The sequence below is a fragment of the Panthera pardus genome, unplaced genomic scaffold (genome assembly GCF_024362965.1).
Source record: "Panthera pardus isolate Hobbes unplaced genomic scaffold, ASM2436296v1 HiC_scaffold_21, whole genome shotgun sequence".
NCBI lineage: Eukaryota > Metazoa > Chordata > Mammalia > Carnivora > Felidae > Panthera > Panthera pardus.
The window spans coordinates 1,713,516-1,850,338 of NW_026526777.1; the positions used below are offsets into that span (position 1 = coordinate 1,713,516).

The 136,823-nt window shown below is 54.8% G+C and overlaps 6 protein-coding genes, 3 non-coding genes and 1 pseudogene across 26 annotated transcripts in view; 2 read left to right on the plus strand and 8 right to left on the minus strand.

Moving 5' to 3' along the window:
* Positions 1-7,843: 7,843 nt before the first annotated feature.
* On the minus strand, positions 7,844-16,272 carry RIT1 (Ras like without CAAX 1). 4 transcript variants are annotated; one of them, XM_053908794.1, is made up of 7 exons: positions 16,210-16,272; positions 15,974-16,021; positions 15,665-15,790; positions 15,455-15,511; positions 12,149-12,222; positions 11,734-11,925; positions 7,844-10,504 (listed from the first exon to the last, which is right to left on the minus strand). In XM_053908794.1, exons 3-7 carry the CDS (start codon positions 15,768-15,770, stop codon positions 10,274-10,276), a joined length of 660 nt encoding a protein of 219 aa, XP_053764769.1. In that variant the 5' UTR covers positions 15,771-15,790; positions 15,974-16,021; positions 16,210-16,272; the 3' UTR covers positions 7,844-10,273. The 4 variants fall into 4 exon arrangements, with proteins under 4 accessions (XP_053764769.1, XP_053764768.1, XP_053764770.1 ...); XM_053908793.1 differs by having other exon boundaries at positions 15,974-16,024; positions 16,210-16,260; XM_053908795.1 differs by having other exon boundaries at positions 16,173-16,228.
* A 1,826-nt stretch (positions 16,273-18,098) lies between these two features.
* Positions 18,099-34,199, minus strand: KHDC4 (KH domain containing 4, pre-mRNA splicing factor). Its single transcript, XM_053908788.1, is given in 15 exon segments — positions 18,099-19,403; positions 20,407-20,498; positions 21,139-21,251; positions 22,142-22,243; positions 22,245-22,322; positions 24,174-24,427; positions 24,657-24,714; positions 26,212-26,272; positions 26,821-27,032; positions 27,973-28,136; positions 28,408-28,460; positions 29,570-29,649; positions 30,000-30,128; positions 33,369-33,585; positions 34,089-34,199. Coding segments are annotated over 15 exon segments (1,851 nt in total). The 5' UTR covers positions 34,127-34,199; the 3' UTR covers positions 18,099-19,203.
* On the minus strand, positions 23,325-23,456 carry LOC128778930 (small nucleolar RNA SNORA42/SNORA80 family). The gene has a single exon (XR_008424789.1). It is a non-coding gene; the product is annotated as a small nucleolar RNA SNORA42/SNORA80 family (small nucleolar RNA).
* On the minus strand, positions 27,612-27,740 carry LOC128778934 (small Cajal body-specific RNA 4). Its single transcript, XR_008424793.1, has one exon. It is a non-coding gene; the product is annotated as a small Cajal body-specific RNA 4 (non-coding RNA).
* TRNAR-UCG (transfer RNA arginine (anticodon UCG)) lies at positions 30,521-30,605 on the plus strand. Its single transcript has one exon. It is a non-coding gene; the product is annotated as a tRNA-Arg (tRNA).
* A 15,872-nt stretch (positions 34,200-50,071) lies between the features above and the next one.
* On the minus strand, positions 50,072-90,004 carry ARHGEF2 (Rho/Rac guanine nucleotide exchange factor 2). Of its 15 annotated transcripts, none has more exons than XM_019431433.2 (26): positions 89,851-90,004; positions 88,517-88,634; positions 81,195-81,312; positions 80,554-80,593; positions 79,311-79,404; positions 68,437-68,581; positions 66,186-66,253; positions 65,806-65,869; positions 65,190-65,319; positions 64,863-64,972; positions 64,602-64,748; positions 62,172-62,422; positions 61,893-62,018; positions 61,376-61,493; positions 60,939-61,187; positions 58,851-58,927; positions 58,127-58,296; positions 56,190-56,257; positions 54,244-54,441; positions 53,836-53,955; positions 53,672-53,739; positions 53,497-53,532; positions 53,239-53,289; positions 52,661-53,104; positions 52,239-52,356; positions 50,072-51,217 (listed from the first exon to the last, which is right to left on the minus strand). In XM_019431433.2, the coding sequence occupies exons 3-26, from the start codon at positions 81,235-81,237 to the stop codon at positions 51,144-51,146; spliced, it is 3,009 nt and encodes a 1,002-aa protein (XP_019286978.2). In that variant the 5' UTR covers positions 81,238-81,312; positions 88,517-88,634; positions 89,851-90,004; the 3' UTR covers positions 50,072-51,143. The 15 variants fall into 15 exon arrangements, with proteins under 15 accessions (XP_019286978.2, XP_053764749.1, XP_019286981.1 ...); XM_053908774.1 differs by having other exon boundaries at positions 52,239-52,422; positions 89,851-90,003; XM_019431436.2 differs by lacking the exons at positions 80,554-80,593; positions 81,195-81,312; positions 88,517-88,634; positions 89,851-90,004 and adding an exon at positions 79,653-79,776 and having other exon boundaries at positions 52,239-52,422.
* Positions 90,005-99,686: 9,682 nt separating this feature from the next.
* Positions 99,687-105,983, minus strand: SSR2 (signal sequence receptor subunit 2). Its single transcript, XM_019431446.2, has 6 exons — positions 105,873-105,983; positions 105,298-105,452; positions 104,078-104,176; positions 103,344-103,452; positions 101,238-101,315; positions 99,687-100,215 (listed from the first exon to the last, which is right to left on the minus strand). Exons 2-6 carry the CDS (start codon positions 105,450-105,452, stop codon positions 100,105-100,107), a joined length of 552 nt encoding a protein of 183 aa, XP_019286991.1. The 5' UTR covers positions 105,873-105,983; the 3' UTR covers positions 99,687-100,104.
* Positions 105,984-107,010: 1,027 nt separating this feature from the next.
* LOC109256196 (peptidyl-prolyl cis-trans isomerase A-like) lies at positions 107,011-107,746 on the minus strand (annotated as a pseudogene).
* A 12,866-nt stretch (positions 107,747-120,612) lies between these two features.
* UBQLN4 (ubiquilin 4) lies at positions 120,613-134,623 on the minus strand. The gene is given in 14 exon segments (XM_053908797.1): positions 120,613-122,333; positions 123,790-123,976; positions 124,157-124,272; positions 124,392-124,475; positions 124,925-125,064; positions 126,078-126,168; positions 126,170-126,304; positions 129,721-129,879; positions 131,455-131,717; positions 132,299-132,359; positions 132,361-132,456; positions 132,458-132,518; positions 132,858-133,009; positions 134,445-134,623. Coding segments are annotated over 14 exon segments (1,809 nt in total). The 5' UTR covers positions 134,553-134,623; the 3' UTR covers positions 120,613-122,177.
* A 741-nt stretch (positions 134,624-135,364) lies between these two features.
* LAMTOR2 (late endosomal/lysosomal adaptor, MAPK and MTOR activator 2) overlaps positions 135,365-136,823 on the plus strand; it is a 2,907-nt gene continuing 1,448 nt past the window's right edge. Inside the window, exons 1-2 of the mRNA XM_019431482.2 lie at positions 135,365-135,587; positions 135,835-135,997. Of these exons, the coding sequence (XP_019287027.1) occupies positions 135,520-135,587; positions 135,835-135,997 (231 nt within the window). The 5' untranslated portion in view covers positions 135,365-135,519. The remainder of the gene's footprint in view (positions 135,588-135,834; positions 135,998-136,823) is intronic.

The window sequence follows — 136,823 nt, forward strand, 5'->3', positions numbered from 1 at the left end:
CAGTCGGTTAAGCGTCCGACTTCAGCCAGGTCACGATCTCACGGTCCGTGAGTTCGAGCCCCGCGTCGGGCTCTGGGCTGATGGCTCGGAGCCTGGAGCCTGTTTCCGATTCTGTGTCTCCCTCTCTCTCTGTCCCTCCCCCGTTCATGCTCTGTCTCTCTCTGTCCCAAAAATAAAATAAACGTTGAAAAAAAAATTAAAAAAAAAAAAAAAAAAAAAAGAAAGAAAAGGGGCGCCTGGGTGGCTCGGGAGGTTGAGCGTTCGATTTCGGCTCAGGTCATGATCTCGCGGTTCATGAGTTCGAGCCCCGCATCAGGCTCTGTGCTGACAGCTGGGAACCTGGAGCCTGCTTTGGATTCTGTGTCTCCCTCTCTCCCTGCCCCTCCCCACTCATGCTCTGTTTCTCTGTCTCAAAAATAAATGTAACAAAAATTTTCAAAAAAAGAAAAAATGCAGATTCCAGGCTCCAGACCTAAAATCCTTTCTCTAGCGTTTCTGTTTTCCTCTCAAAATGTTATTCCTAAGACCATAACCACCAGGAGAGAGATAAGGGCTTTGATGCTAATTAGCCCGTCCCTGTAACTGGAAATATTTATACCCCAAAGTATTTCTACCCCCAGAGCAATACCAGAGGGCTGATTCTGTTCTCACCTTCCTTCGCTCCTCAACAAGCACCTGTCCTTGAGCACCCGGAGCTTTATACCCGGCAAAGTAAGAGGCCCGCCCCTGTGCGCCTTCAGCAGCCGACCAGCTGCCCTCAGGTCAGAGCACAAGTAAATATGTAATTACAGATTTACAGAGAGACGCTCTGAAAGAAAAGACCTACAGGTCCCTGCTCCCCTCTCAGAGGTCGCGCCCCGGGCCGCTGTGACCCTGAGGCTGCTCCACGGACCCCCCCTGTGCACCCTGTGTCTGGAATGATGCACCTTCCCTACCTTCTGCTCTGGAAATTGCCTCCCTGTGTGAACATGCTGGAAGCAGGAGAGAAAGCCCCCGGTCTTTTCAAGTTCCAGTGAAGGAACTAAAAACCATTTTTATCATTTTTTAAGTTTATTTTGAGAGAGAGCGTGTGTGGGAGTGGGGGGAGGGGCAGAGAGACAGAGAGGGAGACAGAGTCCCAAGCAGACTCTGAGCAGTCAGCACAGAGCCCGACCGAACTGTGAGATCATGCCCTGAGCCGAAACCAAGAGTCAGACGCCCAACCATCTGAGCCACCCAGGTGCCCCTAAAAAACATTTTTAAATGACAAGGTAATATAATAGGCATATTATGCAAAAATCGGAAAATAGAGAAAAGGGAAAAAAAATTGGTTAAGATTCCCAAACCTTCCCAACCATTCTGTCTTCTAGTCTTACTTCCTGTGCATTTCTTTCCTGATGTGTCACACAGGGTCACTGTAGAAAACATGTAAACTAAAGTACAAGTTCATAGAAGCAGGAAAAAAGTCCATCTACAGGCAATCGTCACTAATTTCAGCACATCTTCCTATCTGAACTATCTTAAGATGACGGGTGCCTGGGTGGCTCAGTTGGTTGAGTGTCCAACTACAGTTCGTGAGTTCAAGTCCCACGTCGGGCTCACGGCTGTCAGCACAGAGCCTGCTTCGGAGCCTCTGTTCCTCCCTCTCTCTGCCCCTCCCCTGTTCACGCTCTCTCAAAAATAAATAAACATTAAAAAATAAAACGAAATAAAAGAAATGAACTATCTTGTGATGGCAATCTTGGCACATATATAATTTTGCCTATTTTTTCTAGGTGATAAGTCTGAAAAAAATAACATGATAACGTAACAACCACAATGGCAAGAGGACCTTGGCACTAAGGACGCTTTTGTCTACGATGAACAGGAAACCTCAATTCAAATTGCTCAAACATTAAGAACACGTCCGGGCTCACCTCACCGGAAGCCCACAGGCGGGGCCGGCTTCCGAGGGACTCTGGCAAAAGGTCACTAATACCACAAGGGACCCGGGTGCTTTCTGTGGGCTCACTCTTGACGTTCATTGTCAGCTTAATCCTGAAGGTTTTAGGCTATTTAGAGGCCCACTTACAGCGGGTAAGAGGAGACTGCTTCAGGGCCTCTCCCAGAAAAACCAGGTAAACCGTCCCCAGAAACCTCCAACGATTCTCTCCTCTCGCCTCGCTGGTCCCAAAGTGTGGCACGTGGTCACTGCCGCGTCCGTCAGGCAGGGAGGATGGGAGCGTCTTTAGGGCTGTCCTGGAACCGAGTGTGGGAAATGGGCGGGTTCCTGAATAAAATGTCAATTCCCATGGAGGGAGGAGTGGGTGCTGGGGGGGCAATGGAGACCACCACATGGTTTTCTGTGCAGCATCTCTCTCCATCCAAAGTATTTTCTCCTGTGATCTTCTAACAAAGTCTCATCCACCTTCCAACCTCATCCACCGTCCACACCGTGTGGCTTGGCAAGACAGCCTAGGGCTTGGGGTCCTCTTTAAATAATCCGAGAGCCAATAATTCAAGATTTAGCCACGGAGCATAATTTTGCAGAAAGCTGAAAACATCTCTATTCTTTTTTCTTTTTTTTTAAGTTCATTTAAGTCATCTCCACACCCAACGTGGGGCTCAAGCTCACAACCCCAAGATCAAGAGTCACACGCTCCTGTGACTGAGCCTGCCCACTGGGCACCCCGAAACCACACATTTTCATGACTGACATTCACTTGCACCAAATCGGTCTCCCCGGGCATTTTTCCAAGGTGCCATTTAATTGTTCATCAAGAAGCTGGAAATTCCTGCACGTCCCCCGACCCCTTCACCCTCCACACGTCTCACGTGAGACTTTGCACATTAGAATCAGAGGTGCCCGGGAGCACCTGGCTGGCTCAGAGAGTGTGCGACTCTTGATCTCAGGGTCGTGAGTTCAAGCCCCACGCTGGGTGTGGAGCCTCACTAGAACAAACAAAAAAACAAAAATAAAAAACAGGGGTGCCTGAAGAACAGAACTGAGCCGTCAAGACCTTTGTGCTTGTTGTTATTCACCGAACTCCCGACAGCACCGCATGCCTGGCGTCCGGCAGATGCTCAGTAAAGGTTTGCGGACTGAAGGAAGACAGGCGGGGGCCAAAATGTTGTCTAGGAAGCAGACCTAAAGCAAATACAAAAAACCCGGGCCTCTTCCTACTTCCTACTGAGCTGGGAGTTTCAAAAGAAGTTTGGTCTGAAGTGGAGGCTTGTTTTTGTTAGTTGTTTGGGAGGCGGTGGTGGTGGCGGGTGGGTGTGAGTGGCCACCAGACCCGCGTGCTCTCCTGTGGGTGTCTGAGGATCTGAAAGTAAGAGCGGCCGCAGTGTTCTGGGTGGGACCAAGTACACCTGACGGGCACACACGCTTCCCGGCCGGCAGACAGTTGGCATCGGATTGCGCTGTCCTGGGGCACGTACTCAGACTCACCTTCACACAGACCACTCGTGTGCAAGGAAACTAGGGGAAGCCTCCGATGGGGGATAGTTCTGCAGATGGGAGATTTTCTCCTGGCTCAGAGCAAACTGCACGAAACTAGCACTAAACAGCTCTGGGAAGGGCAGGAAACGACATGCCCTCACCCCCAGCAGCTTCTGTTCAAAACACTGGGTGACTTAATGATATGACCGTGTGTGCTGAGTTTTTTAGAGCAAGGACTAATAGACGAAGCTAAAACATGTCAGTAACTTTGTCTCAAGAGCAACTCACGTTTATAAGTTGATTGGAGGGGCGCCTGGGTGGCTCAGTCGGTTAAGCGGCCGACTTCGGCTCAGGTCACGATCTCGCGGTCCGTGAGTTCGAGCCCCGCGTCGGGCTCTGCACCGACAGCTCGGAGCCTGGAGCCTGTTTCGGATTCTGTGTCTCCCTCTCTGTCTGACCCTCCCCCGTCTGTGCTCTGTCTCTGTCTCAAAAATAAATAAACGTTAAAAAAAAAAAAATTAAGTTGATTGGAGATTTCAGCATGCCCCGAACAGAAGGACTTACCAGGCCCTTGCTCCATCCAGTGGCTTCTTCATAACAAGCTTGTCCCCCAGCCACAGCCCTTGCTCCCTCACACATGAACGACCCCACCTTCTCACTGCTCACGCCCAGCGCTCCCCAGCCCCACACCGCCCTGGACAGAGCCACTAGCACTTCCCACACCTGCTGACAAGCCCTCTGTCACTGCTTCGCACAGTCCTCCGATGCTGGCCCCGGGCTCTCCGGCATCACTCAGCCCGGAGACTCCTAATCTAGGAAAGCCTGCGTGGCTGCCATCAGAATCATCTGGGGGAGGTTTTTGTCTTAATATAGATTCCTGGATCCTATCAGAGAGCCAGCAAATCAGAATCTCCAGAGGTTACGCTGAGAAAATGAGAAAAAAGCAGAACAGCTCTTAGCAGTCTCTGCTCCAGAGCCAGGCCGGTACCTGGGGGCATCCCGCCGCGTACTCCACACACGGGGCGTCCCCGGCTCTAACCTGGAGCTTGCTTAACTCACCTGCCCGGCTCTCCAGCCCTGCACTGCAGTTGTCCGACATACAGGATTCTTAACTTCTCTGTTGCTCTAAGTCACACCTTTCCTCTTTCTGAGGAATCTTCGTGGCCTAATTCTACCCACCAACTTAATCCAGATCTTTCAACGTTTTCTTTAATTAGTCGAGGTAACATGGCTTTATGTTGCCTATATCGCCTTGCCGCTCCCAAGCAATCATACCTCCCGGGAGCAGAAACCCCGTGTCAGGAGTCTTAAGTCAGGTTCACTAACTCGTTTTAGCCTAAAGAAGCGGGCCGTGCCCCAGCTCTGACCATCTGGACAGTGAAGGGCAACAGGTCCACAAGGCTCTACGTACGGGACAGCTCGCTTATGCCGTCCGGCTGCATTTCCCTAAAAACTAAAATCCATCCTGTCCTCCAGACCATGCTTGGTCCTTTGCGCCAGACCAGCAGCAAGGCGACCCCACTCAACAGAGGACCACGTGCTTTTCGCAGACAAGAGCAGACGCAGCCCTGGCTTCCCCCGCGGATGCGGCTGCGATCTAGTCCAACGCGAAGGCACGCCACTGACACACGGCTGACCAGTAAGGCAAGGAAGAACGGCGAGACTCATCTTTCAACTTCCACCGAAAAAACTTGTCAAAATTGAGTAAAATACAAATACAGTCGCCATTTTCTTTTTTTAATCTAGTTTATGCCACACCTAATTATAACACAGTCTTAGTGGGGAGAAGAGAAAGTGTCTCTGTGTGAGAGCGTTTAGAGATATTTGAGGACAGGGCGAGCGATCTCCTTAGAGAACTCGGAGCCCCAGCCGCTTCCCCCGGGGCCCCGCGCGACTCCACCACCGACGCTTCAGTCCCAGCCCAGCTGACGGACGGAGGAAGCAGTTTGAACACAAACTTTAATTCGAAGCTGAACAATCCAGGACTACCGTCAATCTGACATTTTCCGTACTGAAGCGTCTCTTAAAGCCAAGTGCTTGTCAGAGTTGACACGGACTCCTAAAAGGTAAGACTTCAAATTTCTCTGTCACCGTTCTCTTACCCTTCTCAGTAAGTCTGGAAGTTTCAAAAAGGAGCAACACTACCGACTATTTGTCAGGAGCTTCCTAACTTTATTTATATATATGTATACATATATTTGTTTAATATTTCATTTTATATAGAATTACCATATATGTAAACTACTTCTATAAATATTTAACATTAAATACACTTTAAGTCTATACATATTTAAAAGTGTGTGTGAATATATATATGATACATATATATATATCATATATATGATAGATATATTTATATATGATATATACATATATATATTGTTTATATATATATATATATATATATTTTTTTTTTTTTTTTTTTCCCCCAAGAAAACGAATAATAGGGGTTCCTGGATGGCTCATTCACTGAAGTGTCCAGCTTCAGCTCAGGTCATGATGTCACAATTACTGAGCTCGAGCCCCACATCTCGGCCCCTCCCCCACTTACACACGCACACTCTCTCTCAAAATAAATACATAAGGGGCGCCTGGGTGGCTCAGTCGGTTGAGCCTCCGACTTCGGCTCAGGTCATGATCTCGCAGTCCGTGGGTTTGAGCCCTGCATCGGGCTCTGTGCTGACAGCTCGGAGCCTGGAACCTGCTTTCAATTCTGTGTGTGTCTCTGTGTGTGCCCCTCCCCTGCTCATATGCGCGCACGCACTTCCTCTGTCTCTCAAAAATAAATAAACATTAAAAAAAATTTTTAAATAAATACATAAATAAACAAACTTTAAAAAAAGGCAATAGGGGCACCTGGGTGGCTCAGTCATTTAAGCGTCTGACTTCAGCTCAGGTCATGATGTCACGATTCGTGTGTTCGAGTCCCGCATCAGGCTCTGCACTGAAAGCGTGGAGCCTGCTTGGGATTCTCTGTCTTTCTCTCTCTGCTCCTCCCCCATTTGCACTTTCTCAAAAATAAATAACTTAAAAAAAATAAGCAATAAGGGGCGCCTGGGTGGCTCAGTCAGTTGGGCATCCGCCTTCAGCTCAGGTCACGATCTCAGTTTGTGGGTTCAAGCCCTGCGTCAGGCTCTGTGCTGACAGCTCAGAGCCTGGAGCCTGCTTTGGATTCTCTGTCTCCTCCTGTCTCTCTGCCCCTCCCCCGCTCATGCTCACGCTCTCTCTCTCTCTCTCTCCTCTCTCAAAAAATAAATAAAAATGTAAAAATAATAATAATAATAATAATAATAATAATAATAATCAGCAATAAACACTAGGAATATCAGAAATCACCTCTCTTTGGTATTCGACCTCTCGTCACTTGCCTCCTCTCCGTTAGCTCTTGGTCCCACTGCTGGGCCCGGCCACACTAATTCTTTCCCTCGCTGAATTCCTGTCACATTCCCAGTTGGAAGTAACCTACTACCTTCAGACTGACATCTAGTTGTGAATGCAGATTTTATCAAAGGTCAAGAGCAGGGTGTCTTATATCCCCTCAAACCCTGCACAGTCTCACAGTGCTTAGTGCAGAGGGGGCCCATGAACACTGTAACCCCACCGCCTAACCTGCGTTAGAAACGCGAATACTGCCTCCTCCGTTGCCTCTGATTCAACAGAGGACCCCACAGACAGGTACTGACCTGCTCAACACAACTCAAGTCACGAGGACACAAAAACACAGTCCTTTAATGTCCAAACTAAGTCCTCTACAAACACTGAGGCCCATTGATCCCACGGACAGAAGTGGAGACAAAAGCAATGACCTGCATGTAAAGCAGTCATTCCTTAGTCCACGTTCAGTTTACACACTTGAAACTGTAACCCTCCTGCTGGAGGCAAATACGCTACTGTCTTCAATGTGTTTTTCCTGGCTCCCCACTCTGCACCGCTCCACCTCTCTCTGGATACGCTGGGGTCTCGATAGGGTCCCTCGGGCACCTGCCCCCTGCCCCAGTGGTGGCAGTTCACTCTGCACCCCCCCGCTCCCCCAAAGCCATCTGGCGGCACGGCCAAACACCAAGCATCCCCGAGCACCCCGGCCTGCTGGAACCAGGACAGTGGACAGTGCCCGGGGCGGGGGACTAGAGTCCGGAGTCACGCAGAGGTGGGACCCCACTCACTGAAGCACGGAGACTCTTCAGCGGTTGGACCGCGGTGCCTCACCTCCCTCTAGCCCCTCTCCCTGCACGTGCGCCGAGGTAACCTCTCTGAAGGAAGGGGTGTTCCACGCACGCGCCCTGACACTCGACACAGCGTTCCGCACGTGGCGGGCACTCACATTTTTTGGAATCCGTACTTTCCAGAACATAAAATCTCATGGTATTAAGTCTTCTTAAAATGACCTTATGCAATAATCCCAAGCATTTGACCCACACACAAGTAAGCAAAGGAGAAGCCCAATGAGTTGTTGAAAAGTTTTGTATTGTGTCATATAAACTGTCTTCATATACAAGTGCATAAGTGAGAGACTGGTCTCCCCCTTCCCCCCGCAACCCCCAAACATCACAGCAGACCGATTCTTGCTAGTATTTGATAAAGTTAAAATACATCCCTTCTAGACACCAGCTTCTAAATCTTGTGACTTAACAATGTGGCGCAGGCACGGACAGTTCCAGCGCTTTTACGCTTGTCCCTGAACGTTTCTCTTCAAAGTTCCAGGCAGTAACTGATTGTAATGCCCTCAAATTGGAAAAACCTGACTCTTTAGAGTTTATAAATTACATACACTTAGATCACTAAGAATTGAGCTGTTACCTACACATAACACACCCCCTCAAACTATTTAGCACCATGGATAGAATCCTCAATACTAACTAATGGGCTAATCAATCCAATGATCAAAGATATGACAGTGACAGTCTTAAAAACACAAATTTGTTATTTTTCTCATATACAATATAAATTCCCTCCTCTCTTACAAATCTTTCTCTCTGGCAATATTCTGTGCTGCATTGAATGTCCTGAATAATTATATGGCTGTAAAAGTCTTGCCTGACGCTAAGTACAACTCCCTAGGTCATTAGTAACGAGAAGCTAAGGCATTACACGTAAAAGGCTCCGAGCTAATTTACACATGGTGAAATAGTGGTACAACAGAACTGCACTACGTTTCTTCTCTACCTTCATGCTTTGCTAAAGTGCTACAGTTCCTATAAGATTTCCGTCCTGCATAGATTCAAATTCTGGGTCTCTCACTTTTGGATGGCTTGAGTACCATAAAACATAATTTATTTGGTCTCAAAAGGGACCGCTACTTAGCTAAAAAAGTTGCAACAATCACCTTTCTTTAAACCTAGAACATACACCCCACTGAGGATGAGGAATAACACAACAACCCTGTCCTTCTGTCTGTAATTAGAGTGGAAATCAGTTAAGTTGAGGTGTGCGCTTTTTAAGAGGTGCTACACAGTCACGTCAAGAGTTTAAAATGGTCACAAACGCTACTTCAGTGACATGTAACGTTCCATATATGCTACATTATTCTTAGCACTTTTGCACTTAATCTCCACACACAGTTAAGTCCAGGTATCAAAACAATCCTGATTCTAAAAAAGAGAACTCACCACCAATATTTAAAGCTGTTCCTTCCCAGGACAACCGTCTCCCAGCTATGACAAATATCAAGGTGGCACTCTCTTAGGCTAAGTTCCGTCAAGGTTCAGACAACCCTGAGGAGAACTCAACAAGGTCCCTGTAAAGAAATCTTCAATGAGAAACCCAGCACACGGGAATTTTCTAAAGCTTCACAACTGGCTCGTTAGCACAGAGACGCGCAGGCTTCCCCGGAGCGTGGAGCCTGGTGACTGTGCTGAGGAGGCACACACGACTGGACTCTAACTCCTGATGTCTCTTCCGTACGCAAGACGCAGGAAGTCTGACGAGGGACCTACGACACACGTGGCCAGGCCCCACTCTCCTGGGGAGCACGCGGAAGCACTGGGAAGCACGTAATGCACGGGCGTGGGCACCTCCGGGGGAAAAATGAACCTGCACAAGGCAATGGCTGTCCCAACCGAGGGTCTGAACAAGAGTTTAGTAATCCAGTAATGGTTCCCAAAGCATGCACCTCTGACGGTAAACAGAGGCTAAACCCTGAAAGAACAAAAGAGCTTCATAAAAGAAACCTTCACACATTGCACTGCTTCTGTTCGTCCTCACCCATTCAGTGCATCTGGGTCAGACGTGCACTTCTCAGGAAAGCCAGGCCTGCCCTGGGAACACAGCTGTGATGCTACCTGTCCCTAGTGAGGTCCCCCAGCCGTCTCCACAGCCCGGCTTCCCTGATCTCATTGGTCCCCCATCTGCAACGGGAGGCAGTTCCACAGCTACTCACTGAACTGTACCACTGACCTCCCTACGAGGTTCTCGCTATGTGTCCAGGAAGCACAGGAGAGCAGAAGTGAGGCCCTTCGCCGAGAAGGTCCCAGGAAACCCAAGTAGAAAAGAACATGGAGTAGTGCATAGCAGAAAGTCCCTCTTGTGGGCTTAGTCGAACACACGTGGTACATATATTCCCCCAGAGTATAAACAATCCACGTTAATTCACTAATATCAGGAACAGAACCCAAAACATCGGTAGATCAAATTCTAATGTGACAATTTAAAAGTAGACAGTGCTCCACTGGGTTAATAAGTCAGAATTAGCTAAAAGACAGTATTCTAGACACCACATCACTGCAAACTCCCTCGAGGCATATCCCCTTCATCAGTTACATTTACAGTAACGGTCATAACAGGAGAAAAGAGCAAGCACCGTGCTCACTAATGCAAGTTCCTGGACTGCTCTGAGTAAGCCCTGCAGTTCACAGAGGAACACCTCACATCTTCCCTTCAGGTTACGGAGTCTTTCTTCTTCCGGAACGGTGATTTTAGCCTCTTCCATACGCTGGTTTTGGGCTTAGACTTTTTCTCCATGGCCAGCACTGCCTCCTTTTCTTTCCTACGTATCTCCCGTACAAGGGCATGGAATACATCATCGATGTAGTAGCGGAACGCAGCAGAGGTCTCAAAGAAAGGACAGCTGAATTCTCGGGCCAAAGCCAATCCTTCTTCCTTGGTGACCTTTAAAAATGTAAACATGAGAAAATGTATAGTGGTAGCCATGGAAAACAATTAAAACTGCCCCAAAAAGTGACAAGTGAAGGGGCGATCTAACAGGAAGAGAGCTCAACTCTGGAGGCATTCAAGAAGAATTCAGTCGGGAAGTTGAATTCTAAGATTCCCTCTGCCTTCAAATTACATGATTCTGTTTCTAATCTACTTTATTTTTTAATTTTTATTTATTTTTTAATTTTTTTATTTATTTTTGAGACAGAGGGAGGCAGAACACGAGCAGGGGAGGGGCAGAGAGAGAGGGAGGGAGGGAGGGAGACACAGAATCCGAAGCAGGCTCCAGGATCTGGGCTGTCAGCACAGAGCCTGACGCGGGGCTCGAACTCACGGAGTGTGAGATCGTGACCTGAGCTGAAGTTGGACGCTCAACCGACTGAGCCACCCAGGCGCCCCTCTAATCTACTTTAAAGAGAACTTTTTAGAACAGGGCATAATTACAGATACCAAGTATGTTATTTTAATTTCCTTACACTGTAATAAATCCAAAATCGAGATATCCAATTAGGGATAGACCATAATTTCTCCTAGGTCTGAACACTTAGGCTCTTTCTTTTTGCTACCACAAATAGCCTGGCAATGAACATTTTATATATAAATTCCTGGATAGATTTTTCAAACAGGCATTCACAGAGAAGCATTATGAACTTATCTACTATCAACCAGTTCCGAAAAGTCTGTACCAGTCCACTGCTTCCATCAGCAGTCACAATGTGCCTGTCCACTATTCTCTCAACGTAACACCAAACGGCAAAACTTCAAACTTTGTTGGTAACTTGAAGACGAGCACCACTTGCTCTATAATCCTCTCCAATTCTTATCCTCCCCTTCCAGAGTACATAATCCTCATTGTCAACAAGCAGATCTCGAAATCCAACCTACATCTCCTGTTGCAACATAGATAATTCATTTTCTAAGGTTTTAAGAAATGAACATTCCATGATCCTTCACTTAATGGGTATTCTATTTGTTACCTGATTACCATCCTGTAGATTTATCTTGTAAACAGAGTCCTAAAATTCAGATTTTATCCAAACTAATTGCAAATTAGTAGATATAGAAAAATTTCCAAGGTTAAGGAGACACTAATTTTAGATTTTTATCTTAGGGCAAAAGAATCTATAAGTAGTGAAACAACCCACCTCCCAAGACTACAGATCATATTTCCGAGTCCTCCTCACCTGTCTTAGTTGCTTCAGGTCAGACTTGTTCCCCACCAGAACCACAGGTGTATCATCAGTGCGTCGAACTCGGTAAATAAGCTGCTTAAATTCCCGAACTTCATGGAAACTTCGGCGATCGGTGATAGAATAGCAGATGATAAACCCTTCTCCTGCCCTCATATACTGATCCCGCATGGCCGTAAACTCTGCCTAGAGGGAAACAGGATCACTCATGCATTGGTACAACCTAGAACTACATCTGTATTAGCTATTACTTCAGGTTCAAGAAGAGACACATCAATTACCTGCTATCCTGAGTCAGAGGGCATGAAAAATTAAAAGAGATGAACTGGTGATCTTCTCTGTGTAAGCCTTCCCCTCCCCTTTACCAGAGTGAAAACACCTCTATACATAGTATTCTAAGATTTAATACCTGTCCAGCCGTATCCAAAATGTCCAGGTTGGCAGGCTCATCATCAATACGGATCCGGATTTTATAAGCATCTTCTACAGGAGAGAATAAAAGTGTACTATAAACCCATAAACACAAAACTATGCAACCTTAATTTTTTCCTTTTTAAGTAATCTCTACCCCATCGTGGGGCTTGAACTAAAATTAATGATCCTGAGATCAAGAGTCAAATGCTCTACCAACAGAGCCAACCCAGCGCCCCACAACCTTAAAATTCATCTTATGGAGGGGCGCCTGGGTGTCTCAATCGGTTAAGCATCTGACTTCGGCTCAAGTCATGATCTCACAGTTCGTGAGTTGGAGCCCAGGTCAGGGTCACTGCTGTCAGCACGGAGGATCCTGTCTCCTTCTGTCTTTGCCCCTCCCCTGCTTGCAAGCAAGTGTGCATGCGCGCTCTCACTCGCTCTCTCTCAAAAATAAACATTTCAAAATTTGTCTTATTGAGAATTAGATTATACCCAAGTTCTCTCAGTGCCCAGATTTTCTCAGGAAACATGCTAAATCCATTAAGATATGTAAATCGGATCTTCAGCTGAGGTGTTTTATGTTTTTTTTTTTTCACTTAAGCAATGACATAAGTTCATCCATAGCTTCTTTATAAGATTTCACCTACGATCCTAAGCAATAAAAGGATATTGGTTTTTTTTTTAAAAATATTGGGCTCAAAAAGTAACTTTACCAATTTGTTAAATAATTATTAGATGTGAGACATTATCCTAAGTAATCTATATACTTAACTCATTCAATAACAAATATGCCAATAATCCACAGTAGGCATTATTATCTCTATTTCACAAATAAAGTAAATGAAATTCTAAAACATTAAAGGTCTTCCCCTTATTACATAGTTGCACTTGACCAAACACTATGGTTTCTCTTCCTTATAAATCCAAACAAAAAAGAAAAACCATAATTTCCTTTTTTCTAGATAATCCCTATTGTCATAATTTCTCCTCTATGAAACAAAATTTCTCATTGCATATTATTATAGTAACCTTGAAAAATACAAGAAAATTTTTTTAAAAAAGAAAAAAACCCACTCAATATTTCTATCCTTCAATATTTGTATCATTCAAATACACCTCACTGTATTTCAACATTTTTTCTTGAATCCCTGCTTCTGACTCTCCTTCAAGATAAAGAGCCACGACACCATTGCTTCTCAAACAACAGGTCATGATCCATTAGGATTAATGAGTTGTGAATGAACTTAATGGGATGGGATTGGCATTAAAATAAATAAGCAAAATTCTAAAGGAAAAAGAAATCCTAAGAGCATACCGCATATAGTGACATAAGTACAGCTTCCTGATATTTTAGTTACGTGTATATACGTACATAGGTACACGTACACACAGGCACAGACACTTACACGTGTACTGGGTACAATGTAAAGCTTTTCTTCTTAGAGTCACCAAAGTTTGAAACAAAGCCCCCTAATACATAAACTCGATGAGAGCAAGGGTCAAATTTTTTTGCTCCCCACTATACCCTCTGGGCCTACTACAGTGCTTGGTACATAACGGGAACTCAAGAGACGGAAGTATTTGCTATTGAATCAGGTAATACCGTCAGGAGAGCAGCTGACTGTGAAAAAAAAAAAACTGACTGAAAAAATTAACTTTTTTGGGGCACCTGGGTGGCTCAATTGGTTAAGTGTCCGACTTTGGCTGAGGTCATGATCTCACCATTCATGGGTTTGAGCCCCATGTCGGGCTCTGTGCTGAACCTGCTTCAGATTCTGTGCCTCCCTCTCTCTCTCTCTTCCCCCCCTGCTCGCACACCGTCTCTCTCTCAAAAATAAATGTCAAAATTTAAAAAAAAATTAACTTTTTCAAGAACAAGTAGGAGTTTTTAAGAAAAAAAAAAAAATATTTCTGGAATTCTCAATAAATTATCCCAAGTCCTAAACTGAGTTTATTCCTAGAATTCCCAACATAGCTTGAATCCCTAAAACAACACTGTACATTTAAAAAAACAAGGACCGGGCCTCCTGGGTGGCTCGGTTGGTTAAGTGTCAAGACTTCAGCCCAAATCATGATTTCATGGCTCATGGTTTCGAGCCCTGTGTCAGGTTCTGTGCTGACAGCTCGGAGCCTGGAGCCTGCTTCTGATTGTCTCCCTCTGTCTCTCCTTCACTTGCACTCTTTCTGTCTCAAAAATAAATGAACGTTAAAAAAGGACCAGGGCGCCTGGGTGGCTCAGTCGGATAAGCACCCGACTCCTGATTTTAGCTCAATCTCACGGTTTGTGTGAGTTCAAGCCCCAAGTCAGGCTCTGCACTGACAGTGCTGAACCTGCTTGGGATTCTCTCTGCCCCTCCCCCGCTTGCTAACGCGCTCTCTCTCTCTCTCTCTCTCAAAATAAATAAAAATAAACTTTAAAAAAATAAGGACTGTTTATATGTTCCTCAAGTCACAGAAGCATTTACCGTATAAAATGACTACATTCAAAGCTGGCTTAGCACAGAACACTCACTGGCTTTGTGCAAAACAGCAGCAGAGGCCCGACCCAATGGAAATCCTTCCCAGAGACCCGGGGTCACCACCTAGGGTCACATTCTGAAAACACTAATAGCATGGCCGACCTTCTGGGCCCTCCCCTGCCCCTCCCCCCCCACTTTTCATTTTGTCCTGGGATGTAACCCCCTAGAATCAGACCTGCTTCCCTACAGCTCAGGAATGGCAGTAATGCTCTGTCTTTGTAGAGGACGACAACCTTTCTTAAAAAGGCAAAACGAAAATGACTTGCTACTCCAAGTTTTGCCAAGAGCAGAGCATTAAGGACTAACCTTAGTGCGTAATCAGCTTGAGGGATAAGGAAGTAAAAACTAAGAGCTGCCAGTGGAAGAAGGCCAGTGTGCAAGTGGTGAGAGCTCAGCAGGCTGGCTCGACTTGTTTTTCTGCTTCCTTTTGTGGAAGTTCAAATCAGCTGACTCATGGTTACCGAGCCAGAGACCCTTAGACAAGTGACAGCAAAGGCGTCTGTCAGGTGGCCTCGAAACTTTTCCTTTCACCTGGCGATGCAGTCCGGCACCCACACAAAGGTAAGGAAGGAGAGCGCCCCCAGAAGGGCTTACACACACACAGAGTGAGGGCAGGAAAAAACGAATGCTCATTTGCTCCCAACTTCTGTGACCCTCTCGGGAAGACATCTCAGACACGGAAAAAGGCTCAGGAGACGACTGGTGAAAACACCGTTTCCAAAACGGAGGCCAAGACGCGTCCATAGAGTTCGTTTGGAAACTTCCGCCGGAACGTGACTTACCGATGGTGGGGTCGTGGTCTTCTGGAAATCGGTGGCTGATGAACTGCATGGTCATGGCTTCAAAACAAGACAGGAGAGTTACAATCCAGAGAAGTGGCCCCCGGGAAGAACCGCAAGGGTCACCACTGCACGACAGCCACCTGGCTGGGGTGGAGACGAGCTCTTTTCACCCCCCCGCTTCTGGTGACCTGGAAGCACAAGGGCACCTACCGCTTTTCCCCACGCCGCCGGCGCCCAGCATCACCAGCTTGTACTCCCGGGACAGGCCCGCGGGGCTGCTGCAGCCGCTGCCGGAGGGGCGCGGCCCCGGGTCCATGGCCCCCCCGGGACGCGCACCTGGCGAGCGAGAAGAACGCGCTGGACCCGGGCCGCACCCGGAGCCCCCGCCCCCTCCCCCCGCCCGGGGCCGGCGCCCCCGGCCCCTGCCCCGCGGCCCTCGCCCCTTCCACCGGCCCGCGCTGCGCCCCCGGCCCTCGGTCCCCCGGCCCCCCGGTCCCCGGCCGGCCGCCGCCTCCTCACCTTCCCCGGGACAGTCCGGCCGGCGACACCGCACGGCGTTCCCAAGTCCTGCTATTTCCAGAGGAAAAACAAAAGGGGCAAAACACCTCCGGAGCCTCCTCGGACCGGGGCGCCGGCACCGCCACCAGGAGCCCGCCCCTCAGCCTCCGGCTCCTCCGCGCGCCCCCCGCCCCCGCCCCCGAGGCGCGCCGACCCCCACCTCGCCCGCCAGCCCCGCGCGAGGCTCCAGCGCTGACCTGTGACCCCTCCCGTCGCCGGGGAAGATGGCGCCACGGCGGGGAGGCGGGGCCGGGTGACGCGCGCCTGGCCCCGCCCTGCGGTGGGGGGGGGGGGGGAAGCGCCGCTCGCGGGTGTGCGCACGCGCGCGGGAAGAGGCGGCCGGCTCGGTAAAGGACCGAGGGGGCCTCTGTGGCGACTAACTTACCGGGGCTGTGTGTCGTTTATGATAAAAAACGAACCTGGCCAAATGTAACGAGGCAACGTACGAAATGGGCACCCACCAGATCTTCCCGGAAAATAGTGCAGAGGCCAAGATTCCGGCCTAACCGCGGAAAAACCAAGTTCCACCAAAGCACGGCTACAGGGACTGCGGGTCAGGTCTGGAAGACCAGAGGTTCGTTCGCAGCACTGTGGTTAGGCTGGGCACAGTTCCGCATTTACACGCATGTACCTTAAAGACATCTCGGTTTTTATTTTTTAAAATTACTTTCGAGAGAAAGTGCAAGCAGGGAGGGGGAAAATCCCAAGCAAGCTCCACGCTCAGCGCAGAGCCCCATCGGTGGCTCGATCCCAGGACCGCAGAATCATGACCCGAACTCAAATCGAGTCGGACACTCAACCAACTGGGGCTATCCAGGTGCCCCAATGAAAGGCATTTCAAAACTAGGTTTTTAAAGACAAATGTACTACCTCCCCCCGCCCCCAAGAAGGAAATTAAGAGATTTTAAAGAATAATTTAAGACTGTTCACAGGGCCTTTTAAAAAACTTAAAAATTTTAGGGGCACCTGGGTTCCCCCTAAACGGTTGAGACCGTTGATCTCACGGTTTGTGAGTTCGAGCCCCGCGTCGGGCTCTGTGCTGACAGCTTGGAGCCTGCTTCTGATTCTGTCTCCCTCTCTCTCTGCCCCTCCCCCACTCATGCTCTGTCTGTCTCAGAAATAAACATTAAAAAAAAAATTTAAAAAAAAAAAAAAATTTTAATCTGTTTTTGATAGATATGGAGAGCAAGCGGGGAAGGGGCAGATGGGGAGACAGAACCCCAAACAGGCTCCAGGCTGTTAGCACAGAGCCCGATGTGGGGCTTGAACCCACAAGCCATGAGGTCATGACCTGAGCCTAGATCAAGCTCAGGCTTAACCAGCTGAGCCACCCAGCGCACACACACACACACACACACACACACACACACACACACACACTCTCTCCCCCTCCCCACCACGGCCTTTACATACAGCAATAGTGAAGGCACTGGCAGTATCTTCACCTCCGTGTTAGGTGGTACACACAGGTCTGAAAGGAATCGGCACCGGGCAAATTTTGCTGAAATTTCTACCCACCCTTCTTTTTAAAAATGCTTTCTCAAGCATAATTTGTGTCTCTGTCCTTTAAAAATGTACCTCACGGGGCGTCTGGGTGGCTCAGTCGGTTAAGCGGCTGACTTCGGCTCAGGTCATGATCTCGTGGTCCGAGAGTTCGAGCCCCATGTCAGGCTCTGTGCTGACAACTCAGAGCCCCATGGAGCCTGTTTCAGATTCTGTGTCTCCCTCTCTCTGACCCTCCCCTGTTCGTGCTCTGTCTCTCTCTCTGTCTCAAAAATAAATAAACGTTAAAAAAAATAAATAAAAATTAAATAAAAATTAAAATGTACCTCACTATCTAACCATGTTCCATAAAGGAGGGCTAAAATACGAGAACGGAGGGAGTCCACTATAATTATCCTCGATGTTTTCGTCTGGACTTCGAAGAGTTTACTCTGTTAAGTCATCAATTCTTGGAACTATATGGAAACTTCTGGGCCCGTGTATGTATTTTTCTGGTGGGTTATAATTCCATTAAGCTATCAGTAAAAGTTTATACATTTTAGCGTATGGGTGGGTTGTAGAAGAGAACAGAGAAACCACAACAGAATATTTATACATTTATTTATAATGAAATTATGGTCTAAATATTTACAACATATAGGAAACCAGAGAATATGTTTATACAAAGCCAGCCTGCAAAGTATTCAAATGTGCAAAAATGACAGTTCAGTATCTCAAACTACTCCTGGTTCAGCAGACTAGCTCCTTCTTTCACACGTCAATATTTGATACAAAAAAGTTCTTTTGGCAAAACCTGTAATGCCAAGGAAAAGGACAAGTTGCAATTTCAGTCACTAAGTTCGCCATCCATCCTACTGAGCGGTCAAATCTCTCTATTTGAGCTGCAACCAGTTCTGAGAGGCAGACCACTGTGTTTCATTTCTGTGAGGAGTTCTGACCAGCTTTGATCAAGCAGTTTTCTCTGACCCAGCTGACGACATGGAGCTTAGAAGGGCAATAAAAACAGCAATGGCTTTCTGAGACAAGAGTGCCTGAAGGTGCCAGCTTTGGCTCATCCCAGTAAAAAGACACAGGGGAGAAAAAAACAAAAAACAAAAAACTTTAATCTTCCTACTCAGGATCCAGCTATATCCAACAGTTTTAAATGAGTAAAACTGAAGTTTCCAAAAACAGAAAAGAATGCAAAAATGAAACAGGGATGCACTGTCCTTAGATTTAAAGGTGCTGAAAGGAAAGGATGGTCTTAAGATCATTTCCCCACTAATAAATAGTAAGGCGTCGTTTGTAACCAGTTGGTATCAAAATTGACCAAACAGTAGTAAAATACAAATAAAACCTTCTCTTCGTCAGAATAGGGGCCATTCGTGTGGAAAAGGCTGGACCAGGTCAAATGTATATGGGAATGACCCTGTTGGGATGCTCTGTTGAACAAGCACATTTCACCAACTGTTAAAAAGCTTCTGAGACAAACTTGTGATTCTAAGTAAATGTTAACAGATGCTATGCCACTGCAGAAACGGGGATGTTGTAAAAAGAACGAGACACTTTGAGAAAGGAGACGCTGCATCTCTAACTTCTGCAAAGGTCCAAGATGGTTCCCGGTACAGGCCCCAGAGTCTTATTAAATCAAACGCATGCATTATTGCTAAAGAGAGTCACCGAGGGTCAAAGCTCTGCTCCACTGTTTCCTACGGGGCCATCCAGAATGGCATCTGCTGTTTAGCTCGTGGTTGTGACGAAGGGTACTGATAGCCCAAACTCCAGCCCTGTGGAAAGCTACTTGCATTTTTATGACCCCCGTGTTCCTCCTCTTCATCAGATGAATCTGCAGCATAAGCCACCAACCCAAATCCCTTCTCCGTAGTTTTCATCTTCTTGACTGGATAATCTAGAATAGAGAAAACAACCCCAACCCCATTCCCCACCAAGACAAAAAAAAAAAAAAAAAAAAGATAATACCATAAATTCGTTAATAAAAAAAAGATGTTAATTGTAATTGGTTAGTTGGACACCATTTTGAGGTCACAGGGTCAATGGTCACCCAAAAACGTTGAAGATCACACGAAAAACAGCACCAGCATCAGCAAATGTGAGTCCACCAGAACCATGTAAGAAAACAGAGAAAGAAAAAAGAAACACAAAAAAAAAAAAAAGAAAAAAAAAGAAAAAAGAAAAAAAAAAGTAAAGTTAGCAAGTGAGTCTCCGGAGGCTAATATTTCACCTTTTAAAGAGTTCAAAAAAAAGAAGAAAAGAAAAAAATGTATTTTCTTTTGCTCACTTTTATTACGACTACAGGCAAAGAACACGAGTGGCCCCATATTCCTCTACACATCTAGAGTTCTGGGATACTAAGAGGCAATGCTTTTTCAACAGCCACAGGCTGACCATTCAATCGATAGAGCTATGCAGAGAGAAGTAGCTCAGCTCCCAATACAAAGAAAAATCAATCTTTTTTAAAAGTAGGCTCTACGCATGGGGCTCGAACTCAGGACCCCAGGATCAAGAGTCACATGTCCCACTGGCTGAGCCAGGCAGGTGCCCCAAAATACCAGTCCTCAAGTCTGCATCAGATTACCTCCAGGTATTCAGATAACAAAGGCAACAAAATTTTGAACTGACCTACCAATCATTAGTATTTCCTAGGGCTTTAATGCTACGCATAAAACGTAAGTTAACCAACTCTTTCCTAGACACACGTCAGTTGAAAATTAAAGCCCGTGTAACTGTATGTCGTCCTTTTAAATAAAAACAAGTATTCTCATTAGCCTGTAGATTTTAGAAGCTGGATTAAACACCTGAATGAGTGCCATCTGAGTGAACATCAGGTCAGAAAACTAATAGCTTAGGAACAGTCTTAGCCACCCGAGTATCCCCAGCTACACCTCACTCACCATGGCCCCCTGCTCCGGCCCCAGACCCACTCCTGTCATCAGACTCTGCCTTCATTCCAGTCACTGGAAAGGCTGGTGGAGGCATCAACTGCCTGTTAGGAGAAAAAATGTGACAGCCCTTTCAGACAGATTCGATCCATCATAACCTGTCCAGCAGACACGAAGCAGGTAACCATCCACTTCTATCTACCCCTTCCGCCTGACCCCACCCTTCAAGCTATCATCAAGTTGTCAGATTGTAAGGCCGGTCTACACAGCCAGGCTGGGCCGGGCCAAAACAAGAATGCGCTGCTGGGAGAAGTTAGGCTCATCCAGTGAAGGCTCAAAGGATGGTACAGGAGAGCGCGAGCCCTGGGTGGCAGGCCGGACCTCCATTCAAGTACCTCAACCCATCAGGTTCTAGGATTCTAAGTAGCAAACATGGCTTGTGTCAGACTCCTGTCCCTGCCTACGCTCAGGAAAACGGCCAAGATGCAGGCAGTGAAGGTAAAGGAAGATGCCTGAATGAACAAGCACTGAATTATTCAAAGTCGAGTACAGCGGCCCGGAGACTGGGAGGCGCGTCCTATTCTCCATGAGCGTATCCGTTACAAAGAACAGGAGCTTATTTGAGCCAAAGGATCTCGTTACAGTTTTAGAACACGGGAAACCCGCAGCAATGATCATTCTCACTAGCGATGCAAACGGAGGACGTCTTAATACATTCATGTAATTCCGCTCCAACAAACTTACCTGTCCCTCTCTCGCTCTTTGCCTGAGGAACTTGCCGGCTTCGATCCTGCACCTTCAATGTCATTCTGACTGGAGAAGCCTGTACCTAAATTAGTCATATGAATGGGTCCATGCTATGAGCAGAAAAATACAGTGGCATTAGCAAATCTACAACTGCTGTACAGACTTTAGCTCCTTAACGTAACTGTCAAGTGCCTTGTCTTTCTGGTCAATTGCAGTAATCTGCACTACATAGCTCTCTGGGATTTGGGGCGTAACCACGGCCCAAACAGAGATCACTCTTCTCTACGGAGGACTTGCTCGGGGACATCATGATTGATTATGCTACCTGCATCTGTTTTCAATTCTCCATCTAGAACTATAAAAATGCTTCAAAGCGTGTTTCAAAGAAGGCTTCAAGGACTCTGGCAAAAAGCGCAGGTGCTTCTCCTGATGAAACAAAACTGCACCAAAACTAAACATTTTAATAATATTTTTAAAAACCCTATACTCGAATGACTATAACTATGCACAGAATCACATTTTGGCCACCTTTTTCTGCGGGTGGTGGGGGACTGGAGGAAAAAAATCACTCTTTCTTATGGAGAGACAGAATAGTAAATTGGGAGCTAAGGTTTAAATACAAACCACTATTGGGAGGTAGAATGATACCTTTCGGTGAGATGTGTAGGGAAGCGAGAACTATCTGAGGCTTTCGAGAGTGCTGTGTAAGAGGAAGTGCAGAAATCTACACGACTCGTTCCAGGTGCCAGTCATAAGAGACCTATACTTCTCTCTATGTGGAGTTCTGTATTTTATCATATTGACCCCAAAGACAAACCCACCCAAAGGGACTCATTCTTGCTTTCAGTTAATCCCCCAAGGAAAAAACCCTAATCTAAATGGATTCCAGAAAACAGAAATCCTCGTTATCGGGAAAACAACTGGCATAGATGTGAATTTCTTTCTTTAAAGGAAAGATACAGTAGGGTATGGTGAGGAAAGTAAAAGTATTTTATTTAACCTGGTATCCAAGAAGTCCAGACTCTCGTTCATCTGGTAGCTCCTCTGTGAATCGCCTCTTCTGTGCCTGGGGTTGACTTGGGAGTGGGGGCTGGGGCGGGGGGCGGGGGCTGGGGCTGGGGGCCCGCAGGCAAGGCAGTTTTGACAGGAGCAGCAGGAATAAAAGGCCCGCTCATCGGACTCTGGGACCAAAACAAACCAAGGGGAAAAATGGTGTGAGAACGCCCAGCCACTTTAAGAACACAATAGTTACAATACATTTTAATGATGCACATGTATCCTAGAAATCCTGTATCTCTGGCCGCGAGTTTCCTTCCTGTATCATCTGGTGACAGTACAGCCTTCCCACCCTGACGGTAGGGAAATGCAAAACTGACGATCTCTAAGGTGCTCTCAACTCTTAGGAAAAATCTGCTGTGCACTTGGGCGATTAGGAGCAAACATGATCAACAAATAATACAAATTCTAGCCACTTACTTAGTTCAGAAGTTACAAGCCAAACATTCTCCAATTTAAGCTCCTCTAATCAACGCGATTAGCTCTTTCTGGATCATAAAGGCTGCCAACGCTCGTGGCAAAGGCAAGTCCATCTGCCACTTCCGTGGGTAAGTTGTCATAGCAACGGGGAGTCTAACGTTTTAAGAGATTGTTCCAAAAAGGAATAAGGACTGACCCAGCACGCGCGTCAGAGAGATAAGACAAGTCTTATCAAATAGCCATGACTTGTTGAACACGTGGGTCACCTCAATTAACCTTTGCGACCTCTGAGATATTATCATTACGCCCATTTTCTTTTTCTTTTCTTTTCTTTTTTTTAAGGTAGGCTTCACACCCAGGGCGGTGCCCAACTCGAGGCCTGAACTCCTGACCTGGGCCAAGATCCAGAGACACTCAACCAACTGAGCCACCCAGGCGTCCCACGCCCATTCTCTATAAGGAAACCAAAGCCTGGATAGGCTGAATTATATTCCAGGAAGGCACAGCTCAAACCCGGGAACGCATGAGGGGCCCGGGCCGCCCGCTCTCTCAAGCCCAACCCTAAAGAGCCTGCTCCACCATATGCATTTCTGGTCACAAACCAGCGCGGCTCAAAGCTGGAGAACTAGGGCTCTGCCAAACACAGAAGGCACGTGATTAGGCCTCAGGGTCACCGCCAGAATTCAGCGAAGTCCTCTGCTGTTTCTCCCTGTCCAGCCCCCTTCAGTGCTCACAGCCCACCGATCGGGAGGCTGGGCAATGGTTCGGGGCTGCACTTCCTCTGGCACGGGTCCACTCTGAGAGGCCCACGGTCAAGGGCCCGCCATCAATCACCGTGCGCTCACTCACTAGCTTCCCTCTGCTCTCTGACGGACGTAGGGTTGGACACCATCCACCCAGATGAGCTAGCTGCCTACCCTTTCCGAAAATTCTAGTTTCTTACACGGTTTGAGAATTCCGTGAGAGCATTTACGATCCTGAAGTTGGCAGAGCTCGTGTAGCCCTTGGCCTAGGAGCCCCTGCCTATGGTGGATTTCCTTCGAAGCTGAGGGACTCCGTTCCAAACGCGTGGAGGCGTGGCGTGGGCTGGCTCCCCTCTCCCGGAGCCAGGTGCAGGCCAACTACGATCGTGGCCCTTGTACACTTGCGACTCGAGTGTTCCCGGAGCACGGCCACGCTCACTCACTCGGTATCGTCTCGGGCCGCGCGTGCGCCCGCCGACCGGGCGCGCCAGGCGTGACGGCGCCCGCAGGGCCCGCGACACCTAACCTAGCCGGCGGCCAGCATTCCAGGGGAAGCTCGCCGACTCCTCTTCTACACACCGGTCTGCCGGTGCCACACACTTGAGGATGAACGCACCGGTGTGTGCACGCTGTCCCCCGAAGCCTTCGGGTAGCTCGGTGGCGGGAACGCGGGAGGAACGGGAGAAAACCCCTCCCGCTGCACCTTAACTACACACCTGTTCTCTCTGAACGCCGCCGCCGCCGCGCCCGCACCCCTCCCCTGCCCGGCCTCCCCCAGCACAGCGGCGTCCGGCTCCCGCCCCGGCGTCCTACCTGTCCAGTGCTAGCTGGAGGCTGCACTTGGGTTATCGGGTATTGTGTTGGCACAGGGGGCACTCCAGTAGGTAATGCTGGCAAGACTCCGGGTGCCAGTGAAACAGCCGGTGGCACTATGCTTGGCACTCCGTAGGGAGGCTGAACTGGCTGCTGAGGAGGGGGAACAACAGGGTAACCAGACTGATAGCCATTGGATGGATAATATGGTGGCTGAGGAGGGACACTACTTATAGCAGAGGGTTGTGTATAGCCTGAGGGGGAAGAAAAAAAGTGTTTAATCAGCTGCAGCAGAATGAGACATTTTAGCTGAATATTAACTTAATCTCTAGGGAAGAAAACTACTGAGGTACGAATGGCTTTTCAAATCACCCTAGGTTCTGAGTGCCCTGGCACGCTTAGTCTAGCCTCAAGTATCTATTTCACACACACATATCGCTAACAACGCATTTATCTTCGTCGAACACTTTGAGACATACACACCTGGTAAGGGTACAGCAGTATTAATCTGATTCACAAATCTAGAGTATTCAGCATGAACCTGCAAGAGAAGGGAAGACAAATTCATATGGGACAGTCCCAATTTGTGGAGTATTTACAAGAGTCTGGTTCTGGGACTAAAGCAGCCGGGGATTAAAATATTTCCACTGGTATCTCAACCTATTTGAGACCTGTTTACTCTAAATTTTAATAAGGCACGGGGCGCCCGGCTAACTCAACGGGTGGAGTGCGTGACGCTCGATCTCAAGGTTGTGAATCTGAGCCCCATGTTGGGTGTAGAGATTATTTAAAATCCCCCAAATGAGACCCAACTCTGAGGTAAAAATCATCCAGAGCCACACAGATACAGAAGGTAGGAAGTTCCTAAGTTGTCAGTATAACTAATGAGAAATCATTCATTCTTTTATTTGCTGGACTTGTCCTCAAGGAGCTCAAGGCTCAGCACAGAGCTAGTATGTCTCCCCCCCCCCGCCCCCCAGTTCTTCGTTCTGGGCACCCCACTGAGTCGCCACACGCAGCAATGAGACAAAGCCAGGGGGTGATCAGGGCAGTGGTCTGGTATAAAGGATAGTAAATCAGGTTACTTTGCAGAAGCAAAGCAAACAACTTCCCAAAAGTCTGGAACCCTTACGTATCAAATAACACAACGTTGAACAGTCAACCCCAAACCTGGTTTCCATCAGGTGCTACGCAAAAAGTTAGGCCTCCCGGTCTAACTTTTGGTTACTAGACTACAGAATAAAAAGAATACTCAAATAAGCAATTAGGCCAAAGCCCTGCCGATTGGTTTTAAACCATCATAGCTCCATCTTCCTCCCTTATTTAGCCAGACTTACTCTTGAAAAGAACTTGGAAGGCCCACAGCAAACAACCTGACCAAGATTAAAAGTGTCGTCTACTTAAGTAACTGAGGACATTGAGATTTCACACTGAAGGCCTGCACATTTCCGAAACTCCATACTGAAATGCCTCCTAAAGAAGAAAACGCACACCAGCGAGGACATGCTAGGGTGGTCTGACTTCCTTAGAGAGAATGTTAGTGGCCAGAACGGTGTGGTTTAAATGGTGTCCTTTCAAAAGTCACGTCTGCCAAAAACCCCAGAATGTGACCTTATTTGGAAACAAGGTCTTGCAGATACACAGTATTAAGATGAAGTCACTCTGGATTCCAGCGGGCCCTAAATCCGAGGACTGCCACCCTTCTGAGAGACAGATGGACAAGGAGAGGCAGGAGTAGGCCAGGTGTCACCGGGACAGAGAACGGAGCTCTGCTGACACCCGGCGAAAATGCAAAGGGCTGCAGGCCGGGGGAGGCGTGGAACATTCTCCCGCACGGTGTTGTTCAGAAAGAGCCAACCCTGCCCACGCTTGGATTCTGCGTGTCTGGCCTCCTGAGCAGTCAGAGAATACGTTTCTGTCACCTAGTCGGTGGCAACTTGTTACTGAAGCCCTCGGAAACCAGTGCAGGTGGGAAGAGGGCTCAGACACAGCCCCACACAGCAGTTCTCTGCATATCAGACAATCGAACAGAACTCACTGTTTGCAAGAGATTCTCACAGAGCTTCTTGGCAGCAGCCAGGCCTTCTGGTTTGGGATGGCTGCAAAGAAAGAAGACCCAGAAAATTCAAAGAGGAGAAAAGTAAAAGATACAGAATCTTGTTTCACTTCGTATACTGTTTATAAGTTTAATACATTTAATGCAGCACAAATCTAACTTTCTGAAAATCACAAAATAACGTAATAGAAGCCCCGTAAGATATAACCAGTATCATCGAGACATACACTTTTTGGTCTCTCTGAGTTATAGTACTTCTTGACATAAGACTTTTAAAAGACACTAAAATCACTATAAAGTACACAAATACTGTCGTAGGTTTAAAAACAGGCTACTTTAGGCTCATCACAGCTACTTTAGGGTCAGAGATCGTATAAAACCCAAGAACCTGAATACTAAAAAAGGCAATTCCACCTCCTATTTCAATCATTCTTACTAAGTAATTACAAAGTGATTATTGCTAGTACTGACCTAAGTCCCTCATGTTAAGGTTTATTAAACCTATTTTCTTACACCTTCTGAATTATCCCTGCCTGTACTGATCTGGTGACAAGCATTCAAATGTCCTCAGCCCCACCCATCCACACGTACCTAATGTAAATATACATAGGCTCAAAAGCTTCTCGGCCAGATGCTGGCTCAATGCAACCCGAACCTTTGCCTCTTAGGAAGACTTTGGCACCTGTTTCAATCTGAATGTGCTGCAAATAGGAGCAGCCCGGACCTTCCACTTTCTCCTTGACATTGAAAGTGGGCACAGCATGCTCTAGACCCACAAATAATTTATCTTGAACATAATGCATCTGTGGAAGAACAGAACACCTCAGATTAAACATGACACATAATTAAATCCAAATCTTGAAAATGATTCTGCGCAAGACTTTAATCCTCCAGATACCTTTAATCACTGTTAGAACAAGGACTCCAAATAATTTCTACCATGAGCCTATAAAAATAAACTTCACAAAGTAGCTTAAATTTTTTTTTTTAACATTTATTTTGAAAAGGAGGGAGAGAGTGCGTGTGCACATGAGCGTGTAAGCAGGGGAGAGGGCGGAGATAAAGGGAGAGAGAATCCCAAGCAGGCTCTGCGCTGTCAGTATGGAGTCCGACGTGGGGCTCGATTCCACAAACCCTGAGATCATGACCTGAGCCAAGGTCAAGAGTCGGGTGCTTCACCGACTGAGCCCCCCAGGCGCCCCTATAGTAACTTAATTTAAATGAGATCTGCCTGTCCCACGCACCTACCTAGAGCATTAACACCTTCCTCAGTTCAGCAAAACAGGCATAAAGCAAAGACTCGCGGCTCAGGAAGCACGCCCACGGCCCAGGCCACCGCAAGGCAGTGAGAGCCCGGCGCGGTCTCCCGGGACGCGATAGCGGCGTGTCGGGTCGTGCAGTCAGCCCCGTGGCGTCCTCCAGTGAGGGCTGCTCTCGCCCACCCTGTTCTCTAGGAGGATTGTATCAGCAGAGTCTTGCTTCACCAGACTCAGCCTTCTTAGTCCTCCAGCTGCCGTCACATTTACAGACACAGAACCAAACCGCTAACTTCACAGCGAACGGTGTGCCCTCGACCGCGTCAACGCCCTTTCCAAAGGGCGCGTCACCAGGCCAGCACTAGCAGGGAGCTCTCGGGTCAGAATTTCAGGATTTTCTATGTTCTTCTCATCTACCATTTTCTGTGGCCTATGTCAATTTTACAGAAATGACAAAGCTGTTAGGGGATCTCTCCACCAAACATACCCCTGACTGGAAGGGAGGCTTCTGGCCAACAGCTGGAGACAGCTGTGCAATGGGCGCCGGCTGGTGATAGACAGTGACTGTTGCACCGTTAAAAGTTGGACTCGTCCCCGTGGCGGCTTTGACCACCCCATTGGTGATGATCTCTTTGATTCGGTTTACAGCTCCTGTGGAAAAACGGGGTGAGATGTTATACCAATGGGATGAACGCACGGACTACCAGCTCGTGACAAAGGTCAATGCTCAGGTGCCCATGTACTAATCCGTTTTATAGGATCCCCAAGTATGTGGTTCTCAGCCTCTCTAAACCCCCAGCCCATTCGCAAGCAATTCATACACACGAGTTAGCACAGCCCAGGGACATTCTGCCAACCTGTTACTTAGAGCCCTATACTTTGCCCCTCGCAAAAAGCAGATGTGAGCCCAACCGTTACTTACTGTCTACTAATTCCCGTGTCTGGCCCTGAACATGAAGGTATAACGGACGATCCCTATAAAGAGAAATACAAAATGATGATCCCAAACTGGTCATAACCAAAGGAACCAAACGGGTCACCGAATTTGTAACGTTTATACTTTCCAAGTAAGGCAAAGGCACTATATTCACAGAAATGGCTGTTGCTAATTTTTAAGAACGTGGTTTAAAGCTGAGGCTAAATAAACTTTTCTGGTTGCTTCAAGTTAGCCAGCCCACACAGGATCAAATCTGCTCTTATGGGCTCCTGAATACGGGGATCTAGTCAACCGAGATAACCGGATGTTTGAGAAAATTCCTTTTTGTTGGCTAACAGGTTACGTGCAGACATGCTCTTGTCTATCCAAATGACCAGGGTGACAGTGACAGGAGCGCACAGACCCATGGCTGTGAGGCCCGCAACCAAAGCAACTCTCGACTCTAAATGTAACGTGGCTTAGATTCAGATTTTGACTGTAATCACCGAGAAGATCTTCGATAACCATACAGTTCATAACAAGCTGTCAGCAAAAAACAGCTGTGTCTAAAGACAAAAAAGTTCAAAACAGCAACCGGCGTGCACACAGTTGCAATATACTGTCTCAGGTGGGGAGCAAGTTTTGCTTCCTAATTATATTTGGTTTGGGCCAACGTGAAAAATGTTGCACTGCCTGAGTACCCGCCCCCAAACACCGAGTAATGGGAGAGACGAACTAAAGGGGACGAGATGTTTACATAGATAATCCAGCCACCCTGGAAACAGCAAGGAGTCGGACAAAAGGATGTTTTTTAGACGGAGATCACAACAAAACACACGCCCTTTTGTTGGGGGAAACATTCCCACACAAAAATTTAGAAGCGTGTCCATTAAATGTTAGCAATTGTCTCATCTCACACTTTCCCGTGATGTGTTTCCTCTAAGAAAACGTTACCTGTGAAATGAAAAATCAAAGAGCAGCAGGAAGGACGAGAGCTGCCGACCCTCCTTACGCACGTCTGAGACGTTCCCAAGTTCTACTACGAAGCATGCGTGTACGTCTAGCAAGCTGCTAACCAAATATTTACACCTATTTCCTCAGAATGAAAAACACACTAACGTGAGCCCGTGTCCAATCTTTTCCCAAAGCAGAGGAAGTGCATACACACCCTGGCCCCACTTTGGCCTTCTCCTCGCTTGTCATGAATCTCCCTCGAGTTGACACGGCGGCCCCACTAAGTCGGCTGATCTGAAAAGGAAACATTCTATTAAAAGGATGATGTGGCAGTTGACCGACTTCGATGACAGGCAGCAGGATGGATTTGCCCCAATGCATTCATTCCACCAACAGACAGGAATGACGTCTGTACAGGAATCCCTCCCATATCGGAAATCGCTTCCTGCTCAAGCTGACCCAGGGAGTCCCCCCATATCGGCTCCTTCACCTTCACTAGGAAGCTCCTCTGCAGTTAATTCAACCCAGCCCTGACTTTGGAGATTATGACCCAAACCCGCGAATAAATATCTGACTCCGCTCTCCGCGTTCACAAGACCACGCCCAGCCACCACCGTCCCCAGAGAGGCCCCACATCTCCCCACCTCATCCTGAGTCTGCCCTCGAGTCAACAGGTTCCTGCACGTGAGAGGCACGTCATTGATCTCGACTTCAGCCACCACCAGGTCGTCCTTGCTTTTATTGCTAGTTAGGCCTTTGCCAGCAGCCTGAAGCTACCAAGAAAGAGCAATTAGATCAAAAAGACTGTAAGATGAAATAGTATCTTTCTGCTGTCCAATTTACAACTGGCCCTTCCCAAGTCCCACCACCACCTTACCGTTCCCCAAACCTGCCTGCAAACACACTTGGAAACACTCCTGGGTCATTCTGCAAAAATGACACAACGAGCAAACAAAACCTCACTGAACTGACACCGAGTATTGTCAACCGACTTGAAGGCAACCCTCAGGTTTCTCTGTAACCTCAGCCACGTGTGCGTTTCTGTGATCACATAATCCCAGAAACCCTACGCTGCCATCTTCACGGGGAAAATCACAAGACCAAGTTACGGTGCTTTGCACCTCGACCAGCTAGCCGTACGTGCAGTCAAATGCAGGGCAGGGGCGCCTGGGTGGCTCAGTCGGTTGGGCGTCTGACTTCGACTCAGGTCGTGATCTCACGGTTTGTGGGTTCGAGCCCCACGTTGGGCTCTGTGCTGGCAGCTGGGAGCCTGGAGCCTGCTTCGGATTCTGTGTCCCCCTCTCTCTGCTCCTCCCCCACTTGTGCTCTGTCTCTCAAAAATAAATAAATGTAAAAACTAAGTTAAAAAAAAAAAATACAGGGCAGAGTCCAGCAACCCATGCACCTCACCTGTGTAACCGGACGCCGCCTTTGTGCCACCGCTGCGGCCATGACACCTTACATTCACCTAATCCCATCCTTGCAGTGACCTGGAACACCCGTCAGTTTTACCTGACAACCCATTACTTTCTACTAAAGAACTAAGAGAATGGATGAAAAATCAAGCAAAATCCTAAAATCTGGTCTGGCTTCTTTCAACTTCAACTGTAGGCAACTCCAGATAGCTGGATTGGAGTTATTCAAGAAAAATTTCATCCCAAGATGGCCTTCCCCAACCTTTTGTTGCCTTGGACCAATGTCCCACAAATCTGCTCCAGGAAGATAAAAATGCAGTTTACTTCCTTATGCATTAGATACATTTTAAGTATTTTTTTAACGTTTATTTATTTTTAAGAAAGAGAGAGTGAGCATGAGCAGGGGAGGGGCAGAGAGAGAGGGAGACGCAGAGCCCCATGCGGGGGCTCGAACCCACGAACCGCAAGATCATGACCTGAGCCGAAGTTGGTTGCTTAAGCCACTGAGCCACCCAAACGCCCCCGCATCAGACACGTTTTTAAGTCACGGACACAAACTAGATTCAGCAACATCTCATCTTTGTTCAGCCCCCCACTCAGCACGCTGGCTCAAGCACACCTCAGCTCCCTGAACCCCGGGGCCACCTTCAAAGGTGCGGGCAGTGCCGTCCGGCAGTGGGAGCTACCTGGCAGTCCAACGTGGGCGCCGTCAGCCTCGTGTCCAAGTGCCCTGCCGAGGAACTCCATCTTAAATCTTACTTTTCACTCAAATTTTAATTTAAATAGCTACAGGAGGCAGCAGCCACTGTCGGGGACCACCCAGGTACATGTCACCAACCCCATCAGATGAGGAAAACTGAGGCTCCACGACATATCTAAGGCCAAGAACCGAGGACCCTGGGTTTCACATCTAGATATTCTGATTCTAAATCCACTATCTGTGCACTGTGCTGCCGCCTGCTGAGCTCAAAAGCTTTTTAGAGAAAAAAAAATAAGTGATTCACATCAGTATTAAGAATTTTATTACTCCAGAAGCACTCCATGATCACCAGCGTGTTATAGCTCCTTGTAAAACTTACAAACGGACAACGGACTCAATCTTTGCAAACCATCAAAATACAATGAATAACGAACTTCCAATTCACTAGAAGTTCCCACCAATTCTGCCGCACTTGAATATTTAAACATCCAGACAGAGTATGGCCTGTTGATATCATACTCATACACTGGACAGCTAACAAAAAATTGTATTTTCCTTTCTCCCCCCAGCTTTATTGAGGTATAATTGACAAACAAAAATCGTGTACATATACTGAAGGTGAACAAGTGGATATTTTGATATACGGTTACATTGTGAAATAATCACAACGTGTTAATTAACACAGTCACTGCTCACCTAAATTGCATTTGCAAACACAGAACTCATTTCTTCACAGGTACTATGGAAGTCAGCTTTATTTTTTTATTAATTTTTTAAATGTTTATTTCTTTTTGAGAGAGACAGAGAATGAGCAGAGAAGGAGCAGAGAAAGAGGAAGTCACAGAATCGGAAGTAGGCTCCAGGCTCTGAGCTGTCAGCAGAGAGCCCGACGTGGGGCTTGAACCCACGAACCATGAGATCATGACCGGAGCCGAAGTTGGATCATGACCTCAATTGACTGAGCCACCCAGGCGCCCCCAGAAGAACTTTTTTTTTTTTCAAATGAGAATTATAATGGAGCAAGCAGCCTTGGAACACACTGAATTCTCCAACTCCAGAGGCTTTCAAGCAAAAGCTAAACACCCAGTTGTCCGAGGCGACTCTGAAGTCACACGTGTGCCAACCATGACAGATCTTACACAATTAACACAACTTGACATTCACACGCACGCCCAATTTCCATCCTCTGTAAACTTGAGACAGTAATCCATCCCTTAAAATTATAAGGATTTCTTTTAAGTGCAAAGCATGCATTCTAGCACTACAAACAGCCACCATACGCATCGTCCTGTAGAAGATTCTGGTTTCCTATTACAGGATAAGTTAAAGACTTCAAAGTTCAGATCCAGTCTAGTGGTGAGATTTTAGTTATACCACAAATTCTAAAAACGACCAAATTCTATAAAATGACCAATTTGTATGAAAACAGCAAACCAACCAACATATAAACTGTTCATTTTATTTCATGTTTAATTACACTGTAGACGTTCATTAGATTCTAATTATAAAGGACATTTATAAATGTATTTTTGAGCAGAGTTGACTAGAGACATTTTAAAGCTCACTGATTTACCTGGACTTTCTCATGTGACTTCAGGGAAAATGCACATGTGGTGAAAAATATACTACCATCGTTGCTTTAAATGATTATGTAGATAGCAGGCCGAACTAAGAACAAAGACAAAATGAGCTATTTGATCCGTAAATGTAGTCGAACCAACCAAAGCTGCCTCGTAAAAACAAATGACAAAATATCATCTGATATGTTCCAAAACTAAGTGATCCTTAAATTACTGGGTCCCGGTTTTCTCCTCTACACACAGGATTCTCGGATCGCACAATTACAAAACAACCCTTATTAACATCGCAGTTAGCAGAGTCCCTTCAACTTCAAATACCTTCTCGGCGGCATTCTGCGTTGGTTTCAGCTTCCCTTTGGCCATGAGCATGGCATTGATCTTGGCAGCCACAGCAGCAGCAGCATCCAAGGCTCCAGAGGGAGCAGCTGTGGAGCCCCCAGGGCTTCCCCCACTGCTGGTAACCTCCCCACCTGGGGCCGTCGGCGGGAGGAAGAGAAGGGGGGCTGGCGCTGGTTGGTCCCATTTGCTGCGGCGCCTACCGGGAAAAAGAGGAAAATATTGGGCCCCAAAGCTTTATTCATGTTATTCTTCCCCTTACTACGCTTTAGCACCCCATTTGCCGTCTATCGTGTCCTCTTTACACCCTCGAGTCTCTTATCAATATTAAAATGACCACCTCTCTTTATACAATTACCGCAGTATTTCCTAATTTCGACCCTACTCCAGAACCTACTTCTTTTCTACTCCATCACCCCTCTGAGAAAACTCCACTCTGTCCCACATGCCCCCGTTTCGCCCCTCCGCTTGGCCGGTCCTTCCGAAAAGTCCCTGCTTTCCGTCTCCCTCTGCTCCCTGCCGGCCTTTTTCGGGGGCCCCAAGGCCTGCTCACCGTCTTTCTCCCCAAAAGCCCAGCCCTCCAATACGTACACTTCCCACTTCAACGCTCCCCCCCCCCACACCCATACGCAGCTCCCAACGGTCCCTCCGTCTCTCCTCTGCCCCGTGCGAGCCGCGATGCCCTCGCCCAGGAAGCTTTACCCGCCGGCCCCGGGATGTGTCGCGCTCCCCGCGGACATGGCGACCGGCTCTGCTCAACCACCCGCCAACTACCCCACTACCACCTTCCCGTCACTTCCGCCCCCAACGCCCTCACGCACAGCCCCTTCCGGTCGTGAGGAAAAGCCGTTCCGGTGAAAGCGTCGGTTCCAATTGGACTCTTGTTGATTTCAAGGCGTCTGGCATTATCCGAGACAGGTAGGGTGTGACCTTCCTGCTTTCGGCTTGCCCTGGAGAAAGATGGCTGCCGAAGAGCATATCAAGGCGCAATTGGGGCGAGGAGAGTCCATGTTTGTTGTGGGCAAGTTGGGAGCCCACAAGACAATACGCAAGAGTCGGGGAATTAAACAGTTCGTCCCCCGGTCCAGCCACGTTTGTGTGGAGGCCCAGCCTCTGGCCAGGGAGAGAGCCTTCCCGCCACTTTGGCCCGCTTCACTCAGTTACCTGCTTAGGAAAAGGCAAATGATTCGTCCCAAAGGTCATGTGAGGAATTTCTCTAGTTGTTTCACGTCTGCACGCCAACCACTGCTTTCAGAGCAGGGCCTCGGGGGCGCGCCGCGAGGGGGCGCCGGCGGCTGGGCGCGCGAGCGGAGGGGAGGGGGCGGGCCGGGGCGCTCCGCCGGGGTCTGGGGGCGCTGGGAGCGGGCTGTGGACCCCGGAGGTGAGGGTCGCCGGCCGGGGCGCACCGCCGGGGTTGGGCTGGAAGTGGGTCGTGGACGGCGGAGGTGAAGGGGGCGGGCCGGGGCGCCCCGCCGGGGTTGGGGCCGGGACGCCGCGGACCGACGGCGTTTGGTGGGTCTTCAAGCTGCTAGGAGACTCTAGGTTGAACGACTAGCATGGAGTGCTGTGTTTCAAATAAATTTATATTCTGGTAGGATTAATAAAATACAAGGTAACTTGAAAGCCAAATTCGTAGTATTTTCCCTTCAGCATTTAATAAATGCCCCTTCCATCCGAACACCACGTTTATCATGTATGAAATTTTTTTTTAAATTTCTTTTTTTAACGTTTTATTTATTTTTGAAACAGAGAGAGACAGAGCATGAACGGGGGAGGGGCAGAGAGAGAGGGAGACACAGAATCGGAAGCAGGCTCCAAGCTCTGAGCCATCAGCCCAGAGCCCGACGCGGGGCTCGAACTCACGGACCGCGAGATCGTGACCTGAGCCGAAGTCGGACGCTTAACCGACGGAGCCACCCAGGCGCCCCTATCATGTATGAAATTTTATATATACGCTATTAACGTTTCTTCGTTCTTTTGCGTTGATCCGTTTGTTCCTTTGCTACGGTGTTTTTATTGGGTGATTCTATTTCAATTTTAATCTGTTAGGGCAAACCGATTTTCATCTACATTTCATTGCCCATTCTGACAGGTGTATTTTTCCAAGGAATTTCAGATTAAACACCATCGTTTTCCTGTTGCCCCTTTTCCCCAAAACACAACGTTGTTGGGAGTCTGATTGAAATTACATTATTTTTTTACATTTAAAAAAATTTGTGCTTTGTGAATCGTATTACCCTTTTCTAAAGGGTACTGGGGGGGAGGGGCCTGGCTGGCCCGGGGGTGGAGCATGTGACTCTCCATCTCCCAGGGGTGAGTTCAAGCCCCTCCTTGATCTGATCTGATCGCGGAGCCTACTTAAAAATTAAATAAAAATAAGAGGGTACTCTATGCGCTCAATTCACAAAGTTGTGCAACCATCACCACTATCTCATTGCAGACCATTTTCATCACCCCAAAAGAAACCCTGCACCCATTATCAGACACGTCCCATTTTCCCTTGCTAAGGCAACCACCAATCTACTTTCTGTCTCTCTGGAATTGCCTATTCTGAACATTTCACACAATGGAACCATAGAATATGTGACCTTTAGTGTCTGACTTCTTTCACTTAGCATCTTGTTTTCAAGGTTCGTGCATGTGGTAGCGTGTGTCAGTGCTTCATTCCTTATTACGGCCAAATAATATTCCATTGTATGGATAGGCCAGTTTATCCATTCATTTAGAATGGATAGTCACCACTTCTGTCTTTCCTTGGAAATTTTTTTTTTTATTTTTTTTTATTTTTTTAACGTTTTTTTTTTTTTTTTTTTTTTTTTTTTTGGGACAGAGAGAGACAGAGCATGAACGGGGGAGGGGCAGAGAGAGAGGGAGACACAGAATCGGAAACAGGCTCCAGGCTCCGAGCCATCAGCCCAGAGCCTGACGCGGGGCTCGAACTCACGGACCGCGAGATCGTGAGATCGTGACCTGGCTGAAGTCGGTCGCTTAACCGACTGCGCCACCCAGGCGCCCCGGAAATTTTTTTTTTTTTACATTTTATTTATTTTTGAGAGAGAGAGAGAGACAGAGTGTGAGTGGGGGAGGGGCAGAGAGAGAAGGAGACACAATCCGAAGCAGACTGCAGGCTCCCCGCTGTCAGCACAGAGCCCGACGCGGGGCTTGAACTCACGAACCACATGATTATGACCTGAGCCGAAGTCGTACACTTAACCGGCTGAGTCCCCCAGGTGCCCCCCCCGTCCCCCCGGCCCCTTCCTGTGTCCAGGGCAGGTAGATCAGCCCAAACTTGGAAGGTGCCAAAGTGGATTTCGCAGTCTGGGCCCGGTCCTCCCCCGCAGCAGGAAGGAGGAAAGAATGATGGTGGGCTTGCACCAGCTCTCCAGCACGTGCACCCCTGGCCTTTGGGGCACCACCTTCTACCTCCGACACTTGGAGTAATTTCTCCAAACAAAAGGATTTCCAACTGAGGAATTCTTCCGGCACTTCTAAAAATAGCTTTGTAATTTTTGTCACCTTCTTACAAGGGAAATCCATCAAGAAAGAGAAGAGTGGAACAGCTGTTCAAAAGGAGGTGGTTTGGGGCACCTGGGTGGCTCAGTGGGTTGAGCATCTGACTCTTGGCTTTGGCTCAAGTCATATCTCATGATTTGTGGGTTCGAGCCCTGCATCAGGCTCTGTGCTGACAGTGCAGAGCCTGCTTGGGATTCCCTCTCTCTCTCTCTCTCTCTCTCTCTCTGCCCTTCTGCTCACTCACTCGCTCTCACTTTCTCAAAATAAATTTTAAAAAATAATAAAAGTTTGTTTAAAAAAAAAAAAAAAGACGAGGCGGCTTGTAGAGCCCCAGATCTAGCCTCGGTGAGGCCTGCCTGTACTTAGTGCTGTGTCCTTGACCGCTGAGAGGTTTCCCCCAGTGTAGCTTAAAGTACTACAGGATCCCCTCGCCGCTGTGCACCTGAGCTGGCCTCAGGAAGCCTCTGGCGCACGCCCCGCCAGAAAGGATGTGGGTAAATCGCCCCTCGGTGGGACTGTGGAGCCGTCGGGAGTGGGTGAGCCCTTCCCACTGCGAAGTCAGCTGCGACAAGGCCCAGCTGGGAGCCCGGGTCAGGCTCTGGAGGTCCCCTTAGCAAAATAGGAGGTTAGTAAAGTGTATTGATGATTCCTCAGAGCCTCAGGGGAAGCACAGTCCCAAAAGAGATCAACATTTTGTCCTCTGCTGAAAAGGCACAGGGAGAAAAAGTGCAGTTATGTAATCCCGTTAGAGAAAACTCTTTATTCCTGTCTTCTGAAAGTACTTACGGTCAGATCCAGGGAAATTAATCCTTTTCTTCTCAAATTCTAGTCCACACCGAATTCCTTGCCATACTAAGTATTTGTGACGTAAGCTAATGCACTGATTGGCCACAACGAGGCTCCTGACCACCGAGTGTGGATTTCTGGGGGAGCCCGAGGAAGCAGGGAAACCCCTGACATCTCGGCTTATCACACACACCTCAGAGCAGCACTGCCCCACCAGATCGTGACCTTTCCCAGGGTTACAACCAGTGGGCTTGGAGGTGATCCGTAATCTACAACGGTCCTTCTCAGATGCAGGTCTCCTCAGAGACCTGAGCAGCAGAGCGGGGGATGGGCAAAATTCTGGCGTGCGTTCCTGCGGGGCAACAAAGTCTTACAGGACTAAATGTCCTAGAGAAATAACACCTGTCAGGAAAAGGCTATGGCTTTAACATCCTCAAAATCACCGTTTGGCAGCTGTTTTAGTGATAAGTGATGCAGGCAGGAATCAGCAATGGATCCTAAAGATAGTGGGTCAAAGTAAGAGGAGTAACGCGACAGTCACACGGTCACAGAGCAGCTCCTCACAAGACATTTGTTCGTTAGTTACAAAAGGAAGAACGCGGGGGCACCTGGGTGGCTCAGTCGGTCAAGCATCCCAGTCTTGGTTTCGCCTCAGATCCTGATGTTCCGGTTCGCGAGTTCGAGCCCCTCGCTGGGCTCTGTACTGACAGAGCCTGCCTAGAACTCTCTGTCTCCCTCTCTCTCTGCCCTTCCCCTGCTCTCTCTCTCCCTTTCTCTTTCTCTCTTTCTCTCAAAATAAATAAATAAACTTTAAAAAAAAGGCAGGGGGAGAATGGTACCTTCCTAGGGGAGAAACCTCACAGATACCACCTTAACTCGGTGATGGAAGATGTTAACTTCCGTCACGAGCGACAGGTGGCACGCACCTCCTGAGGGATGCTCTTAAATGAACACAGTGCCAAAAATGTTATAGCCCGAGTCCAAGCATAAGGAAATAGTAGACAAACCCAAGTTGAGAAACGTTATACAACTAAACTTTACTCCTTAAAAATACATGAGCCTAATCGTGGGAAATATCAGACAAACCCAAACCAAGGGATGTTACACAAATAACTTTTACTCTTTAGAAATATGTAACATTTAAAAATGTCATGAAATACAAAACTTGAGGAACTGTTCCCGATTCAAGGCGACTGCAAGGAGATGAGAACTGAATGTTACTCACGTCTGAGATTTCTTTTGTTATAAAAGATGTTACAGGGGACATTTAGCAGCATCTCAGTGAGGTTTCTAGACTAGATAGTATTGTAGCATTGTTACTTTGTTGATTTTGATCATCGCACTGAGGTTACATAAGAATGCTCTTGTTTTTAAAGAACATTCTTGGTTTAGTGGCGGGGAGGGGGGGCACTTGGGTGGCTTAGCTGGTTAGGCTTCCAACTCTTGATCTTGGTTTGGGTCACAATCTCACCCGCATCAGGCTCTGCGCTGGCAGAGTGCACTCTCTCTCAATAAATAAATAAACTTTTTTTAAAAGCTCTTTTTTTTTTTTAATTTTCCGAAGTTTATTTATTTATGAGAGAGAGAGAGACAAGGTGCGAGCGGGGGAAGGGGAAGAGCGAGAGGGAGAGAGAGAGAATCCCAAGCAGGCTCTGCACCATCAGCATGAAGCCCGATGCAGGACTTGAACTCACGAAGCCGTGAGATCATGACCTGAGCGGAAGTCAGACATGCTCAACAGACTGAGCCACCCGGGCGCCCCTTAAAAATTGTTTTTTAAAAAATTTTAATGTCTATTTATGAGAGAGAGAGAGAGACAAGGTGCAAGCGCGGGAGGGGCAGAGAGAGAGGGAGACCCAGAATCCGAAGCAGGCTCCAGGCTCTGAGCTGTCGGCACAGAGCCCGACGCGGGGCTCAACCCATGAACCGCAAGGTCGTGACCTGAGCCAAAGTCCGAGGCTCAACCCACTGAGCCACCCAGGTGCCCCTAAATTTTTTTTTTTTAGTAAGGAAAGAGAAGACAGTCTTTCCCGAGGATTTTTGGACCCAGAGAACTGTGGTTGTGAAAGGTTGTCACTTGTGCTGTGTCAGGGCGCAGGGGACTGCGTTGGGCTCTGACCAGGCAGAGGAACTGGTCCGTGCAGAGATGCGGCAGCAGGAACCACATGAAAAGTGAAAGAATAAACATTGCTTCCTGAGGGCCGCAGCGTCTTCCCGTTATTTCCCGAGTCCAGTCGGGTCTGCTCAAACTCTAAAATCGCACCACTGGACCTACTCTTTCTTTTTTAATTTTAACTGGGCTCCACGACGAGCACGGGGCTGGAACTCACTACCCTGAGGTTAAGTGCCGCATGCTGTACCCTGAGCCCGCTGGGCGCCCCTGGCTCTACTCTTCCGTGCTGCCTGCTGCAGCAAAGGAAGGAAAGCGGAGGTGAGGACGGGTGGGGCAAGGGTGAGGGTTTTCAAGCATCCTGGCGTAACCGACATCATCCTTCCCTTTGAACGTGTTTCATCACTGGAGGCAGCTCAGGGCAATCTCTGTTCTTTGCAGTAAAGGAGGCCTGCGGAAAACCCCGGAGGAAGGGAGTGACCCATGGGGCGGATCTGAGAGGGGGGTGCAGGTACTCAGAGCCCCTGGGCAACCCAGGGGGGACACGAGGGCGAGCCTCGCCCGGAGCAAGTGGAGTCTGCACCGTGAGGAGGAACACACTGCAAAGCCTGGAGGCTGCGCGGGCAGGACCTGGCCGTGGGGTGGACGGGGCAGTGGTGCTGAGCAAACAGTGGAGATGCCGGGGAGGGACAGCGGCCCCGGCCTGGCGGCCACCAGGACTCTTTCCTCCGTGCTGTCCTTGTGCACAAGGACGCACCCTGCTTCGGTGTTGGCTGGCACCCCACTGTACGAACTTACCACTGTTGGCTTCCCATTCACCTGATGCGTAAGCAGCTCATCCATACGACTTGTTGTCCGCGTGAAGCTACGTCAAATGAAGTGTCTGTGAACATTGGCGTACAAGTCTTCATGTGAACGTATACCCTGATTTCTCAGCGTAAGTGCCTGGGAGCGGGATGCCTAGGACGTATGAAGCATATGTTTAACTTTTTAAGAAAACACCGACTTGGTTTGGGCTCGAACTCACGAACCACAGGATCGTGACCCGAGCCGAAGTGGGACGCTCAACCAACTGAGCCACCCAGACGCCCCGAGAAACCCTTGAGTCGTTTTGCGAAGCGATTATATCATTTTACGTTCCCGCCACTTCCTTGCTAGCGCTTGCTGTGGGCAGTTTTTCATCTTAGACATCCTCCGAGGGATGCGTTACAGCTCATCGTGGTTTGAGTTTGCATTTCCCTAATGGCCGATGCTGTCCAGCATCTTCTCAGGGCCGCTTTGGTATCCCCACATCATCTTTGATGAAGTATCTGCTCAAATCCTTTGCCCATTTGAAAAATAAAGTTGTTTTCTCATTACTGAAATTTTTTAATGTTTATTTTTTTATCTGTGAGAGAAAGGGGGGAAGGGGAGAGGCAGAGAGAAATGGGGACAGGGACCTGAAGCAGGCTCTGTGCTGACAGCACAAACCATGAGATCACGACCTGAGCCAAAGTCAGCCGCTTAACCTACTAAGCCACCCGGGCTTAGCCCCAAGAGCTCTTTAGGTATTCTAGATATATCCTTTATCGGATCTCTGGTCTGCAAATGTTTTCTTTCAGTCTGTGGCTTGTCTTTTCATTTTCTTCACAGTGTTTCTCAAAGAGCAGAAGTTCTTAATTTCGATGAAGTCCAATTTATCAGCTTTTGCTTTTGTAGATTATGTTTTTGATGTATCTTAGAAATCTTTGCCCGACCTAAGGCCACAAATTTTCTCCTTTGTTTTCTGGTAGAAGTTTTGGGGTTTTAGGTTTTCCATTTGGATCTATGATCCTCTGAGTTCATTTTCGTGCATGGTGTGAGGTAGGGATTGGAGGTCTCTTGTACACACTCTTTTTTTTTTACTGTGGATATTCAACTGTTACATAAGCATTTGTTGAAAAGACTGTGCATTCTTCAATGACTTTCTTTGCACCTTTGTCAAAATCCAAGTGGCCATAAGCGTGTGGGTCTATTTCAGGACTCCCGGTTCTGCTGCACTGACGTTTGTCCTTTTGCTGGTACCACACCGTCTTGACTACTGTTGCTATAGTTTGAGTACACCAACTTTACCTTTTTGCAAAATTGTTTTGGCGATTGTACAAAATCGTTTGGCTCTTTGTGTTTCCATATGAATTTCTGAATCTGCTTGTCAATTTCTATTTTTAAAAAGGCCTGCTAGAGTTTTTATTAGAATTGCATTAAATCTACATACCAATTATAAGGAGAAGTGATATCTCGTTGAGTCTTGCAGCACATGAACTCATTTATACCGCTCCGTTTATTTAGGTCTTCCTTCCTTCCTTCCTTTTCCTTAAGTAATCTCTGCACCCAAAGTGGGGCTCAAACTCATGACTCATGATCAAGAGTCAACTGCTCTACCAACTGAGCCAGCCAGACACCCCTATTTAGGTCTTCTTTAATTTCTCATGGCAGCATTTCGTAGTTTTCAGTGTACCGGGATTGCACGTCTTTTGTCAAATTTATCCCTAAGATTTTTATTTTTATTTTTGATGCTCTGCCAGTTTCATTTTAATGTGGACAATGAAAGACAGATCTCTATCTCTGCCTTTGCAATTTTTCTGTAAGTCTAAGACTATTCCCAAATATAAAGTTGAGAGAGAGAGATTGATCTGGAACTTGCCCACGAACCTTGAAGCTTCCCATGCCCCTTACTGAAACTGCAGTGAGTCTGTGCAGACGTGGGGAGGTGTGGCAAGGTGGTTGGCGGGGGGGGACGTGGGGGGTGTCTGGATTAGGGTCAGGTGTCCTGCTCCTACCATCTATCATCCCCGGAGCATCTGAACATCTGTCTCTACCACAAGTGCAAATGCAAAGCTCCCTTCTCCTGCTCTGGGGGCCTGGGCGATGGGGAGTAGTTCTGTCCCTCCTGCCTCCCGTTCCCCTTTACCAAGATTTGGGAGTGCACGCGCAGGGGTGTGGGGCTGGAGAGACGTGTGGGCTAAAGCTGGTGACTGAGGGGCAGGCCCAGTCCCCAGAAGTCCTTCTTATGTAAGGCAGATGCCATAATCTACCACTGCATGTCCTGGGACTCCAACTGAGATAGAAAACCGGCTGGTAAAGCCTGGCTTCAGAGGATAATAGGAACGCGAGGAATAACGAAATCCTTTCATGGGATCCGGGTCCTCCCGTCTCCCGGCGGTTGTGTACAAAGACCGTCTGGAGAGGAGTTGGCTATTGTCCATCCATCCACATCCTGGTGCTGTCTCCCTTGAAGACTAGGAGTGTCCCAAGGGCAGGGCCTGGCGCTTGGGGCCCTGCAGAAGAGGGTAGAGATTATAGGGGGAAAGAAATGCCTAAAGGGTTTCGTGATGTCTTGGAGAGCGCTAGATTCTAGAAGTCAAGAGACTTTCATCTCACGTCCTGACTCTGCCACGAGTTCTCTGGTGGCCTTGGGCAACTCACTTTCTCTCCTTACCGTTTTTTAAATGTTTATTTATTTTGTGAGGTACCTGGTGGCTCAGTCGGTTGAGTGTCCGACTTTGACTCAGGTCAGGATCTCGCGGTTTGTGAGTTCAAGCCTCGCATCGGGCTCTGTGCTGACAGCTCAGAGCCCGGAGCCTGATTCGGATTCTGTTGTCTCCCTCTCTCTGCCCCTCACCCACTCACACTCTGTGTGTGTGTCTCTCTCTCTCAAAACTAAGTAAACATTAAAAAAACAATGTTTATTTATTTTGAGAAAGAGAGAGTGAGAGCGGGGAAGGGAAGAGAAAGACAGGGAGAGAGAATCCCAAGCAGGCCTCTGTCAGCGCAGAGCCTGACTCAGGGCTCAGACTCAGGAACTGTGAGATCAGGACCTGAGTCGACATCAAGAGTCAGATGCTTAACCGACTTTCTCTCCTTATTAAAAGAGAAGTTGAATTAGATGATCTTAGCGATCCCAACCATCTCAGAAAGTATATGAGAAGACCATATATTTCTTTTTTTTGTCTCCCCTGCATCTAGCACAGGGCCTGACACATAATAAGGGTTCAAGAAATGCTGTGGACAGTGAATGAATGAATGAATGAATGAACACCTGAACTAACAAAATAAAAAAAATAAAAGGATCCAAAGTGAAGTTCTTAGATGAGCCAGCTGGTGGCATCACCTCTCTTTGTGACCACGGGTGCTGCTAGTGTCAGAACAAGGAAAGGACTCAGATTAGAAATGAATAAAGAACAAACGATCAGAGGACCAGATATTTCAGGGACGCCTGGGTGGCTCAGCCGGTTAAGCCTCAGACTTCGGCTCAGGTCATGATCTCGCGGTTCATGAGTTTGAACCCCACATGGGGCTCTGTGCTGACGGCGTGGAGCCTGCTTGGGATCCTCTGTCTCCCTCTCTCTCTGTCCCTCCCCTCTTCTCGCAGTCTCTCTCTCAAAAAGAAATAAAATTTTAAAAATAACAAAAATATTTTTAAAAATGGGTAGCAGAACCCTGGAATTCTGACCCACTTCTGTTCTCCATCAAAGAGAAAATAAGTCCAATGCACTGACCAGTTCACGGCCATCCATCGTGCTGCTGGGTGGCTGGAAGAATACACATGGCCCTGACACAGAGGGGGACTGGCACAGAGAGGGACTGGCACAGAGGGGGACTGGCACAGAGGCACCCAGGAACAGTCCCTAAGGCCAGCAGGTGGCCTGTGGGGCTCACCTGAACTTGGGCTCGGTATGTCCCTTCTGCCACCCACTCCATACCCACCCCTTGCTGCATGACCCAAACATGCTGGCGCCCAGTCTGGGTCTCTCCTGGAGGTTCATCACACCCACTGCTGATTGGTGTTCCAGAAGGGCCCTTCTCCTCCCCAGCACTCCAAGGGAATTGGAGTTCAAGCATCTTAATTAGCTGGCAGAGGGCAGGAAGGTGTTGAATGTTTTGGAACGCTTGAAAGAAAGCCCTCTCTTATCTACCCACCTCCCACCTTCTCTTTTTCCCCATCACAGCACATTTTGCAAAGGATACGGGTATGGGCACAAAAGGGGAAGACCCAGTGAGGCATTTTTACCAGTTAGGACTGAGATCACGGGGAGACAGGATGAGGTGTGGGTGTGGGTGTATCTCAGGATCCATGCGTCTCTGACATGGGCTCGGGGATTGGAGGAGAGGGTGGGGGTCCCGCTGGCCTCTGACTCCACAGACTAGAGCAGGAAAGGGTGAAACGGCAGGGGGTGACAGGCTGGCAGGACAGCTTCAGACTCAGGAGCAGCGCTGAGGGCGGGCCACTCAGGTCCCCACAGGCTGTGCTCCGGGAGGGGGCGATGAACAGGAAGCTGTGACTCCCCCACTTTCTCTCCCAGCCCTTAGCCTCAAGGTCACTTGCTGCCATGAATTCCGACCCGTGTTTTAGTTGGCACCCTTCCCTGGGCATGGTGACAACAGATAGCTGTGCTGCACCCCGCTCCTTTCCAGCAGAACACCTCAAATTTTCCTTTGAAATAATAATCATTCACACAAAGAGCAACCTACAAAGTGCTTCCTGACATGCTTTATCTCATTGAATCACGCCAGTCCTGTGGAGCAGAACCTTCTGTCTGAAAACGCTAACAAGAAAACGGAGGCTCAGGAGAGTGAAGTAACTTACCCAAATCACACAGCCAGTGAGGAGCAGACCTGGAACTCCAGAACCATCCGGATTCCGTGCCCTCGTGCCCACCCCACCCCTGCCCCCAGGCCCCAAGACAGCACTTTCTGCAGAGAAGGGGGTCCCCGCGCCAGGTCAGGAAAGGAGGGGGCTCCAAGTTTGGCTCCTGTCATCCCTCAGACGGGGTACCCCTGGCCCTCGCCCTGCGCGGAGGCTTGGGTCTGCCCTCCCCAGTGGCTGACTCCCCTTTGTCCCCCCTCCTCTCTACCCGGTAGAGCCCTTACCGCTCACAGGTGCACACCGGCCCGCGCACCTGCCCCGGCGGGCGGCCGGCGCTCCCATCCGGTGGCCCCTCCAAGACCGGCGGAGGGTGGGGCGCAGCCTGTCCCTTCCCCCGTCCCCGGCGGGGGCGTGGCGGGGGCGTGGCTCGCGGCCGCTCAGGCCCCGAGGGAGGCGCCTGCACCCCAGCAGCTCGGCCCCGCTGCCCCGAGGCCAGTTCCTAGCCCCGAGGGTCACGGTCGCCCCGACCCATGGGTCTGTGGGGGCGGCCGGCTTGCAGGGAAACCTGGTGGTGCTGTGGGTGCTGGGAGCTGTGCCTGGCGAGCCCCCGGCCCCCTTCCGACCCTTTTGTCTTCGACCTGGCCCTGGCGGGCCTGGGGCCGCCCTCACTCTCCCCTTCTGGGCACCTGAGTCCGCCCTGGACTTCCGCCGGCCCGAAGTGCCCTCTGCAAGATGGCCCCGAAGGCCACTGTCCTCCACGTCTGCACCAGCGTCCCCCTCATCCCCGGCGCATGGTGGCCGTGGCTGCCAGACCAGGAACCCGCCTCTCGCTTTCCTGGCCCTGCATGGCCACCCTGGTGGTGTGGATGGTGGCCGTCCCGGTGACGGTGCCCACTACTGTTTTGGGGCCGAGGGTGAGGTGTGGGGCACCCGTCTGTCCGCTGCACTGCCACGGCAGGTACTGGCCGGGGGGTGCTGGCTTTCGTGGTCTCCGGGTCCCCTGGCTACCACCTGCTGCTGCTGTCGCTGGGCAACGGCAGAGTGGCAGGGGCGTGGCCCACTGTGTCCCTACCCTGGAGGCCTCTTTCTTCCTCTGCCGCTTCCCCAACCACCTGGACGCTCTCATGGAGTGCTGGTGACGTCTGACCTGGTGCTCTGGGATAGCATCTGTCTACGCCATCCATACCCCCGTCTTCCCTGTCACCACACGGCAACGGCTGCCTGAACCCCGTGCCGTCCTGAGGCAGGAGCCTGATGGGCCCTGGCAGATGCCTTCAGTGATCTGTGAGCAAGGCTGCGACCCTAGGGCCCGGGCCGGCTGGAACTGGGGGCCCTAAAGACCATAGGCAGGTGGTGGGGGGAGAGCACTCTGCCAGGAGAGAGGTCCTTCTACCATGGCCACCGACTTGGACAAAGGGACACCTGGGGGAAGGGTGTTGAACACCCTACCCTCCTTTTCTGGGCTCCGCCAGGGGCAGAACCCTGCACCCTAGGGAGAGCTGGCGTGGGCTGCGGCACCCTCTGGGAGTCTCTGATCTCTTCTGGGTGTGGTGGAATGTGGGGTCACGTGGGGGAGCTTACTTAGGTCTTTGCTCACCTGGAGGTATGGGTAGGACAAGGGGAAGGAGGAAGGTTGGAGAATAACCTGTATCATCCACGACTGTCTGGACGCTTCCACCTCTGGTTCAGTTGCCCCGTTTCTGCCTTTTGTGAGCATTCTCAGGAAAATTCCCAAGGGTCCTAGACTAAGGGGTCAGAGGTCAACACACCAGCACCTGTTTCCCTCTGTCTGCCCTCCCCGACACGCCTACCCTCACCCCAAATAGGGTGTACCCTTGCTCTCTGGTGCCAGAGCCAAAAGTGCCCTCCCCCTGGCCATCTCCACCGTACAGCATCCCAGTGGTGCCCAGAGAAACCTGGGGCCTGCAGACCTCAGCTGAGAAAGCGGAGTCCTCGGGCAGGGGGATGCCCTGCGTGAGTCCTGCTGGTCTCTGGCATCAGCCCAGGCCCAAGTGTAAACACCCTGTGTGTCCATCGTTAAACCAGGATTTGGAGGGAGAAGTGGGGAGAAGGCAAGGATGTGGGTGGGGCATAGGGAGGAGAGAGACGGGGGAGGGATTGGGAGAAGAGGGGGCTGCAGGTACGTCCAGAGAAGTGGGAACCAGAGAGTCGGAGGCTCGTGAGGGTGTCCCTCCCTCCTGTCCCAAGTGTGCAGCTCAGAGGATCAAAGCACCCAGGATCACATCCTAGCTCTGACGCTAACCAGCGGAGGGACCTCGGTAAGTGACTTGTCTCTACTGGTTTTCACATCTGTAAAGTGGGGTGTTGAGGATTCAACGGTACCCAAAGTCGTGTGTTGGCTATTGTTCTTATACTTCATGTAAAATGGAATCAGAGAGAAGAAAGAGGAGGAGAAGAAGGAACAGGCGGCAGCAGGGAGACAGGGACCCACGGCCAGAGATGGCTCGTTTGGGATAATGTTTACATGCTCCGGAGTGAAATGGAAGTTTTACATGAAGAACTGAGAGAGCTGCCTGGCTGGCTCAGTTGGAAGAGCCCAGGACTCTTGATCTCAGGGTCGTGAGTTCAAGCTCCATGGTGAGTATAGAGCAACAGAAAGAGAGAGAGAGAGACCGGAAAAAAAAAAAAAGGAACTGAGTGAGGGATTGGCCCCTGGTTTCCATATCCATGGAGACCCAGCAGTGATACGGGAGAGCACTCTGGCCTCCCAAGGACCCAGAGCGACAGCAGGACATTAAGCCATGTTAACGACATTTAATTAGGTGCTTGATGTTTAGTTTCCTCCTTTTGATGTTTAAACTGGTTCATGTCTGTCAGGATAGGAAATCCTGTTCCCAGTCAATTCAGGATGGAAAATCCTCCCCTCTCGCCACCCCTGCAGCTCCTCTGATGGCTTTGCTGGGATATTGGCTCCCAGGGGGCATCTGTGCTAATGGGGCCTGGAGGTAAATACTGAGTTTATTATTCTCTTTAGTTTTGGTTTTGTTTTTTTTTTTTAGAGAGCATGCACCTTGCCGAATTCTTTTTCTTTTAATGGTTGTTTTTAAGAGAGAGAGAAAGAATGCGAATGGAGGAGGGGCGCAAAGACGGGGGAGACACGGAATCTGAAATAGGTTCCAGGCTCTGGACCATCAGTACAGAGCCGGACGCGGGGCCTGAACCCAGGAACCACGAGATCATGACCTGAGCCAAAGCTGGACGGTAAACTGACTGCACCACCCATGTGCCCTGGTAAATACTGAATTAAACAGGCCCAAGTCGGAGATGAGGGACCATGTGCATCTAACCTTGGAGAGGAGAGGGGTGGGAGAGGCAGGGGAGGGGCAGCGAGGAGGGCCCGCTCGCCAGCTGGGCACTCCATGCAGTGGAAGGCAGGCACTGGTGAGAAGCTGGGCCCTGGCTCCCTGCAGTAAGCGGCCAGAGAGCTTCGAACCTGCAGTGGGGAGGACAGGCGCTGACTGTGTTCCAGAAGAAGGGCTTAGGGAGGGCACCGCGGGCAGAACCCGGAAAGCTGCAAGACTCATCTACGGGAGCAGCCAGGTCGGAGAGGGGTGGACATCAGGTCTCAGGGCCAAGAGATGGCAGAGGGCCAGTGCTGCTGGGAATACACCAGTGCTGTCCTCATGAGCCATGGGCTTCCCCACATCCACTCTGGGCTCTGGGGCTCCAGGTCTCCCCTTCCCCTGACCAGCATCCCTCACTGGCTGTGTGACATTGGAGGAGCCCACACTGCCCTCTCTTGGCCTGAGCACTATCACCACCCCTCCCACACACACCCCAACGCTGGCCCCTAACAGGTTTGGGACCCAGCCCCCAGCCAAGGAGGCAGCACACTAGAAGCCGGTGCTCAGGGGGGAAGTGGAGGGCTGGCTCCGGCATCCCTGCCGGGCAACCTTCCCTTGGGCACCTGCCCACCTCAGGTCCCAGAACAGCGGAGACAGCACCTGCCAAAGGCCAGATGCTGTGGGCCAGATGTCCAGGACGGAGGTGCGGCCCCAAGCCAGCCCCCCAGCTGATTTCAGTTCCTCTCCTCAGCGGAGGCCTTCCGCTGTGCCAGCCAGGGTACCACCAGTGCGTGTGCCTGTGCGTACCAGCGAGCGTGTGCACCAGCGAGCGTGCGCACCAGCGCGTGGCCACCGGCCGCCCTCCCTCCTCCCTACCACCACCCCAGGTACTGACCAGAAACAGGAAGTAAAATTAACCGAAACCGAGAACTGAAACCGACGTAATCTCTCGCTGCCTCTGGGAGAGGTCGCGCGGGGGCTGTGACACAACACAGAACTGGGGCACAGTGACTCTAGGGACAGGCCGACAGGAACTGTGTCCGGAAGGGAGGCGTGGTGGCAACAGGCTGACGTCATTTCTGAGCAGGACACACAAAGGGGGCGGGGGGCGGGGAGGGCAGGTGCTTCACCAGAACCCAAGTGCCCCTCACCCCACCCCGCTGCTTGGGGACATCCACGAAGACAAAACGGGCTGGGGCAGCTTCTCCTGTCAGTGGCCTGTCTTCAGTGAGACTCCCGCTTCCTGTGAGAGGAAAGGCCCCTTCGGGGGTTGGGGGGGAAGCAGCTGGTGCCTGCCCCTCCCCCCACCCCCAGCAGTGCCCCGGGCAGGGGAAGAGGGGGGCAGAAGACACCTAGAGACAGCACCTTGTGGGGTTCCAGGTCTTTAATTTTCCCTGCTTTATCTTTTTTTTTTCTTTTTTCTTTTTTTAACAATCAAATTGGCAGAAAATGGCTGGGGCTGGTGGGCACTGGGGGTCCACTGAAAAATCCCCAAAATTCACACTGAGGTTTCAGTCCCGGTTGCTGAGGTGGGGATGAGGTCAGGCTTCACGGAGATTTCCCAACTCACCCTAGAACATTTTTCCCAAACGGCTGGAGAAGAGGTCAGAATAGGTCCCCCATTACTGTAGATGAGGATATGGTCCCCCCCACCCCTCAAGCTCTTCTGATACGCGGAGATAGAAGGCTGTGGTTTCTAATTGCCTAAAATCATCTCTTAAAAATACAAAACACGTGCAGTTGGCTTTGGTACAAAAAAGAAAACAACGACAACAAAAAAACATTCTGGTCCCGTGGGTTTTCCCCTCACCCCCCAACAAAGCCGTTAGGGCCACCTCAGCCCCTCCTCCATCAGCTCCGGAAGCCAGGCGGTCTCCCTGGGGCTCCCGGGAGGATGGACAAGGGAGAAGAGCAGTGCGAGGCTGAGGGGGAGGGAGGGGGCGTGGCCCTGCCCACAGCCCCTCTTGGGGGGGGGGTCAGCAGGGTCCTGCGGTGCAGCCCCTCCTCACAGACGGTGTTGCCCAGGAGGGGCGTCAGGGTTAGAACCCAGCAGCGGCACGGTTAAGCCTGAATAAACCCCAGTAGTGTTACAGGACAAGGCCCCCTGATCCCTATGGCTTGGTTCCCATGTCCCTGGTGCTCTAAATCTCCCCACTCCCTGCGTCACTAATAAACAATAAATAAATAAATTTTCCTAAAGTAGAGGGAAGAAGGCATGAAAAACTGGCATCTGTGGTGTAGCTTCTGGATGCCACCAGGGGGCACTGCGGCCCAATTCCTCCAGCTTCCTAAGCGGCCCGGGGTGTCCAAGGAGCCCAAGAGCTGGCAAGGACAATCAGCAGTTCTAATGTTCCCTCATCATTGGCGGATTGGAGTCCCCAGAGTTTGCCTCCCTCGGTGTGTTCTTCATGGGGGCACAGGACGGGGGAGGGGCCCCCTTAGCTCTCTGAAGCCACAGGCTCCCCGTCGCGAGTCTCTGTCTCTTCCGGGATGTCCTGCATTCGGGTGAAGTCTAAAGGGGGACGGGGCAGCGTTAGTGAGAGGGCACCCGCTCTGCGAGCAGCTGCACCCCTACACTGACGCCGCCCCATGTCAGCAAAGTAATGTTCCCACACCTGTGCGCTGCTGCCCTTCCTGAGAATAGGAGGATACGGCTTGGCCAATAAAATACAAAATACTCTGGGGCGCCTGGGTGGCTCAGTCGGTTGAGCATCCGACTAGCTTTTGCCCCACATTGACCTCTGCCAATGACAGCGTGGAGCCGGCTTGGGACCCTCTCTCTCCCTCTCTCTCTCTGCTCCTCCCCTGCTCGTCCTCTGTCTCTCTAAAGTTAAAAATAAAATAAGATAAACAAATAAGGGCGCCTGGCTGGCTGAGTAGTGGAGCATGGGACTCGATCTCAGGGGTGTGAGTTCAAGTGGCCCCACGCTGGGTGCAGAGATTATTTAAAAATAAAATCTTAAATGGGGTTCCGGGGGCGGGGGGTTCAGTTAAGCATCTGACTCTTGGTTTTGGCTCAGGCCATGATCTCACAGTTTGTGGGTTCAAGCCCCACATCAGGCTCTGTGCTGACAATGCAGAGCCTGCTTGGAGTCTCTCTCTCTCCCCCACCCCTCTCTCTGCCCCTCCAGCCCACGTCTCTCTCACTCTCAAAATAAATAAAACTAAAAACAAATAAACAAATAAGATACAAAATATTTTAAGATGGTTACATAAAGGCACACTAGCTTTTGGTTATTTTGTGTTTCCTGAACAAACTATGAGAACTTGGAAGGTCTTAGAATTTTTTTTTTTTTCTTAGAAACCTACTTCTACTTGAAGAGGCTGAGATCACACTCACTGGAGGAGACAGAGGCTCCTACATTTGCTTCCTAGAGCTCCGCCACCCGCTCACCATCAGAAGAGGCTGCAGGTGTGTCCTCTGTGCCCCTCCCAAGAGTCACCATAGCCCTGGGAGGTTAACTAGGGGTCACCTCACATGTCCCCAGGACACGCAGCCAAGGGCCGCACCCCACTTCCCTTCTGCGCCTCACCTCGCGGACTATGGGGAGGGGACAGGCGGCTGCCCCCCTCCTCCTCGCTGCCCGTGTCGGGGTCACTGCTGTCCTGCAGCCGCTCCTCGGGGCTGCCCAGCTCCTGTCTCTCTCGGTCCTCAAAGGGTCGATGGATAGAGCGAATGGTCACAGACAAATCCAGGCGGTCGTGGCCTCGGCTGGGCTGTGACGGGCCGGCAGGAAAGGCAGCAGGCCGAGGAATGAGCTCAGCCAGGGCAGCACCGCTGAGCGCCTTGTGCCCGACCGCCCGTCCCAGCCCCCCAGTTGCCCACTTCTGTGCCCCACTGCCTATCCCAGCCGCCCAGACCGCCCGTCCCGGCCCCCCAGCCGGCGCCCAGTGCTTCTGGCCGCGGCCGGTCGCCTTCGGGCTCGAGTCCCCGGTTGGCTCAGGGCCTCCTTACCTGCGGCGGCGTGAAACTCAGGTAGAGGGCGTCTCCGGCCGGGAGGCTGCGGCGCCGAGGGTCCAGGGGCCTGCGGGCCCAGGGGGCCTCGGCCGGAGGGGGCTCGCTATGGCCCAAGGCGGCCAGCTGCCTGCGCGCCTCCTCGGCCTCGCGCTCCAGCAGGGCCCGGGCCTGCTCGCTCTCGCGGAGCCGGGCCTCCAGGCTGCCCGCCTCGGTGGCGCGCTCCTCGCCCAGCCGCCGGCAGCGCCGCAGCTCCTCCTGCAGCAGCGCGTGCTGACGCTGCAGCAGGGCCAGCTCGGTGGCCTGCTTGTCGGGGGCCGCGGGGGCCGGCCCGCTGCGGCCGAGCTCCCCGTCGCGGGAGTTGGCTCGGGTCAGCTTCTCCCGCCGCTCGGGGCCCTCGGGGAAGCGGGCTTCCATCAGGGTGTCCTGCTGGGCCACAGCCGCCTGGGGGCGCACGGGGACAGTCAGGTGTAGGGGAACCCGGTGGGGGGCGGGGGGAGGGGAGCGTGCCTAGGCCAGGCTGACGGGCCCCCACCCCTGCCCCACCCCGCCTCTGGCTCCTCCCCGCCCCCACCGACCTGGAGACCGTGCAGAAGTCCATAGAGATTGACCAATCGCTGTAACGCTTCCTGAGGACAGAGGAGAGGGTGGGGACAGGGCCCAAGCTTCAGGGTGGGAGAGCTGCCCAGAAGGCGACTAAATGTGGGTTTGGGGACAGTCAACCTTTGGACGCTTTCCGATGTAGCCTCTCCCCGACACCACTCTGAGCTGGGCTCCAATTTCTCAGACAAGACACCCTCCCTCCAGTCCGCCATACCTCCTCACATCCCTCTCACCTCCTGGGGAGCCCTCAGCTGATTTCCATTCCGATCCTGCAGAGACAGGCAAGGATGGGCACTCATAGACACAAGGTCCCTGGAGCGTGTCCCTGACAGCTCTGTGTCAGGGGCCGACAGCCCGGCCGCCCCCCTTCCCACCCTCTGCCAGTTCCGGCACCTCCTGCGGACCCACCTTCTGGCTGGAGTCGGAGTCAGCTCTGCAGAGCTCAATTGAGCCATTGAAGGTTCTGGCCTCACCATCTGCAAAGATGGAAAAGGACAGGCTGAGCTCCGACTTCAGGGCCCTGCAGTTTGGCCCCTCCTACCCCCCCACACACGGCCCCGGCCCGCACTCACTGGCGGTGACCCCAGGACTCGTGCTCCCGCCGCTGTCCGGGTCCACGGGCAAGGCTGGTTCCCGGGGCGTGAGGAGCAGCTCCACGCCGGGCCCCACCAGGAGGTCCTTCAGGCCCTCCACTACAGGGAAGGGAGGACATGAGGACAGGAGCCGGAACCTTTGGTAGGGGCGGGGCGGGGGGCGGTAGTGGTAGGGGGCACCCTCGTCCCACGGCACCGGCAACGTTTAGGCATCTGGGGGAGCCCCCTGCACAGGTGGGCTCCACCATACCACCACCCACGAGACAGAGGTTACTTCAGCAAGAACCAGGCCTCCTTCCCGCACCGGGCACCAGCGGGCACTCCCATGGGGCCTCCCCTTGTCTGTGTGCCCACGCTCTGTGAGGTCACGAGGGGGGGCCCCCTCACCCTCACGGATGGCATCCTGCAGCAGCCGCTCCCCGCGAGGGCACTCCAGGGACTCGGAGCGGAAAAGGCCCCTGGGCAGGGTGGGCAGGGTCACCCCGCCACCATCATCTTCCACCTGGAAATGGGTCATCTCGGCGAACAGCCCAACCTTTTCTTGTAGCAGCTCTGCCAGCGCCCGGTCTTTCTGTCGCAGCTCCGCTGTGGACGAGGGACGGATGAGTACACGGAGGCCTGGGAGCCAGCAGCGGAAAGGCTGCCCGAGGGCTCAGAGGCCAGGCCCGGGCTCAGTGGCAGGACTTAAGTCTGAATTTTTGGCATTTATGCAAAAGAAAAAAAAAAACAAACACTTCTTCGGGGAAAAGCAATACATTCACTTATTGTTTTCTAAAGTAGGCTCCATGCAGCGCCTGCGTGGCTCAGTCAGTTACGTGTCCGACTTCAGCTCGGGTCATGATCTCGCAATCCATGAGTTCAAGCCCCGCATCAGGCTCTGTGCCGACAGCTCGGAGCCTGGCACCTGCTTCAGATTCTGTGTCTCCCTCTGTGTCTGCCCCTCCCCCACTAGCACTCTCTCTCTCTCTCTCTCAAAAATAAACATTAAAAAAAAAATGTTTAAAGTAGGCTCCATGCCCAACATGGGGCTCGAACTCATGACCCTACTCAGGACCCGGAGATCAAGAGGTGCAGGCTCTACCGACTGAGACAGCCCGGAGCCCCTGCACTTCTGTTTTACAAACAAAACTGAGACGACCTGGGGCAGGGACTGCAGGTGTCCCCAGGTTTCATCCTCCCATCTTCCTATAACTGGAGAATCTATACACATTTCATCTGGGCACATGGCTGCCAGTTAGACTACACCCGACAGCCTAACACTGCCACGGACTGAATTCTGGCCAGCGGACAGGACTGTGTCTCTGGACCAGCCCTTCCAAGAAAGGAGTAACGGAGGTGCCTGCGTGGCTCAGTCGGTTACGCGTCCAACTTTGGCTCAGGTCATGACCTCGCAGTTCAGGAGTTCCAGCCCCGTGTCGGGCTCTGTGCTCTCAGCGCAGAGCAGCTTTGGATCATCCGTATCCCTCTCTCTCTGCTCCTCCCCCTCCCGTCCCCCTCCCATCCCCCTCCCTCAAAAATAAATTATCAAAAATAAACTAACATTGAAAAATAAAATCGAGGCGGCTGGGCGGCTCAGTCGGTTAAGCGTCTCTTGGTTTCAGCTCAGGTCATGACCTCACGATCTCATGAGTTCGAGCCCTGTGTCAGGCTCTGCGCTGACAGCATGGAGCCTGCTTGGGATTTTCTCTCTGCCCCTCCCCCACTCGTGCTTGAACTCACGCTCTCAAAAATAAATACATAAACTTTTTTTTTTTTTTTTTTCAAATCTTAAAACAGAGACCTCTCCCTGTTCCTTTCCACCTCCCTGCTAGCTGGGATGTACATGTACCAGCGGGAGCTGGAGTAGCCACTTTGGACAGGGAGACAAGGGATCGCTGGGTAAAGACAGACAGCACAGCTGTACTGACCACCCGGCACTTCCCACCTCTGGACCGGAGAGAAGTCACCTTCTACCTTGTTTAGGAAACTGATTTTTGTCGGTCTTTTTGTATAACAGTTAGTTCACAGTCTAACCGATAAACGTAAAAAAAGTAACTTAATGTCTCAACCCTGGTCTTCCTGGTTCCCCTTCATCGGCCACACAGTAAGAACACCGTTCCGAGGGTACTAGGTGCACACACGGGGCACGCGACGCGCTCCTTTCCCCATCATTTTTACACCCGTGGTGGCAGACGCTTGACGTTGTTTTAAACCTTGCCCTCTTACTTAACGAGACAGTCTGGTCACGGATCTACCTCAGCCCTCAAGAGCCACATCCCTTTTTAAATAGTTCCATAGTATTCCATCGTGTGGATGCATGGTAATTACTTAACGAGCTCTGTGGATGGACTTACTCTTGATTCGACGTAGGTAGGCCTCATCCTCTGTCTCAATCAGTGGGAAGTCCTCTCTGGATGGGCATCTAGAGGGGTAACAGGTCGGGTGGGGTTGAGGGATCAGGAATCGGCCTCCTTTCCGTGCTCTCTGCTTCTCCGGTAAGAGTCACCAGCCCCGGGCCCTGGCTTTAGTCACTCCTGACCCCCTGCTTTCCTTCACACCCATCATCTGTCTGTACTGGTGTGTGTGTTACCTCTCCACAGGCCACCTGCAGGGGGGCGCCATGAGCACGGGCAAACACAGGCTTTGGCGTTAAGCAAACTGGGCCCCGATCCTGGTCCCACTATTTACCAGGTGGTAATCTCTCTGTTTCTCCTCTGAAAAATGGGTATATCTTCTTCACAGGTTTTTTGATAGAATTAAATGAGATAACGTAACAGTGCTTTGAACAAGGCAAAAGCTCAATAAATCGATTACAAAAAGTAACATTAATTCTAATTTTCACAGCTACAAATACGAGTGCTGTTAATAAAGAGGCCCCCAGGGATCTACTGTCAATGGCTCAGGTGTTTTGCACTTTTCCCAGAACAGGCAATGTCCTACTTTTGTACATTTTTGAAAAATTTGTTCAAAAGTCTAAATTGCCGAAGTAAACAAAAGGTTATATATTACAAAGTAAAGAAAATCCAGTTCTAAAAGCAAACAAAATTTACAAATATCCTTATTGGGTTTATCTTTTGGCATCATCTTCAAGGATCCATTCTGAAATTTTACATGCGTTTTGTTTTTTGTCATCATAAAAGACACAGCACTGCTGAGGACATCAACTCTAACGTGTGTCTAATGGAAGCTGGAGGTTGGCTGAGGTAGCACACTGAGCAATTTCCTTCTTGCCTCGCCCGTACGAGGTGCGCGCATGAGACTTACTCCTCTTACCTCCAGGATCAATGGTTTCATTCCCTTTTTCATTCAGTTTTAGAAAATAAAAATAAAGTGCAATCCAATCCAAGTAACCGTTCACTGCCTACAGACCAGGGTGTTCATGCAGCTGAAACTGTACTGTGGGCCGTCAGACAGGCCACCATAGGGTTAGGGGTTAGGGGTTGGGGCTAGGGGTTAAGGGTGAGGGGTTAGAGGTTGGGGTTAGGGGTTGAGGTTAGCGGTTAGGGTTTGGGGTTAGGGTTAGAATTAGGGGTTAGGCATTGGGGTTGCAGTTAGGAGTTAGGGTTCGGGGTTAGTGACCGGGGTAGGGGTTAGGAGTTAGGGTTCGGGGTTAGTGACCGGGGTAGGGGTTAGGAGTTAGGGTTAGGGGTTAGTGGTCGGGGTAGGGGTCAGGGGTTAGGGCTGGGGGTGGGGGGTTGGGGTTTGCGGTTAGGGTTTGGGGTTAGGGTTAGAATTAGGGGTTAGGCATTGGGGTTGCAGTTAGGAGTTAGGGTTCGGGGTTAGTGACTGGGGTAAGGGTTAGGAGTTAGGGTTCGGGGTTAGTGACTGGGGTAGGGGTTGGGAGTTAGGGTTAGGGGTTAGTGGTCGGGGTAGGGGTCAGGGGTTAGGGCTAGGGGCGGGGGGTTGGGGCATGGTCAGGGTTAGAGTTAGGGGATGGGGGTTGGGGTAGGGTCCGCTCATCGTTGGGGTTTAGGGTCTGGGTCCAGTTGAGGGTCAGGGGTTAGTGTCCAGGGTCTGGGCTCAGGGGTTAGGGGTCAGGGTTAAGTCACAGCTCCAGCTCCAAGCGGTGCTCTGTCAGCTCACGTTGCTGCAAGGTGGTCCGGGTTGTCTTAATAGAAAATACGACTGTACAGGATACGTGAACACAGGTGAGCATTCCGGCTTTGGGCCATCGTGTTTCTCCCCCAGCCTGTGCCTCCACCTCTGGACCCCGGGTTCTTTCCCCCAGGGAGGGCGTGCTGTGGCCCAGGCCCCTCGGCTGCAGGTTTCCCGCGGACGTGCACACACTCACACGCGCACGCTCTGCTGAATGACTCGGATCCAGGTGCTGCGGTCATCCCGGGATGCTGTGTGGACCTCATACATCTCAGGGGGTGCCGCGCTGATCAGAAACATCCCTTTCTCCTGGTTGGCGATGTCCCGTACAATCAGATTCTGCAGTGATACCACCGAGGGCTTGTCCTGCCAGTCAGAAAGGGGGAAATAAGGGTATCTCGGTCTTCAATCTTTCTGGAATACCCCGAGGATTGAGGGGCCAGCCTGCAATACAGGGCACAAAGCTGTGGTGCAGCCAGCGGGGTCTTTAGGAGCGCACATGACCTCTGACAAGTTAATTAACTTTAATGTTTATTCGGGGCCCGGATGGCTCAGTCAGAAGAGTGAGCTACTCTTGATCTTAGGGTTGTGGGTCCAAGCCCTGCCCATGCTGGGTGTAGAGATTACTAATAAGTAAGTAAACTTAAGAGAAAAAACACATAAAGAAACACCTTAAAGGCTTACTTTCCCCATCTGCAACAAGCGGATTAATAATGGACCTCCTGACAGTGTAAAAGTGCCTGCACGCAGTGACCATACATGCTAGCTGTTTTTATGCCTTATGAGATATGACAATAATGGTTACAGTAATAGCCATTTGACTCTGGAAGATTCCAGGGTTCTTTCCAGTTCACATAGAAAAGGAAGAAGAACCCATAGCACCGGTCTGTGCTGAGAAAGGGGAAGGAGGCAGGTCTCACCAGGGCAGGGAAGATGTACTTCTGGTCCTTCTCCTGGAGGAACACCAGTACATCTGTCATCAGCAGCATTAGCACGTCTGGGCAGGGGGAGAGGTGGGAGAACAGCCAGCATCAGAGGCAGGAGGAGGGATGGAAAAGAGGCCTCAGAGGCCTGGGCGGCCGCTTGCCTCCTTCTCAGGGACCAGGCCCAACGTGTCCACTCGGGGCTCCTGCCTCTCTTCCTTCTGGTTGCTTCCTCTTACCTTTCCGGCCTCCCACCCGCCCATTCTTGAACCTCAGAAATGCCAGGAGAGGGAGCCTGGGTGGTTCAGTCAGTTAAGGATCTGACTTCGGCTCAGGTCATGATCTCGCAGTTCAGGAGTTCGAGCCCCGCATCGGGCTCTGTGCTGACAGCTCAGAGCCAGGAGCCTGCTTCGGATTCTGTGTCTCCTTCTCTCTCTGCCCCTCCCCTGCTCATGCTCTGTCTCGCAAAAATAAATAAAATGTTAAAAAAAAAAAAAAAAAGAAAAAAGAAACACCAGGGGAGAAGAGGCATGTGCCACCAGATCAAACAGCCTCCCGGCTAGAGAAGACTACAGGGGGTCACCGGTGCCTCTGAAGGAAACTGATGCTGGTTTCTTAACCCAGGGACGACAGACCCCAGGATGTCTGCTGCTGGTCTTTAAGGGGTTCTGTAAACCTTCTGAAGTCACAGAAGCAATTTTACATGTTAATACAACACAGATGTGTATTTTTTGGGTGAAAGAGTCCAGAGTTTTGGGGGAGGGTAAAAAGCATCCCCAGAGCAGGACGGGCCACCCTTTTTCAGCCTTTAAATTCCATGCCTTGGGGCACCTGGGTGGCTCAGTCGGTCGAGTGTCTGACTCTTGATCTCGGCTCAGGTCATGATCTCGCTATTCGTGAGTTCGAGCCCCGCGTATCTGGTTCCATACTGTCAGTGCAGAGCCTGCTTGGGATTCTCTCTCTCTGCCCCTTCCCTGATCTCTCTCTCTCAAAACAAATAAAAGTTCAAAAAATACATATATTTAAATTCTATGCCTAGCAACCGACATAAGGGTTTTTAGGCTGTCTGACCTAAAATCCCCCTTCCTGGCACATTCCCAGTGCTCGAGGGGCAGGGCGCAGGAGGACTTCACATCCACCTCTCCCACAGCTGAATAATCCCATCTCCCTCCACCCCAGAGGCCTCCTTCTTTGTCCTTCTCTGTCCCACCTTCCAGCCACTCAGATCCTGAGTCCTAGACTTTAGCAATGACGGGAAACAAAAGGTCAAGTCCCCAGAACTCAGATGTCACAGTCAAAAAAACACACGCTCACCCTTTGCCCTTGGAGATCTTACTAAACTGTGGGCACACAGAGGGGAGGGCTTTTGCTAAATGCTTCAGAAATAAAGCTCTCCAGCCTTGCTATTTTTAACCCCCATGGTTTATATTCTTAGCTGCTGCGTGGGAGGGATGGAAAAGAGGGAAAGGGATGAAGACAGGCGCGGTAGGCACAGCAGTCCCCCAGCCTGTGCAGTGGGGACTTCATGACATGAGACACAGACTCAGGCCCAGGGAGCAGGTTCCCTCATTCCTCACCCCCAAAGCCGAGGCCTGCTACTCTCCCTGCCTTGCTTTAGGTAGGAAAGGCTTGGCCTGTGCGGTCTGGGAAAAGAGGCTGGGAAGGCACCCCCACGCCCACCCCCACCCCCCCCGCTCTCTTGTGTCTTCCCCCTCCCGCCTGTCCCTCACTGGGCTCTGCTCCCTGCTCTGTGCCTTCCCTGCCTGTGCTCCCAAAGCCCCCGCCCATTCTGCAGCCCCACCAGCTGCCCCTGGTCCCAGAGTTGCTCCGTCTTTCTCACCAAGACTGCTGGCTCTCTGGGCACGCAAGGACCAAAGAAAGGGGTAAATCCTGACCAGGAAGCCCCTGTGCGGTCCGTGAAGTTAAATACAGAACTCGGACTTTGGCTGCAACAGAGACCACATATTCCCTCCCACGGGGCCCCCCAGACGTAGGGCTGCAGAGAGAGATCCTAGGGGCTGGATGCTTCTCTCTATATATATCTGGCTCCAGGCTCTTGCCTGGCCTGCCGCGCTGACCACTGACCTTTGAAGCGGCCCGTCGCCGTCTTCCAGAGCAAGCAACCATCATGGATGAGCCTGCGCCTCAGAAGCTCCTCTCGGCCAAACGGGCCCTTGCCAGGCACGGGGGTCTGGGCCCGGGGGTCCATACGGTGGTAGATCTCCTGTAGGCGGGCTCCCTTCTCCAGCTCATGCACGTCCTGGTCCACATTGGACAGCAGCTCCTTCACCAGCCCCAGTGCTGTGCTCAGGTCCTGGCGCTCCTCCTCAGTCCCTGGTGCCCAGGGTTGGCATGAGGGACGGCCAGTCCGCTTCAGTCCGGCCCCAGGTCCCACGGTGTCCTGACCCCGTCTTCGGACGTTGCCAGGGGCTCTGCACCTGATCCCGCCCCTTCCCTGGTCACGGAGCCTTTTCTCACCCGACAGACTCCCCACACGCCCCTCCCCGGGCCCACTCCCTCACCGTGGGAGTGCTGGAGGATCCGATTGATGAGCACCGGGTACTTGGTGATGCGCTGGGTCACCAGCAGGACGCACTCCTGCACCCCATGCCGCTTCAGCACGGCCGAACGCGTCACCTTCTACAAGGGCATGGGCAGAGCTCAGGGCCGGAGTGGGGAGAAGGGGAGAAAGAACACTGGATTTGGAGCCTGAGCTGTGGTGCGGACCCTAACTGGGCCGTTCCCCTCCGCTGGCTTAGGGGGCTGCACCTGGAAAACGGGGACCACATGCCACGGATTTCCTACAAGGACCCACCAAAGCGGCGGAAAGCACCTGCTCTAGGGGAGCCCGGCCTGCTCAGTCAGTGGGGCGTGTGACTCCTGATCTCGGGGCCGTGAGTTCGAGCCCCACGTTGGGCATTTGCTCTACCACCATGAGGGCTTATGGTGGACAGGCTCCATGGGGCTCGGAAAGCACACGATGCCCCCCAGGAAAGGGCCTGCAGGCCCTGCACGCAGGTCCTGGAGAGGTCTGCTCACCCGAATGAACTGCTGGAAGCGTTTGTCCCGAGCATACAGCTCCTTATAGAGCTTTAAGGCCTTGGTGTGGCGGCTGCAGAACTCGGAGTAGGTCTTCCGCATCTGCTCTGCGCTGGCACCTGAGAACTGGAGGGCGGGGCTGGGTCGGCAATGAGCCCCGCCCCCCGGACGTGAGCCCCGCCCCGGACGCCCGCGGGCCTCTCCAGCCCTCCTGGCTCCACCCCCCCAGGATCTGAGAGTCCGGTCGCACCTCGGCGTATGGGCCCCGCCCCTTCTCACCTGGCTGATGAGCAGGTCCCCCAGGCGGTGGATGACGAAGTTCCTGGTGCTGCCGGGGCACAGGGCTTGGCGCCGACGCTCCAACAGCTGGCCCAGGAAGCGTGTGTGGATGTCACTGAGCTCGTCCACGCAAGGGAACAGGCCCTGGACCACTCCGGGCTCCAGCTGCAGCTCTTCCAGCATCCCCGTGCGGAAGAGGCGTGTCATGATCTTCAGCGTCCGCACGTGGTGCAGCTCCGTCTGGATGAGCTCTGTGGGGACACAGGTCGTGTGGACTCTACCTTAGCGTGGCTACAGTTGATACGGCCTAGGCTGGGGGCCTCAGGGCTCATGTGAGGTTTTTAAGGTCTCTTCCAGGTTGCCATTCTGCACCGTTATGGACTCAGGATTTTCTAATCATCCTGTGGCTTTCTGCTTTGCTACCTCAAGCTGTACTGCTGGAGGCCAAGAAGCACGTGCCCTGTCACGTCCAGGTTTCCCACAGCCCCCAGAGTGATGCCCCGCGTGGAACAGGCAGGGAGTCAAGGTGGAGAAGGATGGAGTAAAGACAGGACCTGGGACACCAATAGCCCAAGAGGTGGAGGCATAACGGCAACTTGTGGGCTGGAGGCCAAGGTCTGGGGGGCTGGTGGGCTAGCAGGGTTGGGGGGGCTGGCAGGGTCTGGGGGGGGCAGTGGGCTAGCAGGGTCGGGGGGCTGGCAGGGTCGGCGGGGCTGGCAGGGTCTGGGGGGGCAGTGGGCTAGCAGGGTCGGGGGGCTGGCAGGGTCGGCGGGGCTGGCAGGGTCTGGGGAGGCAGTGGGCTAGCAGGGTCGGGGGACTGGCAGGGTCTGGGGGGGCTAGCAGGGTCTGGGGGTGGCTGGCAGGGTCTGGGGGTGGCTGGCAGGGTCTGGGGGGCTGGCAGGGTCTGGGGGGCTAGCAGGGTCAGGGGGCTGGCAGGGTCTGGGGGGCTGGCAGGGTCTGGGAGGCTGGCAGGGTCTGGGGGTGGCTGGCAGGGTCAGGGGGCTGGCAGGGTCTGGGGGTGGCTGGCAGGGTCAGGGGGCTGGCAGGGTCTGGGGTGGCTGGCAGGGTCTGGGGGGGCAGTGGGCTAACAGGGTCTGGGGGGGCTAGCAGGGTCAGGGGGCTGGCAGGGTCTGGGGGGCTGGCAGGGTCTGGGGGGGCTAGCAGGGTCAGGGGGCTGGCAGGGTCGGGGGGCTGGCAGGGTCTGGGGGGGGCTAGCAGGGTTGGGGGGCTGGCAGGGTCGGGGGGGCTGGCAGGGTTGGGGGGCTGGCAGGGTCGGGGGGCTGGCAGGGTCTGGGGGGGCTAGCAGGGTTGGGGGGCTGGCAGGGTCTGGGGGGGCTAGCAGGGTCAGGGGGCTGGCAGGGTCGGGGGGCTGGCAGGGTCTGGGGGGGGCTAGCAGGGTCTGGGGGGGCTGGCAGGGTCTGGGGGGGGCTAGCAGGGTTGGGGGGCTGGCAGGGCCGGGGGGCTGGCAGGGTCTGGGGGTGGCTGGCAGGGTCTGGGGGGGCAGTGGGCTAGCAGGGTCAGGGGGCTGGCAGGGTCTGGGGGGCTGGCAGGGTCTGGGGGGGCTGGCAGGGTCTGGGGGGCTGGCAGGGTCTGGGGGTGGCTGGCAGGGTCAGGGGGCTGGCAGGGTCTGGGGTGGCTGGCAGGGTCTGGGGGGCAGTGGGCTAGCAGGGTCAGGGGGCTGGCAGTGTCTGGGGGGCTGGCAGGGTCTGGGGGGCTGGCAGGGTCTGGGGGGGCTAGCAGGGTCAGGGGGCTGGCAGGGTCAGGGGGCTGGCAGGATCTGGGGGTGGCTAATAGGGTATGGGGGGCTAGCAGGGTCTGGGGGGGCTGGCAGGGTCTGGGGGGGGCTAGCAGGGTTGGGGGGCTGGCAGGGCCGGGGGGCTGGCAGGGTCTGGGGGTGGCTGGCAGGGTCTGGGGGGGGCAGTGGGCTAGCAGGGTCAGGGGGCTGGCAGGGTCTGGGGGGGCTGGCAGGGTCAGGGTGCTGGCAGGGTCTGGGGGGCTGGCAGGGTCTGGGGGTGGCTGGCAGGGTCAGGGGGCTGGCAGGGTCTGGGGTGGCTGGCAGGGTCTGGGGGGCAGTGGGCTAGCAGGGTCAGGGGGCTGGCAGTGTCTGGGGGGCTGGCAGTGTCTGGGGGGCTGGCAGGGTCTGGGGGGGCTAGCAGGGTCAGGGGGCTGGCAGGGTCGGGGGGCTGGCAGGGTCTGGGGGTGGCTAATAGGGTATGGGGGGCTAGCAGGGTCTGGGGGGGCTGGCAGGGTCTGGGGGGGGCTAGCAGGGTTGGGGGGCTGGCAGGGCCGGGGGGCTGGCAGGGTCTGGGGGTGGCTGGCAGGGTCGAGGGGCTGACAGGGTCTGGGGGGGCTGGCAGGGTCGGGGGGGGCTAGCAGGGGGAAGGACAGATAAGAGGCCCGGTCAAGGTCAAGGAGGAGGAGGAGGCTCACCATAGATGACGTCCTGCTGTTTCATCACCTCCTTCTTCTGCTGCTGCAAGAAGCTGCTGTCCACGGCTAGGCTCCAGGAGTCGGCCGCAAAGTCCCTCTCGTCCGTCTCAAAATCACTCATCAGCTCACTGTAGATCACCTCTGCCCCTGGATGTCAGCGGGGCCCGCGACTCAGAGCCTGACGCTCCTCGCCGGGTCCAGGCCCCTGAGACCCTTCCCGCCCGGCCACCCGCAGGCCTCCCGGGCCAAGCGCTCGCTCACCTTCATCGATGAGGGACTCCACGGACAGGGCTCTGTTCCGCATGTTGAGGGAGTCTGTGGACTGGGACAGGATTCGGCGCAGCCCCAGGGGGGACTCGTCACTGAAGTGTCTGACGGAAGAGGGTCTGTGTCACCTAGACTCGGGCAAGAGAGCCCTCCCCAGGTGGGGAACTGAGGCTGGGGTCTGAGGGGCACTCACCCTGAGTCCTCCTCCTTCCCTGTCCATCTACAGTTCCGAACCCAGGGCGGGAAGGGCCCCGCAGGCTTCCTGCTCCCCACTGCCACTCTCTGCCCGCCTGGCTGTCCCCTCCCCGAGCAGAGGCTCACCCAGCGATGTTGGTGGTGGAGACGCTCTTGGCTAAAGACAGGGAGGAGCGGCCGCGGCGAGAGCCGAGCAGAGACTGCCGGAAGCTGTCGGAGGGGTAGATGGCGGAGCTCGGCCGCTCCCGGGGGGCGGCTGGAGGGGAGACCGAGCAGGTGTCAAAGCTGCAGCTTCCCCGGGCCCAGGCCTCCCAGGCTCCTCTCCCACCCTCAGCCCTGCCCCCAGTCAAGGAAGGATCACAGCGGAGCCAGCTTACACGTGTGCAGTAACATCTGTCTTGTCTCATTTCTTCCCCCAAACAAGCCTATGAGCAAACTGAAGCTCAGAAAGGTTAACAGACTTGTCCAGGGCGACTCGGCTGGTGGCCGAGTGGGGACTCAGACTCTGGTGTTTCTGACTAAGCACCTGCTCCTTCTGTTACACCAGAGCCGTCCGAACCGGCTCGTGACAGCTGCCTTCGACACCCCCAGGGCAGCGTCCATGCTCGAGAGACCGGCCAACCCGGGGCCCTCACCCCCATCTAAATTCTGCCCCGACAGCCCCAGCATCCACTTCCACTCAAGGGGGCAGCAGAGCCGGGGTACTCTGGGGAGGGGCCGCCTGCGTGCCCTCACGACTCACTCTTACTGCGCAGTGAAACAGACTGGAGGGCAGTGCTGTTCTTTAGTAAGGCAGCTTTCTGTTGCTGTGGGACAGAGCAGAAGAGAGACACCGAGGACAGCCGTCACCAAGGGTCACCCCCGCAGGCACGGGCAGGCGCTGGGCGGCTGGCCCCCTGGGAGAAGGCCGGCAGCACGGTCAAGGGCACGGGGCGGCTGAGCCCAGCACTAGGGGGCCGCGCCCAGAGCAGGAGGCTGGCCGCACGGGGCCCGAGGCCTGGGGCTCACGGTGCGGACCGCCCCACGGCGAGGAGAGGGGTGGAGGAACACAGGGTAAGGAATGAAGGAAGAGGCACACTCACTACCCTCTCCCCCAGCCCGCTGCCCTCCCGGCCGTCTCACCTTCTGCTTGACCTTGGTGCAGTTGGCGAGGGTGTCTTTACAGCGGTTGTGGATAGTCACATTGCAGGCTGGGGGGGGGGGGGTGGGGTAGAGAGGGTGAAGGGAGGGCCGGGTGGTACGGGAGGGGACGCACCCACACGCAGACACCCGTCTCCCCCTGGCCAGGGGGACTCCTGAGACTCCCCTCGTCCCCTCAGCCACTCCGGACTGAGTGGGACTCAGCCACTCGGGAGGGCCGGGTGGTACGGGAGGGGACGCACCCACACGCAGACACCCGTCTCCCCCTGGCCACGCACTCTGAGACTCCCCTCGTCCCCGACCTCTCAGCCACTACCGCACCCGTCCCTCCTCTCCCCTCCCCTCCGCCTCCCCCTTCCTTCCAGCAGGAAATCGGGCGAGGGGGCGGAGGGGGCCGCCACAACTAAGCAATCCCAACTCAAAGGTGATCTGAGGGGTGGACCAGAGGGAAGGAGGGGTCATGGCTGCCAGAGCTGAGCTCAAGGAGCACAGGGGTGGTTGAGAGTGGCAGATGGCAGAGGACGCCCACGGGACAGGAGAAGGCACGGAGCAGCTGGGTGGGGGCCAGGGGCAGGGGGGTGGCCAGCGTCCCCGGAGCGCCCAGCATGTGGTCCGCATTTACTTGATCCTAACAACCCTTTGGGGCAGATTCAATTATCCTCATTTGATAGACGAGGAGCCTGCCTCCCGCAGAGGTCAAATCGCCTGCCAGAGGTCAGCCCCCCAGTGGCAGAGCCGGGATTGAAACCCTGGTCGTGTTCTTTCCGTTGAACCACATGTTCACCCACCAACTGTAGCCAGGCCTAAGCACTTCGCAGGCGAGTAGAGCCGGTGCTGGACCGGGGACAGGCCCTGCCCGGTCCCTCTCCAAAGCCCATCGGCCCTCCCCACCGCTCGGCTCTGACTCCTGCCTGCCCCTTCCAGGCCCGGGGCCTGTCCCCCACCCAGGGCAGACCCACAGCCCCCACACTCCACCTGCTCCTCTCCCATCACCCACCCTGCCATGGGGTAAAAGAGGAGGAAAGGAAAGGAAGAGTGGCCAGGCCTTGGCAGTGAGGCTGTCCCTGTCCCCAACACGCCTCAGCCCTCTGCCCTCTCCCGCTTCCCCCGCCTCGTCCAACACAGGAAACTCTGCCGACTCCTTCAGACAATACCCAGCCCCAGGCTCACTTCCACAAATACAAGGCCAGCAGGGTGGGGTGGAAGGGAGGGCGGGAGGGGGCTGGGGCTGCCCCACTCCCCCGTAGCTCCCTTCTTCTACCCCCAGCACCCAGTGTCTCTGGATCAAACCTCCGCTTTCCACCTGCTCTCAAAATAGCACTTGCTGCCTGCCTCCCCGGTTCCCCTGGCAACAAGCTTCCCGATGGGGACCTCTGTCAGGCCTCTGCGGGGTCTAGACTGGGGTTCCCTCCTCGCCCTCCTCACTCTAAGTCGGGGACTGAGGAAGCGAGGAGGCCTCACTGGTTCTTCCAGGGGCTCCTGCCCCCATTCCACGGGGGCTGAGAGGCTAGAGCCCCGGTCCTGCCGTGGCAGCAGGTGAAGATCTCAGAGGCGCTGCAGCCAGAGGCCGCTCTGCTATACACTGGGGGGAGCAGGAGCCTTCTGGGCGGGTGCGCAGGCGTGCGGGGAAGGACAGCACCCGCCTTATACCTCCTGCTTGCAGGGCAACCCTCAGATGCAGGCGAAGGTCAGGAGTTCCGACCTCTACCCCCCCACACACGTCCCTGCTCTTCTCCCTCTTTCTATCAGTCACACTAGAAATTTGAGACGGATGGTCCTGATCCTGTCCTCTGCTTCAAACTGCAGAGGCTAAAAAATTTCAGGCTCCACCCAGTCGATAGAAAGGGAGGAGCAAAAAGGGACCCTGACGCCCCGAATGTCCAGTCCTGCCCAGGAAGACCGGCAGGACCAGGTGCAAGGCCCAGCCGGCCACCCGGCTCCCCTCACCGCCCCCCGCCCCCAGGACATTCCTGATCCTTCTCCAAGTAGTCCCTCTAAACCTCAGCAGCTGCTTGGGGAGCCAGGGGACACCCAGCGGACAACAGCTGCAAGGGGAGCCACCGGCCTCCCCCCCCCCGTGCCCCCGGCCACCATCCCTCGCAGGGAGGGAAGGGAAGCAAGGGAAGCGCTGGGCCCGGCTGGGACTCCGGGAGAGTGACCCTGTGCATCCGGGGCAGAAAGGACGGAGGGCAAGGCTGGGGTCAGAGCGACATCCAGGGTGCAAACGACTCACTTGGACAGATGAGGGCTTCCTTGGCCGTGATGCTTTTGTTGCAGGCATAGCACATGGTCATGCCCGACACGGAGATGGTGGTGAAGAGGTGCCCGTTGGTGTAGCGGGCGTCCTTGACTTCCTTCATCTTCTCCTTCTCGCGGGTCTGCGGAAGGGGCGAGACACGGGAAGTGAGGCCGGGAGACAGCCGGCGCCCGAGGCGTCCAGAGACAGGCAGGTCGAGGGAGCAGAGCCCGCGTGGGGCTGCCGGAGACATAGAGCTTCCCACGGGGAGGGTCCGCCGCGGGGTCAGCGGCAGCCGTCGGGAGCGACCGGCCTCGACCTCGCCGGCCCCCCGGCCTACCTGGCCCCTGCGGCTGGGCTGCCTCCGGTGGCCGCTCATCTGGCCGCTCATCTCCCCGGCTCCAGCCCCTGCGTCCTCAGCGCACCTCCCAGCCCTGCTGCACTCGCCCCCGGGCTGCTGTGCGCTCTCCTGCGAGCGGGGAAGATGCGCAGAGGAGGGAGAGCAGGCGAAGCAGAGGGTGCCAGCTCACCAGCGCGTTCCAATCCATGGGAGTTAGCTGCTCTGATAACCATGACAACGGGTGTCGCGGGCTAGGCAGTCACGGTGGGGGGCAGGAGAGCCCCTTCTCAGATTGGCTGGAGGGCAGAATGCCTCCACTGTCGCCCCCACCCAGAGGTCAGGACCCCACTCGAGGGTCCCCGTGGGAGGCCAGAGCCTGGCCACTCCTCCTCCCTGGGCTCTTTGAGGAAGGAAACTCAGCCCATGGGTCTCCTTCCTCCCGGCAGGAAGCCGGACTTTTATTCCTCATGCTGCCCTCCAAAACCTAGGCTAGTGCCCGCGGCCATCGCCCACTCCCATCCCGAGCCCCTTCTGGCTCTACCCTCCACCCTCCGGCCGCGACACCGGTCTTCCGGCTCCGGCAACACGGGGCACAGAGTACCTTCCTTGGGGTCCCGGAGGCTGGCATCCCTGTCCCGGCCTTCCCTCCTCCTGCAGCCCCAACCTCTGCAGGTCAAGTCTCCTCTCCTCTGCCCCTCAAGTCCCTAAGCTTCCCCAAGAGCCTGAGACGGTGGGAAAATGGGCTGCCTTTCTTCCTGCCTATTCCAGGACCTTCCTCAGTGGTCACCTCAGACCCCTGGAGTCCCTCTACAGAGAGGGTAGCACACAGGACAGGGGCTGGCCGAGACCCGCCCCACCCGCCCCCGCCAGATTTCCAAGCTCTCAGGAACCAGAGTGGGGCTCAGATTGCTGAAGCTGAGGGCAGGCGACCTAAAGTGGAGGACACTGCCCAGGGCCTTGGGACAGAGGATGTAAAGCCAGGGGACAGCCCTTGGCCTGGGCCCTCTCGGCCCCTGCACACAGCAGCTGGGAGGTTGAGGGGAACCACACTGCGCTGGTGCGGGGCTGGTGCTCCGGGCTCGGGACAGAAAAGGGAAGTATGTAGGAGCTGAGTCAACAGCACAGTGGCCACAGTGCCTAAGGCCTCTGGGGTCCAGGGTCCTCCCCTCACCCCCGACTCAGAAGCTCCAGGTCTGTCAGCCAACAAGCACAGCCTGGGGGTCTCAGGGTCTGTTCCCCACTTCCGATCACCCACTTTCCCCCCTCCTCCTCCTCTTCCCATTTCCTCGTCTCCTCCCTCCTCGGGGTCATCTCCTCACCCCCAGCCTTCCCCTTCTCACCCGCTCCCCCCCACCCGCCCTGCTCCCAGTCCTGGTTAGGGAAGCTGACTCCTGTGGTCCTGGCCTCCAGTGTTCCAGGCCTCCAATTTTCTATGCTGGTACCTACCCATCTGGACCTCTAGAAAATTCTCCCTTTGGGCTAACTTCACCTGTCTTGCCCCAAATTATAGCTCCTTAGAAGATCAAATCCTCCTCGGAATCACAACCTTGTAGGACCTCAAAGACCAAGCGCCTGTATCTCTCCCCTTGCCGCACACCCTCTCTCCCCTGCACTCCTGGCCTCCTCTAGGACACCGATGAGAAGTCTGAACACTCACTGGGCTTGAACTGAAAGCAGCAAACCAGCAAACATGAAAATCACACGGGAAAAACCACATCTGGAAGGGGTAGCGGTGCGGGTCCACCCCGTGCAAGTCCCCTCCCCACCCCCTGCGCCCTCCGCCACCTGGAGGCTCCCCCTGTACAGAGGCAGGGGAGGGAGGGCGAGGACGCGCAGCCAGAGCACAGGGCTTCTGGGCCCTTCCCTGCCTGCCATCGACGCCCGACAGAGGACCCAGCCCCTCCGCTCCCCACACTCACCCTCTCTCCGAGGGGCCCCCTCTGTAGGTGAGCCAGCAGCGGGCAGCAGCCACAGCAGCACATCCCACCTCGGGCAGCTAGCGGCCCTGGCACCGCCTAGTGCTATTGTCCTGTGGCAGCCTGTGCCCGCCCCAGGGCTCGGCCAGGGGGACGGAAGGACCCAGGACCCACCACTGGGGGGAGGCTGTCCCTGAGACACAGTGAGTGGTGCCCGCCTCTCCATCCTACTCTTTTCCAGGTATTCTGAGGACGGTCCCGCTCGGCTCCGACCCACCCGCAGGACAGCCTGTGGGGCGAGCACTGGGCCACGACCCCTGATCTACACTGGCCGTGCCGAACGTGCAGAAGCCCCTGCTTCGGGGCTCAGTCCTCCGACTGGTCAGCCCTGCTCATCCGCCCCACGGAAGCCTGGCGTCGGGAGGCAGGGAGGAAGGCGCACTGGGTCGGTCCCCTGGCTCGGCGGCCTGTCCAACAGGCACTGGGCGCACATTTGCAAGGGAAGGGAGGACGACTGCGAGGAGGGACGGCGGACACTGAGGCCCGGGGTCCAGCAGCACCCTCGCCCCGCTCCGGGGACCCCTCAGTCCTCACTGGAGCACCCCCCCCTTCTTTCTACTCCACTTCCTTTGAGCCTAGACCCTGAGGGTTTCCTCTGGGGGCCCGGAGAGGCCGACCCAAAGCTCCCCTCCGTTGTCCCTCCAGATCGTGGTCACTTGGGGGCAAGAAAGGCGAGGGGACGAGGGCAGTGTCCCCGTCTTCCCCCTTCTCCGCACTGTGCCTCCCTCGGCGGCAAAATGAGCAAAATGGTGCTGTGTGTGAGGAAGGCACTGCCAGAGCTGGGCTCCCTGGTGGGCAGCAGTGGGTGGCAGAGCCCCCCAGGCAGGTGGGCGCCTCTCCCAGCAAGGCCCCGGCGCTCATTCTTCCACCGGGCGTCCACGCCACGACCTCCGGGGCAGTCATGTGGTGCTCAGAGCCACAGCCCCTTCCTCAAGATGGTGAGGCCCCTGCAGGGTGACCAGAAGGCACCCGAGGGTCCCGCTGGGATCCAAGTCACCTGCGGCTCAGCGCCTGACCAGCCGGGGCGCAGAGTCATAGGCTGTGGAGTGCACGGGGTCGTGGGGATGGGGGCTTTGGGCTGGGAAAGGAGCAGACAGAGGGTTCCTGGCCACAGGACTGAGAGAAAGGCCAGGCTCTGCTCCTTTGTGAGCTTCCCGGCGACAAGATAAAGGCAGCAGCCCGAGGAGAAGGTGGCCAAAGCCGGAAACGTAACACAGAAAGACATCACCGGACACACAAAGGCACTTAATAAATGCTTGCTCGATGAATGAGAATGACACGCCAGACAACGGGGGCGGAGGGGGCACACTGGTGGAGCAGCAGAGGGGCGCTAAGGGCCATGGGGAATAAAATCAGGCCGGGGACCCTGAAACTCAGGCCTCCTGGACCCCAGCCTGCCCCCTGCCCGGCCACACCTGTCGGGTCAGGAGAGAGACAGCAGAGGGGAGGGCGGGGGGGGAGAGGCAAACAGACGGGCATTTGTGCAGGCGAACAATAGCCGTGCCAGGACTCCCTGCCCTCCTGGCACAGGGCAGGCCGGCTGGGCTGGGAGGGGGCAGCTGCTGCCTGCACCCCCTCCCCCAAGACACACAAACAAACCCAGGAGGGTCCAGCCAGCTTCCCTCAGCCGTATCTCTCACCAGCTCCAGGAGCCCTGGCCAATCTGCTCACTCAGGCTACTAGACGGCCCTCAAACCAGAGACGGAAGCTAAAAATGGAACTACTTCCAGAAAGCTCAAGCCCCCTAATCTGGTGACCGCGGCTCAAGACAGTAACCCAAAGCATCTGGGGACAGACAGCCACACACACACACACACACACACACTCGACACAGGTCACACGCTTGCATGGGATTCACACATTCAGATCTGTCCCCTCCAGGATCCAAGGTCGGTTCCAGGGAAGCCAGGACTGAGCTCAGGCCCCTCTCTCTGTCCTTTGCTGAGCCCAGCCGGCCCTTCCCCAGGCACCAGCAACCCCTGCAGCAGTGACTTCCCTTCCTCGGCTCGGTCCTGAACCTCCATGACCCTAGAACCTCTTCCTGTGCCCCTAAAAGCTTCAACCTCCCCGGGACCCTCAGTTCCTGCAAAACTTCCTTACAAAACTGCCAGCCAGCCGGGTCAGCCCCTCCCTGCTCACCCAGCCCTCCTCCCCGGGCCCAGCTCCTCTCCCAGTCCATCCTGCACACAAAGCCAGCCACCTCTCCTTACCCAGAACAAAGAAATCGCCTCTCCCTCTCTCCCACTCCACCTGCCCCACACACGCCAATGCTGGGGGCCTGGAGACTCCAAGGGGACCCCAGCCTCCAGGGCCGTCCTGGAGGCCCCTGCTGGCCCCTAGACAGGAAAGGACCCTTTGTTCTGACACGTGAAGGTTAGGATTTGGGTGGGGGAAGAGCAGGGGGCCAGAGGGAAAGGGGCCTGTGGGGTCTGGAGCCAGGGAAGGTAGGAAGCAGAAAGAATGGGGAGTGGAGAGAAAGGGGTGCCGGGAACAGACACGTGGGGAGGGGCTGCAGTCAGCCTCTGTGAAGCTGGGAGGAACGGGGTATTCTCCCTCACAGTTTCTCCTTCTCTGAGAAGTCCTGGGTGTCAGGCAGGGAAGCGGGCAGGGGTGTGGGCTCAGGGCTTGGTCTGACCCATCCCTCCAAATAGGTAGCAGGGGAGACCATCTTCCTCAAATAATCTCATTTCCAGCAGGGCCCCTCTACTTCCCACCACAGTATAAAAAGAAAGGAGACAGCTGGTGCGCTGGGGGAGGGGGAAGAGGGGATCCAGGGTTTGTTGGCCAAGCACCAACTCCCCCCTTCTGTAACCACAGCTTTCCGGAGGCGGCCCTCCCCTTCCGACCAACCCAAACCGACAACCACCCTCCTCCTGCGGCGCTCTGCCCTCAGATCCACCCACTCAGTCCCCCCCCAAGCCCCCACTCCCCAAACCACAGCAGGCCCCAGGACAGAAGGCGCCCCAGTCCCCCCGCTACTAGAAAGACCAAGGCATGAGGACCCAGGTATCTGGCCCCCCAGCTCTTTCCGATGAAGAAGGACCCCAGTATCTACCCTCCCAGAGGCCCTGTCTACACCCCTCTCCAGGTCTGCCCCCCACGGCTCCCTCTTGGCTTTCCTTTTTAGGGTGGAACCAAATTTCCGTGGTTTCAAAAAAACCTCTCCGCCCCCCTTTGGCTCTACTCCAGGGTCTCAGCTCAAACGGTTGAAAAATAAACAGACTCTCAGGGCTGGGGCCTGGCCGGGCCAGGGTTGAGCAGAGCCCGTCTGCCACCCCACGGCTCCAGCACACTTCCTGTCTTAGGCTCTGCTCAAATCCCCAGTTGCCTTCCTGTTGGCAGAATCTCATCCCGGCCCCCGAAGGGAAAGTTCCAGGATGGAACCTCTCCCAACTTAGCCTGGAGACAGGTAGCCAGGCTAGGAGTTAGGAGGAGTGTGGGAGGGCTTTCCACCATTTTCCAGGGCTCCCAGAGGGCACTGCCCCCTTGCTGCAAGCACCGTGGGGATGATGGGCACTGGGGCAGAGGGAAGGGCACTGGGGGCAGGGCACTGGCGGCAGAGGGAAGCCAGAGATTAAACCAGCTATTGGTGGGGTCCTGGCCCTCCTGATAATGGGTACAGTGCGGGCGACCTGGCTGCTGGGAGGCGCTGTCTGCATGCCACCGGCTGCCAGCTCTAACGGACACCTCATTTCCCGGGGTCTGGGGTGTGCAGAGGTCATGGCCTTGAAGAGTGGGCCTGGCTACAAAGACAGGGATAAAGGATACTTGGGAAGGAGGAGGGCCAAGGATAATTATACCCCAGACTCTGGAAATGGAAGGTGAATGGGTCCCAGGATGAAGAGTGAAGGAAGGGCTAGGGAGAGGAGGGAGGAGGGGCGACAGGGGCACAGAGCCGGCCAGCGGGTCACCCTCGGGGTTTCACGCAGGGAGAACAGGGGGCTTGGAAGCTGGCGGGTCACACAGGGACGGCGACCCGAGGCCCTGTGTTCCAGAAACAGGTGTGCCCAGGGCCCCGGAGGACGGAGGAAAGGATCCCAACTACACAAAGACCTCTGCTCCCGGCGCCTGAGGGTGATGGCTCCTAGGGGGAAGTACGCCGTCCCGACCCCAGCCACCCGCCTACCAGAGGGGAGAAGTGAATCACAGCTGGAAAGTCCATCTGCGGGGGGAGGAGGGGCTGACTTTTGTCTGGGGGGTGGGGGGCGGCGGCGGCGGTGCGGGCGGGAGGAACCGGGAAACCACCCCTCCAGGCCCCTGCGCCGGATGGCGGGGACAAAGGGGGATGAGCACGCCGGCGACCGCGGGGCGCAGGGGCCCCCGGGCCGAGGGGAGCCCCGCCGACACGCGCACCTCCCTCCTCCCGCGCGGTCCCTTCCCGGAGCAACTTTCTTCCGGGCGGCCGGGCCGGGAGGGGGTGGGGGTGGGGGGCGGCGCGGGACGCCCCCCGGGGGCCCGGCGCTCCCTCCCGGCCCCGCCGCCCCGCGCCCCCAGAGCCCACCTTGCTCGCCAGCTCCCGGCTCCGCTCGGTCCGCGCGCGCGTGAGCGACTCGATCCGAGACATGGTCGGGGCGGCGGCGGCGGCGGCGGGCGGTCCCGGGACAGGAAGGCGGCTCGCGCGCGCGGCCCCGCGCAGTTCCTCAAACGCGAGCCTCCCCGCGGGCCGGGGGCGGGGGCCGCCGGGCCGGGCCCGGGGCGCTGGCCGCCGCTCGCCCCGCCGGCCCTGCGCGCCCTGCCCGCGCCCTGCCCGCGCCGACCTCTACCCGGGAGCCCCGCGGCCCCCCGCCCCGCGCGCTCTGCAGGGAGCCCCGCCGCCCGCGCCGCCAGGCCCCGCGCGCCGCTGGGGGCAGGGCAGGGGGAGGGCGGGGGAAGCGAGGGGAAGCGAGAGGCCGGTCTTTACCGGGCGTGGAGGCGAGGGTGCGCGCCCGAGGACTCTCCCGCGAGCCCCCCGCCCCGCCCCGAGCGGCGGCCGCCCCCGGCCCCGCCCCCGGCCGAGCCCCGCCCCCGGCCCGCCCCCGGCCCGAGCGCGGGCTCCGCCCCCTCTCGGGAGGCCGGGGAAGTCCTTCCTGGTGTCTAACCCCGCTTCCCTCCGTTGGCTGTTAGGCCGGAGCCGAAAGACTGGACACCGGCCCGCCCCCGCTCCGGGGGGCACTCAGGGCCTGGCCGGTCTCCCCACAAGCGGCGGCGTGCAGTGGGGCATTGTTTCGGGGCCCTCTGCCGCAGCCTGAGCCACCCTCCACCTTTGCCGAGTTTCCTGCTGCTGCAAACTTCCTCCCCCAATCTAACTATAATCCTTCACACTGCAGTTCATTTCTGCCTCTCAGGCTCTCGCATTTCTCTGCAGAGCCTTGGGGCAGAGCATCCTGGGTCTGCACGGTCCTGCCTGACTCTGGTCCCAAAAAGTGTAGGGGAAGGAGGGAGAGGAGGCCCAACCCAGATGCCGCAGCTCCCGGCCCGGCTCAGAGGCAGCTCCAGCCAGTATTTCCAGCCCAGCTCAACACTCCCCTTAGGTGCCAATTTTAGCCTCTGCCACTATTTTGGGCTTCGCTGCCTCACCACTGGCTGAGCCCGTTGGGCTCCTCACCCCCAGCACCACCTCCACACTGCTCCCCTAGCCTCCCTCCTAACAACTCTTTCATCACCTCCTTCCTCACCCATTCCACTGTTTAAGAATCCATGTACCGCAAAGACCAGAAAACAGGAGAGGGGATAAGCCCGTTTCAGGCCGGATGGAAATTAGAAAGCAAAAAGGACTTTCCCAGGGCCAGGAGGCAGGCTGGTTCCCCCAGGCTTGCACCTGCGGGGAAGACCTTATGGGAAGGCCCTAGGAACTCCCCCAAACCAGAGATCCTGGCCCAGAACCCCAGACTTGACCTCCCCGCAGTGAGCAGGCAGGGCTGAGGAATGTACTAAATTTAAAAACGGAACAGACAACCAGAAGCCAGAATCTTGGCCTGGTGGATCCACCCACTGGGGGCTCAGAGACCAGGGGTGGGCCAGGACCCGACCTTTTCTCCCAGGCCTAGGGTGGGAGAGTGCCACAAGCTAAGGATGGAATCTTAAAGGGCCACATTGTAGTGTGGGCACCCAGTGGGTGGAGCCATGAGGCCAGGACCTGAATCGCAGGGTTTGAGGGAACTCTCAGGCGGGCCTCAGACTCTGTGAAGGAAGCAGACCTCAGGCTCCAACCCTTTTCTGCCTCCACCCCCATCTTCAGTGAGCTCTGTGTCCCAGCCTGGCCCTCGCTCAATGCCCACCTCTTCCGCTTAGGAGATGAGTGGCCAGGAAGGGGGTTTGGGAGTGGGTAGAGGAAACCCGTCTACCTTGAGGAACAGCTGGGCTTTTAGAGAGCTAAGCCTGCTGCCTGACTTAATTTTCATCTTATGCATCCCGGGAACACTTCCAAAACCAAACCCTTGCGTCGTCATCTCGCTATCCCCGCCCCACTCCTATCCACTGATACTTCCCGTTATTTTCAGAAATTATTTTTTAGATGCCCCATAACAAAAGGCAACCCGAATTTCTGCCAGAACCTAAAAGTAGCCACCACCAGAGCCCGAAACTCTTGACCTCGGGATCGTGAGTTCAAGCCCCACATTTGGCTTAAAATAAGAATCGTCAGGGGTGGCTCAGTCGGTTAAGCATCCAACTTCGGCTCAGGTCACGACCTCACAGTTCGTGGGTTCCGGCCCCGTGTCAGGCTCTGTGCCGACAGCTCAGAGCCTGGAGCCTGCTTTGGATTCTGTGTCTCCCTCTCTCTCTGCCCCTCCCCCACTCACACTCTGTCTCTTCTGTCGCTCTCAACATTAAAAAACAATTTTTTAATAAAATAAAAGAGAATGAAAATCTTTTTACAAAGCAACAACAAGAAAGCTTTGGGTCTGCAATACCGCCCTGCCTCCTGGTAACTGTAGGATCTCAGGCAAGTAATGGAGCCGCTGCCTTCGTTGTCTTGTCTACCAAATGGAGATTAAAATACTTATCTCTGTCAGAGTGTTATGAAAATGAAATGGGATGGCCTCTGGAAAAGTGTTTTGTCCACCTCGATGCCTCTAGTCAAATAGGAAGGAATAAGCCACTTCCTCTCTCCAGCCCCGCCCCCTGATGTTGACCTGCCAGGCGCAGTCCCCGAGCTGGGAGGAGGGGAAGGGGTTTAGTGAGGCAGGCACACGCACTCGTGAGTGTGGAATGAACGGCACTGGGCCGGAGACCCTGGTGGGGAAGGGCGAGTCTGGCCAGACGCTGACTCGCTCGGGCTCTTTCCCGCTGCCTATCCGGGTCCCACGCTGCCCACACCCCCCTTCACCTGGTTACTTTACTTCTCACCGAACTTGGGCCAAGGGTGGGCAAACGCAGAAGAGCCCTGGGGATCGGGATGCCCCCCACCCCGGGCAGCACAGACTCCCCCTGCGGGGAAAGAAGGCAGCTCCCCCGGCACACTCTCCTACCCTGAGCTAAGAGAGCTCCTGAGGACGCTGGCCGGAGACCCCAGGTCCCTGGAGAGCTGAGTCCCCCGTGGGAGAAAAGAAGCCTCACTGCCCCACTGCTCTCCCCACCCCCGGCTTTAAGATTCCACCCGCTCCTGCTCAGACTGGCTGGTCCCCTGACTCAACCCGCCCCCCCCCACCCCCTCCGGCCTGTGGTGAGAAGGTGCTAACCAGCGGGTTTCTCCTCTGCCTGTGCTAACCAGCGGGTTTCTCCTCTGCCTGACCCGGAGGAAGGCCAAAAGGCTGGCGGGGGGAGCAAGCCCGGCCCGGCCCCGGGGGCGAGGGGTGAGAATCCCGGGGCTCTTCCAGGTGAATATGGAGGTTTTCTCTGCAGTCCTTCTCCACGCTCAGCAGCCGCCCCAGGTTGGAAGGTGCATGCACACTTGGGGAGGCCCCGGGAGGAAAAGGGGGGTGCTCATTCTGCCAGGAAATGGAGAACGTGGAAAGGCATTGGAGCAGCAGCCAGAGCTCCTGGTCTCGCAGCGCCGGGGTCGGTAATAAGGGACCCAGGAGGATAGTCTCACCTTCCCGGGGTCAGAACTGGACGTGGCCCTACACGCGTGGCTGTGCGTGCGTTTCCACAACGTCGCACTTTCCTGGTTCCCACGCTGCCTGGGGTCTAATTGCAACTCCGGCAGCTGCTGCACCCACCCATACAGTTCCGAGCGGAAAGGCACTTTGCAAACCCTTATAGACGCTCCGAAGAAGTAAAAAGTAGTGCCGTAATTATGATCATTATCCTTCTTCCCCAATGGCTCCGATCTCTGCTGCCCACCTCTTAGCCACGTGAGGCCAGAAGAGAGGTAGGGCTCAGCCACCCTTCCCCTCTCCCAGCTGTCCACAGCTGGCTGCGGAGCTGGAGGCAGGGGGGCGCACAGGAAAGGTGACCCTCCCCCCATGCAGGGAGGGAGTCTGGGAGAAATACCACGTGCTTCCTCCAAGCCTGAACCATTGCCCTGGGTGTCTGTCTCCCGGGGAAGCTGGGGACAGAGCAGAAGGTGGGGTGCAGAGGAGGGGAACTGAGGAGGGCAGGGGGGCCAGGCCTCCTGCTTCCCCGCTGACTCCTACCTTGGCCTTTCCGGTCATGCCCAGGAGGAAACTGAGGGTCCGGCGCAGGGGGGAGTCCGCCCAGGTACCTGAGCCCCCTTCCAGTTGGCTACAGCTGCAGAGAGAAAAAGAAGAGGTGAAGGGCTGGAGGCTGAGCTGGAAAAGAAAAGCGAGATGTTCCCGGAGAGATGGTGGACGAAGGCGCCATGCCCGGAGGGGAGAAAGGAGGTCGGAGAAAGGACTGAGAAAGCCCCTCGCCCCACCCCCACCTCCCGGATGTGCACGGCTGCTGCCCAGGCACCTCAGTGTGTGAGGAAAACTCCAGGCTCCTCCCAGATAAGTGCAGACCCTCCCCCTTCCTACCTAACTCAGGCCCGGCCTCTGCCGGCACTGCTTCCCGACCAAAGATGCGGGGTGAGGGCCCCCCAGTGGGGCATGTTCCCCTCAAAACACAAGAGCCCTGTGTATGACCCTCTCTGCTGTGTGGAAAGGGCCTCTGGGCCCAAAGCCAATAAGGAGTGGATTTCCTGGGATTTCATCAGCCCCATCCCATGAGCTAATCCCAAACCCAGAGCCAGGAGGATGTGTCAGCTAGAGATTTTCAGGGTCACAAATCAGAGCTTGGCATCTTAAAGGGCCCTGGCTAGCTCATCCAGCCGCACTGTCTGGGAGGGCCCGGCCGCTCTAACCAGGCTTCAGCTGCAGGGGCCAAATAAACAGGTGCCGATTTTGTGTGCTGAGTTTTCTGGGCACCGAAATCTCCCAGGCTCCCGCAGCTCCAGGGCTGGGCCTCAGCCCCTGCCCTCCCACCCTGGGCTCCACAGCCCCTGCCCAGCTCTCCGTTGAGCCACTCCCCTTTGGTTATGATCTGAACCTCCAAGTCCGATGCATGGGGTCCTTAGTCACCGTGTCTCCCTAAGACTGTCCAGTAGCTGATCTGCCCACCCCCCTTCCTGGCCTTGACAACTCCCTCTCTCCTCTTCATCTGACCGCCTGGGGTCTGGATACTACTTTCCTTTCCCTAATTGCTTCACTCTCCCATGAGGCTACGGGGAGCCCTGTAACCCTCCCTGGCCACTGAATGAGGAGAGGGTGAATTCTGTAAAGCTCGGGGACAGGGCCTTTTGGAGGCCTAGGATCGGAAATGTCAAAGGGAGCGATGTTTCAGGAAGCAGAGACCCTTGGTGCTGCAGGATCCGTGGACCAGTCCCACTGCCCCTCTTCCATCCGGGCCTCTGAAGGGCTCTGGGTCTCCCAGACTCACCTTCGGCTGAGGTCAGTGGCGGAGGGCTGGCATAAATTCCCTGCCAACACAAAAGGAGACGAGAAGTGTCCAGCTAAAGCCAGACAAAGACGCCCGGGGCTGCCTCCCCCACCCCCTCCACCTGGATCAGGTTCCCATGCTGCAGGTGCATGTGACTGGCACTGGAGTGTGTGTGTGTGTGGGGGGGTGGGGGGGGTCTGAGCGGCGCAGAGCTGAAGAACTGAGAGGCCAGGGAGCAGAGCACGGCACCCTGTAGAGCAGGGGGTGGGCGCCTGAGTCTCAGCTCCGTCTCTGCAGAACCGAAGGGAGACAGCAGAGGTCTCGCACTGAGCCTCCAGTGCCTCATCTTGAGGACAAGGTACCTGGCAGGAAACTGTCCTTCATCTCCTGTGACGGGGAGGGGGGGGCAGGGGAGGGGGACTGGAGAGCCGCACTCTGTCCTATGTCTTCCTTCATTGGAAGGAGAGTTCTGAATTCAGACCTCTCGTTTGAATAGAGGCATGTTGGTGTTTCCAAGGGTGTGTGGTTAAGCAGAACCCAGGACACCCAGACTCTAAACAGCTGGCGGTGGGCGGTGAGGGACGGTGGTGAGATAGACAGGGGAAGGGGCCACCACTGCCTTGCCTCCCACCTCCACTCACCAGCCAGGTCGGAACAGCCCAAGAGGCAACTGATGCCACTCATGGACGCAGACTTGGAAAGCGTGCCAGTGGCCGAGCGGTCCAAAGGGCCAACGGGTGGATGACAGCAGCTCTGACCCTAGAATCACATCAAGAACCCTCACTCGAAGTCAGGCCTCACCCCTCCTGCTCCCTGTGCTCTTCGTCCCCGTCCTCCACACCTGCCACGTTCCACCTGAAATCCTTGGGAAGTTAATCCCACTGTTTGGCGTTCAGCACTCTGCTGCAATTCGAGCCCAAAGCAGGAAACATCTTAGAAAAAATTTACACTGAAGGGTTTCCAGAGATGACAGACTCAAACTACGGAGCTCAGGCAGGTAATAAAAACAAACAAACAAAATGAAATGAGACAACAGAGACAGTCTGGATTTAAGACAAAAGGGAGTAGGAACATTCATGAACCACACACCCAACCATTAGGAAATAAATATTTTTCTCAAGCCTACACGAAGCACTTCAAAAACTGGCCACATATCAGGCCAGAAGGCAAATTAGTTTTTATTTTTTTAATGTTTATTTATTTTTGAGAGAGAAAGAAACAGAGCGTGTGTGGGGGAGGGGCAGAGAGAGAGGGAGACCCAAAATCCGAAACAGGCTCCAGGCTCTGAGTTGTCAGCACAGAGCCTGACGCGGGGCCCGAACCCATGAACCCTGAGATCACGACCTGAGCCAAAGTCGGACACTTAACTGGCTGAGCCACCCAGGCGCCCCAGAAGTCAAGTTTTAACACATTTCAAATAATCTGTATCATAGAGATCATAGGAAACAAGCCAGAAATCCCCTTCCAGTGGATCGGATGAGGGATCTGAGATGTATTCACATATCAAAATACTAACCAAAAGTGAAAATGGGGGCGCCTGGGTGGCACAGTCAGTTGAGCGTCCGGCTTCGGCTCAGGTCATGGTCTCGCAGTTCCTGAGTTCGAGCCCCACGTTGGGCTCTGTGCTAACAAAGAGCTCAGAGCCTGGAGCCTGCTTCAGATTCTGTGTCTCTCTCTCTCTCTCCCCCTCCCCTGCTCATGCTCTGCCTCTCTCTGTCTCTCAAAAATAAATGAATGTTAAAAAAAATTTTTTAATAAATAAAATTTAAAAAAAAATGAAAATGAACCAACCACAGCCCACCCTACAATATGGATGAATCTCACAAACATAATATTGAGTGAAAGAATCAAGAACACAAAATGTATATGCTGTATGGTTATACTCATAAAGTTTAAAATAAGCAAAACTAGTTAATATTGTTTAGACTTGCATATAAAGGGGGTAAATCTATTAGGAAAATTGAGCTTAAAAGTAAAGTGAGGTGCCTGGCTGGCTCATTTGGTGGAGTGTGGGACTGTTGATCTTGAGGTCATGAGTTCGAGCCCCACGCTGGGTGCAGAGATTACTTAAACATAAAATCTTAAAAAAAAAGAGTCAAGAAAGTGGTCATCTCTGACGGGAAAAAGAGGGCTATGGATGCAGAGGGACACAAGGACCATGTAGGTTTTAGTGACACTCTAGTGTTTCTTGTGTAAGCTGGGTGGTTACGTGGCTATTTGCTTCCTAATGGTTCATTACATTCTACAGGTAAGTTTTATTTTTTATTTTTTATTTTTGCTATATATTTGTTCTGTCTCAAAAATGTTTTCAGTTTTAAAAAGTCTCTATAGATTTACAAAATTTAAAACACTCTTCTAAATAGACTTACTGGACAGACAAGAAAGAAATCATAATGGAAATTTAAAGATAGTTTATGACATGCTATATTTAATGAAAATACTATAGAACTACAGCACAAAACTTGTGGGAGATGGCCAAGGTGGTATTTCAAGGATAATTTATAGCCTTATTTGAAAAAAAGTTGTAAAATAAATGAACTATGCCCACTTTTTAAAAAAAAAATTTTTTTAACGTTTATTTATTTTTGAGACAGAGAGAGACAGAGCATGAACGGGGGAGGGGCAGAGAGAGAGGGAGACACAGAATCGGAAGCAGGCTCCAGGCTCTGAGCCATCGGCCCAGAGCCCAACGCGGGGCTCGAACCCACGGACCGCGAGATCGTGACCTGAGCTGAAGTCAGACGCTTAACCGACCGAGCCACCCAGGCGCCCCAAACTATGCCCACTTTAAAATTGGAAAAGGAACAACAGAACAAACTCAAAGAAAACAGGAAAGATATGATAAAGATAAAACAGACATCAGGGCCCCTGGCTGACCTAGTCAGTAGAGCATGTGACTCAGGATCTTGGGGTGGTAAGTTTGAGCCTCAGGCGGGATGGACAGATTAGTTTAAAAATTTAAAAATTAAGGGGCACCTGGGTGGTTCAGTTGGTTAAGCGTCTGACTTCAGCTCAGGTCACGATCTCACGGTTGGTGGGTTTGAGCCCCATGTCGGGCTCTGTGTTGACAGCTCAGAGCCTGGAGCCTGCTTGGGATTCTGTGTTTCCCTCTCTCTGTGCCTCTTCCTTGCTAGTCCTCTGTTTCTCTCTCTCAAAAATAAATAAGAACATTAAAGTAAATAAATAACTAATTAATTAAAAAATAAAAATAAAAATCAGAAATCACTGGAGCACTAAACATAAAATAGGATCAATAAAAGCCAAGAGTTGTTTTTAGGAACAGGTAAATAAAACAGACAAGGCTGCAGAAGAGTGATGGACAGAGGGCAGGCATGAATTGAGGGAGAACAGGAGGTGGACCTAGCGATGGCAGTGTGGTGACTGGAAAGGCAGAAGACTGCCCACGACTCGCTGGCAGCAATTTGGAAAATGCAAGCAAGACGGGAGAATTCCTTTTAAAAAAATGTGTGTGTTTGTATCTATATCTGTATCCATATAACTCACCAAAACTGAATCTAGAAGAAATAGAAAGTCTGAATAGTCCTATTAAAGAAATGGAACTGGTAGTCAATCTTTCTCTAAGCAAAACACACTGAGCCAAACAGTTTTATAGGCAAGGGACGGGTGTCTCAAGGAATAGGTCACTGAAATCTTATGCAATCTTCCAAAGAATAGAAATGAAAACCCTCCAACTCTTTCTCTAATGCAAATATAACCTTAATTCTTAAACTGCACACAGGCAGTCTGACAAAGGAAGATTTGGGGCCAATCTCTCTTATCAACATAAGTACAAAAATCCCAAACAAAATATTAGCAAACTGAAGTCGATTTTAAATGGGTACAAATTGTGGGGTACCTGGGTGGCTCAGTTGGTTAAGCGTCCAACTTCAGTTCAAGTCATGATCTCACAGTTCATGGGTTCGAGCCCCACATGGGGCTCTGCATTGACAGCTTGGAGCCTGGAGACTTCTTTGGATTCTGCGTCTCCCTCTCTCTCTGCCCCTCCCCTCCTCATGTTCTGTCTCTCTCTCAAAAAAAATAAACATTAAAATAAATAAATAAATAAATATACAAACAAACAAATAAACAAACATTTTTTAAAAAGGAATAGGAGGGGTGCCTGGGTGGCTTAGTCAGTTAATCATGCAACTCTTGATTTCAGCTCAGCATGATCTCACTGTTCATGAATTTGAGCCCCACATCAGACTCTGTGCTGACAGCTTGGAGCCTGGAGCTTTGGATTCTGTGTCTCCCTCTCTTTTTGCCCCTCCCCTGCTCACACTCTTTCTCTCTCTCTCAAAAATAAATAAAACATTAAAAAATATTTTTAAAGAATGAGATACCTCTAAGAGACCCACCAGAATGACTAAAATTTGAAACTTGAAAAAAGAAGTATAATATACCTAAGAATAAACCTATATCCACAAGATCTACACAGAAAAAAATGATATTGCAGAGGTGTACTATTTTCATGGATAGGAAGAAGCAATTTTGTACAGATGTCAACTTTTCCTACTCTCTAGATTCATTGCAACTCCAATTAAAATCTTAAACACTTTTTTAAATGTTCATTTATTTTTGAGAGAGAGAGAGAGAGAGAGAGAAAGAGCATGAGCAAGGGAAGGTCAGAGAGAGAGAGGGAGACAGAGGATCCGAAATGGGTTCTACTCTGAGAGTGGAAAGCCTGATGTGGGGTTCCAACTCATGAACCGTGAGATCATGACCTGAGCTGTAGTCAGAAGCTTAACCAAGTGAGCCACCCAGGCACCCATTAAACATGTTTTAATGCATGTTTTGCATACATGTTATGCTTCAATAATTTTTTTTTTTTAATTAAGAAATTTGGGGCAGGGGCACCTGGATGGTTCAGTTGATTAAGTGTCTGACTCTTGATTTCAGCTCAGGTCATGATCCCACAGTTCATGAGTTTGAGCCCTGCATTGGGCTCTACTCTGACAGTGTGGAGCCTGCTTGGGATTCTCTCTCTCTCTCTCTCTCTCTCTCTCTCTCTGCCCCTCTCTGCCTCTCTCTCTTTCAAAATAAATAAATAAACTTTTTAAAAAATTTAAAAAGCAAACACAAGAAATTCAGGAGTGCCTGGCTGTCTCTTTCTGTGGAATGTGTGACTCTTGATCTCAGGCCTGTAAGTTCGAGCCCCATGTTGCGTATGGAGATTACTTAAAAATACAGTCTTGGGGCGCCTGGGTGGCGCAGTCGGTTAAGCGTCCGACTTCAGCCAGGTCACGATCTCGCGGTCCGTGAGTTCGAGCCCCGCGTCGGGCTCTGGGCTGATGGCTCGGAGCCTGGAGCCTGTTTCCGATTCTGTGTCTCCCTCTCTCTCTGCCCCTCCCCCGTTCATGCTCTGTCTCTCTCTGTCCCAAAAATAAATTAAAAACGTTGAAAAAAAAATTAAAAAAAAAAAAAATACAGTCTTTAAAAAATGAATAAATAAAAAATAAAAATTAAGAAATTCTGTTTATGTAAAGTCACCATGGGAGAAGGAAAAGACAAACCACTTTTCTCCATTTTGTGAAAAGTTCATTGTAACACATATCACCACAAAGGATAGACAAAAGACAGGGGAGGAATTTGGGCAAAAGACAGGAAGAGGAATTTCACAGAAGAGGAAAGACAACAGTCCTGCATACATATGAAAAGATGCTCAATCGCATTTGTAATAAAGATAATTCAAATGAATACCTCAATGAGATTTGTAACCACTAGACTGGCAAAATTGAGAAGTCTGATGACTCCGAATGTTGGAAGTGATTTGGTTCAACAGGAACTCTCCTTTACTGCTGATGGAGGTGGTAACGGTCTGCTAGGACCTCGTAAGAATGGACAGGCACTCTGTGACCTAACAACTCCACTCCAAGGTCTATACCCTGGAGAAGCTCTTACAAATGTGCACCGAAGAGAGATAAAAGGATGTTCATAGCGACACTCTTCATGGTAGCAAAGAATGGACATGATCTGAACGTTCATCAACAGAAGAATGGGATGGCAGAGCTCTAACCATCCGCAGCACATACGTAAAAATTAGAAACAGAATGTTGCATGAACGTGCAAGTTATAGGCAACTGTGTACAATATGACATCATTGTTTTTAAACTCAGTCACAAAAGACATATTATCTAGGTAATGTATATATTTGTATTAAAACTGTAAAAATGTAAATGAGTGACAAAAGTCAAGACAGTGATTATCTCTGGGGGTGGGGCAGGCAAGGGAGTAATAGGAGAGGAGAGAACTACACGGTGGTGAAGACACCCTGGGCTTTGGTGGTGTAATAAGCTAGGTCGTGAGATGGGTAGCTGATTTATTGGGCATTCAATTTCACACATCATATTTAAAAGGCCAAGGCGGAGGGGGGGCGCCTGGCTGGCTCACTTAGTGGAGATACAGCCCTTGATCTCAGGGTTGCAAGTTCAAGTACCACACTGAGCATGGAGTGCATTAAAAAAAAAAAAAAAATCCGGATCTTAAACTGTTGGCTCTGTGATGGCCAAATAGAGTAAGTTCCGGAGCTGGACTGGGCTCACACGCCATCGGTCTACACCCTGAGGGCCGGCCTGATGAGTCTCAGGCCTTTTTTGGCTGTGGACCTTGGTGGAGTTTATACTCACTTGTTCTGGAGGGAGAAACAGGCCAACGTGTAGACAGGGAGAGATTTAGGAGAGTGCTTAAAGATGAGGAGAGAGAGGAAGCAGAGCAGGAAGGAAGGAAGGAGAAAACACAGCAGAGAAAGGGGGGAGGGAACGCCTCACGGGAAGGGGCAGGAGCAGGAGAGAAGCAGGGGCAGGGAGGGAGAGGAAGGGAAAGAAACCGTGGTCTCCAGTGCTCAGCCAGTGTGCCAGCACAGTCCTGGGCACCTTAACAGCATTTTTCCCCCGAAATAATCACAACTTTAAAAGACAGGTTTTAGGGGCACCTGGTGGCCCGGTTGGTTAAGCGTCTGACTCTTGATTCCTACTCAGGTCATGATCTCATGGTCTGTGAGTTCGAGCCCCGCTTCGGGCTCCACACTGACAGTGCAGAGTCTGCTTAAGATTCTTTCTTTCCCTCCCCTCGCCTCTCAAAATAAATAAACATTAGAAACATAGTTTTTATTATCCTGATTTTCAGAGAGATGAAATAAATCGCTCGCTCGGCCAGTAAATGAAGGATCTGGGAGTCGGTCTGATTCCCCAGTCCCGGTCTTCCTGTGGCATCACCGTGCTGGGATGGTGGGGGGCGGGGGGAGGGGGCAGCAGGGATGCTGGTGGGAGGGGCTGGCGGGATGAGATGGGCCCAGCCTGGCTGCTGCCTGCAGGCCACAGCAGCCGGCTTCCCTCAACCTCTCTTCCAAACCGCAGGCTGGGCCGAGGAGGCCGGTGTCGGTGGCCCCGGCCAGTTAGAGGATCAGTTGCCCAGTGCGACGTAGCAGACCCAGGGGTACCTCTAAAGCCCCTGTGTACCCTCCAGGTCCCTAGGTCCTGGCTGGAGACCCCCCACAATGCTCCCTTAAGCCAGAAGGCCGGGCACACTCTATACACTTTCTCGTTCCATAATTCTATGATTATCTTGTGAGAGAACCGCTGTCTTCGTTTCTTCCCACAAATTATAAGTTCGGCTCCCAAACTGAGAAATGTGGGGTCCACAGAAAGAAGCAGTTATCATAGTTAGGGGAACAGGGGCCTTTTGATGAGAGGAACAGAGATGCCCACATCAACGCAGAGCTCAGACACAGAAAGGGGAGACAGAGAGTCTTAGAGAAAGAGGCAGGACACCGAGCGTGGGGGACAGGGCACACAGACACAGAGGCAAACTGAGGGCGTACAGCCCACAGACACAGCCTCGGTCAGACGGAGTCAGAGTGACGCCTGGGCGGACAGACCCAGCAGCTGGCAGGACAGAAGAGGCACAGAGTGGGGCAGCACAGCGGGAGGGAGGAGCTGGCCTCCGGGGGGACTCTTGTCCATACCACGCGGGAGGGCCGGCCACCTTGGTGCTGCCATTCCAGGAAGGCATCCAGCTCCTCTCGGCTCCGCAGTAAGGGGGGCTCCTGAGGGCACGTGCATCCCGATGTCTGCAGTTTGCTCCTGAAACACACGTAGCCACCACTGCCCTCTGTGGCTGGTGGCCAGTGACGGGCACCAGGGAGGAACCCGGCCCCAGTCCTTCCTGTAGGCACACCTGCAGCCCAGACCCAAACGACCCGCCTTCGGGAGCCGTGCTTTGGCAGAGCAGCGGACAAGGGCGGCCCCTGCCGGCCACTGGGCGGTCCTGTCCCCCGGAAGGAAGCCAGCGCTCGGGAGAGGCCAAGGGCGAGTGGCAAGCTCACCCCTTGCCTGGTTCCCGAGGCCAAGCTCTGCCCCTCCTCAGCCCAGGGCTGCCAAGGGGCAGAGCTAGTGCCTGATGGTGAGAGGCGACCCCTCGGAGACTCTGAGGTGAAGCCGGCACCACGCGAGGGGCGCCCAGGGCGTCTCTGCCTCCAACTGGGTGCTCTTGGGAAGGTGGCAGGAGCCCCGCGGGCAGGGCTTCCCACCGGAGTTGCCACCCAAGCCGGGCCAGGGACGCAGCACAGCGTCCTCTCCTTTCAGCCAGCTCAGCCAGCTGTGCCCAGGAGCTAGAGATGGGCCCGCTCACCGAGCCGAGGGAACCTGTCCGTGGGGACCGCTGCCAGAGCAGTGCCCTTCCGTGGCTGGCAGGCTCCCACGATGACCACTCCAGCCTGATGACCACGATGAGCTCTCCAGCCTGACCCCTGGGCCTTCTCTTTTGACCTCCTGTCCTTGGGGACTTTCCAGGGGACGGGGAGAGACAGGTCCCCGACTTCCCACAAGCACAGACTTCTGAGCAGGAGCGGCTACCTGCCCCCCCCCACCTCCCCCGCAGGGCGGTGCTGTGATGTCCAAATACCTGGGTCCGCATCAGCCCGGAGCCAGCAGGTGGGCATTGCCCACCCCCCAGAACACTTCCCGAGGAACCTGGGCCACAGGATCCCCAAGTCCCTTCCAGCTCTGACATCCTTGCGTGAAACCCAAAGCAGGAGGTGTTGGCAGTACGGGTCCCTGCTCTGTGCCTCCCCCTCCCGCCTCCCCCCAGCCCCTGAGACTAGCTGGGGAGGAGCCGGGACCACTAGGAAGAAAGGCAGGGTCCCTCCTCCCCAAAGGCCTGAGGGAGGCTGGGTTCGGACTCTCCAGGGAATGCCCCGGACGCAGGTGTCCTGGGCCCCCGTCATCCTCCCCAACTACTCTCTCCTAGGTCTAGCTAGGACTTGAGGGAAGGAGGGGCAGGAGGTCCCCTGGGGGTTACCTGCTCAGTGGGTCCTGGAGGTCCCTGTCTGGCCCCCAACTATGTCTTTTGAAGGGGTGGTGGCTGTGGGCACGGAAAGCCCCCGACCTTCGGAGGGGCACAGCGTGGAAGCCATCTCCCTCCTTCTTTTTCCCCTCCTGCTCCTGCTCCTCCTCCTCCTCCTCCTCCTCCTCCTCCAGCTGGGCTCTGGACTCGTCCACAGACAGGCAGCGGCGACTGTGGCCTCGCGGCACCAGGTCTCCACCTGCGAGGAACTCCTTCGGGAAGTCTCCGCTCATGGGAGGCACGCGCAGGCCGGTCTGCGTCAAGAAGACAGCAGGGTGAGCAGAGTTCTAGAATCCTGGAACCTCGGAGCTGGGAGGGCATCACAGTCAGCCGGGCCCCCCTCCCTTCACGGGGGCGCGGAAGTGCGGAGCGGCCGGCTTGGGACGACCAGGAATGACTGCAGGACCACATCCGGGACCCGGGCCTTCTGACTGTCATCTGGTCCTCTCTCTGGGGGATAGGACACCCTCGCTCACTTGTGATTACACCATTTCCCGAGCACCAGTATGGCAGAAAACCCAGCCAAGCAGAGAGAAACAGATACCTGTCCTTCGAGGGACTCACAGCGTGTGTGCGTGTGTGTGCACAGACAGAAGCCCAGATCACAAACGACTCAGTGGCCAGAGTGCCGAACGCCATGGAGAAGACGCAGCGAAACGCTTTGTAGCTGCTTGGAAAGCTCGGTGAAGAGAGGAAGTGGGTGGGCCTTGAGGGGGTCTGCAGGGGTGAGGAGTTAGGGTCTGGCCAAGTTGGGGAGGGAGGAGTCTAGGCAGGTAGAGCAGCAGGGAGGAAAGTTCATAAGAAAGTATTCTGGGGGCGCCTGGGGGGCCTGAGTGTCAGACTTCAGCTTGGGTCATGATCTCGTGGTTCGTGAGTTTGAGCCCCACATCGGGCCCTGTGCTGACAGCTCAGAGCCTGGAGCCTGTTTTGGACTCTGTGTCTCCCTCTCTCTCTGCCCCTCCCCTGCTCACACTCTGTCTGTCTGTCTGTCTCTCTCAAATAAATAAACATTAAAAAAAGAAAGTATTCTGCTTTGTCCTTCCAAGGCCGGTCAATGGGAAGTCACAGAGCCCTATGACGTCTCCCCAGTGACAGAGGGAGAGGCACCCACACCAGCCGCGTGGCGTGGAAACCCCTTCGCCCCCCCTATGTGAGCATCGTTCCTGCCCCACATGTCTTGGGGTTAGGAACACCGTCGAGCTCCAGAGCTGAGCCCCAGCCCGGGAGGAAGTACCAGGACGGGCTGCGACCTTCCCTTCACTGCAGGCCCTGCCTCCGCACGAGTCTCCGAGGCTCCCCTTCTCCGGGGCCACCCCCAGCCACGATGTGTTGAGAGGACCCGGGAGGACCAGGAAGCCATGAGCCAGAGTCCTCCCCCTCCTCCCCAGGTTATCTCACTCTCCCGTGCACACACCAAAAGTCCAGGTTGTTGGAAAGTTGTTCCTTCAAGCTACTGTTCCTCTGTCACCGCACCCCGTCCACAGCCCCTGCTCCACCCAGGCCCGCTGCCTGAGGCCTGTCCCCGCAGGGAAGGAAGGGGTGAGCGCGGGGCCAACGCAGAGGGCACCCTGCGGCCCCGCCAGTGGCTCCGAGGACAGAAAAGGAGAGGCCTGGAGACTGATCCCTGCTCATCACACCCGGAAGCCAGGACAGGCCCTCTCTCTCTCTCAAGCGCGGCCCTGCGCCCCGTGCCCTCCTCTGCGCTGCCTAGAAGTGGGAGGGGCAGCCCCACAGGGAGCGCGACTCAGTCCAAGCTGCCTGCCAACCAGTGGTCTCCCAAGCTGGGCTTCAGGGGCAGGGAGGGGGCATTGTGAGCCGGGTGGGAGGAAGAGAAGGAGTCGGGGCGCCCGGGGTGCTCGCTAACAAGACAGGCCAGAGACCTCACCAAAGAGGCCGGCATTGTGGAGTTACCCGCCTCCAGCTTCTAGCTTCCTGCCCCAGCTGGGCCCGTGCGGCTGGGCCCGTGGGGCTGGGTGAGATGCGTGAACGGGAGCCTCTCCCTCTTCTCCATCCCCGGGGGCGCCACCTGCCGGAGACAGTACTTGCTGCCCTGGCCTGGTAGACAGACATCTCTGATCCCCAAACCTCACCCTTCTGTCTCCAGCTCAGACCAACTAGCACCTGGCCTCTTCTGGGACGCCTACCCTTTCCTAGCACCTCTGTCGTCCATCCCGGCCTCCGCCCTCTGTGCAGACCCCGCCCATGGGGCTCCTTCTCCCCTCATGGCTTCATCCATCTGTCTCCACTTTTCCTGTTTCCTAACCCCACCCCTCCGTGCTTCAGGGCCGCTAATTTCTATTATGTCCTTGGAAGAGAGGAGGCTTCCTCAGCTCCTCCCAGACTCGACCGCCCGCCATCCTGACGTACAGGCTGGCCCCACGGTCGTGTCCACCCCCTGGCTTCTCCTCCGCCAGCTCCCGTCGGGGCCCCCCTGTCTCCCCCAGCCTCCTGAGCTCAGGAAACGGCGCAGGGCAGGGGTCAGGGCTGGCTCTCACACAATGGGTTTATTTAGCCCCCAAATGAGATTCAATCATGTCACATCAGTGCTTCCGCTGAGCAGAGATCGGAGATTCTGAAACAGGTCTGGGGTCAGAGGCCCGAGCTGAACGCACGGGAGGAAAGCAGAAAGGGGCTCTAAGGAGTCATTTTATCTGGACCGCATGGTTTTCCCACCAACACACACCATCGGCGTCTCCTGCCCCTGCGCTGGTCATCGGTGATGCGCTAGGCACGCCTGGGTACCGAGGCGGGAGCACTACTTGTCCGGGACAGAGGGACACCTGCTATTCAAAAGTCTGAGACCACGGTTTCCTCCGGGTGCGACGCTGGCCCTGAAGCCGGTCCTACCTGCGAGCTCCAGCCCTCTGGCCGCATGACCCTGGGAGCTGGCTCCCCGGTTCTGAGCTTCAGAGCCATCTGTGCAGTGGGGACCTTGCAGCCCTCCCTTTCAGGGCTGCTGAGAGACAGGGTGACAACGTCGTACATCACGTGCCCAACACTGTGCTCGGCACGGCCGAGGTACTTAACAACTGCTGTTTTAATTTAGAGGCAGAGTGGAGGCCAGGCCTGCAGGATCGGAGAGCTGGGGACAGGAAGGCCCGGGACAAGAGCAGAAATAGACATTGTGTGGCGGCTGCCCCACGCCTCTCTCTCAGGAAAAGGACAGCAGGAAGAACACAACTGCGATGGCACTCGTGGCTGCGAACAAGCTCCAGTGGGGACGACAGCAACATAGCAAAGCACGAAGGGCCCGAACCCGTCGTCCTGAAGAGAAGAGGGGGGCACTGGTCGTTTAAGGCGGCCCAAATCTGTCCTGCTATCGTTTATAAATGGTTGGGGGGCGGGAATCAAAAGAAGAACACTACTGGGGCGCCTGGGTGGTTCAGTCAGTTGAGCGCACGACTTCGGCTCAGGTCATGATCTCATGGTCCGTGGGTTCAAGCCCTGCGTCGGGCTCTGTGCTGACCGCTCAGAGCCTGCAACCTGCTTTGGATTCTGGGTCTCCCTCTCTCCCTGCCTCTCCCCTGCTTGTGCTCTGTCTCTGTCTCTCTCCCTCCCTCCCTCAAAAATAAATTTTTCAAAAAAACATAAAAAAAAGAACACTACTTTGTGACACAGAAAAATCATATGAAATTCAAATTTCAGTGTTCATAAATAAAGGTTATTTTGGAACCCGGCCATGCCTGTTCACTTACACATGGTCTGTGGCTGTTTCTGCATTACGTCAGCAAAGTTGTAACTGCGACAGAGACCATATGGCCCACAGAGCCTAAAATATTTATTATCTGGGTCTTTGCAGAAAAAGTTTGCAGATTCCTGATTTAGAGCAACCGGGTCTCAAAATCTGAGGAAGGATGAAAAAGAGACCAAAGAGAGATGTTAAGTCTCAGTGCATTACCAGGCAGGCGTTCACAACCAGCCTGGGGTCGGGGTGCTGAGATCCCAACATGCCAATTTCATAAGCAGCATCTGGAGCCCACAGGGGAAGAGTTAGCCCATAATGAGTGCCTACGCTATCTTTTTTTAAAAGTTTTTATTTATTTTGAGAGAGCACAGGGCAGGGGCAGAGAGACAGACGGAGAGAGAATCCCGCGATGAGAGCGCAGAGCCTGATGCACGGCTTGATTCCACGACCTGTGAGATAATGACCTGAGCCAAAATCGAGAGTCGGACCCTCAGACAACCGAGCCACGCAGGCGCCCCAAGGGCCTACGTCATGTAGTGGGATCCTCACAGCCATCTCTAGAAACGCATTATCCCCATTTTACACATGAAGAAACAGGCAGCACAGAGAGGTGAGGTCACTTGCTCAAGGTCACAGGGCTGTAGGAAGGCCGAGCTGAGTTTTCGTAGCAGACCCAGCACACTGCAGAGACCAGTTCTCCTCTCCCCTGGAAAACAAGCTCCCAAAGAGAGCGAGTGGCCGGCTTTGAGAGAAATCAGGCGATACTGCCATTCACCACCCCCAGGTCTGTCCCTTCACCAACCCAGCCAAAGAAAGGGAGCAGTTAGATGGGAGTCCCAGAGAAGTCGCATTCGCCCTTTCTACTCGTCCCTCCGGCTGTGCTCTTAGAGATCTGCGTGAGGGGTGGGGGCAGGCGGGGCCCTGCTAATGTGCTAAGGCAAGCACAGGGGGAGGACCCGCTGAGGGTAACCACCCCACCAGGGATAGCGACCCTACGCGATGCTGGCGGGCCCCGTCACAGCCCGGGGGCGCTTCCTGGGCCTGGCTCTGGGGTCCAAACTCTCCCGAAGGGGGGCATTCGCGAGGAAGATCCTAAAAGAACCAGACGATAAAGAATGGGAAGGAAGGGAGAGCCAGATGTCACTGTCTGGGGGCTCCTCCCAGCCCTGCGGGGACAGGGTCACGGAAAACCCTTTGCTGGTTCAAAATTTAATCTGCCCGCTTCTTCTCCACTAGAGAGTAAACCATTAATCCAACGGTTGTCCTGCAGATAGGGCTAGAGTGGGGCTTCTGTTAGCCTGGGATCAAGAAGGCCCTCGTCACACCCCGCCTCCAGCCGGCCGTGCCCCGCCCCCCCCCCCCCCCACACTCCGACTCTTCTGTGGCTGCTTGGTTCCTCAGTGTGAGGCACGCGAGACTTCGCCCCGTGCTGAACACCCGTGTCCTGAAACTCACTGTCCTCCCCTGACTTTCCCGTCGACTGCCGGGGAGGAGGGTCACGATCCAGAGAAAAGCCAAGGGTACACACAGAGGGTTTTCATTCGTTCAGCAGACATCGCTTTAGCAGCCACCGGGTGCCAGGCACGGAGAAGAGGACCCAGAAGGCTCTACGCACACATACAATGACAGGACGCGGCCACCCCTTAGTGGGCCAGGGGCCTGCACGGACGAAAGCCACCTATGTGCCCACATCAGCTTCCAGGTTGACTTCTGAGAGGCACCCACCAGCCTACAGGAGTCACAGGGCAGCATTATCGATTTTACTGTTCGCGCTTCATTCCGGAAGTCCAAAGCCAGCCAGGCTTCCCCCCCCCCCCCCCCCCCGGCTTCTAATGTAACCACCACACCTCCTTCTACTTAAGACAGTGGTCAGGCGTCCATCTCCAACCCCCACCCTAAGTCGCCCCCTCCTCTTCGCTAGGCCGGGCTCACAAATCAGTCAGGAATTGTGCTAGGCTCCCGCGTGTGCCGACTTTTTTTGTTTCACTGGTTTGCGGACTGAAGCTAGGGGCAGCTCCCTCTTCCTTCCCACTGGGCCCCGGGGAAGCTCATCCCGCCAGGGGCTGGTCTGGCTCCAGCGTCCACGGGACAGCGCCCAGCAGCCCTCTTCCGCCTCCTGCCCGGCTGCTTGTTGGCCTCCATTCAGGGGTTCAGGGCGCCTGCCAGCGGGCGGGGCAGGAGAGGGTCTGAGGTTCAGAGGGACACACCTGAGAAGACTTTGGCCACTCAAAGCGTCCCGGGGAATTAACCCATCAAGTCTCAGGGACGGCCGAGCGTGGTAGGTAGAACAGGGAAGCCTTCGGCTGGCGGATGGAGTGGTCTGGAATCTGGGCGTCCCTCGCTCTCAGCCGTGAACTGGTGGCCCCTTAAATCTCACAAGTAGTTCCCAAGGACAAAGGGAACCGGGTGAGGCCCTAGAGGAAGGAGGCTCTAAATGAATGGGGGTCTCAAGGTTTTAGACTCACAGAGCCATCCTGCCTCCCATACCTCCTGAGTAGGAACAGGATAACACGATGACGTAATGGACTTTGGGGTCAGATGGACTGGAGTCTGAACCCCCTGCGCTACAATTTACTTAATTGTCTGGGGTTAGTTATTTAACTTCTCCGAACCTCATCCTTAACATAGGGATTATGGTATGTCAACCCCATACGATCGTAAGGATTAGGAACGTATATAGAGGGTTTAGTATCCTCTGTCCCACGAGTGGGGTAAATTACTCTTGGCCGCGCTTGTGATTCCCAATTTACACGCTGGCACCCTCCCCGAATGCTCTCCAATTAAAAACGGGAGCTGGCTGCAGCAGGCTGGTGGGGAAGCTGCGAAGGGTTCTGCGCCTTCCTGGGTGAGGACGGTTCTCGAGGAGCTCTGCTTCCAGGGGGACGCCCACTCGTGGGGGTGAGGACCCCGGGGAGGGAGGGGGGAACTCACCAGACCTGGGAGATTTCCCAAAGACCGGGCCCTGCTCCTGCTCCCGGCTGGTGACTTCAGTACAGGGAAGAGCCCCTCCTCAGGGAGCCCCTCTAAGAACCCAGTCTAGCACCTCAGTGGGGGCGCCTCTCTTGGTCCTTTTAAGGGCACTGCTCATGGTCCAGAAGTTTGCATAGGAGACAGGGGGCCCTCCAGTCCAGTCCAGACCAGCCGCCTCTTCAACTGCCCCAGCCCTTCCCTTCCCCGCCCTACTTCAAACACCCTAGACCTTGCTGTGCCCAGACCTGTTTAACCCCTTGGGTGCCATCGTGGGTCTGGGGGTCCTCAGCACTTCCAGAACAAAGCACGGTCGCTGGGCTGGGGCTCGGGTGGAAACGGGTACAAGGGGCCGAGTTGGGGTCCCCCTGAAGGGGCACTATGTGGGAGCCCCAGGTCCCGGGAACCTTCACCCTCTCTCAGATGGGGCAGGGTGTGAGAGGGTGTGAGCTGAGGAGGGGAGAACGAGGGCATCCCAGGGAAGTCGGCTGGAAACCTGCTTGACAGTGGGGGCCTCCTGAGGTCAGGGAGGTCCTTTGCCCTCTCTGGAATTTGGCTTCCAAACTGCTGCTGCCGCTGCTGGTGCCTTTAAGAGGCAGGTTACAGCGGGGGAGGGGCGATTACTAGGGCCCGGAGGGCGGGCTTCCCGGGCTACCCGCTGGGCTCCACTCCCCTTCCCCATCCCGGCTTCCCCAGGGCAGGGGACACGCCGAGCTGATAGCCCTCCGGCCCTCCTCCTCGGGGCCCTGTGGCCTGGTGGAAAAGTCTCACCATCGGAGCCTCAGAGCCACCTGTCGGCCTGGAGTCCTCATCTGTACGGTGGGGACCTCAGATGCGCTAGAGGCCTCCTGCGTGGGGCCCGCACTCCGCGTCCCTCCCTGATCTATGAAATGAGGGGATTACTTAGGGGATCCAGTCAGTGGGTCCCAGCTCTAAATTCCTCTAGGTGAGAGGGCGGCCTGTCCTCCGGGCTGGGCCCCAAACCCCGAGAACACAGGGGGACAGGACACTGCCTCATTTTACCGCGTGGGGTCCTCGCAGGTCCTCTAAGTAAACAATCTCGTGACATCCGGAGGACACAGGCTGTCACACAGTAAGTCCCAGAGGGCACGGGGCTGCCGCCTGGCTCCCAGGGGGCGGGGGCGAGGACTCGACCCATCCTGTCGGGGAACAGCTGTTACTCCCAGCTTCTTGGCCATTCTTACACCTGCTCCCCGCGGACTTTCTTCAGCCGGAGTCCCGAGGCCTAGTGTGTAACGTGGGTGGAAATCTGGGCACCTGGCTCCTCCTGGCACCAGGGCGGGGTGTGCGGGTGGGCCGGGGCCAGCCGGAAGTCTGCAGGACGTGGGCGGACAGAGGGCGGGTCTCAGCGGGGTGGAGAGGATCTGGAACACGCTGACAGCTGGGTCACTATCTGTGTTGCCTTTTCGGGAGGAGCCCCTCCGGCTGGTACCCAGTCTTCAGGAAAGACGTGCTTCCTCTCCCTCCCCCTTGCAAGTGCCTGCACTGACTGGGTCGGTCCGTCGGGTCGGGGTCACGCCTCCCCGGGGTGGTCTCCATGGGGTGGAGAAGGGCTGTCTGCTACTCATCTCCCTGTACATTTCCTCAAGCTCAGAGGGCTCAACCCCAAAGCCAGCAGGTCCAGCTAAGTCTCTGTAGGTTTCAGAGGCTCTCGTTTTCTCCAACATTCCACCACTTACAGGAGGCTCACATTCCATCCCGACTCCAGGGAACCTGATCTCTCCAGATGAAGTGTCTGGCTTTGGCCTTCGTTCGAGGTGCCTGTGACACTAACTGCCCTCACAACGCTGCTCTTGTCATCTGCGTCAGACCTGGGTCCCCTACCCAGCTCCTCCGTAAGGAGGGCCAAGGGCCCGGGACAGTTCCGCAGGAAGAGGGCCCCAGCCTCTGGGAAGGCAGTACCTCCAGGAGTTGGGAGTCCCCTGCTCTGACCCAGAACCGCTCCCCCTACAGGTGGGCTCCTCACTGCCTTCAGCAGAGACCACAGGACAGAAAGCAGTGCTCCCTCCTCCTCAGACTTAACAGTTTGCAGCCCCAGGGAGCAAGACGATGCCTGGCCACCCAGCCCCACTCCCTTCCTACCTGTGTTCTCACCCCAAGCTTCTCCCCTCTCTCCTGAGCAAGTCCCAGGTCTCCCCCGGGGGGACACAAAGAACAAAAGCAAATATAGCCTCCTCGCCCTCTGACCTGGCCAGTCCCAGGGTGTCCGAGCCGCAGCCCCTGCAGGAGGGAGGGGAGCTGCCGGAGGGCTACCCCATCTGGAGCCTCCCGTTGTCTCCACGTCCTTTTCATCCTTCCTGGGGCCCAGAGGCCCCGCACGCACGGGCCTGGGAAAGGTTAAATCGGTTGGGCAGTCCCCCTGCTCCCCACCCCGCAACCCCCAGCAGAATCTAAACTGGGAAACTTGGTGGCGGGAACAAAGCGGGTGTTTGTTGGGTTTCCCTCCTGCCTGGGAGGCTGTTCTCGGACCACGGCATTCCTGGGTTGGCCCGAGTCAGCTCACAGCGGCTTCTCCCTGTGCTGCAGCAGGAACCACAGTCCTTCCACAGGCCGGGCCTCCGGACACCTCAGGGCTGCGGCTCCGCTGACATTGAAAGGAATTTGAGTGAAGAAAAGCCAGTTCTCGGGGTGCCCGGCTAAGTCGGTGGAACGTGGGACTCTCGACCTCAGGGTCCCGAGTTCAAGCCCCGTGTTGGGTGGAGATTACTTAAATAATTAAACAGAAAAAGCAAGCTAGTTCTTAAACAGAGAAAGGACTAGAACCAGGCATTAAACAAGCTCTTCCAAGACCGGTCAGTGAGTAAATGAGACCAGCATGCCTTCTGGGGCCCGAGAACAGCTGCTGGCACGCAGACCGCCCTTCAGCTCACCCCTCACCCCGTCCTCCGGCCGCGGAGAGGAGCTCACAGGCAAGGAAGCTTATGGGCGGCACGTGGGGCCTGGTGAGAGCAGAGACGGAAGCAAGGGACGAAAGCAAAGGTGTTCAAAGGGGACAGACACCCCTGTGGGAACAGGACCACAGCCCCTCCAGCAAGGAGCAGAGCCCGGCTCACCTACCCAGGAGCGGGGACGCCCCGGGGCCCAAGCTCACCCCGGGGACGGGAAAGCAGACATGCAGTGTGGCATCAGTTTTTATTAGAAAACCCCTTTTGGTCAGAGCTTCCCCGACCCAGAGCAGAGACCGGGCATGCCTCTGAGAGTCCCTCGGCCTTCACGTCGTCTTCCAGCCTCTTCTGGGTGGGCAGCACCAGGCAGTCTCCTGAGCGTCCCTCCTGGACCCCTCGGAGTTCTCCCCGCCCGCCTGCCCGGCTCGGCAGTGGGCACCCGAGGGCCTTTGAGGCTGGAGGCAAAGGAGGCATCCCTGTTGGTACGGCTTCAGGATGGAGGGGAGGCCCCGCCCTTCACTCTGCTTGAGAGCAGACAGGATCCAGGAGAGGGTGGCAGGGGCGAGGGGAGAAGAGACTGCATTCGAGATCCGCTTCGGAATCCGGAAAGCACCTGGGTCTCCTGGGGAGGGAGGGTCGTGGCCGCCCCACTCAGTTCTTCTTGGTCTTGGGAGTGTCGTATTTCCTCTTGCTGGAGTACCACAGCAGCAGGGGGATGCCGATGGACGGAAGCGTCATGACTCCAAAGGCTGCCCAGTCCAGCTGTGGAGGACAACACGGGCCTTGCTTACAAGTCTGGATCAGGGCACAGGAGGGCCGGGGAGGGGTGGCGAATGACGAGACGGGGAGAGGCAGCAGTCCAGCCCAAACTTTCAGCAGAACCTTAGTGGAAAGGCTCGTCTGACCACAGGACCACCTGTCTTCCGAGCTGTGGCGCCCAAGGCCTCACCTGACCTGACCCAGACCGAAGAGAAGCTTCTCTCTTCCAGACAGTCTCAAGGGGTGACGCCCAGCCCTGCACGGACACTCAAGCCCACACCTCCAGCCCCCTCTTCCACTCCTCTCCTTTGCCTTCTGCCCTCCAGCCTTGCACACCTGCTTGTCAGGCCTTCTTCTTTCCTCTGAGCTACTCCCCCTACACAAGATGCCCGCCCTTCTCTCCCTCCTCTGGCTGGTCGAACACCACCTCCCCCTGAAAGCCCTCCCCGACTCTGGAAGACTAGGTCAGATGCTCCGACACCCTGTCTGCGGTCTCGGTCTCAGCCTGTTTCTCCCGGGACTTGTTCTGAGTCCCCCACGGCCCTCTACCCCCTGGGAAGCGAGCCAGTGTCTCCGTCACCTCCGTCTTCCGAAAGCAAAGCACAGAACTGAGCACAGAATTAGGAACTTCACGATTATTCACTGAATAAACACACACGTGAATTTCCTCAGTTGGCCTGTCTTCAAAGAACGCTCTCTGAGACCAGACCACAACAGCGCTCCTTGGCCTGCCCAGTGCGCTGCAACTCTCTGAATCTAAGATACTCTCTTAAGCCTCAAAAGAGACCCAGGACTCCAAGAGGGGACTCCACTCGAGGCTGAGTAGAGAAAGAGAGCAATTGCGGTCTCACTGCCGGCACCACGGGGACATAGGACATTTGCTGGCTGGCTGCGTCAGACACCAAAAAACACAGGTATGATGAGAACCCACAGACTACACAAATCTTCTAAGGGGACCAACAGCTCCCAGAACCAGAGGGCGTCCCTGTCCCTGGGGAATGGTACGGGGACTCGGCAGAGCTTACAAAATGGGGGGAGAATCTCCTATCAAACTCCCGCTGAGCCAGGATGCCCCCCTGTCCGGGGGCGCTGGTGAAGCCAACCTGAAAGGAGAAAAGAAGGGCATCAGGGCAGATCCAGTCCTTCTCACGTGAGGGGGGGCAGTCCCGCCCACCCCAATCCTCAGCGGAGAGACTCTCGGGGCGCGGAGGCTCAAGACAGCTTCAAGAAGACGCGGAAAAGCTTCCGGACTGGACAGAGTCAGAGGATTCTTAGTGTGTCGCAAAGAGGAGTAAATCAGGAGCCAGGAGACACCCGAGGGGCCTTTTCTAAACAGGGGCCAGCTGTGCGGCCGCGATCGGAGCCAGTCCTCCCTCCTCAGGCGTCTCCAACTCGGAAAGAGAGGCCCACCGGCCCCCTGCAGGGCGAGGCGGGTGATGGAACGGCTTGCCCTTGGCAACCGCTCCCCCGTTCCTCAAGTGGAAATACGTTTCCATACTCACAAGTGATACGAGGCTCAAACGAAGTAACGAGAAGGACTCTGAAAAGCACGAGGCCCCACCCAAGGGCACGCTGGGAGGGGGGCTGGGGCTGCCCGCATTCCTGCCTGGAAAGCAGGCCGAGCCCTGCAAACAAGCTCGCTCTACAGGGGCAGCCGAGCCTTTGATCTTGTGTCTTTTAACCTATCAAGTACCAGGTAGAACCAGAGTCCCACAGTAGGTTCTGAAAACAGAAAGGACACAAGATGTGAGAGCCGAGCCATGGTTACGAGGGCCTGGTTCCACGTGGTTTATTAAAAAAATTCAAAGAAGTGCAGCGGGGCTCAGAGAATCTTAGGTTTTATTCCACGGCTGACTCCGTGAAGTCTCCGCCCTACCGTGCAGTCACCACGTAGCCTACGGGCCGCTTGTACGGTCTTGCCAGAGGCCTTCATAAATTCAAGGCCTGAGCATTCTGAGGACCAGGACAGTGTCCCAGTCTTCTCGGTGTCCCCAGGTCTTAGCGCACCACCAGGGCACAATAAACGTCTGCTGACCTTTTCATCAACCCATCGAAGGAATGTTTACTACTGATTTCCTATTACGTGGGAGAAACGGAGAGACATCTGAGACGAGGTCCGTGGCCCGCAAGGGGCCGCTGAGTAAGCTGGGGGTGGGGCATGGCTTCAGACCAACAAGTAAGAAGTACTGGGATGGCACAGATAGACGTTCCTTCCGGTGGCCCAGACTGTGCGAGCTACTGAAGTTACACGCGGTCGGCGAACGTCTGCTCAAAGAGCGAGGAGGAGAAAAGCACGAGGCGTAAAAGCAGGAGACAGACACCAGGGCTGCGGCCCACGGCTGGGCCTGGGGAGGGTGGATACTGAAGTGGGGGAGGGGGGACACTTCAAACAGAAAGAATGAGAGAGGGCAGGGAGGGCGGGGAGGAGCGTGGTCTCATTAGGGCGAAGCGTCTGTGGGCAGAACGTGCCAGAAGGAAAGCCGGAGGCAGAGAGCATCTAGCTACACCACCAGGGCGCATGCGGCAGGCATCTTCCAAGCAAGGGAAAGGGCCGGCAACGGCAGAGACCAGGAATGATCTGCCGGTGCCCTAGGACCCGGATGGGAAGGACGAGGACGACGATAAACTGGGCGTCAAATGACATGTCCCAGGTTAAAGCCAAGCAGTAGGCGTGGAGCGGAGGGAAGGCTACGGGCCTCCCCTCCCACCATTTCAACCACTCTATTCTGGATCTTTATAACTTGAAACACATTCCTTCCTAAGGACAACATGCCCAGCTTCTGGTCCTTCTTCTTCTTTTTTTTTTTTTTTTTCTTTTTTAATGAACTTATTTTTGAGAGAGAGAGAGAGAGACAGAGTGCAAGCAGGGGAGGGACAGAGAGAGAGGGAGACACAGAATCCCAAGCAGGCTCCAGGCTCTGAGCTGTCAGCACAGAGCCCGACGCGGGGCTCATACCCATGAACCGTGAGATCATGAGGACGCTCAACCGACTGAGCCACCCAGGCGCCCCAGCTTCTGGTCCTTCTCACCTTCCTCAGAATTTAGTGAGGAAACGCCCTGGAGGTTTCCTGCAAGAGTTTTCAAAGGGAAGCAGACCTAGGCCGCATCAGCTAAGGTCCGGGCCACTCACCACGACAGGCCCGTCCTCCTGGGCCAGGTAAGTAACGGTTGCCGAGGTGAAGTTGAAGTAGCCGGCCTTGAGAGGACGCAGGACCACCGTGTGGGAGACGTTGCTAGCGCTGGGCGGACAGTTAAGGAAGGAAGAAAATGAGGCTGGTGTCGTAACATCCTTTCTGCCCGCGGACTAAATGCACCCTTCACAAGGGAGCGGTCAACACACGGCGATTTCCGCCCGCAATACCCCGCGATGACGCTTATGCAGACCTCTTCCTAAGCCCGAAACGTGTGGGGTCATACGGGTCCCTGGCACACTCAACATCCAGCTTCTTCACGAGTACCCAGCACAGAGGTTTCTGAAGGAGTATGTACTACGGATGGGACACCAGCCACTCTCACAGAAACTGCCAGTGACTAACCGAAGGAAGGCTGAAGGCACAGAGTAAGAACAAGAAAACCCCAAGGAGAACACTCACCCTCACCAGAAAATCTAAGTGTCTACGCCTTCCCGTATCGTATGTCATAGGGCCTCATAACCTAAACTTTAGAAAGCTCCTTTCTCAAGTCCACACTAACTCACGCTCAGTTTCCTCTCGTCCCATCCTATCCAGAGAGGTGATGGAGAATGGCCACGCACAGCCAGACCGTTTGAAGGGACCTCACTGCGGCAATGTGTTCGTGTCATCCCCAACACCCGCAGCCCCCACCCCCGCCCCCAGCCTTTGTCACCCCGCGTCAAGAGGATACGGGGCAATCCGGTCCCATTTGACATTGAGCATTCCAGAGACAATGCCAAAGTCCTCCGGAGGGAAGGAGTCGTCGGATAACTCCACATCTAATGCAGCGCTGTAAATGGAGGGACAAAAGTGGTTAGTATGTAACAGATACAAAGTTAATCAATAATTAGGGTGCTTGGCTGGCTCAGTTGGTAGAGCCTGAGACTCCTGATCTTAGGGTTGTGAGTTCGAACCTCCATGTTGGGTGGAGAGATTACTTAAAAACAAAACCTTAAAGGCAAACCATAAGAGACTCTTAAATACTGAGAATACACTGAGGATTGATGGGGGGGTGGGGGGAGGGGAAAGTGGGTAATGGGCACTGAGGAGGGCACCTGTTGGGATGAGCACCGGGTGTTGTATGGAAACCAATTTGACAATAAATTTCATATTAAAAAAAAAAACCACCGTAAAAAAAAAAAAAGGAGCAATCAGGGGTGCCTGGGTGGCTCAGTTGGTTAAGCGTCTGACTCTTGGGTTTCGGCTCAGGTCAGGATCTCACAGTGGGTGGCATGGAGCCGAGTCTCTGCACTGACAGCAGGGAGCCTGCTTGGGATTCTCTCTCCGCCTCTCTTGCTGCCCCTCCCCTGATGGCGCTCCGTCTCTCTCTCTCAAAATGAATAAAAAAACGTAAAAAACAAAATCTTTAACCAAAAAAGTGATCAGCAATTAAATCTGCCTGCTTGTCCTAAAATATCAGAAATACAGAGGACAGATGGGAATCACACCGAAACTTGGCTTTGTCGCACTAAAGAATCTCCGTCAAGGACTGGATTCTACCGCTAAGAAGCACCAAATATCCGGGAAGGCACAGGCCTAACTTCATTCTTGCCCCAATTTCCGTGTGTCTGTGTGTATGTACACAGGGGAAGAAGGCTAAGGCTCGTGTGGAAGAAAAAACCACAGCGAATAAAGTTAAAGAAAGGGAGCAACGTGCTGAACCCTGAACGCCCCCAAGGTAACAAAGGATCATGTGGGTTCGTTCTGCCTTCGCATCTTCCTCTCCTGGTTTGACCCTAATTCTTGCTCCTCCCCACTCAGAAATTCTCCCGACTCAACAAAGTGGCCGATGGCCCCGGTACCTAACGTGAAAGCGGGTCCAGAACATCCGCTCGCTGTGCTGGTCTCTGGTCCCAGCCGTGAAGCCTGAGAACCCCGAGAAGTCCCCCCATGCGCCCCGGGCCGCCTCACCTCGAGCCAACATTGTAGATGTTGTACTGTAAGGTCAGGTCTCGCCCCTCCACGGCGTATCTGTTCAGCAGCGATTTGGAGGCCAGCAGCCGGGCTCCTTCCTCCGCCCGACTGACCGCAAGCAGAGCCAACAGCACGGCCGCCAGCAGCCTCATCTGCGGAGAGAAACGCCGAGCGGGGCGGGCGACCCACGCACGTAAGGGCGCCACGATCTTCCCGGCAGAAGTCCCTCGGCAAGTCCAGCTCTCCGGGGCCGCAGCCCCTTCCCCATCAGCCACCAGCGCGGACCCCGCCGCCAGGCTGCCTGTCCGCCCCGGAGACCCCGCCGCCCCCTCCTCCGCCCGGCCCCACGGGTTTCCGCGCACGCTCGAGGAGTCCTCCCTACACCCCTCCCCGGGGCCCCGCTCCTCCTGGCCCACATCCCTTTCGGGGTCCCTCCGGCCCGGCCCGCTCGGTGCGCCCCCTGTCGCCAGGAAGCCACGTCTCCCGCCGGCGCGCCTCTCCCGTGCCCGCCGTGACCGAGCGCCCGGCCGCCGCCACCCACGCCTCCGCGCGCCCCAGGGCTCGGCGCTCACCGTGCGCACCCCACGGGCCTCTCGGGGGGCCACCAAGACCGGAAGAGAGAGTCAGCAGCCCGGAGGCCGGAAGTGAGCTCAGCCCAAAACGGCGGTGTTCCGCGCGATGCCCCCTGGGAATTGTAGTTCGCGGCCAGGCCCCGCCCCCGGCTCTGCGGCGCCCGCGCGCGCCCGGAACGCGAGCGGGGCTGCGGTACCTCCAGGGGCCGCGGCGGCCACTGCCCTGCGGACCCCGCAGTGCTGGAGGCGGGGTTGGCGCACCAGCGAGCTAGGAACCTGGGGAAAGCTCTTTCTCTCAGGACTACCGGCATCCTTTCTACTTCCAGGAGACAAACGAGGTCCTGCATCCAGGAGGTCGCCAAGCCCCGAGCTTCGAGGTGCCAGAACAGCAATCCTTTCTTCGCCGGCGCCACCGCGACCGCTTCGGCTAGTGCGCCTTACTGTTCGCTGTGTCCTTGCGGTGGCCGCCCTGTCTCGGGTCTCTCCCTGCACTTTTCCATCAGCCGCCAGACAGACGCCCCCAAACAGCGTTCTGGACAAGGCAGCCTGTGGGGTTCTGCAGTCGTGAATTCGGTGGCTGCCACTCACGGGCTACGTAACCTGGAGGCAGGCGTCATTTCTGTAAAGCCTTGGTTCTCAGATCTGTAAAATGAGATAATTCCAGCACTCTCCAAATGCTGGAGGTCCAATAAGATTATGTATCTGAGCACGTTTTCTAGCACAAGTATGTGCTTAATAAATGGTAACTGTCAACATTACTATTCTGTATCTCCACGGCAGCATTTCTTCATTCAGCATGCATTTATTGAGCCCCAGATTCGTGCCTGCACTGTTCTAGGTACCGAGGATACAGTGACAAACAGGACTGAGATTTCTATTTTCTGGGACTTAACACTCTTGTGGAATAATACACATTTCCTGTGTTTGTTTTAGCCTCCCCTCCACTTCCACCTCCCACACTAGAGCTCCTTGAGGACAGATTTCTGTTTTCCACTGCTTAGCGTGATGCCTGAGCACAGGGGGGACTCCAGGAATGAATGACAACTTCTCTACACACACCCTCCAATCTGCTCTTTGTTGTTGTTGTTGTTGTTGTTTCACTTTTATTTCATGATCATAAACTTCACTCTGCAATCCAGCTAGTCGGGGGAGGGGGAGGGGGCAAGGAAAACCCGGGACCCGAGAACTGCAGGGGGAGCACAAAGATTATATATGCAAGCAGATGGGGGCAGAGGAGTGCTCTCCAGAGCTACACAAGGAATGTTCGTGTAGTTAAGACCAAATACAAGTCAAATGTATTCGATTTGTCCACAGTCAGCACTGGTCATCTTCTTGCAGCTCCTGGACCCAAAGCACTCATGGCTTCCACGACGTTCATGCCCTCGGTCACGTTGCCAAACACGATGTGCTTGCCGTCCAACTACTCGGACTTGGCGGTGCGGGTGAAAGATGGATCCGTTCGTGTTGGGTCCAGCATTTGCCACGGACAGGATGCCAGGACCTGTGTGCTTCGGGATGAAATTCTCATCATCAAATTTCTCCCCACAGATGGACTGGCCGCCAGTGCCATTATGGCGTGTGACGTCACCACCCTGGCACATAAATCCCAGAATAATCCTGTGACAGCAGGAAGCTCTGAAACCAAATCCCTTCTCCCTGGTGCTCAGAGCATGGAAGTTCTCTGCTGTTTTGGGAAATGTGTCTGCAAACAGCTCCAAGGAGACACGGCCCAAGGGCTCGCCGTCCATGGCGATGTTGAAGAACAAGGTGGCGTTGACCGTGGCCGGGGGGGCATGGGCGGTTCCCGGGCGGTGTTGTCTGTAAGGCCAATCCGCTCTTGTCTTATCCATATCCAACCTATCGGTCAGGGCCATGTTCCAGTCCCCGCCCCCCTCACCCTCCCATCCCCCCCCCCCAGAAGCCTCCCTTGACTTTGCCAGACTACACTGCTTTTTCACAGTACCCCAGTTTAATGTTTCCCCCCAATTGTTTCCGGCCCGGAAAAGCTGCCTTAGTCGTAGGTGCTATTTCCCCGGGGTACACTTATCCAAAGGTCCTGCAGCGACGCAGAGCACAAAGGAGGTGCCGATTTCTGTTTGCGGGAATTCTTATTCCTTCCCAGAGCATTTCTCCAGGATTGGAGTGATGGGAAGTGTGGGTGCTTTTGTTTCTCAGACTCAGCTGCACACAGAAGGAGTGTATCTTCCCCATGCGCAGTCTAGATACCCTGCCGAAGAGCCGCTCTGGGTTCAGAAGAGAAAAGGCTCCATGGTTATATGTGGCCCCTTTGGCCTCTGCCCCTCCAGCTGAGCCACTGGTTCCTTCACCCATATACCGGGCACTCATTTACTGAGCACCTGTCATAGGTCAGTCAAGCACTGTGACGGCCATGGTGGGAAGTACAGAGTTAGGGCCTGGTGTCTGCCCCCAAAGAGGTTGGAACGTAGCTATGGGGTGAAATAGACTCAAGGCTGGAATGAGACGGCAAATTCAATGTCAAGCACCCAAACGAAAGAGTAAACAAACAAAACAACAAATCAGCGGCTTCCCATTGTCCGTGGAATTAAATTCCCTTGTCTGACAGTCAAGACCTTTCACTGTCGCCACTACCCACTACCCTTTCTTCTTTAGCCACACAGACCGCTCTCACTTATCCACTTTCTCACTTTCAGGCTTTTGATCAGTGCAAGTTTTTGCCCCCCCCCCCCAAAAAAAATCACTTTTATTGACCACTTACGATCACCAGCCCTATGCGAGTTTCTGGGTGAACAAACATGTATAAGACACAAGGCACACTTGATGTGGAAGAGTTTGAAACTGCAGGGGGTTGGCGGGGAGGAGGACAGGTTCGTGGCGCTGTCCTCGGTGCTCTGAAAGAGGTTAGTGTGGGACTTCCCGGTCCTTGGTTTGTCTTTTCATTCTCTTTATTGTGTCTTTTTTTGGGGGGGGGGTGGGGCGGGGTTATTTTTGAGAGAGAGAGATGGGGGGAGGGCGGGGAGGGGGAGAGAGAGAGGGAGACACAGAGTCCGAAGCAGGCTCCAGGCTCCCAGCTGTCAGCACAGAGCCCGACGCGGGGCTCGAACCCATGAACCGTGAGATCATGACCTGACCTGAGGTCTGACGCTTAACCGACTGAGCCACCCAGGTGCCCCTCACTGCGTCTTTTTGATGAATACGTTGCTTTGTTTTAATTCTAATGTTCTCTAAAAAGGCAGTTGACTCTGCCTCAGAAATCCCGCCTCTTGGTGCTTTGGGCTGTGGACATTTGAGAAGGAAATAGACACCCGGCTTGTGACAGAATAGGATACTTCCGTCCACTGGTTACCACAGGGACCTACGTCCAGTCACTCTGCTTCGCAACCCCCTTGGAATTGCACACCCCATGTCCTTTCTTTCTCTAGGACCAGAGAAAACCTGGGAAATTGTGTGAACAGACCATTTCACCCCCCGGGACCCTGACACATCCCACTGTGGATGGAAAGTCTCAAGACAAGGCGTGGGTTGGTGAAGACACATCATCCCTGTCTACTTCTCCCCATTAGAATCTATTCTGACTAGAAGACTCTGGCAATCAGTTGCTGAGGGAAACGTTTCTGTTGAAAGACTTCCGGAAGAATACAGTTGCTGCCTGCCCTCCTCGAAGGAAGACCAAACCAACGTAGAGCCTTGTTAGACGTGCAGGGACCCGGGTGCCCAGAACGGAGAGGCTTGCAGAGCCCACGTGAGGCTGCCTGGGTGTCTCCTCTGGGTCACGGGTTTCATGCTCTGTTTCCCGATGTGCACGACAGAGCCCAAGCTGCCCACCGACCTCTCTTTTGGGATCTGTAACAAGAGGGCGACCAAGGTAGTGTGTGGCGAAGCTGAGCAGGAAGTGGCAAGCTGCTTTTTGGCTGGTGGCCAGGCAGGTGTCCAGAAATAGAGCCTCGCTGCCCAACCCGGGAGCTCATAAACTGGCGGGAGGGGCCTTCTGTGAGCGAGCCATGCCAGTTTTCAAGAAGCATCCAGAATCACAGCTAGGACCGTAATTCTGCAACATTTCTTTTTCCGGGTTCATTTTTTATTGCGGTAAATATATATCCAACATGGAACTTGCCGTTTTTAACCACTTAAAGTGTACAGTTCACTAGCGTTAAACACATTCACGTTGTTATGTGACCACATCACCATCCGTCTCCAGACATTTTTCAACATCTCGAACTGAAATCTGTACCCATTGAACAATAATGCCCATTCCTGTCTCCCGCCAGCCCCTGGCAACCGCCACTCTGCTTTCTGTTTCCATGAATCCGACTACTCTATGTACCCCGTCTAAATGGAATCGTGAGATAAATTCATATTTTTGATGTTTATTTATTTTGAGAGAGAGAGACAGAGTGTGAGCAGGGGAGGTGCAGAGAGAGAGGGAGACACAGAACCCGAAGCAGGCTCCAGGCTCTGAGCTGTCAGCACAGAGTCCGACGTGGGGCTCGAACTCATGAGCCATGAGACCATGCCCTGAGCCCAAGTCAACCGACTGAGCCACCCAGGTGCCCCAATAAACTCATTTTTAGTTTACATAAGTAATACATGTTTATATTCTCATAGAAAAAAAAATCAAATTCTGAAATAACGAGTATAAATGTCAGGATAAATACTGAGATGTCCAAGAAATGTTAACTACCTTATTTTTCTGTAATCAAACCTAGTTTCTATTTCCAGTCCTTTTTTCTACACGGTAGCAGGCGCTTAATCTCTGTTAGTGTAGGGGCTCCCCAGCCATTGTCTCCAGAGGTGTCTCTAATTTTCTAGAGGTCTCCTGTTGTGCCAGAGGCACGGTGCTTGGGTATCAATACTCTTCCTCCTTGGCATCCACTAAGACATTCGATGCTCTCTCAGGCTGTAGGTTCCTAGAAGCATAGCCACACCCCTAGCAAGGCCACACCCTCAGTCTTACCCAGAGGCTCCTCCCTCCCCCCATAGTGCCCCTCCCCCTTTCCCTCCCTCTACTTTCCCGCCTCTGGAGCCACAGGGGACTTGGCTGGGCTCTGCGAGGCCAATCACTTCTTCCTAGCTACTCAACGTCAGTTCTTGGTTCTGCAAGCCAGGTTGGCACTGGGTGAGCAGAAATCCTGAAGGGTGTCTTAGACCTCCTCTCTGAGCACACCCCAGTGCCCGCCAAGAACAAGAACATTGTCTTCCATAACCACAGTAACATTATCACGCCCACGAAGTTTGACATTGACGTAATATACTATTTTCTGATGCGGAGTCCGTAATCAGTTTTCTCCAAAATGCCCTGTATGACTTTCGGAAGAATCTAGGACCCTACAAACACCAAGGGGCCCTTCTAAGTCCTTGGATCCCTTGGAAGTCTCAGATGCACCCGGCCACCGAAGTTTTGGGTGGACTATTTCCTGCCTCTTGTTAAAGTTCTCTCCAGCAAAGGCGGAGTCTAGGGTGGATTCCAGAGTCTACATGAGCCGCGTCTTGATGCCCTTTGAGGTTCTATCCTATTTTCAGGTTTCGACTGCGGTCTCCCTCCCTAAGGCCAGTCCTCCTCCTGCTCACCGTGGTGGGGGTTGGGGAGTGAGGCCTGCAGCCCCCTCCCGCTGAGAAGTGAAGTAGGGGTCTGTGTGTGTGCAAGGATGCTGTCTCAGCACCTCACAGGAGCCCTCCCGGGACCCCCAGGGGCCCGGACCCCACCCTCCCATTGCCGTGACAACCACTTCTGTGAGGACATGAACACTAAAGAATTGTGGGTGTGTGTGGGGGGGGGGCGGACACGCCAGAGCCTCATCACATAGTGATCGCAGAACTTTATGATCATGAAGAAGAAAGAACACGTGTCCTTATCTTCCAACCCCAAAGTAAGGGGTAGGCTGGGACAGAGGCAGGAGCCAGGACGGCTGATCCTGGCAGTCCTGCCTGCTGTGAGCTACTCCCTCTTTTTTATTAAAAAAAAAAAAAAAAAACAAAGGTGGGGGGCAGAGAGAGAGAGAGAGAATCCCATTCAGGCTCTGAGCCGTCAGCACAGAGCCAGACTCGGGGCTCAAACTCACCAACCGTGAGATCACGACCTTAGCGGAAACCAAGAGGTGGACGCTTAACCGACTGAGCCCCCCAGGCGCCCCGAGAGCTTCTGCCTCCTAACTGGCTTCTCCTTCTCTCCTCAGGAGACCAGAGAAGCTTGGGGAGCTGCAGGGGCAGAAGATCCCTCCTTAAGCACCTTTGATGTATCCTTGACATCCATCTACAACCTCACAGATGATGTGGGCTACCAAGGGAGCCAGGAGCTGACCAGCGTGAGTGCCCCACCCCGGGCCCCCCTCCCCTGGGGTCCCGCACCCCTTGCCCCGCTACCACACGGGCAATTTACCTCACTGGCCTCCTCTAGGAGGTCTTGCGGCAACCTTCCATATCTTCTCGACACCCTTCCAATTCACATCTTTACTAAACACGGCTCAGATTTACTCCTTCCAGAACAAAACACCAACACTGAGAGTAACCGCAGCTTCCACTTACTGAGAACTTCCCGCTGCCTCCCTATCAGGTAGATATTATTATTACCCCTATTTTTCAGACGAGAAACTGAGGCCAAGTCAAGTGACCCTCCCAAGATCGGATAAGTAGGAGGCAGAGACGCTAGAGTCTGAGCTGTGTGTCTGAGCCGAGGTATCACACAGAACCGCCTCCCCTGCTGGCGGCCAACATTTACGTGCCGCGCAACGCGCTCGGTATAGGAACTTAGCTCTTGGTTTATTGGAGAGAGGCTTTAAATGCTAGTTTCTGTTAGCAGTGACTGACACAATACATCGCTCGTATTTAAATGTTAAGTTTTAAGAGAGAGAGTGGGGAGAGGGGCAGAGACGGAGAGAATCCCAAGCAGGCTGTCAGCGCAGAGCCCACGTGGGGCTTGATCTCACTAACCCTGAGACCATGACCTGAGCCGCAATCAAGAGTGGGACGCTTCACCGACCGAACCACCCAGGCGCCCCAAGCTGCTCACATTGAAAGTGCACCGTTTGGTGTGCGGGCGTGTATGATGGCCACAATCAAGATAATAGACGTATCCGTCCCGCCCCCCCCCCCAAGGGTGAGCAGCCAGGGGTTCCAGAGCAGAGTCCTTAGACGGCTGGTATCTGCCTTCCATAGTGGGTCTGTATGTAACGAAAGCACCTGCCCTGGGACCCTTGGAAAGAGGCCAGCTGTCCACCGCGCGCTGGGATAAGCCTGCGGTGAGGCCCGGGAGCGTCCACCGGGGGGCAGGCTTCCGCCGACGCCCGCGGCCCAGGCTCGCCTCTGACCTCAGGGCTTCTCTGCCTCCCTTCCCCCCTCAGACACGAAGCCCCGTATGTAACGGGACGGGTCAGTGGAGAGCGCGCTTCATCCCCTGCTCTCGGATTCCCCAAGGAGGAAGACCCCGGCCTCGCTCGGTCCAAGAGGCGGAAGCGCAGCAAGGTCGCCACCGTCCGGCCGAGGAGGGACAAGGCGAAGGACGAGGACGCGGACGAGGAGGACGAGGACGCCGAGAACGAGGGGCCGCCCCGGGCCGCGCGGTCCCCGAGGGTGCGGCGGAAGCGCCACCCGTCCTCGCGGACGCGCCCGCTGCGGCAGGAGCACCGGGGCAGCTCGGAAAGCAGCCCGAGCACGCTCACGTCCAAGACCAAGTCGTCCTGCTGGAGCCTGGCCGGCTTCCGCCGGTATCTGTGCAGCTGCTGCGACCGGCGGCGGCGGTAGGGGGCGGGCGCCGAGGCCGAGACGGCGGGGGAGGCCGGGGGCGCGGGCGAACCCCCCCGGGGAGGGCTCGGCCCGGCCCCGCCAGCGAGCACCGCACGCAAGAGGCTCCCGGGGGCGCGCCCAGGGACCAGGAGGACGGACAGGATCATCCGGCTCCCATGTAAATAAAGCAGAGTTTATTTTGGGGCCCGGAAGGTCCTAGCCTGATGATTGCAGGTTTGTCTCTAGATGGACTGCATGATGGATGGACGGACGGACGGACGCATGGATGGACGGATTGGGGAGAACGCGCATCCTCTTTCTTCCTCCCCACCTCCCCCCCCCAACCCCCGCGTCTCTGAACACTTTCTCACCCTTTCCAGCTCCGTCTGAATTTCTGTCTCTAATGCAGAGGCCTCGGGAGAGGTGACGAGGCCTTTGAAACCCTGGAAGGACTGGAGCTCCAAGAAGGAGGACAGAAAGGGGCCGGAGGCCTGAGGGGACTGACCTGGAGTCCTCTTGCTACAGGGTTTCCCCTCCAGAGTTCTGCTTTTCTTCTGGTGACTCTCAGCTCAAAGCAACGCTTTGGGCTTTGCATTTCGCAAACAAGACTACCTTAACGACAGCCGTCTGCTAAACAAGCCTGGCCTCTCAGGCTTCCTTCCTCACCCGAGTAACAGGAGAGGGGCTCTGGAGGGCCAGGCCCACCTTGCCCCTGCCCTGCAGGCTGAAGGTCCAGAGGGCATGTCTGCGGTGGGGGAGACACCGCCCACCTCGGTTAAATTCCCTAGAAGCGGAGGCCGTGAGGAAGCAGGACAGGGCAGGAAGAGGGCCGAGCAGGGCTATGGCCTTCTCAGTCTTCCTCGCCGCCCGCCGGGGTCTAGGGAGCTGTGGCGCGAGAGTCAGCCCACAAGATTGGCAGCACTTTTGAGCCATGTCAGCACTGCGGGCTGCCCGAGGTTGGGGGGCGTGGGTACCTCCCCCAGCAAGGCAGCTCCAGGTTGATGCAGGGTCACTGGCTGCGAGCTGTGAGCAGGCAGCCCCGAAGGAGCCGGGAGTGGGTGCTGGCCGGCCGCGGGATCTGCCCGGGGACCAGACGGCGACCTCTAGCAATCACTGAGCTCTGTGGTATTTCCCAGTACAGATTTACCTTCAGTAAGTGCCGCACGCGTGCATTACAGCAAAGTGCATTATGGCGAAGTGCATAAAATAAAAACACAAATAAGGGAGAAAGGACGGCCCTTCCGTCCAGAAAAACTGCAACCAACCAACCAACCAAGGAACAAGTCGGAAACGGGCGCTCAAACCAGAGCGATCACTGCTGCAGCGGGACCGGCAATCGAGGTGAAATTATGGATGAAAATTTGAGGAGAAACGGGAAATTTGCATAGTTTCCAAGTCTCTCCCTCACAATAGTTATTTTTTTATTTTTTATTTAAAAAATTTGAATATTTATTTCTGTGAGAGACAGAGACAATGCGAGGGGGTTAGGGGCAGAGAGAGAGGGAGACGCAGAATCCGAAGCAGGCTCCAGGCTCCCAGCTGTCAGCACAGAGCCCGACGTGGGGCTCGAACCCACAGACCGTAAGATCATGACCTGAAGTGAAGTCGTACGCTCAACTGACTGAGCCACCCAGGCACCCCTGCCTCACGATGTTTATTAATTACATGGGTAAAATAGTAACTTTACAGAGGGAAACCCAGCGGGAACCACACCCTTTCAATTAAGTTGTCAAGGCTACCGAGACCGACAGTAAGAAGCTCCGACATCACGCAACCTGCCGTGATGTGCGGAGAAGGCCCGTGGCTTTCGTGGCAGCCTCATCAGAATGCATAACCATCCGGGCACAAGAAACTTCCCACAAACCCAGACTGAGGGACCCTGTCGAAAATAATTGACCAGTAGGGGCGCCTGGAGGCTCAGTCCGTTAAGCGTCTCACTGCAGCTCAGCTCATCATCTCACAGTTCGTGGGTTCGAGCCCCGCGTCGGGCTCTGTGCTGACAGCTCAGAGCCTGGAGCCTGCTTCGGATTCTGTGTGTCCCTCTCTCTCCGCCCCTCCCTTGCTCTCTCTCTTTCAAAATAAATAAATAAACATAAAAGAAAAATACATTCACGTCGTTGTACGACTACCACCCTCCGTCTCCAGAACCCTTCATCCCGCAAAACTGAAACTCTGTCCCCAGCAAACGCTAACTCTCCGGTCCCCTCCTCCCAACCCTGGTGATCACCACCTCCTTTCTGTCTCTGTGATTTTGACCACGCTAAGTATCTCATGTAATCATATAGTATTTGTCTTTGCTGTGACTGGCTTATTTCACTTAGTATGATGTCCTCAGGGCCCACCTGTGTTATAGCACCTTTCCAAAGCTGAGTAACATCCCACTGTGCGTCTATACCACAGCCTGCTTGTCTGTCCACCCATCAGTGGGCGGCTGGGTTGCTCCCATGTTTTAGGTCCCGTGAGTAATGATGCTATGACCATGGGTCTACAAATATCTCCGTAACACCCTGCTTTCAGTCCTTTGAGTCTGTACCCACACGTGGCATTGCTAAATCATGTGACAACTCTATTTTTCATTTTTTCGGAAACTGCCCCCAACCACACTGTTTTCCACAGACGCTCTCCCATTTCACATCTTCACCGATACTTCTTGTTTTCTGGGTTTTTTTTTCCTAATAGTAGCCATTATAATTGGTGTGAGGAAAATCTCGCTGCACGTTCTTTTTTATTATTTTTATTTTTATTTTTTACAATTTACATCCAAATTAGTTAGCCTATAGCGAAACAATGATTTGAGGAGTAGATTCCTTAGTGCCCCTCCCCCATTTAGCCCATCCCCCCTTCCCACCACCCCTCCCGTAACCCACAGTTTGTTCTCCATATTTAAGAGTCTCTTCTGTTTTGTCCCCCGCCCTGTTTTTATATTATTTTTGTTTTCCTTCCCTTATGTTCATCTGTTTTGGCTCTTAAAGTCCTCCTATGAGTGAAGTCATAGGATTTTTGTCTTTCTCTGACTAATTTCACTTAGCATCATACCCTCCAGTTCCATCCACGTAGCTGCAAATGGCAAGATTTCGTTCTTTTTGATTGCCGAGTAATACTCCCTTGTATATATAGACCACATCTTCTTTTTCCACTCATCCATCGAGGGACATTGGGCTCTTTCCATCCTTTGGCTGTTGTCGACAGCGCTGCTGTAAACGTGGGGGTGCATGTGTCCCTTCGAAACAGCCCACCTATATCCCGTGGTAGTGTAATTGCTGGGTCGTAGGGTAGTTCTGTTTTGAGTTTTTTGAGGAACCTCCATAATGTTTTCCAGAGTGGCTGCACCAGCTTGCATTCCCATGAACGTTCTTTTTTTATTCAGATTTTATTATTTAAGCACCAGCTTGCATTCCCATGAACGTTCTTTTTTTATTCAGATTTTATTATTTAAGCCCTCTCTGCACCTACCGCGGGGCTCGAACTCACAATCTCGAGATCAAGAGTCACATGTTCCGCCCACCCAGCCAGCCAGGTATCCCTCACTGTAGTTTCGATATATATTAACCCCTTATCAGATATATCATGTATTGTTTATTTTTTTATTTCATTAATTTTTGCTCTACTCTTGGTTTTTCTACCCTTCTCCATTCTTTGGGTATATTTTGCTATTCTTTTTTTTTTTTAACTTCTTCAGATGGCTACTTAACTCATTGCTTTTCAATTTTTCTTCTTTTCTAATGTATATATTTAAGGCTATGAACTTTCTTCTACATACCGCTTTAACTGCATTCCATCAGTGTTGATAGGTAACTCTTTGTTATAGTTTGGTTTTAAAATATTTTATAAATTCAAAATGTTGCCTCTCTGTTTTAATCTGAGAGGGAGAGCGAGTGTGCTGTGCATGCACAAGTTGGGGAGGGGCAGAGAGAGAGAGAGAGAGAATCCTAAGCAGAGCCCGACACGGGGCTGGAACTCACCAACCCTCAGGTCACGACCTGAGCTGAAGTCGGATGCTTAACCAACTGAGCCACCCAGGTGTCCCATGTATCTTATTTTTTGTTAAGATTTTATTTTTGGGTAATCTCTACACCCAATGCGGGGCTCAAATTCACAACCCTGAGATCAGGAGTCACGTGCTCCACTGACTGAGCCAGCCTGGCACCCCCCAAAAAATCTCTATCTTAGAATTAATGATATATGTTGGTCCCTATGGCTATTGTCTCCCTGCCTAGCCTCCCAATTACAGACAGAGGGGTGTTCAAATCTATGACTGAGGGCTTTTCTGATTCTCTTTGTAGCGCTCTCAATTTTTTTTTTCTTTCTATATATTGAGGGCAGGTCATTAGACGCATAAATACTTAGGATTAGTCTGTTTTCCCAGTGAATGTTACCTTTTATCATTATGAATGAACCCCCTTTACCTCTTAGTGTTTCTTTCGGCCTGAAATTCTGTCTGATCTATTATTAGTACAGTCCCCTCGTTTTCTTCTGGCTTGCGTTTGTAGTGTATCTTTTCCCAGACTTTTACTTTCAATCTTTCTGTTTTCTTATGTTCTATAAATGTCTTGTGGTCACCCCCAGCCCCTCCCGCAGGGAATTCGGAATGTTTCGCTTAAAAGGGAGTGGTTAAAACCAGCCCCTTGCCATGACTCTCTGGGACACCAGCTTCTCCTGGAGTCTTCGCCCTATCCCTCCTCCCCGACTGCTCTGCAGGCAGGGATGTGGTCCAGGCTGCGGGGAGGCCGATTGTCCCCCTCGGGGCAGCTGGCCTGGGAGTCACCAGCACGGCCCCTGGGAGGCCGCTCCCGGCGTGGCTGCTTGCTCACTGTGGGAGTGGGGGGTCTACAGACGAGCAATCTCTGGGCACCAGGGTGCTGGCTGCCACTGGGCGTCATGACCCCTGGGTCCTCTCCACGGACAGCAAGGACACAGGCGTGTGTGCTAACTCACACGCATCTACAAAATACTTTCAGCTGGATCCGTATTAAGCTGAACATGGGTTCGTGTTCTAATCCGTGACCACATGAGTCCTTCCGGCCTCACTCCCCCGCTCATCTGTCCACTCCCCCACCCCAACAGAGAGAAACCGCACCCCCCTGGCCGTCCCCCACTTGCTTACATTGTCAATTGTAGCAGACGTGCACGGTGGTCTCGGAACCGTTAACAGTACATCCGTGGGACGCAATCAACAAGAACGCGGCGCTATGTTTCTTCCGCCTTGAGTTGTAAAGATTCCGCTAGTTTCCGAGTTACTTCTGTCAGCATCCACCCCCGTCCTGCAAGTGCAGTGATTTCATACATTCAAAACGTAGTCACAGTCTCTGGTCACGTTCCTCATCCCGTCCTGGGGTCCCCTGACCTCCGAGATGACACGTGGTTTTCAGTTTGCCTGCACGAAGGTTCGCTCTGCTCTAAGTGCCACGCGTCCACCATTACAGTGCCACACAGCATCGGGTTCACACCCCGAAACGCCTCCTAGGGTAACGTCTTGACCGCGTGTCTTCTCTCTTGCCTTGGTTTGGAGTCGTCGCCTTCGTTTCGTTTTGTCCTTCCGGTCACTTGGCAGCTGTTACACGGTTTTTCTCTTTGGTGGCTTACAAAACATTTGTCCTTGACTTAGCGGCAGCTACCACGAGCTGGCACCCTGTCCTTTACCAGCACAACGCGAAGGCCGCGCGGTGCAGGCTAACCCCAACCCCACCGTCTCTGACTCTGGAGCCGCCGAGTCACAAGTCCCAATTCCTGTATTTTATTTATTTATTTTTTTTATTTTTTTTAACGTTTTATTCATTTTTGAGACAGGGAGAGACAGAGCATGAACAGGGGAGGGTCAGAGAGAGGGAGACACAGAATCTGAAACAGGCTCCAGGCTCTGAGCCGTCAACACAGAGCCCGACGCGGGGCTCGAACTCACGGACCGCGAGATCGTGACCTGAGCCGAAGTCTTAACCGACTGAGCCACCCAGGTGCCCCATCAATTCCTGTATTTTAAACACCACGAGAAAGAAGCCCCGGGGCGGCTCAGTCGGTTGAGCGTCTGAGTCTTGATTTCAGCTGAGGTCAGGATCCTAGAGTCGTGGGCTCGGGCCCCGCCTTGGGCTCTGTGCTGCGTGTGGAGCCCTCTTAAGATTCTCTCCCTCTCCCTCCCTCCGCACCCTTCTCCCCAGCTTGTGCACGCGCTCGCTCTCTCTAAAACAAAACAGAACACCCCACCATGAGACATCATCCCTTTTGTTTTATGGAGTTTACACACACACGTTTACCATTGTTCTTTGTTTTTTCTTTTTCTTATGACCCAAGATCACCCCACACGTGAGTCGGCCGGTGGTGGTCTCAATTTGGGTTTGTCTGGAGATACCTTTATCTTACCTTCACATTGGAAAGACGTTCTCGCCCGGCGCCGCATCCCAGACTGGGGGGAGGCAGCATCCACCCCGTGGGCTTCCGCGTCGCGGGTGGGACGCGGGCGCTGGTCTGCCGCTCCCTCGAGAGCCCGCTGTCTTGATTGTCCGGTTGCTTCCAAACATTTTCTCTTCGCTTGCGCCTTTCTGCAGACTGCTGTTCTCACTCCTGCAGCTCATTCCTGCAGTTTCCACCACTTGCCCCCCCCTCCCCGTGTCCTCCCCTCCCCCCGCCGTGGAGCTGCCAGCCCGGTGAGTCCGCCCGCGGACACCCTGACGCCGCTCACTCCACTTGGCCCTTTTCCGATCCTGCCAGGTCTGTTTTTGTGGCTTCCAGCGGGAGAACCGGCCAGGCTTAGTCTCGGAGTTCAAGGCTAAACCTCCTGACTTCACTTGCAGAAGGTCTGGATGCAATAGTTTGCTTTGTCTTGGCCTTTTTACCTGAGGTAAGAGTCTTGCCATATCGGCAGAAGAGGGCAGTAATGACCTTCCTACGCCCCGCCTCCCAGCCCTGACGGGGTGGGGGTGGCGGCATCCTTTAACACCTGTGGCAACTGAACCCCCTTCAACGTCCTCGGGTCCCGCTTTATTAAACCCCCTAAAACCGAGTTTTCTTCGGCCGGCCTCCTCTCCCCCAGAAAGCAAACACCAAGACATCCCGACAACAAAGACCACGTCGTTTATTTACAAAGGCCAGTGTGGAGGTTGGGGAGGTCAGAAGGAAGAGCCACACACACCCTCTCCGGATTGCTCAGGACGCTTTCCCACTCGGGAGACAATTGTGCCCCTCGCGCCTCCATATTCTCAGCCACGGGTCCTCCGAGCAGCTGCGCGAAGCCGCAGAGAGAAGAGGCGACAGGAGCCTCCCCTGCGCTCGACACAGCAACGTCCAATTCCACACCAAAGGCGTCGCCGCAGCCCCCTCCTTCCCTTCCTCAAATAGAACTCTCTGGCCTGGAAGGAAACGGTGAAGGATCCAAAGGCCGGGGCTGCAGGGGTAGGGACCCCTCTACTGTTCCCCGACAGCTTCAGGACCACACTGCCCTTGGGGTGCCCCGGTGCCCAGAGGCCCAGGACCTAGCTCCCTGGGCTGTGTGCACTCCTGCCCCGGCCCAGCCCTCCCGCCTACCTCTCTGGTGGGAGACAGCTCGGAACCAGAAACCAACAAGGAATCTGCTGTCCTATGCCGCTCGAGTGTGTGTGTGTGTGTGTGTGTGTGTGTGTGTGTGTGTGTGTGTGTGAGTACCCACCGCATACACACCCGCTGCTGAGACAGACCCCAATCCCTTCGTGTCTCGTGAGGGGGACTGAGACCCTGGTACCTGGGGATGCAGGCGGGTCCTGGAAACGGAGCCGGCAGGAGCCCCCGTGAACCGTGTCGCTTGGCTTCCTGAGCCCTTCCTGCGGCTCAGACCCCGTTAGCATCTCCAGGGCCCTCTGCCAGGCCTGAGCCTGGACCCCGCCTAAGGGAGCTCCGTGGGGCCTCCACTCCCAAAGTGTCCATTCCAAGTGCCAGCCGCTGAGCCTGCGACTCAGTTCGTTTTCCCATCCCCCTCCTCCAGAAAATCTCCTCCCTCCTTTGCACCCAACTCCATCGGGCCGGTCCAGGGCTTGGTTCCTCACACAGAGTGTGGTGTCTGGTCTCCCCCTTCGGACGGGACATCCCAACAAAGCCTGGATGAAGGGACCAGGATGGGGGGGGGCGGGGGGGGGGGGGGATGGAAAAGAGAGCCTGTCCCCACCCCCCCAACCGCCAGCCCTGCTTCAGTGTGTGGTCCCAGCAGGGGTCAGGCTGCAGGTGGAGAGAGAGAGACAGAGGAGTCGCCACAAGTAACCAGACAACAAGCAGAGCCCTAGAGGCACACACGAAGACCCCGCCCCAGTCCCTCCTCCCACCCAGCATGGCCAGGCCACCACCACCAGAGGTCTACAGGCTGTGCCAGGAGGCGGTGGGGCCAGGAGCTGGGGCCGACCGGCGACACTGTGAAAACCACTTGAACAGCCCTGCTGGAGCAGGGCCCAGAGCAAAGACTCCATAAGAGATGTACAAGTAAACCCAAAATGCGCAGGGCACTGGGGCGAGGGCCCGTGCCCCTAAAGTCACCCTGCTGTCTGGAGAGGACGGGGTGGGGAGATGGGCGGCAGGCAAAGGGCTGGGGCCGACAGAGGAGCCAGGCGCTGGCGCCCAGGGAAGGGAGAGGCAGGAGGCGCGGCCGGGGGGTTAGGAGAGCTGCGAGCCCAGGAGTCTCTCGATGGCTGCGTTGACGTCCCCTCCTGTGGCAATCAGGGCCTGCAGGTTAGCTTCACGGTTGATGAAGCCCATGGAGTTGAGCTGCTCCAGCTGCTGCTGGAACCGTACTTCCGGCGTCGTCTGCACCTGCAGAGGACGGGCCTCGTGAAGGGGGCGCAGGGCCACCCCCTTCTGGCGTCTGCACCTGCAGAGGACGGGCCTCTCTGAGTCCGAGGTTTACGGCGCAGAGCAGACGACCAGTAGGTCTTCTCCAGCATCCTCAGACCCAACCAGCAGGCAGGGAAGGGTGAGCCTCAGGGGTCACGGAGCCTGCACCCCACATCAGTCAACGACTGTGTAACAGAAGGTGGGGGTGCCTTTCTGAACATTTCGAAGTAACAGACGGGCCTAGAGCAGCCTATATTCCTAACCACTTTCTGTCCCTGGGGAGGTTAATGGCGCTCCAGAAGCCAAATGGTGTGTGCTCGGTAAGACGCACGGTCTGCACAAAGTCCACCCCCAGCCCTGCCCCCGGCAGTCTTCAAGCAGGGAGCCAGGGGAAAGGCCAGGGAAGGGCCCCAGGAAAGAAAGAACCTGTTCGATCACGGTTAGCCAATCAACAAACACCATTATTTACAGAAGAGAAGGCTTTTCGTGTCTGACACTCCTATATACATCTCCTGGAAATGCTTTCCCAAAGGATGTGCAGGAAGCACTAGCCTTGGCCGTGAAGGAGCCCAGCAGTGACAGGCCGCCCAGCCTCTGATAGGGTGAACGCACTGTCCCCAGAAGGAAAGGATGTGCCGAGGGTCACAGAAGCCCCCTAACGTGCAGCACGAGAGCCTTCTCCAGGGTTGGGTGCTGCTTCTCCTCACGGTCCGCAGGATCTAAGCCGGACTGGACCTTCCTTGGTGACTCTTGGTCCAACCCTTCTACAGGGTTCTGTAGAACAGAACCTTCTGCAGAGCTGGGCACACTTAAGTTTCCGTCAAAAGGGTCCTCCCAGACAAGTTAGGGAAGCCAGAGAAAGGTTAAGGGCCTCACCTGAGGTCAACCCTACTCCTCACCCAATCCCCTAGCCTTGACTTTGCAACACAGGGTTCTAGTTACCTCGTCCCCCAGAACCCTCGGCGCTAGTCTTGGAGGAGGAGGCTGATTTAATCACCAAAGGACCCTGTGATAGAAGGAAGCAGCGGTAGGACATGGTGGTTAAGGTGTGTAAACTCAGGAGCCAGCATACCTTGGCCTCATTACTTACTGGCTGCGTGACTCTGAGCAAGCCACTTACCCTCTCTGGGCCTCAGTTTCCCCCTTTTATAACACAGAGATAGCAGCTTCTTTCCAAGGCCGTTGTGAGGAGTGGAGCGAAGGTGCTCTCGCACACGAGGCATGAGAACGGCCCCCAGAGCCCGGTAAGTTCTATCATTACTCTCGTCTGCATCACACAGCCGCAAAAGCCAACGTGGAGAAGGCGGCAACCGGCCCAAGGCCAGCAAGGGTTAGACCAAGCCCTGCGGGCGGCGGTCCGGCTGGCTCCAAACCCGCTCTGCCTCTCCAGGCTGCCGCCACCCCCCCACACCGCCGGCCCCGCAGCCCCGCGTACCTGGGAGTTCCCGCCCCCTGCCAACAGCTGGACCATCTGCTGCATGAGGTGCTGGGGAGCATTGGGAGCCCCCGCTGGAGAAGGCGTGGCAGGGGGCGCTGGCGAGGAGGTGGGGGCCTCGGGCGCAGACCCAGTGTCGCTGCCTGCCGGGGCCGCCGGGGTCCGGGACATCCCGAAGGAGCCAAGGCTGCAGGCAGGAGAGACCAAGAGGTGGGAGGCAGCCTCTGAGAAAGGGATGGGAACGTGAGGTCCAGAAGGCGGAGCGCACAAGCAGGAGAGCAGACCCTCAGAGCGGCGGGGCGGGGCCTGGCGCGGAGGCGGAGCCAGAGCCTTGTGCCCCTCCCCCCCGCCCCGGCCCCGCCCTCACCTGGGTACCAGCCCAGGGGCCTCGGTCTGCAGGGTCTGCAGGCCCTGCTGGATCTGCAGCAGGGCCTGCATGGCGCGGGGGTTGGTGAGCACGGACAGGGACTCCGGGTTCTGCATCTGGCGGGAAACAGGCAAAGGAAGGCAGTGGTGGCAGGACGCAGGCGGCCACCCGGAGCTCTGCTCTGCCTCCCCCCCACCCCACGCCCCGTGTCCCTGGCCCCGAGAGCCTCACCCACCTGCTGCAGGAAGACGGGGAGCTGGAGGCGGAGCTGCTCCTGCAGCTGGGGGTTCCCCGCAAAGAGCGGCACGTTCACCATCATCTGCGGGGTGAAGGCGGGAGGGAGGCCTGGGCCCACCCGCCCTCAGAATCCCGGCGGCCTGTCTCCCTCGGCACCCCCACCGCCGTGGGGGATCTGGGTCCCCGTGCATCCCGAAGGCCTCCCGGGGGCAGTGAGAGGAGACGGAACCGCGCTCCGGGCCTCGGGCCAGGGCTTGCAGCCCCGCGTCTGGCGTTGACGGTGTCCCCAAGTACAGGGCGCACTGGGCACCACGCCACGTTCCGGGCGCTCTACTCGTATGAGCTCACTGCGCCCCCCGGGACGCCGTGAGGGAGGGGCCACGGCCACGGCCACTACAGGTGAGCAAACTTGGAGGCTCGGGAGGGGCTGAGCTCACGCAGCTGGGGGGGCGGGACCAGAGACAGGAGCCCAGGCCGTCTGGCTCCCGCGGCTCCCGCCCACTGCGCAGGACCTGCCCCCGCACCGCGTACCTGAGCAGCGAAGTCGGGGTTCTGGGCCAGCGTCTGCATCATGCTGCGCATGTAGGGGGCAGAGATAACGTTCTGCATCAGCTGCGGGTTTTCAGAGATCTGCTGGAGGAGAGCCTGCATCTCGGGGCTGTTGAACACTCCTAGCACGAGGAGGAAGACGACAAGGACAAAGGGGTCCAGATGGAAACCAGATGCCTGCCCCTCTTCCATCTCCCTTACTTCCAACGTTGAGCCGTTAGGGAGCTCAGAGGGGCGGCGAAAAGCCGACCCCAGTTCAGGGGCGTGGGCCCCAGCTCTGGCCTTGCTTCCGCCCGGCCCCTCTCCCAGCTGCTCTACGGACAAGCAGGTTGGAAACTGGGTCTCATTCCCCCCCCCCCCCCCCCCCCACCGGGGCCGTTCCAGGAAAGGGTCTGACAGAGGTCACATAGGCTCGTGGTTGGCAGTCTTTCTTAGTGGCAGAGGCCCTTTCCTCAAACCAGATGTCACTCCGAACCAAGTGTGACAAGGGACTGGCTGGAGCCCCTCCCACTCAGTCCCTTCTCCTTCTGGGGAAAGTCCGGACTCCCGGACTCAGGAGTACAATTTGAAAGCCACAGGTCATAAGGGGACTGGAGCACACGGAGGGGAAGGGACTCTCCTGATCGAGGTGCCAGCCCCCCCCCCCCCCCCCCCCGACCAGGGCATCTACCAGAGACGTCCCCGGGGTCACATGTACAGTCCCAGTCCAGATAGTGGGGCCTCCCCAAGGGTTGTGCACAGCCCGCCCCTGTCTGTCCATGGCAAGTCCACACATCCTTCTCCCCCAGCCTCACACCTGCCTGTCCCTGGGAGCGCCCGGTTCCTCCCACACCCACTTGCCCAGGTTGACCCATTTGCCTGGATGGTACCAGCAGTGCTGAGCGCTTCGGAGTGGGGCCTGCTTTACTCTGTGCCGTCACTCAGGCTGCTCCAGGGACGTCAGGACACAGCCCAAACCACCCCTCATCCCAAGGGGGCAGAGCTTCTGCCCCAGGCTGCAGACCCCCCCCCTCCGGGGCTTCAGTACAGGCTCACCTGTCTTCAGGAGGCTGCAGCAGTGCGAGCCCCATTCAGTCCTGGGGCAGAGGGGACTACCCTGGTGACCCCACTAAGCTCCTTCCAGCCCAGGACATACCTGACCCCAGGCTAGCCGCATTGATCCCAAAGGGGTTGGAGACTGTCGGGTGCACCTGGCTGGTCCCCGATCCTCCGGTGCCCTCCCCCCCCGGACCCGGGGGCCTGGGAGGTGGGGGGCGAGGGGCTCCAGGGGTTAGGGAGGGGCTCTCGGTTCTCAGTCCGCAGAGGCTGGGAGGACGAGCTGTCGGAGTTCCCGGCCAGGGAAGAGAAGGGGTTGTTGCCAAACTGGGAGGAGGGAAAGGTTCTGGGTTAAGGACCGAAACAAACCAGGGTGAGGGCTAGGCCCCCCGCGCCTCTCACCTAACAGCCTCCCCTCCCTGGGAGAGGGAGGGGGTGGGAGGTCCCGGAGGCCCTCAGCTCCAGTTCTGGCCTGGAGACGGGCAGCCACACCCTCACCTTGCAGGGTGGGAGGTGGCCAGTGCAGGAGCGGCCAGGGGATGAGGAAACCCCTCAGGTAACTGGAAACTTCCCGCCTTCCCCGAGGGCTCCAAAGACTTGGTCTCTAGTCTCCTTTGTGCCCTGTGGTACTTTACACACACCTCCTCATCGCGTAAGGACACATAGGTCTTCCTCAGGTCTTCAGGGGCACAGGCAAGGTCACCTTTGCGCCCCACCCTTCCCCTGACACTAGTAGGTGCTCAATAAATAATTGTTGGCTTGAGGGGAGCTGGCTCTCTGCTTCAGCCCTGGGCTGCCTCTAGGCGTCCCCCTGTCCAGCCGTCTTGGTCCAATAGGACCTCCCCAGAAGCCCAGGTCTTCTTCATGGCATTCTGTCCCTCCAAGCACACGCAGGGGAGCCCCTCAGGGGCACTCATCTCCGGCTGAGCGTGCCCTCCTTCCGCTGCTTCCCCCGCACAGCCTTCTCCTCGGCCTCCTTCCTTCAGCTACATAGGCTTCCTCAGCACCAGGCTGCCTGCTGTCCCCCAGGATGGCCTCGGGGTCGGCACCCCCATCACATGGCGTGCTGCCCAAGGTGGCAATGGAACTTCCTCTGGATCCCCCGGCACCCGGGCAAGAGCTCTGTCCAGTGCTGTGCTCGCTGAGGGAGTCTGTGCCCTATTTCCCTGCTCCAGCCCCCCCCATCCTGAGGTCCTGGGTGGTCCTCAGCTGCACAGCTTCAGCCCCTTGTCACCGCGGGGTCTCCTGCTCATTCAGAGCAGGTCGTGGGGACCAGAGCAGCCAAGGCCCTCCAGCTCTGAGCCGGGCTTCCTCCGCCTTACCAGATGCCTGCTGGGATGACAGCCAGGAGGCCAGGGTCTGTGTACCCCAGCCTCAGGCTTTGTCCCTATTTCACACTTCCTGTTCTGGTAACTCACCTGGCACCCACCACCGCTGAGTTCTGGGCCCCCTAGTTTTCCCCATGCTGTCTATAGACTGAATCTCTTTCTGACCACCCTCGGGCAATCACAGCTGCCATTTATTGAGCACCTACTATGTACCAGGCATGTTTCTTCTAACGTTTACAGCAGCCCTCCAATGTACCAGTTCTCAAAGTGTGGTCCTGGGACCCTTGCAAGGCTTAACCCTGGTTTTAGAATTCTGAGATGCTATTTGCCTTTTTTCACTCTTGTTGTTTTCATGAGTGTTCAGTGGCGTTTCCCAGAGGCTATGTGACATGTGATGCTGCACCAGACCGAGCGCGGAAGCAGAACTGGGTCCCACAGCAAAGCCAGATGGCAAGGGAGTCTGCAAAAGTTAGAACAAGGCCGCTCTCCTCTAAAGTTTTGTTTTGGAAAATTAAGTTATTTTTCAAGCGAATGCGCTCTTTATATTAACGTGTAGGGTATTTACTGTCATTTTAAAACGAATTAATCGACCTTCTGTAAGTTTCTCGGTCTTAATTTCAGCTACAGTGGCTATCAAGAGACCCAACCCACAAAAAGAAAACCTTTTTGAGGTCCTCAATAATTCTTAAGGGTATAAAGGGGTCCTGAGGCCAAAAGGGTCAAGAATCACGGCTGTGTTATATCACTTCCATTTTGAAAACATGGACGCTAAGACTCAGAAAGGTTAAGCAGCTAACTTAAAACTGCACCACCAAAAGTGGTGCATTAGGTATTTGAACCCAGGTTTGCCGACGCCAAAAGTCTGTTCTTTTAGTTATTCCAATGGTTCTTACAATTTGGCCTGCATCAGAGTTAGCCGGAGGGCTTGTTATAAGCCTTTCTCAGCTCCTTGGTTTTTTTTTAACCAGATGCATGCATTACTTGGATATACGTTTTTAATTAAATACTTAAATAAAACTTAAACAAATTCCTTTAAAAACTCATAGTTGATCCCGACGAGCACGTTCTAAGATTTGCAACAGCACTGCCAAGAACAACCAAGAAGACGCAGGAGAGTAAGGTGAGGGGTTTGCTCTACCAGAAGCCCAGGCTTAATTAGGACAATGTGATATCACTGCAAGGACAGACGGACCGACCAGCGGGCCCGCGTACAGTCAGCTAGACTCACACTTATCTGTGGAGATTTGGTGTGGGACGGAGGCGGCGTGAACAAGGAAATCTGTTGGGACAGCACAGACCACGCAGGACGTGGCGCTCTCGTCCACAAGGAAAAAGGAACATGAGATCCCACCCTCCCGCCTGGGCCCTGGTTTGGGGTGTGTGTGTGTGTTCCGTTCGTGAAACTCCATCAAGCCGCACGCTTATGATGTGTGTCCCTTTCTGAAGCCACGTTATTCTCCAAGAAAAGTATTCGTAGGAAATGTTTTTAAAAAGCAGGTTAAAATTATATGAATGGCAGCATGCCACTTCTAGGAGGTTTAAAAATATGCAAAACAATACTCTACATTATTTACAGATACAAACATAGGCCATAAAAGAATCAAAGCGGTAAACACCAACTTCTCGGTGGCAGTTAGCTCTGGAGAGGGAAGGAGCTGTAAACTGGGGCAGGGCTGCACGAAGCTACACTTCTTTCTGTAAAGCCTTATTTGCAAGTATAAAATACGCCCAGGAAATTATAAAAAACACTAACAGTAGTCACCTCTGAGGTAGAAAAGAGGTGGCTGGGAGATGGAACCAGAAGGACGGATCCCTTATTGTTTACTTTGTATAACTTCGGAACTTTGAGGTGTGTAAATATTTGTATCACGTATTTAGTGTAAATTAAACTTAAAGAAAAAAAGAACCCAAAAGGCACTGACACTACATTCAGGGACGTGAAAGGAGGCTGTACTTTTGTGTATACTTCTTACGTATTTGGAAGAATCCCTAAGGTACTTTTCAAAGTGCATGTTCCCAGGGCCTGATTCCAGAGAGTGAGTCAGTAAGAGGCTCGAAGGTGGGAACCAGGAATCTGACGATCGGCGAGCCCCCCTGGGTGATTCTGATGCAGGTGATCCAAGGACCACACTTGAGACACACTGCCGGCCCCACGGCCCCTGAGCCCCCGGGGCAAGAAGCTGTCGGACGCTTTGCACGCTACACCCCGCCCCGCTTCCCTGGGGAATTCTGCTACCTTCCACCCTGCTGCCCCGCCCCATGCCAGGCTGGACCACCCCCGCCTGTGCTGTGAGAACCGCTCTCAAGCCAAGGCCCACTGTCGGAGGGCTGCGTAGGCAAAGAGGCTGACTTGGATCCGGGGATAGGGAATCCTGAGCCCAAACAGCCCTCCCACAGCCCAGCCCCTGGTCCCACCTGTTCCCGGGCAGCACTGAACATCGGCTCTTGGATGTCCGTGTACATGCGGCGGAGGGCGTTATACCCTCCGGGGATGCTCTCCAGGTTGCTCAGGGCCCGGTCCTGGTTCCGCATCATTTCTTGCATCATGGCTGGATTTCGAGCAAGCTCCATGGTCTGGTGGAGAAGGGAGAGAGACAGGAAGAACCCCAGAACCCGGGGGGGGGGGCACCAGGCTTGGACGGGGGTGGGCCCTGAGGAGGAGGTCTGTCCCAGGACTAGGGTCCAGGGCCCAGGAACTGCCCCACAGCGGCAGGGTGGCAAGTAAATTCCTCCCTCTACTGTCATCTTGGCTCTGTCCCTGCCTGCAAGGGTAGTCTGCCTGGCTTTGTGCTGCGGTACAATGACCCAGGGGTGGGGGGGCGAGGACAGCAGCTTCTCTTCCTCAGGTTCAGGAGGCCCTCGAACCTGAGGCCCTCGGAAGTACAGGGAGCAAAAGGAAACTGGTAGGAAAGGACATGAGGAGGAGGAGGAGGAGGAAGCAGAGGAGAGTAACATCTGAGCACCTATGATACACAGGCACCCAGCTAAGTAATTCACACAACGGAAGTCACGTGCTCCCCATGATAATTGTCCCAAGGAGATATTTCTGTCCCTATTCTGCAGATGAGGAAATAGGCTGAGACTCACTGGGGACACACAGCCGGTTAGTGGTGGGGCCAGGTTTTGAGGCCAGATCACTCTGTCTGTCCAAGACCACACTGCGGTTCCCAGAAGATGACCATAAGTTGGGGAGGGAAAGGATTCACGCTGGGGCGACACGACCAGCACCCTCTAACCCCACCCCCAGGTCTCCGGCCTGGCCAAACCTTGAGAAACCCGTGGACGGGATGGGGGCTCACTCTCAATAAGGGCTGGCCTGTGTCAACCCAGGAGACAGCAGTGCATGACGGGGGACAAAGGGCACCCTGCCTGGGATGCCTTCCCTGTCCCTACTCCCAAGTCCCTCCACAAGTGCTCACTAAAGCACCTTTACGTCTAAGACGGGACCCTGACTCCTTACCCCATAATTCACTCATTCTCTAAGTGTTTCCAGAGTGACTTCCACGCACAGGAGCAATTCTAGGCAGGGAAGAAAACACCCGCAAGTCCCTGCTCCGAAGCCACTTATCTCCAGGGGAACCCAGCACCGGTGCCCACGGCTCTGCTGACGTCATCTCTCCTCTTCCCCCGGGGGACTGGGCCATGAGACAGGGCTCCCGAAGCCTGACACGCCGCCGCTGCCGGGCGTCCTTCGGCCACCAGCCCTGCCCGGCCCAGCCGCGACGCTCCACGAACACCCTACACCCAGGCCTTTGCACGTGCTGTCCCTCAGGCCTGAACACTCTCCTCTTTTTCTTCCTCCGGCTCATGATTCCTCCTCTGGGTCTCAGCGTGGCTGACACTTCCTCCAGAGCCTCCTCTGAGCGCTCCCCCCCCCTCCCCGGGGCCAGGAGCCCTTCTCTTAGGGGATCCCGCGACTATGACATCACCAACCACGCCACGTTACTACTGCGCGCTTGCTTGTCCCATTTCCTTTTGAGACCAGAAGTTCCTGGAAAGCTAGGCCTGTGCCTTGTCGTCACTACACCCCCAGTGCTCCAAACAGGGCTGCCGGATGAGTAAGTCACCAAATAAGCCAAGGCAGGGCGAGGTGGGAAAAGTCCCACCGGTGTCTTGCCCGTCCCCACCCCAACCTTCTCTCACACCCACCTGCCTCATGAGCTCCGGGTTGTTGAGCATGTGGCTGATCTCAGGGTTCCGCTCCATCAACTGCTGCATCTGGGGGTTGGCCATGATCATGTGGCGCATCAGGTCGGGGTTAGACATCATGTCCTGGACCAGGGGGTTCTCCATGATCTGCGACAGCATCTCGGGGTTGGACATCAGCTGTCTCTGCATTTGCTGCTGCAGCTCCATGAAGTTGGCGGAGCCCAGGCCCAGGCTGCCCAGGCCCAGGAGGCCCCCAAAGCCAGCTGCGGGGAGGGGCCAGGGTCACGGCCGGCCGCAAAACCCTGCCCCCACCTGGCCACAGCCGCCGAATGCAGGCCTCCGCGACGGGCCCTGTCTGCTTCTGGCATCGCCCCTTTCCAACCCTTCCCCGGGCCCAAGCCCTGGCCCGCTGCCGGCAGAGACGGGAGCCTAGCAGACCGAGATCTCTCCGGAAGCCGAGGCCGAGAGCCGGAGCTGGGCACGGCACTGAGCAAAGAGACGGTGACCAGCGATGGCCTGCTGAATGAGCCTAGACACTCCCCAGCTGGCTGCTGCTGGACCCACTCTGTCCCCAAACTCCAATATCCTCGCCCCGCATTCCCCACGTCCGCAACCTCATTTCTCCCGTCCCCTTAACGTTCACACCATGCTCCCCTCCTCTGGGAGGCCCTCATAGACGGATGTCCTCCCCTGCTCCGCTCAAGCAGCAATGTCTGGAACCCTATGTCCAGGGGTTCCCTGTCCCCATCAGACCAGGAGCAGGGACCATGTTTCTGCCTCCTCTTGGCTCTCCCCCGCGCCCTAGCCCAAAGCAGGACTGTGACCTCCTCCCTCAGGGGCTTACAGAGTATGGATGCAGTAGCGCTGGGGGGTCCCTCCCCAGCCCCTGGGGAGGGCCCCCCCCCCACTGCTCCTCCGGCTTCCGCTGCCAGCATCCGAAGTGGCGCTGCCAGAGGTGGAGGGCTGGGCAGGGGCGGCGGGTGAAGCAGGCGTGGTGGAGGGGTGCCGAGGCAGGGTCTGGAGTGGACGGGGAGGAAGCAGTGGTGGCAGCTGGGTCTGGAGCCCTGAGGACAGAGAAGTGAAGTCCCAGCTGAGGTGATCTCAGAGGAGGACTTTCGGTGCTCTACTACCCTATCACAAGCCACCCTCCTGAGCAGCCCTCGGGCGGGGGTTGCAGTAACGCTGGGGGCAGTTAGTAATTCAGGCGGCCGAGGGAGAAGCTAGCAACGCACCATCTGCCTCCGGGCATTCTGGGAGAGGTGAGTCCCGGACCTTGCAGGGCCCTCCAGGTACAGGTGAGTGACGGGGGGGGGGGGGTGGGGGGGGGGGGGGCGGGGGGGGGGGGGGGGGCGGGGGGGGGGAGGCCTGATCGGAAGTTGGATGTGCTCCTCTCCTGGACTTACTTCTGAGGGGTCTTGATGACCAGATGGACAGTGAGCCCATCCTTGATCCCATGCTGGTTCAGGGTGTCCCCATCCTTGAGGATCTTGCCTGCGAAGATCAGGACCAGCTGATCCTGCTGAGCCTTAAACCTCCTGGAGATCTCCTCTTTGAACTGTGGTCAGGAGGCAGAAGTCACTGCGGAGGCTCCTGGGCTCCACCCCCCCAGGGACCCTGCCTCTAGCGCCCCCCCCCCCCCCCCCCCCCCGGGGGAAGTCCCTTCTGTAGTCTCAACTCCATCCAGCCTGCTGCGATAAGCAGGCCCCTTTGTTAACCAAAGAGAAGGACCGGTGACGTCCCCTCTCAGCTCAACCCCTGGGGTCTCCCACCCCATAAGGCCCTTGCTGCTTCCTGCCACCCCCTCCGCAGTCCCTCTGCCCAGCTCCCTGTGAGGGCCCTGCCCTGCTGGCCCCTGCCCATCCCAACTCCTGCAACAGCCTTCCACCCAGGCCCTGTCCACCCCACCCCACCCCGCCCCGCCTCCGTTCTCAGACCCCAACTTTCCTCACGCCCAGCCATCTTGCAACAACTAGGACAAGCATCCCAGCAGTGACTCCTCAGGAGTTAAGAGTCTCAGTCCCATGAGATACGTATGAGTCATTATCTCCATTTTAAAGGTGAGGAAACTGAGGCTCAGAGCAGTTACATAACTGCACTGAAACGCAGGACTTGACCCCAAAGCCCCAGCTCTTGACCAAACACACTGTCTCTCAATTCAAGCTGACTTCAAATTCAGCTTTGCAGGGCAGAGAATGTAAGTTCTGGAATGCAGTCACTTTACAAGGGGGGAGAGGGAGCAGTGATGGCACTAAAGACTGGCTTGGGAGAGCGAGACTCCCCAAATCTATCAGCTCTCCCCTCCAAAACAAACTTAAACCAAAACAGACACTCTCAGTAAAGAGTGCACTTGCTAAGCAAACGCAGCTTCCAGAGCCCTTCCTTCCAACCAGATGGCCTGTGTTAAGCCCCGCCTGCGTGAAATTGTGGAGCAGCCACAGGAGGTGCGAACACAGGAAAAGCTCCCTCATTCACTCATTCAACACACTTTTATTGAGCACCTACTGCACACCGTAAGTCCCAGAGAGGCCGAGGGCCCACCGTAACCCCCTCGATTTGGGAGCGTCGGAAGGATCCGGGCCCGGGGAAATGCTCCCCCGGCGCCCCGCGTCCCAGAACCCGGAGGCGCCCCCCGCCCGCTCTCCTGGCGCAGCGCCGTGCCCGGAGCCCTCCCGGCCTCGGCGCCCCGGCTCCCCGGCCATTCCCCGCGGCGCACGCTGCCCTCAAGGCCCTGGTCCTTCCCCTGCGCGGTGCCAGGTGCCCCCCTCCCCACTCTCCGCCACGCCCCCAGCCCAGGCCACAAGGCGCGCCCCGGCCTCGCGTCCGCCGCACGCGCCGCGCTCGCCGGCTCCCTCTCGCCGGACGCCCCCAGCCCCGCTCCGCGCCTCCCGCCCCTCCGAGAGCCTGCGGGGCCCCCGCCCGCCGCCCCAGCGCCTCGGGGCCACCCCTCTCTTCGCAGACCCCTCCTCCGCGACCCTCGCCGCGCGTACTACCTCCTTGACGGAGGCTCGATCGCAGATCACGATTTCCTCCTTGTCCTTGGGGGTCTTGACGGTGACCCGAATGGGGGGCCTGGCCTCGGCCCCGCTCGGCTCCGCCATGCCGCCGCCGCCACCCGGCCGCCCGCCAGCCCGCCCCGGCTCCTCCTCCTCCTCCTCCTCCTCCTCCTCCTCCCCGCCCGGCCGGCCGGCTCGACTCCGGCCTCCGCCCCTCCGCACCCCCCCCCTGCCCTGCCCTCCCCTCCCCGCGGCCGCGCCGCCCTCCGGACCAGCGGCGCCCACAGCGCCCCGGGCGGCCTGGGGGGGCACTGCAGCCGGGGCCGCGCCGCCGCACCGGGCCTCACGGGGCGGGGCGGGCTCCCCACGACAGCCGGCAGCCAGCCCAGGCCGGCCGCCTCCGCGGGCACTCCCGCTCGCGGACAAAACGCTGTCCCCGTCACCGCGTTGGCTCCGTTCCCGGGCCCCTCCCGCCTTGGAGGCTGAGTTCGCCCACTTCTGGACGTCCACCCAAGATCTCACCTCTAGGACTGACTATGCCCCCGAAGGTCGTGGCCTGCACGACGTTACTAAGTACGGCTCCGGGAGCCTGGGTTCGGCAGGCGCGGCCTTTCTGAGCCTTTCTCATCCCACAGGGCCGTGCATAACGTAGGAAACTGCTTTCAAAAGTAACAAACGTGTGCCTGACAAATACGGGGATTGCTGTTTTCAGTTACTGGTCGTGGATTGTCAAGCGGGCATGATGACGCTTCTGTCCCCGGGGAGGGGTTAAACGTCCTTTCAGTACTGCCACTGTCCTTTTCGCTCCCGCTCTTTCCGCCCCCCTCCACCGCGTGGTCCCCGGGGAAAGGCGAACTACAGTTCCCAGGGTGCGCCGCAAGGCCGCACGGAACTACAACTCCCGGCGCCCCCTGCGGCGGGGGCGGTGTTGCGTCGTCACCGCGGAGCGCGGCCGGGACCTCCGGGTCGCGCGGCGTTCCGGAGCGGCCCGGAGCTCGGGGAGGTGCCCGCGGAGGCCCGCGGGAGACGGCTCGGGGGCTGGCGCGGAAGCGGGGGCTTGGGAGCCGCAGGCATGCTGCGTCCCAAGGCTTTGACCCAGGTGTTAAGCCAGGCCAACACCGGCGGTGTCCAGAGCACGCTGTGAGTGCGGACGGAGCGGGCGAGCGGCGAGCCCGGGGCGCGCTGGGGAAGGGTCTCGGGGAGGGGAGGAAGGCGGGGCGGCCGCGGCCGGAGGGGTGGGGGTGGGGGGAGACCGGAGCGTGGATCCCGGGGCACGTTCTGGACAGGCTCTGCCCAGACCCCTGCTTTCTGCAAGCGCCCCGGCGGGAGCTGGGACGTTTTTGTCGCCGCCGCGGGCACGTCCGAACCCCTTGCCGCCACTCGCCAGGCTGCTGAATAACGAGGGCTCTCTGCTGGCTTACTCCGGTTACGGGGATACGGACGCCCGGGTCACCGCGGCCATCGCCAGCAACATCTGGGCCGCCTACGACCGGAACGGGAACCAAGCGTTTAATGAAGACAATCTCAAATTCATCCTCATGGACTGCATGGTATGGAGAGGAGAGCCACTTCCTCTGTCCCCCAAGGGGATCCCCATGGGGCGACCTGGACCCCATCCTGGATGGTTGGAGGGGCAGGGACAGGATCTCTGAGGGCTAAGAGTTGGTCTGCTGCTGCATTATGGTAGGGCAGGACCCTGTGCCTCAAGTGGTGGTGAGGAAGGAGCCAGGGACCCAGGGTCTGACTGGGCGTCTGGTGTCAGCCAGCCACCTGTCGTTTGTGGAACCTCGGGTAAGTCACTCAACCTCTCTAAGCTTCCCTAGCACATCTCTAAGGTGGAAGCGGTAATCCGTCCGAACACGCGTGCGTGCACACATGCACACAGGTTGTCGTGAAGACCAAAAGAAAGGACGTAAGCTGTGCAGTGTTGTCACCCCAGATTCGCAGACTCACAGAAGCACAGCAGAGTCTCCAGACCCTGGGCCTGTTCCTTCCGTTTACAGAAAACAGAGCTGCAGTCTAGAAAGGGGAAGTAGCCATTAGACGGCGAATTTCCGGGAGACAGAAACTGTTTCGCTCACCTTTGTGTTTGTTGGGCCAACAAATGTTTAGGTCCCTGCAGTGTTCTAAGGACTAGGGAAAAAGTGGCAAAGGAACGAAAAACTGCAGCTCTAACTCCTCACAGAAGCTCACGGTTTTGTGTGTGCTGTAAAACGCGTCTAAGTTGAAAAACTAGGATGTTAGGTATTGAAAATGCGATGGGAAAGGAAGTGAGGTGGGGTATATGTCAGGGACCATCTCACTGGAAAAGTGACATTTCATTAGAGATCTGAAGGAAGTCGGCAAGCCCTGTGGCTGTCTGGGGGAAGAACATTT

What these genes read in the sequence shown, in the direction of transcription:
- RIT1 (XM_053908794.1), bottom strand. Translation starts at nt 15,770, where the DNA reads ATGGACCCGGGGCCGCGCCCCTCCGGCAGCGGCTGCAGCAGCCCCGCG. An exon ending in CGGCGGCGTGGGGAAAAGCG is followed by an intron (nt 15,512 to 15,664) that starts GTAGGTGCCCTT and finishes CTTGTTTTGAAG; the next exon opens with CCATGACCATGCAGTTCATC. An exon ending in AGACCACGACCCCACCATCG is followed by an intron (nt 12,223 to 15,454) that starts GTAAGTCACGTT and finishes TCTCTCCTGTAG; the next exon opens with AAGATGCTTATAAAATCCGG.
- ARHGEF2 (XM_053908774.1), bottom strand. Translation starts at nt 81,237, where the DNA reads ATGAGTGGCATCAGTTGCCTCTTGGGCTGTTCCGACCTGGCTG. An exon ending in TCCACCACCAACATCGCTGG is followed by an intron (nt 64,973 to 65,189) that starts GTGAGCCTCTGC and finishes CTCTTCCGTCAG; the next exon opens with ACACTTCAGTGACGAGTCCC. An exon ending in AGCTGAGGGCTCCCCAGGAG is followed by an intron (nt 53,290 to 53,496) that starts GTGAGAGGGATG and finishes CTCTGTCCTCAG; the next exon opens with GAAGCGTTACAGCGATTGGT.
- SSR2 (XM_019431446.2), bottom strand. Translation starts at nt 105,452, where the DNA reads ATGAGGCTGCTGGCGGCCGTGCTGTTGGCTCTGCTTGCGGTCAGTCGG. An exon ending in AAATGGGACCGGATTGCCCC is followed by an intron (nt 103,453 to 104,077) that starts GTATCCTCTTGA and finishes CTGTCCGCCCAG; the next exon opens with CGCTAGCAACGTCTCCCACA. An exon ending in GGAGATTCTCCCCCCATTTT is followed by an intron (nt 100,216 to 101,237) that starts GTAAGCTCTGCC and finishes TGTCCTCCACAG; the next exon opens with CTGGACTGGGCAGCCTTTGG.